Raw genomic sequence first — 102,614 nt, 5'->3', positions numbered from 1 at the left:
CCGCAACCTTTGCCCCCGACCGAACGTCGCTCTTGCAAATCTTCTAGTCTCACTTAGACCCTGCAACGATTTGCAAGTGTGAATCATCGATCCAGTATCAAATACCCATGATTCACTAGAAGATAATGCAATATTTATTTCTATAACATTTATACCTGAAGTGGAAGTCTCACTTCCCTTCTTCTTCTTCTTTCTTTTTCCAAGTACTTCTTGCAGTTCCTAGACCAATGTCCCTTTTCATGACAGTGGAAGCATTCATCTTCAGAAGTAGGGCCAGATTTGGCCTTAGGTGCTGGCTTTAGCTTAGAGCCTGAGGACTCACCACCGGAACTCTTTTCCTTGCCTTTACCTTTGGGATTAGGAGGCGTCCAACGCTTCCTCTTTTTGTTCCCCTTCTGAATCATCATCACATGATTGGGATTCTTCTTAATGCTCTCCTCTGCTGTTTTTTAGCATCCCATGCAACTCACTCAATGTTTTATCCAAGCCATTCATCTGAAAGTTCATGATAAAAGGCTCATAGCTCGCCGGGAGCGACTGGAGAATAACATCAGTAGCCAAGTCTTGGTGAAGTTCAGAACCAAGTCTATCCAAAGTCTCAATGTAACCAATCATTTTGATCACATGAGGACAGACTGGGCTACCTTCTGCCAGCTTGCACGCAAACAAGGATTTTGAGATATTGAACCTCTCAGTCCTGGCTTGGTTCTGAAACATCCCACGCAGCCCCTCGATCATGGTATGAGCATCCGCATGCTCATACTGCTTCTGCAGATCAGGGGACATGGTGGCGAGCATCAGACAGCTGACATCAAGTGAGTCATTGCAGTGCTTCTCATAAGCTCTGCGATCAGCAGCAGTTGCATTGTCAGGGAGATCATCAGGATATGGCTGCTCAAGAACATACTCCTTTTTCTCGCCTGAGAACAATTCTCAGGTTGCGGTACCAATCAATAAAGTTTGTTCCATTCAACTTTTCTTTCTCAAGAACAGAACGCAAATTGAAAGCGGAATTGTTACTGGCAGACATGATCTACAACATTAAAGTAAAGCAAGATTTCAGCACTAAGTTTATGTAAACTTTCATTAACTGATTTAACAAAAGACAACCTACTATATCAAAGTCATCTTCCCTCTAATGACATATAGTGGTTCAAGATCCATAATCACTAAAATTCTAGTGAGCTTTAGCATCACGGCTAGAAAAGTAGTGATACAGGTAAGTAACAAATTACTAATCACATCTCTATGCGACTCTTGTTGTTGGGTGGCATCCAATGCCCCGGCCCCAACCCTATGCCTTAAAGCCCAAAACTGTTTTGATAGCTTTGCTGAGTAAACCAATACTATGCTTGTGAATGTCCGACATCCACCCTATACAAGTGATAGCTGAGGGTACTCTACTTTGGTAAACCTACCACACAACGATCAAAATTTATAGGTGCAGCTATTGGTAAAAGACATCAAAAACTCAAACTTTTCTGAGGGAAGCTATTCTATCATGATTAAAGCATCCACCATATGTAAAAGCATGAAAGAATAGTATGACAGGAAAATAAACATCACAGGCATATAATCATATTATATTGTGAATAGTATGGCCTCTTGCATCACAATGGGCTCCATCGCCATGGCTCCAAGGTGACCTCCATTGCCATCCATCCTGTCTTGTGGTGATCATCATCGCCATCATGATTGAAACCTCCATGAAAAGATACTAAGCTACTACATCTAATAGCTAGTGAAATAATTACATGAGGATTCAAACATCACAACGACACGCAGGTCGTTATACAATAATGGTGCAACCTCAACCCAGTTGTGTTAACTTGCGACACGCAGGCCGCACAAATCATCACATACATCATCACATGACATTGAGGCCATACCATTCACATCACACACCCTGCAAAAACAAGTTAGGCGTACGACGTGTTCTACCAAAGTAGCGCTTGGGAAGCCGCTACAGCGAGAAACAACGGCGGGCGGGGGTCGAGGGGGGAGCCGCCCCCCGCGGGTCTCAGGGCGGCGCCCTGAAAACCTCACGGAATTACACAGATCGCATCTATGGAATCCCTATGAAAATCTCATCAAAGTGATCGCATCACCTCAAATCCGAGCCATTCATAATGCCTCAATTTTCACTAGGTCAATCACCTTGACCGTGCAAACTTTGCACTTGAGAAGACTGCATCTACACATGACCTTGATCTGTTGGTTCAATCTACTGACTATGCACACAGTTAGTCCCAATGGTGATTCCAGCCGGTAGGGACATGTCGTATGCATAACAGAGAAAGAACACAAACTAATCTTTTGTCACATGCCGCGCAATCAACTCGCTCCAGTTTTAACCCCTTATGACCAATTAATCTAATCAAACCGTGCAAAAGTAATAGATCCAATCTACTACAACAACATATCACCTATATGCAAAAGATCCAGACCAAAAACTACGCAAGATGGCTCTGGTACCACTGTAGGGAAACGGGTAGGCTACGCTAGCATCACTACCGCATAAACCCAAGATACTTGCGAGTAGAAGATCATAGATCGTTACCACTAGACGTGCAGCGCAGCGGAAGAAGTCGCGCGTCGATGTAGAGGAAGTAGTCGATCACGTCCCACGAACCGAGCTCCTCGTACTTGATCCCAGCAGCCGATCAGCGCAGCAGTCGCAGCAGCGCCTCCACGGAGTCCACACGTACGGGGAAACGCCGGGCGTCGGTGTGCTAGCACCGCACGCACGGCAAGGGCGGCGGCCGAGAGAGAGGGAGGGGCGGCGGCTAGGGAGGTGGCACGGCTCAGGTCATCGCCCCCCTAGCCCCTCCCGCATATATATAGGGCGTACTAATGGGCTTCTATCTCATATGCCCATTAGTAACCCTAATCCCTCTTGGATCAATATCCACTTGGGCCTTTAAACCGTATTGTGATGATGGGCTCTTGGGCATATCACCAACACGTGCGTAGGCACAGGCGCTCAGCAGCGGCGGCAGCACCGACGCTCGCGCGCTCGACGCTTGCACAAGCATCTCCTCTGCTCCATCATCTTCCTCCCGCACTCCCACCCCCGCGGCGCTGGCCATCAATCCCATCGGTGGCTGCTGCCGCCGCCGCGCCGTCCACCCACCCACTGCTGGTCGTCCTAGACTCCTTGCCCTCGCTGTCGGCCCTGCCCACCGGGATCTAGCCCTGCCCGGCCGGCATTCTCGTGCCGCTTCGCCTCGGCCGCCGGCTAAATCGCTACCACAGCCAGACCGCCGTCGTCCTATATCATTGCAACTCTTAAGAGTTAGAGACACGCTACTACAACTTCTAATATTGGAGATACGCTACTCCCGTATGCCTTTTAACATTTTGAGCCCACCCACAGAGTATGTATCCCTTTGGCTTTTCCGTATGAATTGTATTGCCCTTCTGTATGATCGGTACGTCGCTCTCGCCCGCAGGGCAACACAATAGAGAGGGAGGCCGTCGGCCGCCCCATTCCTTGCTTTGCACCGCGAGTTCCCAGTGCCGCCGGCCGGCCAAGCACGCGTGCTCCTGCTCCGTCCTCCGTGCGCGCCGGCCGCGAGGCCGACACAGGTCCAGGTGCCGATGACCCACGGGCGGACGCCGTGCACGGCAGGCACATCACGCAGGTCTCGACGACTCGTACGGAGTCCGTCTTCACCTCGAGTGGAGCGGCGTCATCTCACCGTGCAGATCGATCAGCGGGAGAGATGATCGGTGGTTGCTTGGTGCGTTTGTTACCTTCGCCTGGAATGCATGACGGCGAGTGCGGCGACGGGACGAAGGGCAATACAGTCTATAAGAAAAAGTCAAAGGGATACTTAGCCTACAGGTAGACTCAAAGTGTTAAAAAAACGTAGGGGAGTATCATATCTCTAATATTAAAAATTGTAATAGTATTTCCCCAACTCTTAAAAATTACAATAATATGATTTCAATTAATCAAGTCATAAAATCCGCCGCATCGACCACCCACGCGAGCAACTCCCAACATTTGCGGCTCGGCTTGTGGCAGGCTCAGCAGGCCGGCAGCCTGCAGCCAACGTCTGCAGCTGGGCTGACACCCCGGCAGGGAGCAGGGCTCACGGGCCGAACACCAGCAGGCAAGCCTCAGTAGGCTCGCCAGCGACACGGCCCAAGAACTTGGCTAGCAGCACAGCACGGCCGACAGAAGCCATCAGATTTGCACCGTGATTCAAAGTTCAAAGAAAAAAAAAGAAGCAGGTCGACGTGGATTGATTTTTTTGTGTTTCATGCTACAGTGATGCATTTGTTAGTTTAATTGTCTAATCATTGCTGGTCTGCTCTGGCCGATCGATTGAGTATTGGATTAGCTTGTTCATCGAATGGACTTGTGCTCTACTGTTAGTTCGTAGACAACTATCTTATCATGTCTGCTTGCTTGCTTTGGCTCGTGGATTAAGAAACTGATTAGTTTCTTTCACATAGTAAGCTTCAGCTCGTGTATGTGACATGTTGAATGCTGAGTTTAATTTGTTGCTAGCTACCTAATAATTAGCTTGTGCTCTTTGTTCTGAGTGTTTAGTATGTATTTTTACCAACAATATTAATCAATTTAATTTGCTTTCCCTTGGTTTTGAGCTTTGCTAATTATTATTAAAATCATCACATACTTGGTCGAGCGAAGTTTTTGTAATAGCTTTGCTCCAGTGAGTCGGTTTATTTTTGCTTCTGTTTTTGTGTAGTGCTTTCAGCGTTTTGGCTAATCGTCGCTTCGGCTTTGCATCGAGTTTTTCTTAACCGTTCCTAGGACGAGCTTGTCACGAGTTAACTTGTGTCACTTTGACGGTTAGAAAAGAGTCGTGTCGTGTTAAATTCGGAACATAGATCTTATTCTCTCCGTATTTTCTAGAAGCTCCCATTCACCTGTTCTTGGTTCCGGTCCCATAAATAAATTGTTAGTTTCACTTGTTACAACCAATTTGCTAGAGTCGTGATTTCTAGGCTTAATTATTGGCGTCCACCTAGGGACAGCTGGAGGCAGGCAGCCATGGCCCATGGACGAGCAGCAAGCTAAGCTCACTAGCTCAGTTGTACACACGACGGGAAGACGATCGAAGAGCTAGCTGATCGGAAGAGTGCAGCTCCTGCAAGTCGTCACCAGCTTGTAGCGAGGGCAACACGTACCCACCAGCTGCCCATCCGTACCGTACAGAGCGATGACCACGTGGGGCCCACAGCTTCTGCTGTGCTGGCATCTCGGGTTCCTGATTACACGTACCACATGCGCTGACAAACACACGTACTCTACACACAACGAAGAAAAAATATTTAAAAAGAGAAGAGAAAATTTAACAGCTCCTGGGCCTTCCGATTTGTAGGCTGGTGTGCATCTGACTAGCTTCGGCCCTATGGCCCAAAAAATGGTTTTTCCCAAGCGTGGCCCATTTGACACACGCTTCTGGCTACACCCAACAATAGTACAAACCCTCTTAAAAAAAACACACACAAACCGCAGCTGTTTCGACGATGCGCGGTCTAAAAAATACTTCCTTCGTTATGAATCGTTTGAAAATATACCAATAATTTAGAATGAAGCAACAATTTAGAACGGAGAGAGTAGTAATTTTGTTTGCTCATGTCATTAGAGCAGAAAAGAATCATTTGTTGCTTAAGACTTGGATATAAAGAAGACTTTAAATGTATACTTCTATCCATTATAACAACAATAGAGCTCCCAACCTCTAGCTTCAAGAACTTCTAGAGCACCAAACACATCACATACATCTTATATGATGTCTTCAAATTAACCTTATCATGATATATGTGTGTGATTTTTGTAGCAAAATCTTAAACCCGTGGTTTGACCATAATGACCTACAATAGTGGTGTTAGGCTTGTGTGTAGGTTGTCCGTTTCGAAACTCGAGCTAGATTAATTAATTCACTGAACCTGGTACACTACTACAGAACACAACATTAGTCTTGGTTGGCAACTACCTTTTATCCCGGTTTTACAACCGGGATCCCGTATCCGGGACAAATGTGCCCAACTCTTTTGTCCCGGTTGATATAGTCCGGGACCAATGTAATTTTTAGGAAACAAAAAAAAATCAGCTAGGTTGGCTCTCTGCGCACGCAAGCAGCTTCTCCCCATTTATAAACATTTTTCCAAAATAGCAATCACAAAATCAATTACAATCACAAATAAATCTTTCACAAAATCAATCACAACCACAAAAGATTCATTCACAAATCAATCCCAATCATATATATACATATTTGGAAAAAAAAAAAGAAAAAAAACTCAAGCTTGACAGGCCGCCGCCGGATGCCACCGAGCGCCCCCGCCGAGGCTAGCTGGCCGCCAGCCGCGCTCGCGACCGCGCCCGCGGAGCCTGGCCGCGCCTCCCGCCGGAGCCGGCCAGATCCGGCCGCGCCGGGGCCAGGCCGAGCCGCGGCCACGCCTCCCGCCGGAGCCGGCTAGATCCGGCCGCGCCGTGGCTAGGCCGAGCCGCGGCCGCGCAGGGGCCAGGCCGAGCTGTGGCCGCGCCTCCCGCCGGAGCCGGCTAGATTCGACCGCGCCGGGGCCAGGCCGAGCGGCGTCGAGGCCACGCCGAGCTCGCCAGGCACCCGCCCGCGCCGGTCATGGGCAGAGGTGTCTCGCCGGCCCCGCCTACGCCGAGGCCCGGCGGCAGCTCACCGGCCCGCGCCCGGGCCCAGAGGCGGTGGCACCCGCGAAAGCTAAGGGGGGAGGGAGGGAAGGAGGGGATCGGAGGAAGCCCATGATCGGCGGTGGAGAGATCTCGAGGGAGAAGAGAAAGAGATAGATGAGAGAGAGGGGAGCTGTGGCCTGTGGAGATAAATAAATTGATGGAGTCGGCTTTTGTCCCGGGTGGAGACTTCACCCGGGACTAAAAAGTCCCCCTTAGTTCCGGGTGAAGTCATCAACCGGGACTAAAACATTTGGTCCCGACTGGTGACTCCACCCGGGATTAAAGATGACTTTTTAGTCCCGGGTGAAGTCATCAACCGGGATAAAAGATCTTTTTTTTATCTCTCACTGGCCCTAGACTTTAGAACCAGGACTAAAGACTTTATTGGTCCCGGTTTCAACCACAGCCGGGATAAATGTGTAGGATCAAAGTCTTGTTCTGTAGGGTGTGCTCTAATCCCATCTGCACGGCCTAACAACCAACATGAATACATACATTATCCAACTTGTGTATAAAAGAATGAAGGAGCGTGAATACATATATATTATATACTATACTATCTCCCAAAGAGGAAAAAGCCAAGCTAACTCCCTCCGGAATCTAATGCATCGCAGCATATCAGAGTCAACGATTCACCAAGACCCATGTGCATATATTTAGTACTATAGATGCTGTTATATGTTTCTATAAGAGTAAAATGTGCAAGCGGTCCTCAAACTTATCACGTTGTGTTGTTCCAGTCCCTAAACTCGTAAAATGTATATTTGGCTTCCTAAACTTAGTTTGAGGGTTTCAGGACATTTAAATTTTCACATGGCATGAAATTTCACATGTAAATTTCGAGGGTGTCATCATGGCATATGTTTTCGAACATGTAAATTGCACATTTAAATTTCTAAAATAGGTTTTAGGACATATGCCATGTACACCTTCCTTCTTCCTATAGGCATGCCTCTCGCCGTTGTTCACAGCAGAGTCCTCGAGCTCATTCCTTACAATGTCTCCCTCCCGTTGTGTGTATGGGCTAGAGTTTTGTCCGTCCTCATCATCTACAAAGTATTGCTAATTGTTTTGATACTTGCCAGTAAACAACGGTGGTGATGGACACTTTCACACAATCACAGTGGGTTGACGTAGTCAACATGATGATGGTTTGACAAATAATTTGTTTCAAGAGATTTTTATGAAAGTTTTCTCATGGGAAATCTAATAAATTCAACTTGTATTGTTAAGTTTTAAATACTATGGTTAAATTAAATCATGCACCCAATGATATGCATCCAAAGTTAAATTTAGAGTCACATATGTAATTTTTTATTTAGGGATCGATCTGGATGACACCCGAAGCTAAATTTGGGGAGCCAAATATGCAATTTGCGAGTTCGGGGATCGGGATGACATCCGAAGCTAAGTTTAAGGAGCCAAATTTGCATTTTACGAGTTCGAGGACCAGGATGGTACAACATGACAAGTTTGAGGGTTGCTGGTGTACTTTACTCTTTCTATAAATTTAATCAAATTTGGGTAAGTTTGACTTAGAACATACCAATGATATGCATCCAAAGTTAAATCTAGAGAGTCACATATGTTTTTTTTTATTTAGGGATCGATCTGGATGACACCCGAAGTTAAATTTGGGGAGCCAAATATGCAATTTGCGAGTTCGGGGATCGGGATGACATCCGAAGCTAAGTTTAAGGAGCCAAATCTGCATTTTACTAGTTCGGGGGCCAGGATGGTACAACATGACAAGTTTGAGGGCTGCTGGTGTACTTTACTCTTTCTATAAATTTAATCAAATTTGGGTAAGTTTGACTTAGAACATACCTAATGTGACATGTAAAAACAAATGGAGGGAGTAAACAAAGCCTTATAAAAGATTTTTTTTCTTCAACTTTCAATCACGACCTCATGCAGACTTGGTAGAAGACTTTAACATTTCATCCCTTGTGAACATCATACCATATAGAGTGAGACGTTTTGATGATTTCCGATCCATACATACATCCTTGAAGGGAGGGCTGAGCTCCTTCACGACCAATAAATGAGAAGAAGGAAGGAGGGAAGGAAAGAAGAAATTTGCATTTGCATGCAAGCTCGAGCTACCTTCACTGAACTTGGTCTGCTCTGATCCAATCATCCAATTATCTAAAGGGTGCAACATGGATGAATGGATCCAACTTGTTTATAGAAAAAAAATGATACGGACTGAATATACTAGTATACTCCCTCTATTCCAAATTATAATTAGTTTGACTTTTTTGACCCCAAGTTCGACCACTTATCTTATTCAAAAAATTATACAAACTATTTTTTTGTGGCTTGCTTTATTAATAAATTTGACTATGTTTGCACGAAATTATATTTTTGAATAAAGCGAGTGGTCAAACTTGAATCAAAAAGGTCAAATGAATTATAATTTGGAACTGAGAGAGTATATCCCAAAGAGGGAAAAGCTAATAAGCTAACTTCCTTCAGAGTTCGCACTAAAGTTCTTTCTATGAACTTAGTTCAATTTGAATATTAAAAGAAAAAAGGAAATACATGAAGTCTCACCGCTACACGGTTCAAAATCTGATCTTTAGTTCAAAGTGTTGAATCAGTTGTACACATATAGTATCTGGTTTCATGACGAGATTCATCTGCATGGAAAACGACAAACACTGCCTCATTGATCTAAGTTCTAGCTCTAGATCCAAAGATGACGGGCACATGATCAGCATGTAACTGGATCAGGGCAGCAGGTAAATCCATCCTCGGTTACGTACTTAAGGTCTCGCCGGCCAGGGTGATCGGGGCTTGGGCCCACTTGCAGTGAGCGTAGAGAATTGGAAGGTGAAAGTCATTAGTCATCCTACGAGTTGGTGAGAGGTCATGGACGCCGTGATAGGAATAAGGATTGTAGAAAACTACTAACTGGAATTTTCTCTAGTTCTCTTCGTAACGGTGTTGCTCATCAACCCTCACGATAACCAAGGTCTTCGTGTTAAAGATGATCTCCTGCAGTGACACATAATCTTGGAATTATCTATTAGATAACTTTTACAATAGCTCGTACAATGGTGGAAAGTAGTCTCATATTCCCAAATTTTAGCCTATGAGACGGTTGTTTCGCGAGGCAACCACCTCTTTCTCTCACCTCGCTCTTTCTCCTTCACATCACCAAAAATTCTATATGACATTGCATGAGATGACATTCGAAATCGCTAACGTGTAGCAATGTATCTACCCTTACAGACTTGATTCTCCTTATAATTTTGTTTTGATTTGTTTCATGGTTCTTCGAGAATACCTATTGTTGCATAGGAACATAGGCGAGTGATCGCACCGAAGGTTTATCATATAGATATGTTGCATTGTTTGAGCGTGCACAAAAAAGAAGGATGCAGCCTTAGAATGAGTGAGTGAATGCATATGGATAAGGAGACACCTTAGGTTGCATTATTTGAATGTGCAATGAAAAAAGAGGATTAGGCCTAGAACCATCGTAAATCACAGGTTTATCAAAATAATTAGATAAAGTGGAGAGAAATAACAGTCCATAAAATTTCGAACACATGATCGGATCCTAACATTTTCGCCGTTTCACTCTACACATTTTCTCTTATCAGTCTACACCGCGCCCTCACCCCACGGCCACCAACCCATAACCCCCCTCCCCCCACCAACCTCATCCCTTTGTCACACTCACACCCTCATTTCTTTATCTTTAGAAGAAAAAAACAAATTTTAGCATCGTCCTCTCATTGCAATATCACAGACCTGATCGGCAAAAAAACAGACAGATCCGGTCACCCGGGCTGCCTCGTAATCCACTACGCCCGGGCCCACGTGTCAGCCTCCCCACTGCCACTTCCTCCTCTGCTGCTTCTTCAACCGGCCACTGCCGCCACACCATTAAACAAGTCGTGCGCGCTCCGCAGCGAAGGGAGCTTCCTCCTCTCTCTCCTCTACCAGCGACCCGCGCAGCGCCGCCACTGCCGCAACCACCCCTCCTCCTCCTCCTCTTCCCCGCTGCCGTCGACCAGCGCTCGCTCGTCGACGACACCAAGCTAACCAGCAAGCCTCGCTTCGCCCCTCGAGCTTCCCGACGCGCGCTCGCGCGCACGACCTGCTCGGCCGCCGGGATCCGATCTCGATCGCCCCGCGCGCCCCGGCGGAGATGAGCCACGACGGGCCCGGCAGCTCCGGCGGCGGCGGCGGCGCGGGCGTGGACGCGCTGTCGCTGGACCTGCTCGCGCACGCGCTGGCAGGCGTGCGCGACCCGCGGGACCGCAAGTCGTGCCGCCTCGCCAGCCGCGCCTTCGCGCGCGCCGAGGCCGCGTCGCGCCGCGCCGCGCGCCCGCTCCGCCGCGAGGCGCTGCCCCGGGTCCTGCGCGCCTTCCCGGCCCTCGCGGCGCTCGACCTCTCGGCCTGCGCGGGGCTCGACGACGCCTCCCTCGCCGCCGCGCTGCCGGGCAGCGCCGAGCTGGGCCGTGGGCGTGCGGCGGGTGCGGCTCGCGCGCGCGAGCGGGGTCGGCTGGCGCGGGCTGGAGGCGCTGGTGGCGGCGTGCCCGCGCCTGGAGGCCGTCGACCTGTCCCACTGCGTCGCCGCCGGGGACAGGGAGATGGCCGCCCTCGCCGCCGCGGCGGGGCTCAGGGAGCTGGTCATGGACAAGTGCCTTGGCGTCACCGACGTCGGGCTCGCCAAGGTCGCCGTCGGGTGCCCCGGGCTCGAGAGGCTCAGCGTCAAGTGGTGCCGCGAGATCTCCGACATTGGCATCGAGCTGCTCGCCAAGAAGTGCCCCGACCTCCGCAGCGTTGCATCTCCTACCTCAAGGTAGCTTTTGTTAAGGATATAAGGGTATAATGGTAAATGTACTAGTAGTCTAAGGTTTGGGTGCCTCTTCTCTTGTACTCTAACCTCTATACACCATGGAGATGGTGCGCTGAGAGAGCTCCTTTGCTCCGGGAACGACACGTAGCGCCACCAGAGGAGGACGCCCGACGCGGGCCATGTTTTCTCTGCGTCCGCCTGCCGCGGCCACTCTGTCTCGGGCCCACGGTGCTCTAGCCGCACTGCCTAGTGCTAGAGAGATCCGCGCTCCGAGCGCTCCTGCGTGTCCCTGCCTGACGCGCGCGGAACCGCCTCGCCGCTCGCACGTGCCCCGGAAGCGATGCCGCTTGGGAGGGCAGTTTCGCTGGGCCGGTTGTCCCCAGTCCGCGGCCGTGGGATACAGGGCCGGTCCGGCCTGCTAGATCATTGGTCTGCTAGCACCCTCCACCTCGCATCCATCTGAGCCGCACGCCATCTCTTGCGCCTCCCCCAGCCGCCGACACCACCCCCCGCCGCCTTTCCCGACCAGCGAAGCCTCCTGCCACGCCCGCCGTCTCCTACGTTGCCCTGGTAATCCCCTCCCTCGCGCGCCTAGCTTCCCCGCACGCCACAGCCTCTCCCTCACGAGCTTGCAAGAAGCGTCAATGGCCGCCGTCGTCTTTGCCTTGCCGCATGCACCTCCTTCGTTCATGCTCAGCCAAGCAAACCGAGCCCACCATCGGATCCGCGGCATCAAGCTCTTTGCATCGGTACCGGTCTTACTCGCCGCCGTCCACCGAAGCCCCATTGCCGACGCTGTATAAATACGTACATAGAGCCTATGGACCCATGTGAGAAGACCAAGAATACGGGGGGTTTATTTGCAAAGCATAAGATTCATGTGAATAGTGTTGAAAAAGCAGCGGGTTTATTTCTAGAAAGTATAGGGGGCTATGCGCAAAGTTACCTTTACCTTTTTCTGGTTTTCTTTTTCTGTTTCAGAAAATGTCCTAAACTTAGAAAAATCATAGAATATCATGTGAGTGTTGGAAAAATATGAAACCAATTTTGTTGGATTCCTGAGATCTAGATCTATCCATTTATGTCACTGGTTTACTGTCTAGATAAGTACTTTGCATCCTGCGGTGGTCCCCTTGCTCCAAGTCTTCTTCTAACTCCCCCTTTGCATCCTGCGCTCCCCGCACTCAAGGCGTAGCTGTTGTGTGTCGCCAGCTGCGACCGATGGTGCTCTTGATGACCTTCCTATTTGTTGCTGCTTCTATTGCGAGGTTCCACTTCGTGCGCCTGATTATAATCGCTCCGTTTGCTCCAGTGAGTGTTGCTTCGTAAGGCAGAAGCCAAACACCAGCCTTCCGGCGCGGCATAGACAGAGGTGGACCTGCCGAACGTAGCACCAATGTAGCACCAGCGGCGGAGCGCGTTGGTTCACCTAGTATTCTATATATAGGCCAAAGGGCCTCTCTCAATATACACACAGGATTCAGTCCATCTTCCTCATCCATTAGTGATATGGTATCATAGCTGCGGTTCTAGATCCAGTTTGCCACCCTCGTCTTCCCGCTGCGCCGTCCCCGGGAGGATCAATTCTTCCCTCCCGGGGGCAGCATCTCATTCGACCCCCAAACCCAAATCGTCATCGAGTCGAAGCAGCAGCAGCAAACGTACCCATCCCCCCCCCCTGACGGGATCCGCCACCGTCGCGGCTCAGCTCGTCGTCTTCTCCGTCCCGTCGTCGATCCGGCCGCGGGAGGGGAGCAGCAGCCCCTACCCGTCTGGATCCGCAGCCGTCGTCTTCTCTGCCGCCCGTTGTGGCAGATCCGCCGCCTCGGCGCCCGTCCAGTGCCGCCGTCCGGCCGCCGGCGCGTCGTAGCAGCAGCAGCCGTCCGTCCTCATCTCTGCCCGTCCGCCGTCCGCGCCGCTCCCTGCGCGTCCGCCCGTCCACGCGTCGTCCGCGCCCCTCCATCCACGCCCGTCACGTGGAGCCCGTCCGCATCCGCCGCGCCCGTCGCGCGGCTCCCGTAGGCGCCGTCCGCACCATCTGCGCTCGCCGCGCGGTGCCGTCCGCGGGCCTCCATCCGCCCGTCGCGGCCACCTCCCTCGCCTGCAATCGCGGCCGCCTCTGGAGCAGGGGCGGGGAAGCTGGGGAAGAGGAGGAGGCTGCTCAGCTCCAGACGGCGCGGCCCGTCGCTTCCGCCGTCAATTCGTCGCCGCCCTTCTGTCTGTCCTCACAACGGCTCGTCATCCCATCCCGTCGCGCGGCCACTCGTCGCCTCGTCTTCATCGACCGCCGCTCGTCAGTCGTCATTAGTGCCGCCGCCCCACCCTCCTGCCTGGCTGCCTGCTTGCGAGGGCAAGCTTTTGCTCCTGTTGTTGTCATGTTGGGCCTCATTTTGGGCTGTTGCCTGCTGGAGGCCCGGTTGAGGAGGTTGCCCAACTTTAGTGCTGCACTGCTGCTTGCTGTTTTGCTGCTGCTCTGTTCATGTATCCATGTCTTGCTTGCAGTATGCCAGCATTGCATTTGCATCCTTGTGCTAGTATCTACTGCCTATCCATAGTATATTGACATATATTTCCTCTGTTTATCATCTCCATTGTGCTAGCATATTAGTCAGTGTCATGTTCTTCTGTGTTCATCTAAATCATTATCAATCCAAGTCCAATTGCATACCTTCAGTTCGTCAATGTCGTGCGTGTCCACAAAATTCATTGTCAGATCAGCCAATTTCTTTGTTTTGTTTTATGGTTAGCTAAGTCCCGTCGATTTAGCTAATCACATCATCATTGTGGTGCGACAATGCCCTCTTTGTCTCTTTCGGAGCCGTTTTTCTCCACGTCATGGTCAATGGCCGTTTATTCGTTGTCATCACCTTGTCATCCTCCTGCTTGCCGTCTTGCAGCAGTGATCTCTCATTCTCCTCTCCGTTTGGCTGGTTTGACACATCTCAAGTTATTGTCAAGTTCAAGACTCCAAAGCAAGGCTCGTGTTTGAGGAGTTGATGTACTGGTTAGTGAAGACTCGGGCTATTCGCTGAAGTACGGTTGTGAAGGCGACACCCTCTTGTGGAGGAGATCCTTTTCTACATCGACATGTTCCAAGAGTTGCACGCTTCGACGACATCTTTTGATTTCGGACTTTGGATGTATCTTTTTCTTGTTTCTTTTTAGTCTAGTGCTTAGTTCACTCTCCAAATGCAACATCATTGCATTCACGTTGCATTTGAGAAGGGGTGTTAAGGATATAAGGGTATAATGGTAAATGTACTAGTAGTCTAGGGTTTGGGTGCCTCTTCTCTTGTATTCTATATATAGCCCAAAGGGCCTATCTCAATATACACATAGGATTCAGTCCATCTTCCTCATCCATTCGTGACAGTTTTGAACTCGCGTCAGTCTGTGCTTAGTAGTATAACAGATTAGGGGCACGAAAATTTTGAGATTACTGTGAAAATTCTGACGGATTCGATTGAAACTACTTGTGACTTGACCTCTAGAGAATCCAAAGTGCACACTAATGTGCTAACTGACTAGAACGAGTTGCAAATAGTGCAATGTTAGTAGGATGCTGTTTCCTTCAGAGTTCAGACATTATGATTCTTCTTACTTCGTTGAGCGGGACTATGATACTTCCCTTGCCAATGTTTGACTCTGTTTTGCGTCTGTGAATCAAGTGAGATGGAAAGATTCAGCATTTACTTGCAGGTACAATGTTTGACTTAAAATTGGGTGCTTGTTCAGATGGAAAATGATGTCCCAAAAGAATGGTAGCTTGAGACAATGTGATTAAAAATTTTGTAATCTAAAATGCTCAGCATCTTGATGTTACTTGTTCAATGTTTACTATGCATCTTGGCTTCAGGTGTTAGAGGATTAAAATTCAATAGAACTTTATTTAATTCACTTAGGTTCTGTCCATAATTTGTTCTGCGGTGAAAGATTACTTGCCAGTTTGAATACATGACATGTGTATTCCTGCTATCTGATTTCCAATGGATTTATCTAATGGGGCTTGGCCGCTCGATGGTTATGATTGTTTCTTACTGTGAAAATCCAAGAATGCTCAAATTTCTTCTCTTTTTGGGCGTTTTCACAGGTGAGCAATGAATCCCTTAGATCGCTCTCCACTCTTGAGAAGTTAGAGGACATAGCAATGGTCGGCTGCTTGTTTATAGACGATGATGGCCTACAAATGCTAAGAGCAGGCAACTCGCTGCAGGTAGTCACCTTGCAGGGATGCAGATCCTATATGATTCGCTTTGTATACTATGATGCCTTTTTTTAATGTTTTTTGTGCTTATTGCATTTTCAACCTCATCTGTTCCAGAGTATTGATGTATCAAGATGTCACCACGTGACTTCTCAGGGCTTAGCTTTACTCATAGACAGTCAAAGATTTATCGGAAAAATAAATGCTGGACACAGTTTGCATGTGAGTGTAGTTCCTTTGCTCTATGCTTTTTGAGAACAAACGATGCAAATGATGATATCACTTAAGAGGTCAAAATTCACACCTCCAGTGGTTGTTCACCCTCTGCTTTACACTTGCAGGAGATAGAGACTTGCTTCCTATCCAAGTTATCAACAATAGGCGAGACTTTGACTGTTTTAAGACTTGACGGCCTTGAAATCTTTGCCTCAAATCTTCAGACCATTGGTGACAGCTGCAAGAACCTGATTGAAATTGGGCTCAGCAAATGCAATGGTGTTACAGATGATGGTATTGCTTCACTTGTTGTAAATTGTAGCTACCTACGGACTATCGATGTCACATGTTGCCATCTTCTTACGAATGATGCCCTTGCTGCAATCGCCGAGAACTGTAGAATGGTTGAATGCCTCCGGTTGGAGTCCTGCCCTTTTATAAATGAGAAGGGACTAGAGCGAATCGGAACCCTCTGCTCCCATCTTAAGGAGATTGACCTCACTGATTGCCGCATTAATGATGAGGGTAATTGAAAGATAGCTGTTTACTCAATTGTTTTTCTCTAATAGTTCATCATTACATTCGAGCTACATTATTTAAAGTCCCACATTTTCAGCTCTGCAGCACTTGGCAAGCTACTCAGAACTGCAAATCTTGAAGCTTGGCCTCTGCTCGAGCATTTCTGATAAAGGCCTTGTTTACATCGGTTCTAACTGTGGAAAGCTTGTGGATCTTGATCTATACCGGTAATTGATGTTTATATATGGTTTAGTAATTGTAATTACTTGCCAGTTAATCATTGATCACTGAAAACAAAATGCACTGGTTTCTCTTCCTCACAGTTGCAGCGCTGTTACTGATGAAGGGCTGGCAGCTTTAGCGCGAGGCTGCAAGAAGATCAGGATGCTAAACTTATGCTACTGCACCCAAATCACCGATGCTGGTCTGAAGCACCTAAGCACTCTGGAAGAGCTCACAAACCTCGAGCTGAGGTGCTTGGTGCGCATCACAGGCAACGGGATCACCTCCATAGCCGTTGGTTGCCCTAGCCTGATAGAACTGGACCTGAAGCGCTGTTACTCCGTGGATGATGCTGGCCTCTGGGCTCTTTCACGATACTCCCAAAATCTCAGACAAGTAAAGAACTCGACAACTTTGGCTTCTCTTTTGCAATTTGTGAAGCACCAGGGACCCTACATTTTGTTTTTTTTTTGTTTGTTTGCAGCTTACCATATCCTACTGCCAAGTCACTGGCCTGGGCCTGTGCCATCTTCTGGGCTCCCTGAGGTGCCTCCAGGACGTGAAGATGGTCCACCTCTCCTGGGTCTCCATCGAGGGGTTCGAGATGGCACTACGAGCCTCCTGTGGGAGGCTCAAGAAGCTGAAACTTCTGGGCGGGCTGAGGTCTGTGCTCTCTCCAGAGCTCCTCCAGATGCTGCAGGCCTCCGGATGTCGTGTCAGGTGGGTCGACAAGCCCCTCGTCTACAAGGGATGAGCTTGAACCCAGTTGGCAAATCGAGCGATCAGTCATCCTTCTGGCTACAGACCAAAGAAAGAAGATGATCAGGAACTGGAAGTGCAGATGGCTGTAAGCCTGTAACACATGTCCTGCAATGTTATGTGTAAACTTTCAGAGTTTCGACAGTATGCTGATTGTCCATGCTGAAAAATCTCTGTACTGGAATTTTCGGGCCAAACTTTGTGAGAGTATCTGCTGTTGAATTCAAAGTTTACCCCTTTTGGGGCAAGTTTCCTTCCAAAGAAAGAAAAAGATGAAAGTGTGATCATTTCAATGGCTTCTGAACTCTGAAGAGCTTGAGATGTCGCTGTTTACCTTGGCACTGAACCATTGATTGCTGCGCATGCGTCCAGCCAGCGTGTGTAGTTGGCTCCAGGCTGCTTGGCCTTGTTCTCCTACCAGGCCGCGAAAGCAGAGGCGCTTGCACTGGCGGCACGACGCTGGCGTGCGGGGGCAGCGCCCGGTACGCGGCTCATCCTGTGCAGAGCATTTTTGCGATAAGAAGATGACGCGGTGCTGAAATCTTCAGCTCTGCAACTAGCTGGTGATTTCCTGCCCCAAAATTTTTGGCATGGTCATACTACCTGTTGCAGAAGGAACATCATCTGCAGTTACACATATCAGGGACTCAACCAATACATTCCCAAGTTCAGCAATCCTTTTCTATTTAATCATTTCCAAACCTTGCTCAAGCATCCAGAAAACTCTGTATCATTCACTAGGCTAACCTGCCTCAATATACAAATCCAAATCTGGGTTCTACACTATCAGATATATAAGATCTTTCTGCAAATCTCAGCAATAAAGCTGAAATATCATCTCTTTGTGGTATGGCTACCCCTACACTATGCCACTAATCTGGGTTCTACTCTGAACCCGTTAAGTCATAAACTATGTCTTGTGGCCTACACTAACAATGCTGCCTACAGCTTACCAATCTGCTTCCTTGGCTGTTGGGTTCAGTTCCCCAACTGGTCGTCTGTGTCATCGTCATCATCCTCTGCAAGCTTGTCGATCAGCATCTCCATTGTCTCGATGTACCTAGGCATGTAATGGTCTCTGATCATGGATCTGGCCAACCGGATCTTGCCGTACATGCTGCGAGGTGTCTGGTAGATGGCAACCACCCCGTCCTGGTCTTGCTGCTTGCCAGTGCCAGGTTCTTTTGGTGATGGCAACACAACCATGTGCATGATTCTTCCAGGAGGGTACAACTGGTGAGGCTGAGAGAGGATTGGCGATGATCGCAGCGACTTCAGAAGCTGCTCTAGGTGTACTTGATATGCTGCTTTCTCCCCGTGGTTAGTTTCCTCAGAATCTGACCTCGGGCAATCAGGTTCTTCAGGAGAGCATAAGGCTGGTTCTTTTTGTAACGAACATGGCACCATTTATGCCATTTCGAGTGATTTTGGTGATCATGTGACAACACAATCAATGGGACTAATGGTTTTGTTGAGTGAACACTTCTAGATCCCAGGGATAAAGTAAAAATGTCATACAAACAAATACACGAAGAAAGAACTCAAAGAAACGCTGAATTGGACGAGTTCTGTAGAAGCCAGTAGCACCGGAAGAACCGAATCGGTGCATCCGATGGTTGTCGGAAGAACCGACGCCCTGGCTTTGGTGCAAGACAGAGAGCCTTTGGAGATCAGGTGACGAAAAAGTACAGCACCGGTTAAACCGACGGTGTCAAGCCAAGCATCGGTGCAATCGATGTGCTATGTTCCAGAGACGATGTCAAGCGTGAAGCAGCCAGCCCTTCAGCTCCGGAAGAACCGATGCACCATCGGAGCAAGCGTCAGTGCAATGACGTCAGCAAGGAGCAACGGCTATCTACGGATCAAGTGTCACCGGAAGAACCGATGCCTAAGCATCGGTTCAACCGATGGTCTTTGAAGGTGCTGCGGCCATGTCAGAGAAGCCAACGGCTAGTTCAGAGCACAGAGTGACCGGAAGAACCGATGCACTATGCACCGGATGTTCCGATGCCTATGCAGAAAGCTGCTAACGGTTACAAACGGCTAGTTCGACTTTGAGGCCTATATATATGAGCTCCCCCGGCCATTTGAAGCTTGCTGGAGTCCCAAGACATCTCATACACATCCAAGAACACCTCCAAGCCATCCAAGAGCATAAAGATCAAATCCTTAGTCCTTAGCACAAGCTTTGTGAGTGTTAGTGCTAGGTTAGCTCCTGAGTCAGTGATCAAGTAAGGTTTAGATCCTTGTACTGTGGTTCTAGAGTGAACCAACATTGTATCTTGGTGCGCCGGCCATCCTTGGAGCTTTGGTGGCTCGTTGGCAAGTCAACGACCCTCCGGCTTGGTGTGGAGCGGCGTCGATGATATTGTGCGGGAGACGGAGACTCCTCTTTCGTGGGCAATCTCCCTTAGTGACGGGATCAAGGTGACCGTGATTGTGTTCATGGAAGAGACTTGATTGCCGGGAAGCGATACTCTTCGTGAGTACTTCTGGACGTAGGGGCGTCTTTGTGGCAATCCGAACCACCGGATAAATCCTCGTGTAGAGAGTTCGCTTCCTCTCATCCCTCTCCTTAAGCTTCCTCATTTCATATTGCAACTTGTGTGCCTTTACTTTCTTAGCGTAGTATCTTGCTAGGATTGGCTATAGATTGCTAAACTCTTTTGGGATGATGGTTACTCACTAAGGTGAACCGTAGTTGCACATCTAGATAGTTTGTTTTAGTTTAAATTTTGTGCAAACTAGTTGGAGCCATGGGTTAAGGTTTTAATTGTGCCTAATTCACCCCCTCCCCCTCTTAGGCTAGAGCACCCGATTGCTTTCACTCCTGCAGTTGTTGGCTTGTCAGTGTTTTGGTCAGTTCCTGCATAGGCGTACATCAGTGCCGGAATACCCATGCCTTGAGTGGGGTTCACCAATGACTCCAGAGTTTGCCTATTTGCAGCAACAGATGACCAGCAGGACAGTGCCGAGTGCTTCTGCCAAGCAGCACTTGCATCTGAGGAATGGTTGAACTCCTCCTGGGATGGCATGAGGAATCAACTCAGCGCATTATGAATTAAAATGAAGATTGTCCTATATGATACAATTATTTGTTTCAAAGACCATAGTGTTTACCACAGGAGTGTCAGATAAAAGCATATTGACATCGACTACCTTGGACACTGGATTGGGTAGGAAGGGAATGTGGGATCGCATGAAATTCATGGAACTATTTACAAAACCTAATATTCTTGTTTGCTGGATTTGTTCCTGGAGTTCTGGAGCCCACGATGATGCCATAACCTGCAGAAAATTTTATGACAATGCAAAAATCATGAGGTTAGTCGTCAGAAAAATGTGTTCTACGGTTTAAGACAATACTTGAAACTCAAGATACCTCTGTGCGAAGGATGGCGGCTGAAGCTTTGCCAAAAGATGGCACCAAGTCATTTCTGTTGACAACTGTGGTAATGAAGTTGTTGCCCGACTCAGCCAAGTCCCATGTCATGCAAGCAGCTGCACATCAACCCTTCAAACTGTCAGTACATTATACATCCATTGGGAATATGACAGAAACATATGTTCTTGTCATGGAATATGATAGCTTAGTCATGTAAATAAATGTTTTTCCCTACCAAATAAAAGGAATACACTATTGGGTTCTTGTAGTTCTATTTCAGTCTACTTCATTTTTTTTCTTTGGCAATGTAACCCATACAAACATGTCTGCACTCATCCGGTCATTAAGGGCCAAATGATAATATAAAACTCAGGTGGGGGGTCCTCCCCCCCCCCCCCCCCACCCCCGTTGACCCCTCAAAAAAAACTTCATTTTTTTTGCCTTTTTTTTAAAGACCTTTTTTTGCCTTTCAAAATTAGGGAAGTATATCATCTGAAGGGTTGACAACAATCCACTCCGCTGCAGTGGGAAGTTTGCCGTTCCCAGGAAACTAACATGCCATGATTTTTTTTTCTTGATATTAGTGTGCTCAATAGTCAATAGTCAAATTTTAGTTTCTACTTGAATACATTACCTGGTCCGAAGGCAATACATGAGGTTGATGATAACTTATTGTCCTCACGTAGCATGTAGGTTAAGATTGCCGCAATACCAGCTCCCATTGAATGCCCAATGATCTAATATGAAATTGAAATGGTACAGTTCTGTAAGCCAGAAAAAAAAATCGGGCACAATGAACTAGTTAAGCGGTACTATAACTTCATATATGTGCTTCGTTTCTGTTAAACTTTCCAGGTATTGATTGCTGACAAATTATAATTCATCAAGAATTATAACATGCGCATGTATTTTGTTAAACCTAGTAGGGGATTATTTTTAAACCAAAATAGATCAAGAATTTCTGTTAGCTACTATTATAATGATAATATGCGCATGTATTTTGTAATGTACTTATTTACTTCCTCACATCATAAAAAATGGGATATACCGTTGAACAGGGTCAGAAAATATTGAAAAGTTACCTTAATTCTGTAGTCTGGGAATTGCTCCACTGCTTTGCTGAGGCACGGAATGGCCTGATCTGCGATCCAACGAGCCGCTGCAACCATTCCACAATGCGCATGCCCAGTCACCAAATTGGATCTACGTCCATCTTGTAACACTGAATGATGGAATGGAACCTCTGCAGCAGTTGCTGCTGTCAGACGATCCTTAGTGCTGGTCGCACCCCGAATGAAAAGGAGGAAGCATTTGGTACTTTCATCGCGGACAACTGTGAATGCAGGCTTCATAAGCTGAATAGAATAACAATGTTCCAGTTAAGGGATCTCCATTTGCAATCTATGCCACAAAAACATAAATTGACTTGGCTAATGAAAACCTTTGACTTCGACTTCCTTATGAGAATATCACTTTGGCCATAACCACCAAACTCTAGAAACACTTCATATGGCTTCTTTGAGAAGAACATGCAGAGCCTGAGGTATCTAAGAAGTCCAATAAGCTCCTGCCTTACTTCAGGGCCTTTTAGGGGCACGCAATTGCTGCATGTGTCCTATGTGCTGCCGGTTGCCCTGAAAATAAGCATTAATGAGAGAGTGTTTTTCAGTATGATGCATTGAAGCAGATGGCTCAAAGCATGAGTTTTTTTTAGGCGACAAGGATAAATTTTCACCAATAAACCAACTGGATTAGCATCTCACAATATGTAACAAACTGCTTATTTTGTTTCCTTAATACTGTCTGACAGACAATCTTGTATTAAATCTGAACAGTTAACAGAAAGGCACCATAATGTAGAATAGGAGAGATTGAGGTGAGAAGCAAAGCTATAGAGAATATTTTGTCAGAAATTCTAACTATTCTGAATTTTTCAGTGTTGTCAATGCTTGACAACACTGTTAACTGACAGATATCCAGTTTGGCATCCTCTAAAGCAACTCAAAACAGAAGCTAGACATTTTCTTGCAACAGTGGGTTTTTTTTTCTTGCAGGAGTTCCTAGTTTCCATACACCCTTAACAAGTTTCGCATTAATCCATCATGCATGAATCAACCTTAGAGATGAGGAACACAACCCCTGAACAATGTACCTTTCACCTTATCAGAAATCAGAAATCCAACTTAGTGTTTGAATGTAAATGTAAAAGACATAATAAAAATTATTCCTGAAGGAGAATGACATGTCCAGGCTGGCTACTATCGGTTCTTCGAAAAAAAAGTTGTCTACTATCGAATCCCGACAAAATCCTCACAGATTAATCAAACATAGTCTCAGTGAGAAGTCCAAAAAAAAGGTGATGTTGGGAATCAATGTGGCCCTAATACCCAATAAGCTGAAGACATACACCTAAGACACACCAACTCGCTCTAGAGTTGGTTAGGCTTTTCAATTTATAGCTAGTTAGTGTATAAGGTTCTTTCAGCGGTAGAGCCGCTTTCTTGCTACCGGGTGGCAGATCCTACCAACAAATGAAGCTGGTTTCTGGTAGGCAGAGCTTTTCTATGATGAAGCCTAGAACTTATGTGATCCCCGGTGGCAGAGCCAACCTACGAAAGATCACAACTTATACACCAAGTAATTAGAAAATGAGAGACTAACATTTACAAAACACTTGCTTTATTACAACACAATAGCATCACACAAGACACTCTTTAGTGGATACCTAGCACTCACCCTCTCATGCTCTCACCTAACTATCTATCTTGCTCTTATCTACCATGCTCTTGGATGGATAGCATGGCAAGTGAGGGGGGCTCTATTTATAGGCAAGGGGGAATTATGAGATTGTGGCAAGTGTCCCCCTTCTAAAGAATTTCCAAGTATTCTAACATTTTTAAAATTTATTTATTCCTAAGTCTAAACTACTCCATGGTAAATATTTTGTTCTTCCATAGTGTGGATCACTCTAGAAGATTGTCTTACCTTCTCTCAACAGGTGAGAAATTGCAGCAGGGTAAACAAAGATCAAAGCTTGCGTCCTACTAAATTGCATCCTAAATCCAGAAACTACGCCAAAAAAGATCACCTTTTTTAATCCAGTTGCTCCTTTTGTATCGAAAACAATTGAGCACCTTTTACACCCAAAATTATATTTTGTTTCTTGTTTGATGTTCTTGATCAGTAAGCAGTGCCTGCAATCCGAGCAAAGACAGGCTCGATGATCACCTGGGTGCGCATGTAGTGGCTGATGCCGAAGGCGATGTCCCCGAGCGGCCACTTGCCGAGCTTCTCCGCGTACGCGAACCCCGCCCCGCCGTCCTCGCCGTCACCGCCGTGGCCTCCCTCCAGGTCTCCGGCGCCCGCTCCGGCCACCTCTCCTGCCCCTTGTTAGCCTCATCCTCTTCGCCCGGCCTCCGCTGCCGCCTCGGCACCGCCCCGGCCGTGTCGCCGGACGGCGAGGAGAGCCGCCCCGAGAGCGCGGCGTAGACCAGCGCCGCCGTCCCCGCCGCCGACGCCACCCGCTTCGCCCCCATTGTGCGATCGACGGCGGTGCGCGCTGGGAGGCGGGAGGAGCCGATGGAGGCGTACGTGAGCGTCCCCCAAATTTGGGAGGAGAGGTTCAAGGACTTGTGGACGGAATTGCCCCTCATTGCTAATTTCTTTCGATCTAAAGAAAATGCACAATTCTAATTGGAACCCGATAAATTAATTGGAGTTTCAATCCAAATCTAGACAATCAATACATAGCGCGGTTACTGTACATGCAATGAAAAAACACAAAGTTGGTTGTTTAATATAGCAGCAACGCACGGGCATTATTCTAGTTCTTTCAACTTGTACTTTAAGAGGGGAATGTTGTATTACATTTGATTTCTGGAGTTTGTAATTTGAAGTCCTGCAAAAGTGCTTTTTTAATGTATTATTTTAAAATCAGAAATACTTTAGAAGGGGCCGGCGGATTCCTTCTCGGGGTAGTTCACGTGGATGTTTAAAATTTTCACTAATACCAGTACGAAGCAGTTGAAGGACTTAAAACTTTTGGTAGCAGTACATTTCAAACGGATTGGATTTTAAAAGTTGCAATTTATCATGAAAAACAGTTTGGTCATGTAAAACAAGTTTTGTTGTGTCCACGAGTACACTTGTATCAGAATAATTGGTGCTGAAAGGCATCTACGCTGGACCTGACGCTGGATACTCACCGTGTCATCACCCAAAATGGCAAAACACATGTGAGCAGAGCATGAACTGCTCTTAAGAATTCGAACAAAACGCCAACATCAACAAATAAAATTCGTCCTGTTCATCGGTTCGAGAAAATCAGGTACCGGACCACACCGAACCCAGTTGAGACCGTCATCCTGGGTGCGTGAGCGGGTTGGATTGGAACGGTTTCAAACCCGGACATATTTGCACAGAGTAGATGGTCTGCGGTTTCGACCCGTTGAACCGGTTGAAACCTGCCTTCTTCCTGCGTCCTTCGCCAGCCACGCGTATCACAGCCTGCGAGGCTGCGACTGCGAGTGGCTCCCTGCTTGCTAGCACGGTGGCGAGCGGTGCGCACGTGCTAGCGTGGCGTGGCCATATTGCTGGTGCCTATAGCTAGCTGCAGGTTATCCATATTCATTAGGAGCTTCAGTGCATTGCATGCTTGCCTGTTGGCGGTAGTCTCTCGTGTGCGGGGTCGAGCGCGTCTTGTAAAGCGAACTGCTGCCGGTGAAACCCGCCCAAACCAACCCAACATATTAATTAAGCCGTTACAAACCCGTCCAAATCCAGCCCGCACCGGACCATCATAATTATCTTGGTTTGGGTTGGAAATAAACCAGAAACCATTAAAACCGAACCATGAACAGGGTGGAATAAAATTACAAAATTGATCGTCCAGTCCAGCTCCTGCCATTTCCCTTATTCGGGGGCAAAAAGGGCATTTTGGGAAACCCCAGGGCGGGGAATCAGCACCACCGCAGGATGATGCCGAGGCCTATGCTCGGCGAATATGAGGATATTCCAACGGAATGATCCGTTCCATGTGTTTTAGACTAAGGAGAAAACAAAAATTATATTCACTCTTTGTTTCTTTGCTATAGTGGAAAAATAAAAGATGAAGATCTCCGTACAAATTCAGAGTTTCCGGCATGTTATTTGATAGAAGTAAAAAAAATTTGCAGCAAGCTTGAGTATAGCCATAAAAGGAGCTAAGGCTATCACACCCATTCTACTCTAAATTCATCCTCAAAAAAAATATTTCATCCTAGTCATCAAGATTCTTTCCTCTATCTTTAGTTTTCCTGCACCGATCCATCCTCTGTATCAACTACCACAGTTGGAGTCCACATGTCATCATCTAAATGTTTATTTCCTTTCCTCTCCCCACCTGCCTCCCCCTCGTCTCTCTCTTTCCCTCTCCGGCCTCCCTTTGGCCCTCCGCCCATCTCTCTCTACGGCGACCGGCCACTCCACCCGTCTCTCGCCAGCCACCAGCGCGATGGCGGCCGCCCAAGGGCCAGCTCCTCCTCGAGCGCGGCAGCCCTCTGCTCCTCCTTCCCCCTCTCGGCCAGAGCCGGCTCTATAATTTTAAAGACCCCTAGGCGAGAAAGAAGATAAGGACCTGTTGAACTAATTTTTAGTGTCAAAATTATAGTGCATAGTACAAATAATAAAATTACTTTGCAATATATGTATAACTCAATTAAATATAATAATAGTGTAATAAAAAAATAAAAATAAAAATAATGTTGTTTACTATGATCGCATTGCTGCCTTGTCCGTTGCCGCTCGCCGTGCGCGGTGTGGAGCAAATCAGATCGCAACGTTGTCTCCTCTAGTCCTCTACTTCTCTCAGGCCTCCACTCTCAAGTACACTAGTAGATCATCCATCGGCTTGTCGCAACCTGCCTGCGACTCGTAGGGATGCACACATAGGGCAGCAAGGCAACTCGCAAGTCAGGATCGTGTCTCGTGGTGGCCAGCGGCGACAGAAAACGAAGTGTCACTACTCTGCAACTGCAAGCCTCATAGCAGCCTCACTCTCACGTCATGAGCTGGACCAGGTCACCTGGATGAATGATTTGGCATAATGGACTTTCAATTAAAGACTTTTTATACCTACTAATACTACTAGTTACATATATGATCTTGGACCCTAGCTCCATGGCCCCCCGGTCGCACTTGCCGCCCACCCCCTAGAGCCGGCCCTGCTCTCGGCCGTGGCGGCAGAGCTCCGGCTCACGTGCACACGCTGGCCGGCGGCTGCGGTGGCGGAGCAGGGGCCGGTGGTGGGCCTCACGGCACCACAGCGGAGCAAGGGCCTCGCCCCCGGCGAGATTCACTCCGGGCCATGGAGATCTACTCCTCTCCCACGGCGGCGGTGGCCGGATTAGTCGCCCCCTCCTCGTCCGTCTTCCCACCCTCCCTATCCCATGGCGGCGGCGGCAGGATTCGTCGCCCCCTCCTCGTCCGTCCTCCCTCCCTTCCTCTCCCATGGCGGCGCCGCTCCGGCCCGCTGGCCGGCTCCACCTCGGCAAGTCTGCCACCGCGGGAAAGTAACTGTGTTAGTGCCAACTGAAAGGCACTCGACAAATGTTACCGACAGTTTCGTCGACCCCCTTACTTTATTTTACCGAGTGCTTTTTGGCACTTGGCAAAGCTTTCGCCGAGTGCCCGAAAAATGGTACTCGGCAAAGCCTTATTCACCATCACATATTTTGCCGTGTTGACTTTGCCCGAAAAATAGTTTTGCCAAGTGCGATATGGGTTTTGCCGAGTGTTTGGTGCACTCGGCAAAGCAACGGAATCTGGTAGTGCCGGTGATTTCGTTAATCTCAACAGTTTTGTCTAAAAAATAATGCAGGAAAACCCATATACATGGAACATAAACTATATATAGATCTTTTTTTTTAAAAAAGTAGATGTTTTCTTTTTAATAAAATTCAAAAAAAAAGTATTAGATATGGTTGGTTCTCCCTCCGTACTGAGCTTGATCGAAACCAGTTCGCATCCGAAAAGAAAGGAAACCGATCAATTCCGAAACGAAAGGGATCCATCAATCGGACGCCCCCTCGTCGAATCAATAAGAGCAGTCGATCTGTATGTCTCCCCCGCATGCGCCGCGCATCTTAGATGGATCACCGCCGCTGCATCGCCATCGCGCCGCCGCCGACGATGGCAGCGGACCGCCTGTCCGGCCTCCCCGACGACCTGCTGCGGCGCATCCTCTACTTCGCGCCGGCCAGGGAGGGTGCGGCCACTGCCGTCCTCTCCCGGCGGTGGCCCGGCCTGTGGGCCACGTCGGGCGCCGTCAACCTCGACACCCGCTCCTACGACCGCGCGCACGGCCGCGACTTGAGCTTCGAGAAGCGGGCGTCCTTCCTCGCCGGCGCGGCGGCGGCGCTGGCCCGCGCCCAGGGCCCCGTCCGGAGGCTCGCCGTCGACGTGGTGGCGGAGAACCCTGGCGAAATCTACTTCTTCCTGCACGACCCCGACTGTTACTCCCCGGAGGGGTACGACATGCTTGCAGGCGTGCTCGGCAACCCGGCGGCGCAGCACGTCCAGGAGCTCCGCACCGGCGCCGCGAGCTCTCACTTCGGGGCCGGCGGCGCTCACGGCATCGACTACAGGCTCAGCTTCGGCGCCCTGCCGTCCAGGGATCTCCGGCTGCTGCACATCACCAACTGCACGGACCTGGCGCCGCCGCCGCCCGGCATGGCCTTCCCGCTGCTGGCCGAGCTGGTGCTGCTCGGGTGCACCACGTCGCTCGGCGGCCTCCAGGGCATGATCGGCGCCGCGCCGCAGCTCGCCGTGCTGCACCTTGAGCACACCCGGCTCACCGGGGCCTCACAAGACGTCGAAGAAGAAGCCGACGACGGGGTGGCTCACTGGCTCGGACGATCTTCACCGAGCGCTACCTGCTCAGCTCCCCGACGGTGACCTCTCTTGTGCTAGCCAAGTGCGGCTGGCCGCAGTTCCCGGAAGGCAGCGTGACGCTCGACATGCCGATGCTACGGTGCTTCAAGTACCAGTGTACCACGGGCTAGTCCATCGATTCTCACTGAACCCCAGGGCACCCAACAACAACATGACCCGAGCTGATCTGCACTTCGTCCATGACGAGTACCATGAGCTGCAAGGAGTGCGCGAACGCCGCAAAGCCTTCTGGAGATTTGTTCAGAACTTCGACAACGCAAAGTTCCTGAAGCTGGAACTAGAGCAGTCGATAGGGTACATTGCGGTTGTTACAGAGAAGAGCCGGCGGCAGCTCTTGGCAGGGAAGCTGTTCAGCAACCTCGAGCGCCTCGAGCTAGAAGGACGCCACAAGCCGGCGACCAAGATCGCGGCGGTGGCGATAGCGAACTTGCTGCAGTGTTGTCCAGTGCTTCGTGATCTTAGGATCAGGTTGAGAAATTCAGCAACAGAAAGGAGCACATCATACATTCAGTCTTTCATCGAAAGGAGAACTCGATTGGAGTTGGACAAGTCTGTCGACCACTTCAGGCGCCGAAGAAGAATGGTTTCGTTTGGTGGAGACGCTGACGAGAACTATGAGGTATCTGACATTCCTAGCTTGAGTGACCAGTCATTCAGCTGTCTGCAGACATCTCTAAGAAGAGTGAGTTTGCGGTTCCCGTTGGAAGATCGGAACTGCTTCGGAGTCCAGCTGACAAAGTTCTTCGCTGAGAGCGCCTTGGTCCTCGAAGAAATGTATGTCGGCGATGGGAACCACAAAATGTGCGAGCACATGAATGGCAGGGTCGAAACGTGGATTGCCAATTCATCGAAAAGGAGAGGGTCAGCAGCCAGTAAAGCAGGATTTGCAGTGCTACCCCTTGAAACGTGAAACAAGATGGATCAATGTATTAGTTACACAAACAGATTGAAGTAAAAAAAAATCGACATTTATGTTTGGTGTGTATGAGTCATTTTTTGGTCACTGTATTGTACCTTCGTGAGTTTCCTGTTGGTTCAAATGGATCTGATTTCATTAACCAAGGCTCAAAGAGCATTCTTTTTTTTTTGTGTGTGGAAAAGGACTTTACATTAACGAAGAGACGCAGTACGATTGTTGGCCTCTAGGTCTTTGACAAAAGACGGAGTGCTCTCCCAACAAAGGCCGGCACTCGGAGGACGCTTACATCCCAATGTCGCTAAGGCATGTGCCACCCTATTACATGATCTAGGGACATACTCTCTCCGTCCTACAAAGAGTATAGTTTTAGCATTTAAATTTTGTCCCACAAAAAATGTGGTTTTAGCTTGTAATGAGATTCATTTAACTAAAATAATACCAATTACCAAGAAAGCATTGCATAAGAAAACACATAGCACCAATCAAATATTTAGTAGATATTAGTTTTCTAGTTCCAATGCATATGCATTCGTTGAAGATCCAGAAAACCAAATAAATAACACGATTTTCAATCATAATTGGTAGAAGTAATTAGGGGCAACAAGGTCATTTCTTAGGATGAGTAATATGTCTGAAGTTTTCTAAAACTACACTCTTTACGGGACGGAGGGAGTATTCAATAACAAAGAAACTAAAGCTCGTAGCTAGCAAGCCCTGTATCTCGTAGATCAATCCACCTGTGGACTCCAAACAATGTGTTGGGTTTTTCAGAGCCTGTTTGAGGCTTTGAGCACCAGGGAATCTGTTTTAACAATAATTCGCTCAGCACCCCCCTCCCCTACCATCTAAAACTCTTGTTAATTTCCCAACACCTGCTTCCACAACATCTCCCTCCTCATCTCTGATTATCACCCCCCCCCCCCCCCCCCCCCCGCCATCCTCCCTCGCTCGTTCTTTCAGAAAAAGCACCATCAGAGTTTATCTTTACCCAGCCCTGGTCAACTTCCACATATGTTTGGCCACCTGCACTGGCTCTGTATTTTTTTTGCAGATGCCCAGGTATTCAGCTGCGTACTGCTGACACATAAAAGCAACCTCCACTGATTTCCTTCTCACGCCCTCTCGACTATTTCTTTCTAGCCACCACAGCCAAAAGAATGTGACAATTACCATTTGTTCTCGTCCTTGAAGAGCCAAAATGAACTTCATTGCTTCAAACACTGAAGATTCCCTTTCCAGGATACAACGGTGTTGCTCCATTCCCATTGCCCTCCAAACTTTTACAAGTGTAAAGGGGCTGTCATTGCTCCATTCCCAAGGCCCACAGTTTCTGCCAAGGAAATGTGACCATATTATTACCAGCATTGGATGAAGAAGCAACACCCCTTGTGCTCGATCTCTTCTCCTGATCCTAGGAGGATATTCCCACGGAAGATCCTCTCTTCTGCAACGAAATGATCCGTTCCATGTGTTTTATACCAGGGAGAAAAAAAAATTATATTCACTCTTTGTTTCTCTGCTATAGTGAAAACAAAAGATGAAGATTTCCGTACAAGTTCATAGTTCCCGGCATGTTATTTGATAGAAGTAAAAAAAAAAACCTTTGCAGCAAGCTTGAGTATAGACATCGAAAGGAGCTAAAAGGGGTCAGGCAGTGCTTGCCACCTCATCTCCTTCTCTCTAGTTTGAAGTTTTTATTTCTTTTTTGAATAATTGTGTGGTGAAAGCATTGAAATTTGGTCGTGTAAAGGCCAGGCACTGCTTGTTTCTTGAAGGGATCCGTCCGCTAGATGCATGCAAATCAGCAGTGCTTTGAATCCGGGAGGCGTTGCAAACTAGCTGCAAATTTAGTACTCCTCCGTTTCAAAATATATGAATCTAGGAAAAAATCGAAACGATCTGCATTTCGTAATGGAAGGAGACGCCCTGATGATAGTGTGGTCCGGAATGAATCGGTAGTGGTCGATGTGTTGTTGGGCAACGCAGGCCGGTTCGACGGCCCATATCCTCCCGAAAAAGTGCGGCTTTTTTATTTTTATATTTTTTAAAAACGTTTTTTACAGAAATATATTTTCGGTTTCACATTTTACAGTTTTATACCCCTACAGCCCGGCAGGGGGCGGCATGCTCCCCCAATATAAAAGCTGAGCCCCTTCCCTCGCACCCTCATTTCTTTCCCACGAGATCCAGAAAGGGGAGAGGGAGAGAGGAGGGGTGAGTGAGGTAATTCTACCGGCGAAGGCCTGCCGGATTTTTGATCCGAACCACAGGTGACCAATATTTTTTACCACTGGATTCCCAAAACCCTCTTCACGTCATTCACTTAGCACTGGGAAGCGATCATCGTCCTCATCGTCCGATGAGTCCCCACATTGCTCCATTATTCGCGCATCCTGGTCTTCGTTCTCCATGTCCTCCACAATTCCAGGTATCCGCTCGCCTTCATCTGCTAAACCTTGTGGTTTTGGTTCTGGTTCTGGAGCTTGCACGTTCTCTTCTTCTTTATCCTCTTCCATCTCTTCATTCCAGTAAGATGTTGTGTGTGTTGACCCTTCACGTAAATCACCGGCCTTCTGGTGAATCTGAATTACCATTGCAGGGGGCGGCAGGCTCCCACCAGGGGCCTCCGCGCAAAAACAATTTATATTTATTTACATGTAGGTCCCTGCTGCCCGACTGCTGGGCGGCAGGCCCCCTGCCGCCCCTCTGCTGGGCGGTAGGGATACAAAACTGTAAAATATAAAACCGAAAATATATTTATGTAAAAAATATTTTTAAAATATAAAAATAAAAAAGCTGCCGAAAAAGCTTCTTACTTGTACTCAAGCCCAATTAATTGCCCATGTCGAGGTGTGCGGCTGTGCGCGCATGCAGCGTCAGCGTAGGCCTGCGGTCAGTGTGGTGAGTGACGTGGACGCGCGACACCAATCCTAACTATGCATGTGGCCATGTCGGTGTAGCTAGCCGAGGCGGGGTTATCCATCCGTGTCTCCAGTGTATCCATCGGCGCCGTCGCTGGAGCTTGGGGCTGGCGCTCGCTGTAGCAGATGGAGCCAGCCAGAAGATTCCATCATCGGACGAACCAGATCGATCGATCGGATGGATGGATATGATCACCTGTCGTCCCTCCTCCTCCTCCTCCTCGGCGGTCAAAGCACGCGCCACCGCCCCCACTGGACGGACGACGGAGTACTAGCTATAGTCAAAACCTCCAGCTAGGATTGCGCTGCCTGTAAGGTTGTCCGCACTGGGGGACGGTAAACCGTCCCCCAGTGCGCGATAGTGTAAAGGGCTGCGGCAGCGGCGTACTGCAAGCGGTCCGCTAGGCTTGTGGACGAGCGGAGGTGCGCCAAATCAAGCGCAATCCAGGGCGTCCGCAACGGCTCGTGCTGGCCCCACCTCTCTTCCGGGAGCAACTGCTACGCTGCTCCTGCGCTCCTCCGCCGCCTGGCCGCAGCTGCTCGCCGCCGCTCTTGCTCAACCGCGCCGGCCCGAGCTGGCCATGGACATGACGGCCTCCTCCAAACCGTAACCACTTGCTTCCCAGCCCGAGCTCGAGCGCAGCCGTCCGCATGCCGCGCAGCTGCTCGCCGTCGCGCCGCTGACCCGTGTGCGCCGCCGCGAGCCACACCGCCGCGCCGAGCGTGGAGGTCGCTCGAGCAGGGCCGGCGCAGCCAGGAAGGGAGAGAAGGGGAGGGAGAGGCCGGCTGCCTCCGAGATCTCCGCGCGGGGTGGAGCCGAGGAGAGCTCGGCTGCGGCCCCTGCTCCTCCAATTCGCCATCGTCGAGGGGGGAGAAAGGGGCCGGGGCCGTCGGGGACGGGGCTCTGCTCCTCGCCTCCACAAGGCCTCGCCGGCGCAGAGAGGAGAGGGAGCAGCCGAGCTCGAGCCTAGTTGTGCCGCCGGCGCTCCGCCGGCCGCGGCCGCTCCACCGCGGCGCGCACGGCCCACCCCGCCGTTCCCGCTCCACTGAGTCACGCCGCACCACCGTGGGCCACGCGCAGCCCGCCCCGCCTTGGCCCGTGCGGCCGCGTCGTGGCCGTGACGCCGTGCCGTGGCCGCGCCGCCGCTCCGCGCATGGCTCGCCCCACCGCCCGCCGATGGAGAGAGCAGCGAGGGGGCGCGCCTCCCGTGAGCTCCGTCCCGACGCGGCCAGCGGCGAGGCCTCGACGTGGATTGGGGGCCCTGCTCCGCCCTCCGGCGAGCCGAGCTCGGCTGCAGCGCCTCCGAGCTCGCCATGCCGCTTGTCGAGGCTCCAGCCGCACCCCGCTGTCAAGGGATGCTGGAGGAGGGGTGTGTCGGCGAGGAAGGCCGGAGGAGGGGCGTGTCGCAATGTAGGAGAGGAGCGCCGCCACCGGCTTGGGGAGGGAGAAGGGAGGAGAGAGAGTGGGTGGGGTAGTGGGTGTAAAAAATTTAATAGTGTATGACTTATGAACCCCGTATGGTGGTAGTTGGTATAGAGGGGAAATATAGAGGATACATGGGTACGGAGAAACTGAATGTAGAGGAGAGAATCTTGATGATTAGATAAGAATATTCTTTTTAGAAGAAGAAAATAGAGTACTACCATTGCAGATAGCCTCGGTGGGTGCAGGTGGGAATCTGGCTCGCAGGCCCGGGACAGGCTAGCGGCTGGGATCCGTGTCGTCGACGTCAGAGGCGCGGCCTCGTCCGTCCGATCCACCGCTTTGTTTTTTTTTCTCCCAGCTGGCACTCGTGCCCGAGGCGAACTCCCCGTCCAGCCGTCCCGTCCCGTGGCTTGATTCCTTTCTTGACCGTTTTTTACTTACCTCTCCTCCACTCCCCGATCCCGACCGCTCGCAGAGTCGGCAACCGGCGCCTCCTGGCCGCGGCGCGATGGCGGAGGTTGCGGACCAGAAGGCCTGGACAACATGAACGCCTACCGCCGGGCGTCGAGAAGCTCGCCACGGCGCGGGGGAGGCGGCGAAGGGCAGGGCGCTGGAGCTCGCGGCGAAGGCCGACGCGGCAGTGCGCGGAGGGCGGCTCGTCATACTGCGACCTGCACCGCGCTCATCGATGGCCTGATCGAAGCGACAGCTGCTGTGGGCGGGGACCGCGGGACGACCTCGCCGGCCGCTGCCCCCTGGAAAATGAGTGGCAAGGCTGACCGCGTGCAGTGCTGGGATTGCTGGAGGTGTCTCCGCTCTCCGGTGAGCCGTGGCTGCAGGTTGTCGTCGGCAATGTTGCCTGCGCGGCCAAACCAGAAACAGAAAGAAAAAAAAAACACTTTCGTAACCAAACACAATTCGGTCTTGAGTTTTTTGACACCACACCTAGTGATTCAACTAGCTTCTGCAGAAGCCATGCGCTGATTGCAAGCTCGGATATATACTAGAGCTTATTACTAACCAAACAGTGGAAAAGGAAAACCGAAAACAGACAAATACATGAGAGAGACACGCTTCATGAGCTCAAGCTATGGCGTCGTGTCCCTGCGCCAGTGGTTCTTTCTTCGATGAGATCATCAATCAGGCGGCGCAGGTCGCAGTGCGAGGACCCACCTTCCGCCATGGCCGCATGGGCCTTCGCGGAGAGCTCCTTGACCCTGCTCCTCGCGGCGTCCCCTGCCCCTCCGGGCTCCATGAACCTGGCCACCGCTCGTGCCACTGCCTCGCCCGGGATCAGCTCGTGCTCTTCGAATCTGGTGCTCCTCACCCCGGCACCCTCCGGCCACAGCCGATCGCCGATCTCCAGCACCTCCGTCACGAACCTTTCGGTGATGAACTGCTCGAACACCATCGGCCACGTCAGCACCGGCACGCCGGCGACGACGGTCTCCAGGACCGAGTTCCACCCGCAGTGCGTCACGAAGGCCCCCACCGCCGGGTGCGCAAGGATCGCCGTCTGCGGGGCCCACCCTGTGACGAGCATCCCCCTGTCCCCGACGCGGTCCTTCCACCCCTCCGGCGGCACCCATGCCTCCGACCTGACCACCCACAGGAACGGCTTCCCGGAGGCTTCCAACCCGAGGGCGAGCTCGCGGAGCTGAGGCTCGGATACGTGAGTCAAGCTGCCGAAGCACAGGTACACGACCGACCGGGTTGGCTTCCTATCCAGCCAGTCGATGCACCGTGAGCCGTCGTCGCCGGCGGCCAGCTGCGACAAGGGCCCGACGAAGTAGGCGCGCTTCACGTACCCCTGGCGCACGTACATGTCGCAGTACATGCATGCCCTCCAAATCAAAGAAAGTGTTCACGACGAGTCCGAAGCATCTCTTGTGCGCTGAACTTACCCGAGCTCCCATGGCGCGGTCGTCTGGTCGCTGGCTCCTCAGCATCTCCGGCAGCTCGGTAACGGGGACCCGTAAGTCCGGGCCCGGAAACCCGGGAAGAGTCACCACCCTGCCGGCGGCCTCCGTCGCGCCAGCACCTGTCAAACTGAAAAGGGCCAGCGTCGGGAACGCCCCTATGGCGTGGCACGCCGAGACTGGCGGCGACGTCGGCGTTCCATGACAAGTGTATGTCGGAGACGACCACGTCGGGCGAGTGGTCCCTAATAAGGCTCTCCTGCCCCGGCCGCATCAGCCGCTCGTCGGCGGCGGCGGCGTCGATGCGCCCCGCATCCGCGGCCCTGACGGCGGAGTAGTTCTCCACCCTCGGTGGAAGGCCGTCCACGGTCGGGAACGCGTACGTCGCGACCTGGACCGCGGCGCCGGCGCCGCGCCGACCGGACGACCGGGACGTTTGCCGGGGTGACGGCGACAGTGGCCTCGACGACCCCTGGCCTGGCCGTGGCGACGTGGAAGGCGAGGTCGTGGTCAAAGTTGCGAAATATTTTTCGCCCCCATCCAAACACTACCTTCTACTCCCTCCATCTCAACATATCTTTCGTTTTCATTTCCCGAGAAACAATTTTAATTAAAGCCAGTCTCAGTGGAAGTGTCATAGCAGTGTCATGAGCATTAAATTTATTGACATGGTAGGGTTATTATGAGGAGAGAGAACATGGAGTGTCATGAAATATGAGAAGAGTGTCATCAAGTTTACACTCTTGGTAATCGTGACATTTTCACTGAGACTAGCATAAATATATACTAAAAGTATTAATTTTTATGGTACATATTTAGTATATTATTAGAAAGATTTTTGAATCTAATTTTTAATAAATTTATTTGAAGATACAAATATTACATGTATTTTTTACAAATTAAATTAAATTTGTAGCATGCATATCAATAACAATAGTTATTTAGAGACGGAGAGAACTAACTTTCTATATCATGTAAGTACCGAGTACGCAACTAACTTGGCCTCGTGGGGTGTGTAACACACAGATCAATCGAGTTGTTTGATATATTTTCTTTCACTCGAGTACACTACTAGACGGATGGCGCGCTACGCTGCGGCTGTATAGCTAGCCTAGGGACGCAGTTTTTTTCGCATGTACCGGACACCGGTGGCCACAACTATCGTGACCGTCGGAACATTTTGGTGCTTGGAGATTCGCACAAGGTGGGCAATCAGCGAGCAGATGATATGAGGCCCTGGTTTGGGTTAGCACAGGTAGTACAAAAATTTTGACTAATAATTAAGGGTACTAAATAAAGATAATTTATAAAATTAACTCCACAGCTCTATTCTACTTCGCGAGACGAACCCAATGAGAATTTTGACCGCACGATTAGAGGATGGTTACTGTAGTATCACTGTAGCCAATCATCGATTAATTACTATTATTAGATTCATCGTGAAAAGTTACACTCATCCGTGAAAAGGTTTTGCAAATAAACTTCGTTTAGTACTTCATTCATGTAAGATTCTTTTCTCAGAAATTGTGTGCTACACTATGATATGGAAAACCAAACAGGGCCTGAGGTAGCGGGACCGGGTGGAAAAGTCAATGAAAGGGCAAAATGGGGAATGTACCGGTACCTCTTTTTCAAAACAATCGTCATCCTGGTCGGAGGGGCTGCGAGTCTTGTAAAGGAAAGTCCATCCCTGTGTTCCATGGAGTCGCCAATGGCGGAGGGAGGGGTAGCAAATCCGCACGGGGTAAATCCGCCAGGTTGCTGGAAACCGAATACCGCGAATGACGGAACAAGGGAGTCAAGCATACATCTCCAGCAACTGTCAGATTCAGATGAGTTGCATTCAGACGAATTTCAGATCCAAGCCGCGTGGAAGCAAGGAGGATTAGAGCTCTCGGGTCCCAAGACAAGGGAAATCAAGGAGAATCCAACCGCCGGGATGGTAAATAACTACTCACAAGCAATATTGCAACCATTTGAACCATTGTTTTAGTAATGAAATCCTGTCACTGAAATCGCTATCAGGAGATTAGCAGTAGAAGATCTGTTTCGGTTGCCCTTGGATTATCTTCAGAAAATTTTGGAATACAGGGAACCTATGGAATGCAAGGTAAACAACAAGATTGCACTATCTTTATCTTAAAATGCAGCAAGAAAAGTGCCAATACTATTGAAATGAACTGCTATTGTCATGTTATCGTGACACATCCAGACATTGCAGAAATAAGATACATTGCACTGCTAGTAATAATCAGGGGCTTGGTCAAGATGTGTAGGCACAGTGTAAAATATGGCAGTTTTAATATAGGGCAATGTCCTGTAATCGCGACAGACCAGAGACATTGCAGAACACGTAGAAAATTAGAAAATTGTTTGGAACCAGAACACTGGCAGCATAGTAGGAACTAGACATTTAAATCCTATAACCATGCGTCTGTATAAATTGGTGAATATGTATACATCTAGATAAAACAGAAGATTATTTCAGGGGTAGACAGGGTGTGCTTACTTTTCTATGCAGTGGTGTCACCAATATGATTTATTTTAAAATAGGAGAAAGGAGGGAGCCAATACAAGTGACAGAACTCAGGAATTGTGGCCAGATAAATGAAACCAATGTCGCTTCAATACAAACCAACCCAGGTGGATGGAAAAAAAATGTGGGGTTTCCTATAAATCCAATGTTATGGAATATTGGAAACACATTTGTGAATAAATCTATAGAACTGAAAAAATCTAACCAGTTGAATTCAAAACTTAACATTTACACCTATGCTTCCATTTTAGGAGAATCGTGAAGGATGGAGAAAAACGTGCTGAGTATCGTGTACCAAAGGGGATGGGCGCAGCTGAAAGAGCGATGAGGAAGTTCTGTGAGTCAAAGGCTAAAGGCGATGATCCAAAATATATTTTTGAACCATATGTTGGATGGACATTTGAACTCTGAAGCCGAAGCTGGGGCGTGAAGCGGAGACCAGCCACGTGTCACTAGTGCCTGGAGCGCACATGCCCGGCGGGCACCCTGCCGCACCCAGCGCGCCTACCACCCGCAGGCCGACACGTGGGACCGGGGAAGTGGGTCCTTAGGTGGGGACGGGGTGTCAACGAGCGGTGAGGATGGGGGTGCGGGTGCACGGCCGGCCGGCGGGCACGTGGGCTAGTGCCAGCCGGGCCGGGCCGCGGTCAATCAATCATGCTCCTGGTTCTGTTCCCATTTGTGCTTCTGGCCCGGTTTCTGCTAAAAAAAAACTATCCTTTCGACAAAAAACATTACTACTAGCCCTTTGGATTTTGCTATGATATCGCTCTTTCGTTGTTATTTGGTAATTAATATCCAATCGTGAACTAATTAGATTTAAAGATTCGTCTCGACATTTATAGTAAAACTGTGTACTTAGATATTTTTTTAACTACATTTAATGCTCCATACATGTATCCGAAGATTCGATGTGAGGAATACTATAGGAAATTTTTTAAAAACTAAACACGGCCTAGAATCCACACGCCGAAGTTTACTCAGAGTAGTTTTTTTTTTCCAGTTTACTCCTAGCTAGTTGTACTGTTAAGTAGTATGATATTGGAGTCGTAGTAGTACATGTTTTGCAAGCCGCAAACATGCACGAGGAAAAAAAAGTTAAATCAGAGCTCAAACTATAATGAAGGAAATTAGCTTTAAAGGTTATGATCATGCAGATGGTGTCAGTAATGCAGGTTATTATCATCGACAAGTACGCCAGGCACAAAACTATAGTAATAGCTTCTTGCACGTACCGTCTCTACAAATGAGAAACAAAGGTGTTGGCCATTGGCAGCTCTTGTTTTGCAAGGCTGGTTGTTCTCTTTTTTTTTTTTGAAATCTGCCAGGAGCTCTGGCGCATCTTGTAAGAAGGAGTGGAGCACCCGCGCCCGGCCGGCGTCGAACGCGGGTGGGCTTGCCCAGCCCCAGCTGAGCTAACCAACCGAGCCCCAGCTCGGTCCCAGGCTGGTTGTTCTCTGCTGGGTGCATGTCCTGCCCTAATCAAGGAACATTCTTTGCAACAATAATTATGGCTCACCTACTAGTATGCTCAATTGCTCATCTCCCACCCGTATGATCTGTGCTGCAGTTGTCATACGCCTAGCTGGAGGTGTGCGCATAGATCAACTCCTAGCCTTTCATGCCCCACTCTCCAATCCAATAAATGCAGGATTCCCACTTTTTTTTTCCTTGCCAAAACTCAGCACAAAGTTGATGCCAAATGGTGCTTGCTTCACAACATGGCTTGATCGAAATTAAGGATCTGCAATAAGTTTAATCCCACCGCATTAGTACATTTTAATCCAAGGTAGTGTTTTCAGGTACCATTTTGGTTAGCTTTAAGAGCATGATGATTGTGTCGCTCTGGATGCTCATCAAAACTAAACAAAGGTTGAGAGTCATGGTTTCTCCTCCTTAATTCTCTTTTAGGGCACATAAAGTGAAACTAAAGCAAATGCTAAAAGCTTGGGACTGCATGGCTGCATATAGTACAATCTCAAGTCTCAACATGATGTTAAACAAAAAAGAAATGTTTGTTAAATACCTAAGTGCCACTCCAAACTCCAAACCTTTTTTTTTTTTTTGAAAAAAGAATTTGGGGGATCCCATCTTTAGATGCAGCACATGGGCCCACAGAAACACCCCAGCCCCACCTGTCATCATGATTGGCCCAGCTGCCTTGTGGGTCCCTTCCAGGCATACAGCCCCGCACTGGTACCTGCAATTAGTTTCCCATCCAGGCGCTATTACTGTTAGCGAACATTACACATTTCTCCCTAAAACTTTGAGTGACAGTAATAACATTGTAGCTAAAATAGTGGTCAAGTTTTTTTTGTCTGAGGAAAAGTAGCGGCCAAGTTTAAGCTTATTTAATACGGAATGGCAAATCATGAAGTATTCATAAACGGAAAATTTATTTACATACCCCATGGAAGCACATTATATCAGTATTAAATAATTTATGTAGAAATGCCTTTTTAATATACCAATACATGACAATTCTCTAAAAGTCAATTGCTATTTATTTTCATTTCGTCAAAATAGGAGCAATCACATTTTTAAGAAAAGAAATGGTAATATTTCGTAAATATAGCGCAGTCAAAGGTGCGAATAACACACCTTGCGAAATTGCTACCCCAACATAAAAGCCCCATGCTTCATCTCATTTATTTATTTTTGTCTTTTTCTCGTGCCCAAGACCAGCCCATCTCCCGTATCCTAGGCAGCAGGTGCCAACTCACCACACAGCAAAAAAACAACTACTTCCACCCAAAAAAAACAAAAGGGAGAAAAGAAACACCCCCACACCGCCCTCATTTATCCCTTTCCTTCCCTAAATCCAATTTGAATTCTTCTTTCTTTTGAATACCTATCCTCTCGTGCAATCAATCAATCAAACCCATCTTTGAAAAATTCCAGCTCATTTTCCTCAATAGAAAAAAATAAAATAAAGGCAAAATGCCAACTCATTGCACTACAGCTTTTGCCCCCACTCTTCACCTCCTTCCAAATTTTGATGTTCATTTTAAAATGTTTCTCCTTTTGGCCATGTTTGGTTCCACATCACATCACAATTTCACAAAAAGACGAATGTCCGCATGAAGTACTAAATGAAGCCTATTTGCAAAACCTTTTCAGGGATGAGTGTAATTTTTCGAGACGAATCTAATGACTCAAGTTCCGTCTTGATTGGCTACAGTGATGCTACAGTGACCGCGCTCAATTATTCACTAATCGTACGGTCAAATGCCTCATTAGGTAGAGCAAGTGCTACAGTACCAGAGTTGCAGAGTTAATTTTGTAATTAGACTTTATTTAATATCCTAAATTAATGGTCAAAGTACCAAAAAGTTTTCCTCAAAACTTTTTCACAACCCAACCAAACACGGCCTTTATAATCACACACAAGAGAAGGTAGAGGGACTTGACCCAAATCAGAGTATTGTTACTGCTAGTACTCCTCCTACTAGTAGTAGCAGTACAGCTCCCTGTAAACGCATCCCCTCCCTCCCCTGCCGCCGCAGACGCTTGCTGCAGCATCTCCTCCCCTCGCTGCTGCTGCTGCAGCGGCAGCCGGCGGCCGGGCTGCTGCAGCTGTTCATCACCTCCCGCGTTTTACGCCGGTATCCCAACAGATTCTGAGGGAAAAAGCCATTTTTTTCGGCTTCTGTTTGCCTGCCACCGGTGGCGTTCTCCGGCGGCGCTTCGGATCGCCGCTGCTTCGCCTCCCTCTTCCTCTCCGGCGGCGGCGAAGAGGGGAGGGAGACGGACTCATGAAGGGCCTAGTAGTAAGTACGTTGTCCTCTGATTGGATTGAATCGCTTGCTCGATGTTTTCCTCGGATTCTTTTAGTCGTCTTCTTCTGCCATTAAAGGCGGCGCTTTTCTTGCTCGCTCCTGAATGGGCGGCTCTTGGATTCTCGTTTGCTGCTTTATGCGCGTGGGGCGCATGGGTTCGTGATTTCGCTGTGGCTGTCGAGTGGCCGGCATCCCGTGTGATCCGTGCCCGATTTCGGGATCTTGGTCAGGGAATGGCGGGCCCTTTTCTCGCTCCCCTGATCGCACCCGCGGAGATCTTGTGAGGACGAAGATGCGATTTCTCGCCGTGGTTTCGGTTCAGCCAAGTTTCGGAGATTTGATTCGAAAGATTTTGGCTTTCTACTTCGTGTTCAACGAGTGTGGATTGCTAATTCGTGTCGGGGCCATTGGCAATGGCGTCCTCTGCAGGTTGTCCTGGCATTGCTGCTGGCCGCCGCGCTCGGCTCGGTCCGCGGCGAACTGGAGCTGCGGCGGCTGCGGGACCAGGCGCCGCCGGGGTCGCGACCGCACAGCGTCACCATCACCGAGTTCGGCGCCGTCGGGGACGGCAAGACCCTCAACACGGTGCCCTTCCAGAACGCCGTCTTCTATGTCCGCTCCTTCGCCGACAAGGGCGGCGCGCAGCTGTACGTGCCCAAGGGCCGCTGGCTCACCGGCAGCTTCAACCTCACCAGCCACCTCACCCTCTACCTGGAGAAAGGCGCCGTCATCATCGGCTCAAAGGTAATGGCAATGGGGCCTTGGCTTGCTTGCAATCCCGTTCCTTGTCACGAGTTGTTATGGCAGTAGTAGTTACAGATATTCTTCTTGCGTTGGCATTAGGAGTGCCAAGGTGTGTGCACAATTGCTTTGGTTCCGGTTGCATGAATGTGAGGATGCCTATCCTTTTCAAGCTGCATTGGCTGAATTGTTAGTGGTTGGAATTGGTATTGCTGATCTGATCATCTCAGTTTGTTTGGATATGGTTGTTGGATGTACCCAATGAAGTAGCGATTTTGACATGTGTAAGCTGAAGTCACATGCCATGGTTTTGGACGCCATCTTTCTTGCGCTTGTGTTCTACGTTTTTGCTTACATTGGCTAGGAGAAATCCTTCGCAGGTATCGTGACAAGTAGGATTCAAGTTTCGTTCAGGTTGAGGCCTGGAGTTGGTTCTTTCTGCTTTTGCTCTAGGATGGTAGTGTTTGGAAGGTGAAACATAGCTGTTGCTGTGAGGGAAGAAGCCAAGAAGAGACAATTGCCTTTTGCATTGTTTTGAAGTCAAGTTTACCTCATTAATTGTGTGCCAAAGAAAGCATGTCGCATATGTGCTATCATGCAGATTGCGATTACTTTTGTGTCGTTATTCATAATTTCCTTGCATATCGCCTTTATTTATCATGCATAATTCTGTATTAATGAGGTATGGCGTTTCACATTATTTGGGATGCAAAAAGGAACACCATGTTCTTCACATCACATATGAAGATTTCTGCATTGGACAATTATTTCAAGTTACTGACATATAAGTACTTTTTTCCCATTCAAGGAATCATCACAATGGCCAATTGTGGAACCTTTGCCATCTTATGGCCAAGGGCTAGACCTTCCGGGTCCTAGACATCGAAGCTTAATAAATGGATATAACTTAACTGATGTTGTCATAACCGGTAACTACTTTTTTCTGTCTTGCATACGGATTTCACAGTTTAGTACATTTTAATGACCCTTGCATGTCTCATCCACTTATTCCAGGGAACAATGGAGTTATTGATGGCCAGGGATCAGTATGGTGGCAGTGGCTGCGCTCCCATAAGCTGAACCATAGTCGTCCCCATCTTGTGGAGTTTCTGCATTCTGAAGAAATTGTGATCTCAAACTTGACATTCTTAAATTCTCCTGCCTGGAGCATACATCCGGTGTACTGCAGGTGCAATGCCATTAACTTAGCATTCTGTGCAAGGTGTGGTTTGGTGAATATTAGTTGCATCTGTACTAATGCATACAGTTTTTGTTTCCTCTAGTAATGTAACGGTCCACAATGTGACAATTGAGTCCTCACTGGATGCTCCACGGACTGATGGCATAGTTCCAGGTATGACGCCCCCACCCCCCCTCCCCTGAATGTTGATGCTTTTCTTTGTGTCCTTTTTTAAATAATATAGGATAGACTCTATGTCACTCTTGCTTGTACAATGCCCTAATTTTGAAGAAAACTGGTTTCCCTTTTCCGTTTTGTTCTTTGTACTTGCTAGCATACAAGCTTAGATGAGTGTGTGCTTAATATGTAGATAAATAACTTAAGAATCCACCTGCATGAAAACATGAGTAGTCTTAAATCTCTCATACATACGAAGTTCTAACTTTTGGCTGTCCGATTATGGTTTTAAGCTTTATATTATAGTTTTTCTAAGATCCCTCCATATCCTTGACAAAGAATTTTAACAAAGTTTTCATACTGCATCACTCTTATACACTTGACAGTTATGGCATGCAGTATTTACTTATTTCATCATCTGTTCTTTCTTGCTCCAGATTCATGTTCAAATTTATGCATTGAAGACAGCACTGTTAGTGTTAGTCATGATGCCATCTCACTGAAAAGCGGATGGGACAAGTACGGCATTTCCTTTGGAAGGCCAACTTCAGACATTCATATCAACAGAGTGAATCTGCTATCATCTTCCGGAGCTGCTCTTGCATTTGGCAGCGAGATGTCTGGTGGGATCTCAGATATTCATGTTAACCACCTACGGATCCGTGATTCCTACAAAGGTATTTCTTTCAAGACCTCACCAGGCCGTGGGGGATACATAAAGCAAGTGGCTATCTCTGATGTTCAAATGGAAAATGTCCATGTTGGCATTGAGTTCACTGGTAACTGTTCAAGCCACCCAGATGCCAGTTTTGACCCGTCTGCGCTCCCAGTGATCAATCAAATCACATTGAAGAACTTGATTGGCACAAATATCTCAGTTGCTGGAGTTTTGTCAGGAATTGATGGTTCCCCGTTTACTGCGATCTGCCTTTCCCATCTCAATTTCTCGATGGCTGCTGATTCTGCTTCCTGGTCATGTTCCAAAGTTGCTGGGTACTCTGAAATGGTCTTCCCAGAACCTTGCACAGAGCTTAGGGATCCATCCTCTAGTTCTTCAATCTGCTTCTCCCTCTCTAGGTACAGTGCCACTGCGATAGCATAATCACATATAGAGTACCCTGTTCATTTTTCCCATTTCTTATTCCAGTCCTTGTACAATCTAGTGACATTGAGCCTCCATCACCATCATTTCGCAATTCTTTACCAATAAATGCATAAAAAAAGAGTCATATCACTCCCCCTGTCATGGCCATGAGGCTCGGATTATAAGCTGCATGATGATCTTGAGGTGGAAGAATCAAGTGGGGCTGTGGACAGCTAGGTGCTTGCTTGTACAGCTACATTTCTTTATTCAATCTGTAAGAAGGAAATTTTTTTGGTAGGTGTTGAGTGCAGAACAGTTGCTTCATACTATTGTCATTTGGTTATAAATTATCAGCAGCATGATTATATTATGTGTATATTCCATCTCCCTTTTAGCATCAGCCTGATTGAGAGCGATCACATGTTATCTTGTAATTTGACAGGCTGGCTGTGAATGTAGAGCCAGGGTGCTTCTTGGTATAAATAATTTGGTGTCAATTGGGTTGTTAGACTGATGTTAATTGCTGCCTTTGTCCTCTCTGGGGGACATTATTAGCGTGGCCCCGTTGGAATGTTTTGCTCCATTGAGGGCATGTTAGGTTTGCCAATTGTGCAAGCTTCTTCAAATGCCACCTGCTGCCGAACAACTGATAAATATGTTTAAGGAGAGCTGTTGATGATGTTTGAGCTGTTCATCATGGCCTTATTCTTGTACTCTTTGGAAGACTCTCTTGATGTCATAAACGCTGTTGAAGCTTTATTATTATGTTTCTATTGGGCTGCAGGAAGTGTTTAACCAACTCCTTGTTTAGTTGCTTTCAAAATTCCAAAACTTTACAAGATTTCCCATCACATCAAATCTTTGAACACATGTATGAAGTATTAAATGTAGCTAAACAAAATAACTAATTACACAACTTGTCTGTAATTTGCGAGACGAATCTTTTGGGCCTAGTTAACCTATGATCGGATAATAACGACTAAATACAAACGAAAGTGCTACAGTACTTTACACCAAAAAATTTAGGAAAAAGTCTATATCACCCCCTCAACTATGGGGTTGGACTACATGACCCCCCAAACTATGAAATGGTCTATATCACCCCCTGAACTTTTCAAAACCGGTCAAATTACCCCCTAAATCAGTTTTGAAAAATCATAGTAAATCACAAAAAAATCATAAAATAGAAAATCGAATTGTGTTAGACTCCAAATGAGTAGATCTACACAATGAACTTATAATATGGTATGCTTTAGTATATTTTTTTGCTATAGCTTTAGATCTATGTTTTTCTTCATAACTGTAAAAATTTGTACTAAAGCATACCATATTATATGTTCATTGTGTAGATCTACTCATTTGGAGTCTAACACAATTTGATTTTTTATTTTATGATTTTTCTGTGATTTACTATGATTTTTCAAAACTGATTTAGGGGGTAATTTGACCGGTTTTGGAAAGTTCAGGGGGTGATATAGACCATTTCATAGTTTGGGGGGTTATGTAGTCCAACCCCATAGTTGAGGGGGTGATATAGACTTTTTCCAAAAATTTTATGCATCTAAACAAGGGCCAATTGAACTTTTGTCCCTGCCAAAGGCATCAACACATTCTACAAAAGTAGCATTGGATTTAAGATTTAACAACATTTTATTTTGTTCCAAGTTGGCTATGGCCCACTATTGTTATGGCAAATGAACATGGTCATGTATCCAGCAACACGTTGTCTATATTCAGAATGGGCACAAGCAAATTTCAGACGTTTTTTATGTCCTAAACCTAGAATCAATTTTGCCATTTTTCTCAGTATAAGAAACTGTTACCTTATGATGGTTAAATTGGGAGTACCACACTTAGCTAAATAGAGGAAAAAACACAAAAGGATCTACATCCAATTCCAATGCAATCATATGATGACATGTTCTTTTTCCATCCACCTATGCAGACCATTTTTGTCAGAAAAATAAAGGGGTGGAAGGCCTTCTTATACAATTATACTCACATCTATCAAAGATCAATAAAGTTGTAAAATGGATTTGAGAACTACATGTGCAGATTTCGATCCCTTTTTATTTTACTGCACACTTTCTGTCCAAGAAAAGGTACCATCGGATTCATGTAGGTGCATGATCTATAAGTACACGTCCTTTGACATAACTTTATTTTTGTTCAAGATGACCATTTCCTATTCAGGCATGCCAAAAAATTAGATGAAATGGAAATAAACATAAAAAATGGTAAAATGTTTTAACAGGTGGGCCTCTACTGCAAAAAAAGAAGAAGAAGAAGAATATGCAATATCCAACAATAAAACAAAGAAAAACTAGACCGGCTAGGGAGGAACTAGACAGCCTTAAATTATGAAGAAATATGCACCCGACTTCACCTTGATGAGGACTTGCATGCCAAAGGGTACTTAGCCCAGCGGTTAAGTATAAGGATCGTGGCCCAAGAAGGGGGTTGAATTGTGACTTTTTCAAATTTCTATCTAGTCCTTAACCTAGACTAGTATTGCCCAATCTATAAATTTGAAACCTAGTCACTAGAGCATGCTAGCACAAAGTCCTTAGGTAGGTAAACACACTATCATGATCATGTTGCCTAAAAGATATCACACTAGCAAGATTAAAACCTAAGCAAAAGATCACACTACCATGCAAGTTGTCCTAGTCAAACTACAAGCAATCAAAGATAAGAGTAACAACAAAAGGATTTAATTGCTTGAAATAAAAGTGAGAGACACGAGACAACCGGAGTTTTTCCCGTGGTATCGAGGAGTTGACGCTCCCCCCTAATCCACGCTGGAGCACCCACACAAGGGTATAGCTCCCTTGCTTCACCAAGGAGTAAGTGATCACTAAGAATGCTCTTTCTTCATCTCCGGAACGGCGAGCTTCACACCGTGTACAATCTTCTTGTCTTGGGGCTCCCACAAACACCAAGAGCTCACCAAGAACCTCCCGATCACCAAGACCGGCTAGGTGCCGTCAAACACCAAGAGTAACAAGCTCCTAAGCCTTCACTTGACCTACACTCAGTTGGCCCTAGCTCAAGCACACTTGCTACACTTGCAAAGGATGGATTCTTCAAGGTTGAAGCACAAACGAATTGCTAGATCTTCTCTTCTTTGCTCAAAGCACTTTCTCTTCTTCTCAAGGGTGGCCTCAAGTATTCAGGGTGTCAAAGGCAACTGAAATGAGCCATGGGGTACCCTTATATAGAGTGGAGAGAGTTACATAGCCGTTGGAAGTCCACTGTAGAAAAACCGTGAAAACCGGAAGAACCGATGGGTGTCAGATTTGAGGCGTCGGTTCAACCGGTCTCTCTGTGTCCAGATTGTAGCCGTTGGGGTTCTGACACAGTATCCAGGCTTGCGTCAATGCACCGGTGCATGCTCCGTAGGGGCATCGGTTCAACCGGTGCTGAAGAGTTTCACTGACCAACACAAACAAGCTCTCTGGAACATAGGACGTCTAATGCACCGGTGCTTTGATTCTGAACCGTCGGTTCAACCGGTGCTGAAGAGAAGTTGAAGTCCACCAAAACATGCTCTCTGGAACAAGGCACATCTAATGCACCGGTGCTTTGATTCTGAACCGTTGGTTCAACCGGTGCTATAGGGATTTCTGATTTGATATCTGCTGGCATCCAGAGAGATAGTCCGACAGGGCGTCGGAACTTCCGGCAAGCATCGGATGCTCCGATGCTAGGGGCACCGGTTTAACCGGTGCTGCTGTTTTTCTTTGTTTTCAGCTGAGTTGACTTGGATTCGACCGTGACTTTGATTGTTTCTTCTTCCAAGTGTTGTGTTGATTTCTATTGACCATCTTGGGCTGTTTTTGAGCGAGTGTGCATGATTTCTAAGGCCAACTTAATTTTGATCAAGCTACTAACTCATGAACCCCTCTTAATAGTACGGTCAAGAACTAAAAACTATAAACCCTATCTAAATCAAGTGTCCTTCATCTCCTTATGACACTTGAGACTAGAAAGGTCCTTAATCTTTAGAAAAGAGTCCTTGGCACGCATGGTTGTTCCGAATTGAGGGGTCTCTTTTCACATTCCATATGAGACTTAACTAATCATTAATATTTCCTTCAAAACATACGTTAGTCGCATACGGTTGCCATTAATCACCGAAACTTACCATTAGCATCTATCGGCCTAGATGCACTTCATTAAGACACTCGAGCGGCACTCCACAGGTCCTGAGTTCGAATCCCCATGGGAGCGAATTTCAGGCTGTGGTTAAAAAAATCATCTTGCCGGTCCCGTGTGCCAAAGCATTGGTTAAGAGCCGGCCCAGGTCGGCCTGAGGACCGTGTATGGCCCAGGCAATTCCCAGGGGTTACGGTTCCCAGTGTCAGGGCGGGGCTGGGGTTCGGGGATTTTCTCGGTCGGGGAAGCCGAGGCTTCTTCTTAGCTTAATACCGGTGGGGCGGTCTTTCCCCACCCGGCCGAGTTTTTTTTATGAGGATTTGCACATCCAGCAATAAACCATGATGCTGCAAGAAATACACTTCTTGTGTTCTATTCATTTTTTTAGCCCATTATTATTTTTTGGTTTTACACAAAGAATGAATGCCTTGAAACTAAGTGCCCAATTCTTTTACGGCAAGCTATACCGCAGTTTACATAATAGATGAACTCATACATACAAGAAAGAATTGGCTACAATCAATATATACTTTACATTGACAATTTCCCTATACACCAATATTTCCAGCACATTTCGCACTGCTGATTAATTTAGTGATTTAAGTGCGATAGCGCCTTTCGGGGAGCAAAATTAGTTCTGGTGTCGCCATAGGATCATCAGATCATGACTTGCTGGTGCTGAGAGGGATCTTGCTTAACAGCGGCGTGATCGAACGAGGCAGGTGCTAGAGTTGTTGCTGCAGGAATCTGATGATGGTCAGAGATTCAGTCATGGCCCTAAACAGGAGGCCAAAATATATAGATCAAATGCAGAAGAAGAAATCACATAATTGTTCGATAAGAAAGTTTGTTAATCTAACAGTATGTTGTTAATTAGAAAAGAACGAAATTTCTAAACAGTTTGACAGAGGTGAGATGATAAACAAAAATTCAGTCATGGACTCATGGTACTGGACAAGAGGCTAAAACTTTTAGATCAAATGCAGAGGTAAAAGGATCATTTTCAGCTGCATAATTCCTTACAGTAATGGCAAATGCAAGTCGTTCTTGTGTACGGGCACTTGCATGAGCTCGGACATGGAACTCACTTGTGCAGAAGATGGCTGTTGCTGCTGGTGATGCTGCTGCTGCTGATGGTGGTCGAACATGGCCGCGCCGCATGCTGCCGATGCCCAGTTTTGGAAGCTTGCCTCGTCGCCGGGCCTGGGCATGCCAAAGTGGCCGCCGCCGAAGTCGATGCCCGCACTGCCGTCGTGCAGCTCCATGGCGTCCGGCCTGAACATCCTTTCGTTGAAGAGGCTTGTGTCGAAGGGCGTGTACGGGAACTGTGCGCCCAGGTGCGTCAGGCACTCGGCTTGGCCGAAGTCCGGCGGCTGCTGGTGCACCGCCGGCTGCCCATGCTCGCTGCCGCCGCCGGTGTCCGTCGATTGCTTGCTCATGCTGAAGTAGCCCGGGTAGCTCTGCAGCGACGTGCTCGTCGAGCAACCGATGTCCCTGTGCGAACAACAGCTTGCTCGTCAGTTAGAACAGTTCAGTTCAGGAGAGGAGAGCATGGCAGGTAACTGAGTGAGTGAGCATGAGCAATGCGCAGTTTTGGACTTGAGCTCACCTCTGATGAAGCAGGCCGGAGTCGTCTGGTAGCATCATTGTTTGCTGCCCATCAGCACCGCCGTTCTGAAACCACGACGAAGGGCCCGGGTCACCGGTCAGTCCCAGAGGCAACTGCATGTCGGTCTGGAACTGAAAAGTGGTAGGAAGACACATCGTTATCAGACATCTGAACCTGAAAAGGCTTTGATATGCGCCTGAAAAACCTCTAGTAAGTCTGAAGCTGAATCTCGTTACCTGAGCAGCAGCACACTGCAGGCCGATCAGGTGTTGCTTTGCGAAGTTCTCCTGAGAGGCCCAAATCAATGCAAACGTTAGGATTATCAAGTGACAACATTGACAGTACTGAAATTTGTACTTACAGTGGCAGTGGCAGTACCTGACTTACATTTATACTTGAGATATCATACATTGAAAGCGAAGTTAAGAAATTAACTAGAAGGCTAGGGATGCCTACTTTATGGATTCGGATGCGGTTAAGAGATTCTTTGAGTGATTGCTCCATTCCTCTTATGTGATCGATATTCTCAATCTTCTCAGGATCACCCCAATAACTGAAGAACAAATCGCCCTGCTGTTACACTTCTCTCATTTTTTGCCCATTGTTTTTATGATAATGCACTTAAGTGAACAATCAAGCCAGCACTAAATGGGAAGATTTCAGCAGATATGCATCCATATAGCATTTACAGAATAGTGAGCAGAATATGTTATGCTTCTTGAGTGAGTTAATGCTATTCACCTGAGGCGCTTTTGAACGTCTGCCATTTGACATTGCAATGAACCGATATGGCTTGACAACTCCTGTCAAATTGTTGAACCCAACAGCATTAGAAACAGGAGGAAAGAAGAAAGAAATTACAGAACTTGCTCGTCCTAGCTAGTTGTCGATTCGTTGTGCTATACCTCGACTGTCTGACCCCTGCAACATATTCAGAGACAGAGTGTGAGTAACAATCTTGGCAATTGGGTATCTCTGCTACCATGAGGTTTCTTTCTGTATTTAAAACGGCAGAATTACCCAGAGCCTAAGAAGTCCTGAATATTTACATCGTGGTCTAGCTTCTTGAAAGTCTTCTTCAGGGCCTTTTGAGAACAGCAAAGCAGATCATTGAGGTCATTCTGAAAAAGTGTGATGGTAAGATAACTGCGTGGACAAATCTATTAGTTGAGACCGCTTACTTCTAAACTCTCCAATTTCCTGTTCAGAGGAAGGAAATGATTGCCAGTTAGCAATAGTATATTTTCAGCAATCAACTGCATATGCTTAGAAGATTAACAGCACACGAACTACCTTTTAGCCCTTTCCTGAGGGGTAAGCTGCGCATATTTTGCTATGACTTCCTCAATGTTGCTGCAAACAGAAGAATGTATCAAGCAAGACATGCAAGCATGATTAACAATTCAAAATGCCATTTGATTTCTTTTGTTTAACAAAAAACATTCAACTACCTAGGCAAGGATTTTCTGAACAGAATAAATTCGTCAAGCAGATTGACATTTCAAAAAGAAACCTAATAGTATGGAGAGAATTCAGAACAGAAAAAAGACATTCATATATAATTATAAATCACTTCTTATCATTGTTATCTTGGTTTGTTAAAAAATGAAAAAACTAACCAACCCAAATGTTAAATTCAGAACAGAAAGTGAGTCATGTTCATAAGAATTTTGCAGGACATACACGAAAATGTGAGCCGGAAAGGCGGAAACCTAGAAGAAAATCAGCACCAAACAATTCAGGGATCACGTACCTCTTCTCGCCGATGCAGACGGTCGGCTTCCCCGAGGGCGAGAACATGAGGAGGATGAGATCAATGTCGCACAGTATGGACAGCTCCTTGGCCTTCTTGAGGATGCCCGACCGCCGTTTCGAGTAGGTGACCTGCCGCCCGCTGCTGTTCTCCAGCTTCTTGATCTTCAGCTTGACCCTCCCCATCGCCGCCGGCCGGAGATCGCGATTCTAATTCCCTCCTCGTCGGAAGATCACGCCGGCCGGCCTAATTCCGCCGCCAATCGCAACGCCGCCCGTCGTCCGATCCTCCACGACGATCGAGTTCTCCGGACGATTCCAGCACCGAGCAAACGAATCGCGCGAGCTCGACGATCGATGCTTGGAACATGTAACCTGCTAGCTGTTCTTTCCTTCTCCGTGAGGCGGCGAGACCGGGAGCCTGCTTGCCGGGAGACGGCGACGAAGGGATCGGTGATGTTTAATGGCGAGGACGAGCAGGAGGCGATCGATCGGTTGCAAGGAGGAGGAGGAGGAGGCGGAGGCGGAGGCGGAGGAGGGATCGAGCCAAGAACCGGCGAAATCGGCCGTTCTTGGGTCGATCGGGCGGGGGCGGGAGAGAAGGGGACGAGGAGAGAGAAGAGGGGGGAGAGAGAGCGGCTGGCTGTGCGTGGAGGGAGAGAAGAGGAGGGCACAGAGAGAAACGCGCGGGAGGAAGCCGGTTCCGCAACTCAGCAAACGCGTGGGTAACTAACCAAACCGATCATATAGATAGGTTCTTGTTTTTTTTTTTCACTTTCCTACTGCTAGTGCTATACTGCTATTTCTCTATTTATCACGTTTTTTTTTCTTTTTTTACTCTCTGCTTTTTTTTTGTCTAACTCTATACTATGTCACTTGTACTTTGTTTGAGTTCCTCGATAGACCATTTTGTTGCAAGGGTGCATGCACTCCTCATGTGGCTAGGTTAGGGTAGGAAAAAGAATCATGCACTCCTCATGCCAATACACGAATAATGCGAAACAGTGTTCAAAATTTCGCCGAAATTTCGGCGAAATTCGCTGATTTCGGCCCCTCCGAAATTTCAAAATTTCGGAAATAATAATTTAAATATATTTAAAAGTATTTTTAAAAATAGTCTAAAAATGAATTTCGGCCGAAATTTCGTGAAATTCGCTGATTTCAGCCATGTCCGAAATTTTTTCTCAAACGAATTTCAAAACCCTGATGCGAAATTTTCTTTTTCCCTGTGCTCCTCCTTCTCCATCTCCATAATTTCCTTCATTTTCAGGAATTTACTTGGTCATAATGTTCTTGTCATCTTATTTTCTATAGTAATGCGCATAGCGATCAATGTCCAAATTTCACATTAATGTCACTTGATTGACCAAGAAATTGCCGATCAAAGTAAATTATGTTGCATCGTGTCAATAGAAATTGAGGAGGGTAGGAAAGAGTCAAGGGCATAAAGGACTTTTGTGCATAAATTTCATACTAGTATGGAGCACCGTATCAACATAAGGACAAGTTTGATCCAAAAATAAAAGTTGAGGGAGTAAGATTGATAGATCTGAAAGTTAAGGGATGGAAATTGTGTTTTAGGGCTAAGTTGAGGGACCACAATATCTACTTTGCAAAAATGATTCTACCCCTTCATAATCCAACCAAACCCTTAATTATCTTTTGCTCAAAGATATATAACATATGAGCCCATCTCTTTTGAGGCTGATCTATAAAATTTGTAGAGCATTTACCATCTGCATGCGTGCCAGTTCAGATGAGTGTTAGGCATTGACAGCTCAAGTTGTGGCTAATTATAGAACAAAATACGTTTTTAGGCACTCTCTAGTTCAGATGACTGACTTGTAGACAAATTAAATTAACATTAAAAAAATTGCATGTACATATATAACATACATGAAATGACTTGTTCCATTTATCTAGGATGAACACAAACATGAGTTCAGTGGCCATGCCTTTTAATGTTGTAAATTAATACTAACCTCTATAGGAAATTTAGCTAGGGTTACTGTAACTTTTTTTTTTTGAAACAACCAGGTAGGAAGGGTTACCGTAAGTTGTACTTATGAAAAGTGAAAACATGATCTTGAAGTTGTCTCTAATGAGAATACTTGTCTTAACATGCGCCATGACGTCCCTTCACGCAGATCATATAGTGTTGGTTCTAAGTTTCAGTGGCATTTATTATGGGATGAATAAAAGATATGGCCATTCACAAACCTATTTTAGGCATAAAAAACTAAAGTTGAAATTTCGGCATGAGTAGTATACAATACTATAGATTGTTATCGTATAGAGTTCCACTCCAGTTTCAGCATCAGCTCTTGTTTATTATTTGTACTTGCACTAATATAGGTAGTAACGTCATGCTAATTCAATCAAATTCAGCAATTTATTAACTTTAACAAAAATGATAAGGTTTGAAGAAATATATCTAGACAACTAATGTGCGTGCATGTTTGGAATTTGGATTGACAGATCTACAAATTAACTTATGTTGATAATGTGCTTCATCTTGAGGAGATTGCCTACTTCGACGTTTGGAACCATTAATGAAACGTAGGAGCTTTTGCGCATGATGACTAAGTTTGTAGAAGTTGCATGCATGCTCTCAGGAATGAGGACTTCGTAGAGGTCGAAGGAGACACAAATGTGAATTGCTACGAGGCTAGCCAAACATGATGAACGGAGAGATAATACTACATAAAACATTCCTAAGGATGGGTAGAATGCTCATTTCTACTTTTCACAGCTATAAATGTGAACATTTGCAGAAATAGATCTAGACCTGCACCTAGAAATGACTTTCTAGTCATGAGTACCCGCGACTATGAATGCATTTCCAAGGTTGGGTCTTCCCTTCACCAGCAGCTGGAAATGCATTTACACCTAGAAATCGATCGGGCCAGGGCGGGAGAGAGAAGGGGACGAGGAGAGACAAGAGGGGGGAGAGAGAGCGTCTGGCTGTGCATGGAGGGAGAGGAGAGGAGGGCAGAGAGAAACGCGCGGGAGGAGGCCGGTTCAACAACTCAGCAAACACGCGGGTAACTAACCAAACCGACTAGATGGGTGGGTTCTTGGCTTTTTTTTTCTTCCGTACAGCTAGTACTATACTAATATTTCTTTATTCATCACATGTTTTTACATTTTTTCCCCTTTTCACTCTCGTGATTTTCCCCCTAACCCTATACTACGTCTCACTTGTATTTTGTTTGAGTCCCTCAATCAATAGAACATTTTTTTTGTTGCAAATCTATAACTCAGGTATACATTGAATTATGTATGGCTGAGTTATAGATTTGTGTAGATACAGATAAATCTATAACTCAGACATACATTATCAATGAACATGAAATTTTTACACTACTCAAGCATGTAATGAGTAGCCACTATAACAATTTCACCATACTTGGACCACAAAAACTGTAGCTATGAATTAATTATAAAAATATATATATCTAAAGCTACAGCAAAAATTTTATACTAAAGTATACCATATCGTATGTTCACTGCATAGATCTACTTATGTGGAGTCCAACAAAATTGAATTTTCTATTTTATGATTTTTGTGATTTACTATGAATTCTCAAAGATGCAGCTAAAATAGATGTAAAAGAAAAGGATAAAAAATAAAAAACAGCTAGGGAGGTCATGTGTCTGGTTTTAAGAGATGAGGGAGAAACTATGTCTGATTTTATAGTTGAGTGAGAAAAAACAGATTTTTTTGAATGGTTGGGGGGAGGTGAAGAGGATATTTTCCTATAACATACGAGCCTATTGTCAGACCCGGAGCAACGAGGCTGGTCATAGCATAGAATGTTGTAGAATAAGAAATAGTTCATGGATGTACCTTACTTCTATTGTAACTACACGAATATGCGTAGAACTAGCTGAAGTACAAGGAAACTACCCGACCTTATCGGAGTAAGACTCCAACAGTACTTGGCTAGGACTTTCCATGTAACCCTGTCCCCCCCAGAGTATATAAGGGCACAACCTCATACAACCTCTAAGGCAATACAAGCAAGCACACAGGACGTAGGGTATTATGCACCTCGCGGCCCGAACCTGTCTAAATCCTTGTGTTCCTTGCACCATCGAGTTCCCGAGCTAGTCGATCTCTTGCCTACAATCCTATTGATAAGGGTATCCCTGAGCAGGCTTGGCGGCTAAACACCGACACCCATCTCTTATGAGGCGGATCCATAAAATTTGTAGATCCTTTACCACCGAGCATACATCCATGTTCTATAGTTTTGATGAATGTTAGGCATTAACCATTCAAGTTTGGCTAATTATGGAACAAAATAAGTTTGTAGGCACTCTCTGGTTCAGATGAATGACTTTGTAGACAAACTAAATTAACATTAAAAAATTGCATGTACATATATAACATACATGAATGACTAAGATATGAAATGATTTGTTCCATTTATCTAGGATGAACACAAACATGAGTTCGGTGGCAATGCTTCTTAATGTTGTAAGTTAATAATAACCTCTATAGGAAATTTAGCTAGTATTATTGTAACTTTAGGTACTTTCTATACAATATGGTCAGTTATCTCTAATGAGAATGCTTGTCTTAACATGTGCCATGATGTCACTTGCGTAGATCATCCATTGTGTTGGTTCTAAGTTTCGGTGGCATTTATTTTGGGATGAAAAAAAGATATTGCCATTCACAAACCTATTTTTGCTTAGGATTGACGGATCTACTAATTGACCTATGTTTATTATGATCTCACATATTGAAACAGAACTGATGATATCCAAACATTTCATAAAAATTGAGCAACCATGGATACTGTATTAACATTGAAGCCAAATTAACTCACAATTACACAAACAGACCAGTGTGAGGATACGATCAACCATAGTAACATACAGTCGTGCATCATCTTGAGGAGATTGGCTATTTCAGCGTCTGGACACCGTTATTGAAACGTAAGAGTTTTTGCGCATAATGACTAAGTTGTTGAAGTTGCATGCATGCTCTCAGCAATGAGGACTTCGTAGAGGTCGAAGGAGACAAATGTGAATGGCTATGAGCCTAGCCACCAACATGATGCGCAGAGAGATAATACTACTTAAAACATTTTTCAGAACAGATTAAATGACATTATTGGTAGGGGATACTAGTGGTCGAAGTAGACTGCTCGCTCTTGCTTTTCGCAGCTATAAATGTGAGCATTTGCAGGGATAGATCAATACCCACACATGGAAATGACTTTCTAGGCGTGGGCTAGCTCATCAGCCGCATCTACGAATGCGTTTCCAAGGGTGGGTCATCCCTTTACCTGCAACTGGAAATGCATTTACAAAGACAGCTGATGACACTAACCGCTTCTGCAAGTTTGATTTCACCACATTTTAGTTTTTTCATATCAAATTTTAAAATTTTAAAGTTTGCTTCTTCTTACCAATATTCATATACTCAAAGTTCGTACACTTTTTTGTTTTTTCTGTTTATTTTTTATGATTTTTTTGTATTTATTTTATTATTATTATTTTATTATACTAATTATGTTGACATCATATAATTTTTGTTCGACAGTAAGAATGATTTGTTCTTGCATGCATAAATATTGTTTAATCTTTTATTTGATGAACACTTATTTGCTCACAATATCCAAGTATTTCTTCGAAGCAATAAAAATTATCTACTATTAAAATATAATTCAAAATATAGTTAAGTGTCGCTATCCGAAACTTAATTTGGATGTTCCATTTTTTATATTTATTATGGATTTTTTTAAAAAAAAACTGAAACACTTTTTTGTAGGTGCGGTGATGTCATCAATCTAATGTTTTTTTAAAAAAAATTCAAGTATATATTCTTGAGGTGACATCCATGCATGCGTATTACACCGTAGCAACGACATGGTGCTAATCCAAGCTTTTCCTACACGCATGCATGCATGCAGGAAAAACAAAAAACAAGAAACAAGCATGCAAGCGAGCCAGAGAGAAACACCCGGCGGCCGCTCGCGTCGCATATTCGCATGTGGCCAATGGCCACGAACGCTCTCGATGGGCGTTTCCTCCCCCGCCGGCCCCGCAAATGCCGGCTAGCCAGCCACCGCTCGTCGTTCCCCACCGTCCCTGGTCCCCATATAACACGCCACCAAGGCAGGCCCTTGGTCCTCCTCTGTGCCCCCCCCCCCCCCCCCCCCCCCCCCCCCCCCCCCCCCCCCCGGCCGTGTCATGGACCCTCCCCTCCGGCTCCTCCCCGATGGCCGCCTCACGGCGGCGCTGCTCCTCCTGGGCGCCTGCCTGTCGGCGTGCAGCGTGCAGGCGGTGACCAGCGCGGAGGCCTCCTACATCGCCCACCGGCAGCTGGCGGCCATGAAGGAGGCCGGCGGCGGCGAGGCCGGCGACCTCCCGCCGGACTTCGAGTTCGACGACCGCGTCGGCGCCAACTTCCCCAACCCGCGGCTCCGGCGCGCCTACATCGCGCTGCAGGCCTGGCGCCGCGCCTTCTACTCCGACCCCAAGGGCTTCACCTCCAACTGGGTCGGCAACGACGTGTGCAAGTACAACGGCGTGGTCTGCGTGGAGGCGCTGGACGATCCCAAGCTCACGGTGGTCGCCGGCATCGACCTCAACGGCGCCGACATCGCCGGCTACCTGCCCCCCGAGCTCGGGCTGCTCACCGACCTCGCCTTCTTCCACATCAACTCCAACCGCTTCTGCGGCATCATCCCCAAGAGCATGGCGCGGCTGTCGCTGCTGCACGAGTTCGACGTCAGCAACAACCGCTTCGTGGGGCCCTTCCCCTTGGTCTGCCTCGAGATGTCGTCGCTCAAGTACCTCGACATCCGCTTCAACGACTTCGACGGCGAGCTGCCGCCGGGGCTCTTCGACAAGGACCTCGACGCCATCTTCGTCAACACCAACCGCTTCGTCGGCCACATCCCGGAGAACCTCGGCAACTCCACGGCGTCCGTCGTCGTCGTCGCCAACAACGGCCTCACGGGGTGCATCCCCAAGAGCATCGGCCGGATGGCGAGGACGCTCGACGAGATCATCTTCCTCAACAACAGGCTCGACGGCTGCCTGCCGCTGGAGATGGGCCTGCTGCAGAACACCACCGTCGTCGACGTCAGCGGCAACGCCCTCGTCGGCACGCTGCCGGAGCAGCTGTCCAACATCACCAAGCTCGAGCAGCTCGACTGCTCCCGGAACGTCTTCACGGGCATCGTGCACGAGTCCATCTGCGAGCTCCCGGCGCTCGTCAACTTCAGCTTCGCCTTCAACTTCTTCAACTCGGAGGCCGCGCCGTGCATGCCGTCGGAGAAGGCGCTCGTCAACCTCGACGACCGGGACAACTGCCTCGGCGCGCTGCGGCCGGCGCAGAAGACGACGCTGCAGTGCGCCCCCGTGCTTGCGCGCCCCGTCGATTGCAGCAAGCACGTGTGCGCAGGGTACCCGACGCCGTCGGGGCCGCCGAAGCTGCCGGAGAAGCCACCGATGGTCAAGGTGCCTCCGGCGACGCCCACGCCGACGCCCACGCCGCCCATCAAAGATGAGCCGGGGAAATCACCACGGCAACCGCCGCCGCCAAAGTCGGAGGGCCCACCCGGAAAATCACCCGACGTACCAGCAGGGTCTGCTCCGCCACCGCCGAACTCGGCCTGGCTCCCGGTGACACCGGAGCGCCCTAAGGCGCCACCACCAAAGTCACAGCCGGAGTCGCCTCCAAGCGCGTCACCGGCAAAAGAAACTCCTCCACCGGTGGCATCACAGCCGCCACCCGCCAAGTCTCCGCCTTCACCAGCACATGTTGCCTCACCACCCCTGCCCGTGAAGTCTCCGCCTCCACCAGCTCCGGTGAGCTATCCTCCACCTCCGGTGAAATCACCTCCTCCACCCGCCCCGGTGGCCTCACCACCACCTCCAGTGAAATCACCTCCTCCGCCGGCTCCGGTGGCCTCACCACCACCTCCGGTAAAATCACCTCCTCCGCCGGCTCCCGTCGCATCACCACCACCTCCGGTGAAATCACCTCCTCCACCGGCTCCAGTGGCATCACCACCACCACCAGTGAAATCACCTCCTCCACCGGCTCCAGTAGCATCATCACCGCCACCCGTGAAATCACCTCCTCCACCAGCTCCAGTAGCATCACCACCGCCACCCGTGAAATCACCTCCTCCACTGGTTCCAAAGTTATCACCGCCGCCTAAAAAACCACCTACCCCGGTACCGGTGGCTTCTCCACCTCCAGTGAAGTACGAACCACCGCTGGCTCCAGAGACTCCGAAGAAGTCACCCCAAGTCTCTCCCCCACCTCCTCCACCAACTCCAGTCAAACCCCCTTCAACTCCAGTCAAACCCCCTTCAACTCCAGAGAAGCCTACTTCTCCATCAACTCCAACCAAACCACCTTCAACTCCAGAGAAGCCAAAACCACCACCATCACCAGTGGAGACCCTACCTCCTCCATCAAAGTCATCACCACCGCAAGAACCAGCTAGCTCACCACCTAAACCACCAAAATCTTCGCCACCACCTGCGCCGGTGATATCATCACCTCCTCCAGTGGTGAAGTCTTCACCACCACCAGCTCCTGTGAGCTCACCACCGCCTGCGCCTAAGGCATCACCTCCACCTGCTCCTATCAGCTCACCACCTCCTATGGTGAAGTCTTCACCACCACCTGAACCGGTAAGCTCACCGCCGCCTACACCAAAGGCATCACCTCCACCTGCACCTGTGAGCTCACCACCTCCTGTAGTGAAACCTCCACCTGTTCCTGTGAGCTCACCACCTCCAGTAGTGAAACCTCCACCTGCACCTGTGAGCTCACCACTTCCAGTAGTGAAACCTCCACCTGCACCTGTGAGCTCACCACCTCCAGTAGTGAAACCTCCACCTGTTCCTATGAGCTCACCACCTCCAGTGAAGTCTTCTCCCCCAACAACACCAGTTAGCTCACCACCACCAATTACGCCTAAGGCATCATCTCCACCTGCTCCTGTGAGTTCGCCACCTCCAGTGGTGAAGTTGTCACCACCACCTGCTCCAGTCAGCTCACCACCACCTCCGGTGAAGTCACCACCTCCACCCGCCCCTGTGAGCTCACCTCCTCCCCCGGTGAAGTCTCCACCGCCAGCACCGGTCAGCTCACCACCACCTCCAGTAAAGTCGCCACCACCTCCGGCACCAGTGAGCTCGCCGCCACCTCCAGTGAAGTCTCCTCCTCCACCAGCACCAGTTAGCTCTCCACCACCTCCAGTGAAGTCACCTCCTCCACCAGCACCAGTTAGCTCTCCACCACCTCCCGTGAAGTCTCCTCCTCCACCAGCACCAGTTAGCTCTCCCCCACCTCCAGTGAAATCTCCTCCTCCTCCAGCACCGGTTATCTCTCCTCCACCACCAGTAAAGCCATCGTCACCGCCTCCAGCTCCAGTAAGCTCACCACCTCCAGCGGTCGCCTCACCCCCGCCAAAGCAAGAAGAAGTAACATCATCACCACCAGCGGAATCCCAACCTCCACCATCGTTTAATGATGTCATCCTCCCACCCATCATGGCCAACAAGTACGCATCACCGCCACCCCCTCAATTCCAAGGGTATTAAGGGCCATGGAGAGATTGATGATGAGGAGTGATTGGAACAGTATATAAGCAGACAACAAGCACACATACACAGCTGCATGTAACCCTGCTTTTTGGCGCCAATGTGTAAGCATACCTGTATGAACTGCTCATTTTGTTCCTATGATGCGCAAGTACATGTACACATCTATGTATGTGTGCATGCGTGAACTAACTACATGAGGCAACAAGGTGTAAGAGACATGGCCGATCAACTTGATTCTTGATGCCTTGTACTATCGCTAGTTTTTTCTGAAAAAAAGGAAAATGTTTTACTTAAAAAAATAGTACGAGCGAGAAGGAACAAAGTTACAAGGTTATTTGGATTTGCTTTAGTTTGTATGGTTTATTATATGTTGCTAAAATGATGTATATGATCCATGTATGATGATTATTTCTCACAATTTTAAATGGTCTAGTCCTTATGAATTCAGTTTTTAGAGCATGCATGTACTTAATTGGGTTTTATTATTTTTGTTGGAAGTGACTAGCATATGATAAATCAACTCCCCCTCTCCCTCTCTACAAAAAGAAAAATAAAAAGAAAAATCACAACTCTCTCCTAGTGAGTGGCTATAGAAAGCACCGACCACAATGTGAGCGATAGAGGTGAGCTCCACAATAGTCATACTGAATTAGGGGAAGCTAGGGCAAAACTAAAGGACACGCCACTTTAACTGGTGACTGAAATTGAATGTGATCTCCATAATAGAGTTTGCCATATATACAACAACAACAACAACATAGCCTTTTTTCCCAAGCAAGTTGGGGTAGGCTAGAGATGAAACCCGAAAGAAATAAGTTCAAGGTTCAGGCACATTGATAGTTATTCTCCAAGCGCTCCTATCCAAAGCTATCTCTTTATAGATATTCCAATCCTTAAGGTCTCTCTTAACCGACTCATCCCACGTCAGTTTAGGTCTACCTCTATCCCTCTTTACATTATCGACCCGCTCAAGAACCCCATTACGCACCGGCGTCTCAGGAGGCCTTCGTTGGACATGTCCAAACCATCTCAGCCGATGCTGGGTAAGATTCTCCTCAATTGGTGCCACTCCGACCCTATCCCGAATAACTTCGTTCCGGACTCTATCCCTCCTTGTGTGCCCGCAAAACCACCGCAACATCCGCATCTCTGCTGCACTCAGTTGCTGGACATGTCGCCTTTTTGTAGGCCAACATTCAGCACCGTATAGCATCGCTGGACGAATTGTTGTCCTATAGAATTTGCCTTTTAGCTTTTGTGGCACCCTCTTGTCACAAAGGATGCCAGAAGCTTGCCGCCATTTCAACCAGCCAACTGAAATTCTATGCCTAACATCTTCATCAATGTCGCCATCCTTTTGTAGCACTGATCCTAAATACCGAAAAGTATCCTTCTGGACCACCACTTGTCCATCTAGACTAACGTCTCCCCCCTCATGCCTAGTCGCGCTGAAATCGCACATCATGTACTCAGTTTTGGTCCTACTAAGTCTGAACCCTTTCGACTCTAACGTGCGTCTCCACAGCTCTAACTTCCTATTAACTCCTGCCCTACTCTCGTCAACTAGCACCACATCATCAGCAAAGAGCATACACCAAGGGATCTCACCTTGTATATCCCTTGTGACCTCATCCATCACTAAAGCAAATAAATAAGGGCTCAATGCTGACCCCTGGTGTAGGCCTATGTTAATAGGAAAGTCAGTGGTGTTGCCATCACATGTCCGGACAAACGTCGTCGCATCCTTGTACATATCCTTAATGAGGGTAATGTACTTAGTTGGGACTTTGTGCTTCTCCAAGGCCCACCACATGACATTTCTCGATACTTTGTCATATGCCTTCGCAAGGTCAATGAAGACCATGTGCAAGTCCTTCTTCTGTTCCCTATATCTCTCCATCAATTGTCGTATTAAGAAAATCGCCTCCATGATTAACCTTCCAGGCATGAACCCAAATTGGTTTTGGGTCACACTTGTCACTCTTCTTAGGCGATGCTCGATAACCCTCTCCCAAAGCTTCATCGTATGGCTCATCAGCTTAATCCCACGGTAGTTAGTACAACTTTGAACATCACCCTTGTTTTTGAAGATAGGTACTAATATACTTCTCCTCCATTCTTCCGGCATCTTGTTTCACCGAAAAATGAGATTAAAAAGCTTAGTTAACCATACTATTGCTCTATCTCCTAGGCATCTCCACACCTCAATGGGGATACCATCAGGGCCCATCGATTTACCTCCCTTCATCCTCTTCAAAGCCTCCCCGATCTCTACCTCCTGAATTCTCCTCACAAAATGTCTGTTGGTATCGTCAAAAGAGTCATCTAACTCAAGGGTAGGGCCCTCACTCTCCCCATTAAACAACTTGTCGAAGTACTCTCTCCATCTATCCATGATCTCCTCATCCTTCACTAGCAGTCGATCTATCCCATCCTTAATGCATTTGATTTGGTTGATGTCCCTTGTCTTCCGCTCGCGGATCCTAGCCATCCTATAAATGTCCTTCTCCCCTTCTTTCGTGCCTAGCCGCTGATACAGGTCATCATACGCCTTACCCTTTGCTACATTCACAGCTCGCTTTGCAACCCTCTTCGCTAATTTATAGCCCTCGATGTTGGCTACACTCTTGTCAAGGTGGAGGCGCTTGAAACACTCCTTCTTCTCCTTAATAGCCCTTTGCACCTCGTCATTCCACCACCAGGTGTCTTTCCCCTCCTGTTTGCCTCCCCTACTCACGCCAAACACCTCTGAGGCCACCTTCCGAACACATGTTGCCATCTTTAGCCACATGTCATCTGCGTCTTCTCCTTCTTCCCAAGGCCCCTCACCTAGCATCCTTTCCTTAAACGCTTGTGCCGCTTCCCCTCTAAGCTTCCACCACTTTGTTCTCGCAATCTTGGCACGTTTGTCCCGGTGGACACGTACACGAAGACGAAAGTCCGCCACCACAAGCTTGTGTTGAGGGACAACACACTCCCCAGGTATCACCTTACAATCTAAGCAATCACGTCTATCCTCCATCCTAGTAAGGATAAAGTCAATCTGGCTCGAGTGTTGTCCACTACGAAACGTCACAAGATGGGATTCTCTCTTCTTAAACACGGTATTCGCTATCAACAAGTCGTAGGCTAACGCGAAGTTCAACACATCCTCCCCCTCTTGACTCCTGCTACCATACCCAAAACCCCTGTGCACTCGCTCGAACCCTACATTAGTCGCACCCACATGGCCGTTGAGATTTCCTCCTATGAAGAGTTTCTCGCTGGTAGGCACGGTACTAATCATGCTATATAGATCTTCCCAGAACTGCATCTTGGTGCTCTCACTAAGGCCTACCTGAGGGGCATAGGCACTGATCACATTCAAAACCGAATCTCCAACTACCAACCGGATTAGGATAATCCGGTCGCCTTGCCTTCTAACCTCTACGACTCCATCCTTAAGGCTCCTATCAATCAAGATGCCTACACCATTCCTACCCGGAGTTGCTCCCGTGTACCAAACCTTGAAGCCAGTATCCTTAACCTCCTTCGCCTTCTAGCCCTTCTATTTAGTCTCCTGAACGCATAGAATATTTACACGCCTCCTAATTGCTACATCAACTAGCTCTCGCAACTTACCCGTTAGGGACCCTACGTTCCAGCTACCTATATGAATCCTAATTGGCTCGGCTAGCTTTCTTACCCTTCGCACCCGTCGAGGGAAGTGCGAAGACCCTTGCTCATTTTTCACTACACTCGGGCGTAGATGTAGCACGCCATTCAGGTGACGACCCAACCCTTGCTCACTTATCATCGTACCCAGGTCATGATACGACGCGCCCTTGGGGGGATGGCGACCCGGCCCTTGCCCATTTATCACCACACCCGGGTTCCGATGTAGCGCGTCGCTAAGAGGGTTACGCCCCAACGAGTTTCTTGTGGGTTTCAAATCCATTATAGTGGCTATTTTTATGCTGGTTTGCCAAAACCTAACGCAACTCTCCTCCTTTATCTGGGCTTGGGACCGGCTATGCTGAGACGACTCAGGAGAGAGAGTCTTCCCGTCAGCATAGGTGAAGTTAGAGTTTGCCATATATAAGTTGTTAAATGTACAACTAAAATTGTGGATGATTGTTAATACCGATTGTTCGATATAAATGACAGCAACATACGGCAAGAATGAAAGAGTGATATAAAATATTTAATATTGAAACCTCTGCTATAATAACCATATTTGTCAGAGATTCAAGCAAAAATTTTCAAGCAATGGAATCGAAGTGGGATGGCTCGATCCAATTAACTTGTGATCTAGCCATTCTGAGTATGTACCTTATACTTGCTTCTTAGGATGATTGTCTAAACTCTCATCGGCCCCCTTATATTAAATTGGCAAAATAGACAATGTCGTCCTTGAACTTTTTCTTTTGGGTTAAGTTCGTCCCTAAACTCTTGCGAAGACCAATTTAGCCCTCAGACTCTTGCTCTCCTATTCAATTTTGTCCCCCCATCTAAGCTGAACGTCCATGTTGGCGTGCCAACTCAGCCAGCCATGTCTTAGGATTTCGATACGCATGTTTAAAGTCCATATTGGCCTTGCTATTGTTTATGTACAACCTTGGCTCTCTCCCAGGCACCTTATTACCATTTAGCAGCTCACTGCACAACCGGCTCTTCTGGCCTTCCCCTTCCCTCTTCCATTTCCCTTCCCTCTCCTCTATATATTTGGAGGTTCATGCAATGCTCAGATTTGAACGCAGGCCAAGCAGACTCATGCTCTACTTGTTGGAGGACATGCTGATAAGTTATCTTGTATTGGTCAATAGAGAAACATGTATTTACATAATTGTTCGGCTCATCTAATTGTGAATAGGGCTACACAAAATTGTGGTCGTGCTGCTGCTGAGTCCCCTCTGGTCCAAACTAACCCTACCAGCAGACCCTGGGGGCGGCGACCGGAGAGTTGGCGGGAGGGGGCGACGAGCTGCTGGGAGGGTGGTCAGAGGTGACGAGCTGGTTGTGGACTGTGAACGGCGTGGCTGTGGTGGGCTCACTGCAGGGAGGGGGAAGCGACCAGGCAGAGGTCTGGCTCAATGTTGCTCCTCTATCCAAAATTAGCATGGGGGTAAATTAGTCATTTCGATAGGAGTTGGAACTTTATGCTGACGGGGTGCTGAGTTGGCACGCAATGTGGACGTCCAGCTCGGATAGGAGACGAAATTGAACCGGAGAGCAAGAGTTCGAGGACTAAATTGATCATCGCAAGAGTTCAGAGACGAACTTGACCCAAGAGCAAAAGTTCAAGGATATTGACTATTTTGCCTATTAAATACCGGCTCCGCCCCTGCATATAGTAGATTCCACCACCAAACTTGATATGTTAGTTTTAGGACATAGATGCCCGTATCTTTCTTTTATTTATTTTGTTAACAAATAGCAAATCCACAATCCACATATGGATGGTGGGTTTTAGGGATGAAAGTGGTCGTTAGCAGTCGGGAAAAGAACTTAATCATTTTTTTCATATTTTTATTCGGAAACAGAAAATCTCGGCTCAGAAAATGAAATCGATTATTCGGGATATCGAAAACTATACAATTCGATCGGAAGCACATCGGTAACGACCGGAAACTGGTACTCAAAAGCTGAAACACCGACACATGTAACCACTTTCAACATCTAACTCAAAGTAACAGATTCAACTATATATAATACATAGGTAAAAGATAGTATAGATAAATAAATAGCATCACAAATATAAAGGTGACTTGTGATGTATGTCTTGCACATATTCATACGAATAAAATGGTCCGTGACTTTTTACAAGGCATAAACTACTTGGAAAAAGAAAGGGGCAATTGCGTTTCTGTCCTTACTTTCAATCCCAATTGCGGTTTTACCCTTATTTTTGTTGACTTTATATTCTTACCCCTACTGTTCCGAAATGAAGCATCTTTTTACCCCTACTCCGTCAACAGCACCTAACAGTGTTAAAGAAGACAATTTTGCCTTTGTGAATATACCCCTACTTTTTTTAGAACTTTGTGAATATACCCTTATTTGCCACTATAGTGCAGCAACATTTCAATAACAATATAAACAAGAAATTGACAGAATTTGAGCAGCATCATGACACACATGATTAAGTTGAAACCACATGCATATATACATCCCATCATCCATATCCAAAAGAGATGTACCACCATATTACATCCCCATCGTACATGTCCAAAAGAGAAGCACCACCAGATCACATCCAACATAGGTGTCCATCAAAAACAACTAGTATATTACATATTTAATGGCAGCATCATATTCAAGCATCTATCCCTAAAAATGCAGCCAATCGCCATCTTGTTCCTCCCTTTCTTCCTCTTCCTCTGGTTTAGACTCCTAAATACACGGAAGGACCGAACCCTAACAACAAGATTCAAACTCCTTTGATTTGGCCTACAAATCATAGTAATTGAAACTAAATTAGCATAATGTGTTGTCTAAATCTTGAGATTAATTCGACCAATTCACAAATACAAGATTAGAAATCGAAATTGAGTACCTTGCACTGCTACCTCCACGGCTGTGGATTCAGACTCCATGGCCGCCCGCGCCACGCGCGCTCACGCTGGCCGCGCCTCACGCGCCCCTGCCCCTACCACGCAGCGCGCCTCTCTGGAGCCGCGCCCCTTCCCCTGGCCACCAGGCGCGCGGTCCCTCCCTGGCCTGGTTTGCGGCGCCCCCCACCTAGCCGCCGGATCCGCGCCCTCTCCTGCTAGCTGAGCCGCACTCCCCCTCCTCCCAGACCTACGCCGCCGCCTCTTGACTGCCCAGCCAAGCCCCCTCCTGGACCCTCCGCCCTAGCCCACGGCGCGGCTTCCTGGCCGCCAAGCCGAGGCCCCTCCCTGCCCGCGCCGGGGGCTGCTTCCTGGGAGCCTCCCTACCCGTGCGGGGCACCTGCTACCTGGCAACCATGCCCATGCCGCCAGAGAGGAGAGAACGAGAGAATTGGGGAGAGTTGTGGCCAGATCTGCTAGGGAGAATAGATAAGGATAAGGGGTATATTTGTCTTTTCGCAGGATTTAGATTATATTTCTAATTATTTTAATTGGGATGCAGCTCCCGGTGTTACAACTAGGGGTAAACGGCAGGTTCATTTCGGAACAGTAGGGGTAAGAATGCAAAGTCAACAAAAATGAGGATAAAATCACAATTGAGGTTGAAAGTAAGGGCAGAAACGCAATTGCCCCCAAAAAGAAAAGGAGATAATTGTTGAGAAAAAAGAAAATGGAATATAAAAACCCTGCTCTAGTCCCCCCCCTTAGTGGCTTAATCAACACGTGTTGCTCCTGGCCTCCAGGGCCTTTGCGGCCCATCGCAGCTGAGCACAGCCTGCACACTGCACAACAGCTAGGCAGCCAGCTGATTCAGATTTAATCCCACCTCGTCAGCAGAGAGCAAAGGGCAGCCCAAATTTGCTATAAAAACAAGCCAAGCTGCCTTAGAGCAGCTTAGAGCAGCTCCAGTGTATAATCCTCTTAAAACTTATGAAGGTGGACACATCATCCAGGTGCTACCTAGAACAAAATGCTCCAGCATATAGCTGAACAAACCAACTGCTATCCCATTGAAAAATAATGCTTACCAACTTTCCCCACACCAATAGCATTCTACTCTTGTAAAGATGGTAGATGAGGTGCAAAATGAAGCTCCCAAATTATCGTGGTGCTTGTTAGTACCCCTTCTTAGTTTTGGAGAATCTTTGTCTGATATGTTCTAACACCCCCTTAGCTATGTACATTGGAGCTGCTCTTAGACCGTCCACAGTGAAAGGAGGAAATGAAGGAGCAAATACACTGTTTGACACTGTAGATGTACTGTTTTGCACTGTAGACAGAGAGGACGTGGGAAACGAGGAGGGAACAAATTTGCTCTTGCTCCCTCCGCTGTGGTCAGTCTTAGAGAATGCGAGGTTGAATATAAAAAAAAAATGAGAATTGAGAATTCGTCAGCAAAATACCTTAGCCGAATTTGATTTTGTTTTTGTCTTTTTTTTTGAACTTTTCTTGTACATTCTTTTTTTTCTAAAATACAATATCTAGTCAATTAAAACGGTACGACATCTTTCTCTAATCCAAAGCAGGGAAAGGGTTTTCCATCGAAGGCGGAACGTTGGTATTACGTAAACCCGACACGGCATCCGCATTCCTGCTGTACGGGTACTGCGGGCGGAAGAGTCACCACCAATAATCGTATGGCCGGCGGCGGCGATTCCAACTGCCGGGCCGCGCTCCGGGAGGCCTTCGGCGAGTCGTCGGACAGCGACTCCGACGCTCCGTCCGCGGTCAGCTCCAGGGCGGGCCGCGGGCGGTGGAGGTGGGAGGCGGTGGCGGGGATTAGGGGGCTGTGGCTCTGCGCCGCCTTCCTCTCCGCCGACGAGCAGGCGCGCCTCCTCGCCGCGATCCAGCGGGGTGAGTCCTTGGTCGCCGTGACCTCCTTCTTGTGGGTACAAGTAAAAGATTAGATCTTTCTCTATGTGTTTGGGTTTTAGCTTGATTACAGTCAACAAATTTAGAGATTATTTGTTATTGCTCGATCTGTATTCTGGTTGATTATTGAGTGCGAGGCTTGCTTCCGGCAATTGGTTAGGAATTGTCTATGGTTGAATTGTAGGGGATGAATCTTAAAACTGTAGTCCTGTGGACCTGTACTTGACCTCTACTTGCTTACCTCTTCCCATTGAACATTAGCAAGCTACCAATGAAGATGAAACACAGATCTAGTTTCTTGTTTCTCGACAACAGACTAGCTGATGATCACTGCCCATATGTTTTTGCAGAAGGATGGTTCATTGATGCAAACAACCAAGTAAGCTTTTTTCCCCTCATCTTGTTAGGATCTGCTACATATGCATTAGCGGCTGGATTTCTATAGGCAATTCAAATACCTCAGTAGTGCTGTAAAGACTGCTCTTGTAACTACAAGGCCTCCTAAATTAGATCAAACTACAGCTATGCTGTTTTTCAATAAAAGTGAAGAGCTTGCATGCTTATTTGTTGTTTTTGATGCCTCTAAATCCTTTTTGCTTCTTTATTTTTCCTTTTAGGCAATGAGATTCGGTGATCTCCCTTCATGGGCTGTCGAGCTTTCCACCCTCATTCATGAAGCTATCTGTGTTGGTGATGTCAATGTTGGTGTTGGTTCAGAGATGACAAACGAGGATGAAGATGCATGTCCTCTGCCATCAGATTTGTTGTGGAGGGAGCCGTTGTTTGATCAAATGATTGTAAACAGATACAACCCAGGTGAGGTGCGAAACCTTTTATGCTTCTGAGTAATTTTGACTGCCATCGCTCCGTTTCATGTCCCCAAACAAAAGGGGCATATAAAGAGAGATGCATTCTTTTAGCAATCAAGTCTAACATGATGCTTTTGTTGTTAAATCTAGGGTATCTGCGCCCATGTTGATCTGATGCGCTTTGATGATGGAATCGCAATAGTCTCTCTTGAGTCAGCTTGCGTGATGCACTTCAGCCAAGCAGAACCCATTGGCACAGCCTTGGACACCCTGCACCTGAAGAAATGGGACGGTGAGCCTACAAAGATCCCTGTTTACCTGAACCCAGGCTCCCTTGTTGTGATGTCAGGAGATGCAAGATACCTCTGGAAGCATGAGATCAACCGCAAACCAGGTGCACAGCAGTGGGATGGAAGGGACCTTGAGCAGCATAGAAGAACTTCTGTTACACTGAGAAAACTCTTGGCTTCTCCAAACTGAAGTGGACATGACACTGGAAGACAGTGAACAATAGATTTCTCCCCATTTTTGCAGTTCAAAGCCATTGTTACCGTTACAGAGTCATCATTATTTAACCTAAATGGCTGACACTGTTATAATTTTAGAAGTTACAACTCGGGTGATATTACAATCCTTTTTTGGGAGATATCATCGAAAATTGTAATGTAATGCCATGTCTAAATATAACCAGAATGGAAGCAGAGGACTATTGTTGAATGCTTTGGGTTCAGATCAACATTATTGGCAGAATGCAGTAGCATTGTCAAAGCATCATGCAATCACATATTTCTCCTTATTAAAAATCTAAGCATGCTAGTAGTTGGCTTGTTTACAATTGAACTGCAAGCCATTATAGTATACACATGCACCTCATGACTATATAATATACTTCATACACGCATTGTAAGCACATAGGTTAGGCTTAAATTCCCAACATTTTGAATGGTTATGGCTCACAGCTTAACCAACCCAGCTTATCCTAAAATAGATGCAATTATCCACCAAGCAATCAAAGGTAAGGATCATGCCTCATGAGGCAACCATGGACAGGCACATGAAGTGTTGCATATCAGAAAAGCGACAGTATTCGGCAGGACAACCAAATGCAGGTATTGAGTTCTATTCCAAGCTTCAATGTTCCTACTTCCTAGCTGGAAAATTTGGGTGATGGAGGAAGGCATCAACGGCATGACGACCCAGAATTGTTGTAGCTTGATAGCAATAGCATCACAACTTGTACCATGGATGTCAAGAACCTGCGTCGCAGATACAACAGCCTAATGTCATATAAAATGAAAAGTCAACAAATATTTCCATAGATCAGATGAAAGCATACCTTACAAGTCTTCAAAAATTAATCAACCTATTTCCCATGCAAGTTATCTTGCAAAATCGGTAGCATTGTCTTGGAAGAACAAGATCACCTGCAATCCAGCAGCACTCAAAGTTTCAGGTATGCTTTCATCTGCCTTCACTGAGCCAGGATTTTCCAGTTAGAGGAACAACATGATGGAGCCTCAAGCGCGCGCGCAGAGCCAGGACATGTGGCACTGCCTTCACAAAGCTGCTGAAATTTTCCAGTAAAAAAACTGTGAAATTTGCAGCAGTGGCTTCAACTCATGATTCATGAAGTACAGTGCTCTCAAAAGATTGGAACTCTTTTCTGCCTTGGCTTCACCTTCACAGAAAGAAGTCTCTTGCATGACTACACAAAAGCTTCCAATTCAAGAACATTAAGAAGGGAACAGTATCACTAGAAATTGACGAAGAGCAGCACACTGCAAGAACATTAAGGAGGATAGCATTGTTCAAGGCGGCACGAAGTGGCTTGTGAGCTCAAGCACAATGTGAATTCATCAGCAACAGCCACCATGCCTGGCGGCCAGCATGAGGTCAAGCAACCACGCGGCTACTCACTGGGCTTAGGTGCGGGAGTCAAATGAGTAGGGGGCTGGACGCTTGCTCGCTGCTGCGAGGGGTGGATGGGAAGAGGAGATGCGGACCCAATGCCCGACGGGGACTACGGCGGCGGCGGGCGGCCAGGCTGGAGTTGAAGGACCCACACGAATATTAACCGCGATCCGAATCAAGGGACTATATGCAAATACCCGGGGGCATTTTGCAAAAAATCGGATCACGATTAGTAGTCACAATCCAAATAAGGGGGCTAAATGAAAATTTTGGGGGCGTTTAGTAAAATATCGGATTGCAAAATATCATTTTTTGTACATATTTAGACCAGAGGAACTGGAAAATAAATGATTCAGAAAAAATTGCAAATTCAGCACACAATTACTTCACCGAAACAATGCATTTGAAGCATATTGAATTGGGAAAATCAGAGCAGTTGAATTGTATATAGCATGTGTATTACTACTAAAAAAGTCTGCTACCAGCAGAGAAGCTGAAATGCATTGGTACTTTGACATTAGTCATGACTCATGACCATGACCATGAACTACAAAAAACTGTGCCTATGCTGAGTTGATTTTGTCAAAATTCTTCATGTACAACTTATCCATCAATCATCATCCATTTGAACACATCACCAATTTGATGACCTGTTTCTGAGGGGCCAATTCTGCAGATCATACTTTCGCCACGCCCACAGAAGCGGCCATTTCCTCCAAGAGCTCCTGCTGCTCCATTGTAGCACAGGACTGTAGATGTTTTGACGACAAGTGAAATCGTTAATCATTTGTACTGTAATAGCTGCATCTTACCAGATTTACAGAGTTTAATTCTCATGTAATGTACCTGAACAGCCGATTCGATGTCTCCTAAAAGGAAGCTAGTCAGTTCAAAATTCATCTTCAGCCGATGATCTGTCACTCTATTATCCTGTAAGCGAAAGACCTCAGATCTATTTACTAGAACATATTAAAAAGGAAAGAATAGGAATAGCTCCTTCCAGAAAGAACAGAAAGAAGAGAAAACAGCATAAACAACTTCTAGGTGATAATATGTCCTGCTACCTTGTAATTGTATGTCCTTATCTTCTCAGATCGAGCACCAGTACCAACCTTCAATTTAACAGGTATTACTAAATATTAGTAACATCAAACAGATGGGATATAAAATTTCATAAAGGCCAACTGTATTTCTACAAAAGCTAAACAAAGGACAAGCTTATGTAGTCTTATAATAGTTGAATTAGTCATATAAAGAAGTCTTTTTTGGTGAATTTCAACTGCATATTATACTGTTCGCATAAATGCATACTACATCGCTACTCGGTATTTAGTCTCAGTATTTATCATCCACAAGGCAGATTTGTGTTGCTTTCAGTTGGATACTACAGTTATGATGTCTGAAAGATATGATTCTAAGGCGAATTGACAACATACCTGCAATTTCCTCTGGTTTCTTATTGACTCTTGTTGCTCCCTTAATTTTATCTCGTAACTGTAATGTTTGTGGTAGATATATATGAGAAACAGAACAAGATTACACAAGGATGAACATATATTATATTGATTGAAATATATCATTTGGTGACAACAAATGCAATATTTTGAATTAAGAGCATTTCTTCTCCCAGAAACTAGAATTTACACTGCAATCATGGGCCTATTGTCAAAGAACATATAACCGAGATAATAGGGAAATATACACAAGATTAACCCATAGTTTTGAAAGCTACAAAAATAGCTTGAGGAACTTACAGTTTTGCTCTCAACAATTGAAATGCCCGCTCTCGGTTTTGAAGCTGTGATCTCTCTTCTGTACAGAATATCCGTATTCCCGTAGGTTTGTGAATAAGATCAACAGCTGTCTCCACTTTGTTAACATTCTGCCCTGCATGGATTCAGATATTAGACGATGCTCAGTTTTAAGGGCACAGTACAAAAATCCCACTCTCTACTAGTGATATTACCTCCAGCTCCACCAGATCTTGCCGTTTTAAGCTCAATATCTTTTGGATCAATAACCACATCGACTTCGTCAGCCTACTAGAGCCATTGAAACAACATTAGGCATCTCAGAAAATGAGGAATTCATGTCATTAAAATTCACAAATATCCAATAGTTCACCTCTGGCATAATAGCTACAGTCGCTGTTGATGTATGAACACGTCCCATAGTCTCTGTCTGGGGAACACGTTGAACACGGTGCACACCTGACTCAAACTTCAATTTACTATAGACTTGTTTGCCCTTAACCTCCATCACATATGTCTTGTATCCACCCATTTCTGCCTGAAAGTTTCAGCTTGTGAGCTGCATGTTCTTATTCAATAATCAGGTTTACAGTTGCAAGTACATACTTCCGAGCAAGAAACCGGCTTAAACTTCCAATTGTTGCGCTCACAATATTTCTGATACATGCGTACCTACAGAAAGACATTGACATATTTATGTGTGGATTATGTGAGTAAAACTGTGAATATGATGCACTAGTATATATATCAAAGCATAACTCCTATATCAATTGCATAATAAACTATGATGAGCTTATATTCCCCACAAACCCCAAATCCTTCCTGCACATTCATTATTTATTTATTTATATTATTATCCACAAAACATCAACTTTTGTTTGACAAGCTCTAATACTATATTTTTGAACAGAATGAAAAAACAGCCGTAGCTTGTACTCAATTTGCACAAATTATCATCTACCTACAAGGTCACCAGCCCAAATTCCAGCTTCATCACCGCCAGCACCTGCTCTTACTGCAGAAATGAAGAAAAGATGGTTCTAAGTTACAAAACATGAAAAGAAAAGAAAAAACTAAAACAACTAGATGTTGAAAACTCATGGAATATTGGATAGCTGCTTCAAATGTACAACTGAGCACTGGAGAGGTACCTTCAAGTAAGATGTTGCGTGAATCTAGAGGATCACTCGGAAGCAGTAGTAACTAACAAGACAGAATAAGAGCAATTAGAGGCACTTCAACATGTGTACTGCATTCTTTTCAAGAAAAAGCAGAAGCTGGCACTCTAGAATACATGAAGTTAGACATATTATCTGGAATTTATGCAACTATCAAGCAGAGTATAATATTGTATTTACCTTCAATTTTTCCTCAAGCTCTGCAAGCTGATTAGATAAAGCCTCCAACTCTGAAGCTATCATCTCACCCATATCCGGATCATCTTCATTCTCTTTTTCCAAAGCTGTCATGTTGTGAAGTAAAAAGAGCTTATGAGACTAGTAATTTAACACAGGCACCAGAAATACAGTGGCATGCCAACCTTTTGTCTCTTCAATTTGCTTTTCACAATCCTTAAACTGCCTGTATGTAGTCACAACCTAAATGTTTTTAGCAAAAAAAAAAGAATGTATCAATTGATGAAAAAGAGCTAATCAAATCCCACTGTAATTGGGTAGACGCCAAAGGCAAATTAAATGTCATTGAGAGCGAGCCGAATACCTGATCCAGTTCAGCAACAGACTGTGCAAGTTTTTGGTATTCGCTAGGATCTGAGACAATGTCAGGATCTGCTAACCTAACCTGAAGTAGATAACATCCGATTTGAGAGTTTGGTAATTAAATATGAAATTAGATCAAAATTAGATTTTTTTTCACATCATTGTGACAGCATTGCAGTTTGCATTGCCTACAGTGCGTATTGCTTTTCTCCAATGACGATCAGAAGTTCAGAACTTGTTTAGTTCAGTAGTGAAGCAGAATTCGATTTAGTTCCCAAATTAAAATATCCATACGATAAAAAATGGTTACTTCAGAACCATAAGAGGACGAATTGGCGACAAAATCCCGGATTAGTTTGTTATTTCAAGAAGCTATAAAAACAAATGTTAACTCTGAACAGGAGAACCATACCGACATTTCTTTCCAGGCCTTCTCCGCGGAATCCAGCTTCGCTATGAGATACGGCTCCTGCACGAAGCATGCGAAAGGAATTCTCATTAGGCTATGATAAAAACAACGAATCCAGTTCGAGTGAGAAAGGTTGGAATTTTACCGCCCAAACCACACAATGTTCAGCGTGAACAAAATTCAGGGAAGGAGGGACTAATCCCAACAAGATACGGCTATATTGGGCTACCAGTCTACAGCACCACTCCGTTTTCAAGAACTGGCCGGGGAAAGGAGACGAAATGGTGCAGGATGGAAGAAGGAAGTTCCTTACCGCCATGCAGACCACGGAGGAGGAGGGCCTCCTGCGCCGCCTGCCGTGAAAGAGAGGGAGGCCGGGGATAGGCGGAGCAGCCCGAGCCGCGGGTCCGCAGCGGGGAGGCGCCCTGAAGAAGCCGGCGAGGAAGGCCTCCATGTTTGTTGAGGTGGTGAGGCCGGGGAGGAGCACGAGAGGTGGGGATGCAAAGCGGTAGCTGCGGATAGAAGAACGGAACAGAAGAAGCTGCAGAGCGGCTTTGCTTGTTCAGTTGCTCTGCTTCTGCTATAGCTGTCCCGTCAAGATTCGTGCAAGCTTACTCCATCCGACGGACAATGCTGCTAGTAGCCTAGTATGCACAAAAGAAGAAGAATATCCTTTTTTTTCAAACAATTGACTATGACATTTCTTTAAAACAAGCTGACCCTTTTTTCTTTTTATTTTTAAAAAAGAAAACGAAAAGGAAAAAGGAAGTTTTTATGCACACAAAGAGTTGGTGCCCCTGAAAAAAAAAGAGAGGCCACACAATGTTGGGCGAAACTGAATTTAATCAGTAATCAGAATTTAGATCCACTTACAATTTTGGAAGACTTCAAAGTGAAGCTGCAAGAAACCTTTCTTCATGGAAATAATAATATTGATGTGCTAGAGTATCTGGGTGACACGCAATGGTTTTATCTTTGATGCAAGAAGTCCAACGGTGCACAATACCATTGAGTTTTTTTAGGCTAGTTTTGCAATGGTCATTCACCATGCGAAATCAAAACATGTACAGTCAATGTAAAACATGTACAGTCAATGTCGTCATGGCTAGATAGTTTCATTGCATCTTAGGGCGCCTTGTCCTCACTTGTAATTATTTGACTCTATTTTTCTTATAAATTTATAATCAGTAGGGGATAGTCCCCTCCTGTTTCATCAAAAAAAAAAGAGAGAGAGAGGCAATGGCACCAAAAGAATTCAGCAGATCTTCAATAAAATCTTCTGCTGAAGGACAACTCATAATTTGTGCATAGCATATGTTCTTTGATGGATCTAATCCAAACTCAATGATACACAATTGTGTCCCAGTGGCGAAATAGTTTTTTGCATTGAGTATTAGTACAAATCAAATGGCTCTCCGACCACTCATAATACAACATTGAATTTACAGCAGAATGCTCGAATACTGTACACTTCCGCATGTGCTCTACAGATTCTGAGGCTTTCGTGGTGTAGGTGACCTTCCTTCCATTGTTTGCAGCCGTTGCTTCAGATGGAACACTTCAACCTGGCAAAACAGTGTCAACACACCTAGCCAGTTCAGTGTTCTTCTATAGGATTTAGGATTTAGTTCAGTGTAACACGACAAAAAAAAATGCAACTGCCAAGCAGGTCGCAAATTTTGACAATCCATGAGAACGCCAGTAATGACACTCTTGCATTAATAGGCGTTTACCTGGAGCTGGAATGCCCTTGCACGTTCTCCTGCTAGAACTCCACGAGTTGAATGCAGTTCCTGAAAACAGATGAAACCAGTCATCAGAATTACAACAGTACATTGAGTCACAGTGAGATGCTTGTTCTCTTGCCTTCTGGGTCTCATCCATGACTGCCTTCAGGAACGCCACCTCGCGCTCGAGCCGCACATTCTCCGCGTGGACGGTGTTCGAGAGGTTGTTCGACTCTTCCTGCGCCAGTTCCATCCCGGTCACCTTCTCCTTCAGTGCCTCAACTTCCCTGTCCCTCTCAGCCAGCCTCTTCTCCAGCTCATCCTTGCTGTCAATGACCAGAGACAGGTTCTTCTCCGCTTCATCCTTGGTCGTCAACGCTGCTGAAAGCTGTTCTTCCAGCGCCATGTTTCTCCTGATCAGGTTGGTTATTCTTACGTCATGATGGTGGTTGATGTCCGATGAACTTCTGCCCAGCTTCCTTGCTTTAGCTTCAGCATCTGGAGTCTGATGCGTGTCGTTCCGCGGTTTTTGGTTTGTGATGGAAGGTAGCTCGGAACAATCATCAACATCCTTGTATTTGTCATCATCGATTGGTTTCTGCAGTTTCTGCGCCAGGCTGCAGTCCTGTTCTTGATGGAACTGCCTGCGGAGCGATGAGCTCCCAAGATTAGAGTTCTGTAGCAGTGAATCAGGGAGGAATTTCCTCCCAGATGAGTTCTCCGCTGTGGTGGCAATGCTGCTCCTCGCTACTGAGCTACTAGAGTACAGAGGAGCACAGTTGTTGAGGTGATCAGCAAGTTCCCTTGAGCTTGGTGGAGAGTCTTCATACAGTAAGGGTTCGACTTCAGGTGCAGACCGCCAACTGAAACAGTGCTCGTTTTGCAGCACCACTAGTACTTCAACCTTCAGAAACACAAATTAATGTAAATTTACAAATACTCAATGAGCCTCCATTACACAAAAGATATGGAAAAAAAGGATTAATTCTGAAATAATATCAAGAAAATGAAGCCTGTGTTTTGTATCAAGTTCAGTTCTATCACCTTATCAGATGGCTCCTTTTTGTTTCCTCCAAAAGCAACAAGCACAATCTTGTCCCTGTAGTACAGTGGAACCATGCTGAAACCCTGCAAGAGTTTGTTATCGGTTGTTCATCAGATAGGTAGGTGATAAACAACTGAACAAGCAGGAATTCCATGTGGGGATACTTCACACATGAAACACTGTTATCTCTGCTAATGGGCGCCAGATTGAAGTTATAGCTATTATGAACTTCACTATCTTAGCATGAATGCCAACACCATAAAAAGAAATACCAACAAATATTTTAAACTTACTTTCTTCGTAGTGATTGAGGAACTAGGAGGCACTACACAAACAGACCATTTGGATTCCAGAACATCAAAGACCCATGTTTCAGGATGACCTGCGGTAACATTTTGCATTAGATATTGCCTGTGTTCATGATTGACAAATTACCAAATCTTCAAAGGAAAGATGCATAATATTGGCCGATGAAACCGAACCACTAATCTGCCAGGATATGCAAATATGCCAAAGAATGGAACTTACGTTTTTTCTTGCTTCCACCCCCCGTGATATACCATTTAGTCCCACAAAGTGCTCCGCAGCAACCTGCTCGAGGAGACGGATGGTGACCATGGGTTTTGACCCTTGACCATACCATCTAATAAGGATATCAATTTCAGCAAGCTGTTCACAAGCAAAAACTATAAATAAACCTGACGGAACTTACTGTTTCGAAGTCTAGAGCATGAATATCATTCAGCGTCTTGGACTTTGACTGACCGCCAAAAATCAATAGAATTCTATCGTCGTAAAGTGCAGCTACATGATTTGATCTTGGAGAAGGTCCGGCACCTCTAAAACAATGAACTCAGAATCAATAAAAGAAAAATGTGTAGCGAAGAGAATGTTTCTAATATTGAGGTGCTTCTTGCAGGGAAGTAGGGAAAGGGTAAATGTATTGCATCTAAGATGTTTGCATTTCAAAGCACAGTGAAAAGTTGATTTGGCTAGCTAAATTAACCTCCAGACTTTCTTTGCTTTGCGTTTGAAATGGCGCCATTTGTAGTTCTAGACAAGATTGACTCACTTATAGTTCAGAGGAAGCCATGTTGATGACTTCAGATCAAACATATGAAGATCATGTAGTTTCTTCCCTTTGGCATCCTCTCCCCCAAAGAGAATTAGAACAGGGCCTGCTCTGATCACCGAATGGCCACTTCGAGACACCTGAAATTGAAAATAAGGGTACAGTCTCTGTCATTGTTCATTCACAAGAATATTTTAGCAGTATTCAAATAGAAGTGTAGATTTTTACTGGGATATCACCCTTGGCTTCCATATGCAACCAGAGCTCAGTTTCTGTATTGAAGGTCCATACTGCAGTAAAACAAATGATGAATTCCTAATTCTCTGTTGGAAGTTTCAAGTTTGGCAGAGAATCAGATAAATAAAACAAATTGATTCAGTTTAGAGAATCAAATAGCACACACAAACCTGATATCTTGTCATAAGGTGGGTCACTTTTCCCTCCCACAAGAATGACATTCTTCCCCCATGGAACCTAAACATCAAGATCAATGCCAGGTATTGTAAAGCTAAAAGCAAAGAAAGCCAATCCTTGACTTTCAGACTTATATTGCTTTGTCAAGGATGCTATCAGAGTGAAAAAAAAGGAGCTCAAGTTTATCTCAGAGAATACAAATTCCAGTAAAATCAGGTAAGTGACTTCTACACCAAGAGTGCATCAGTTGCCAATTCCGAATATGTACTTATAACAGTGATACTGAACAACAACAACAACAACAAAGCCTTTTTGTCCCAAGCGATTTGGGGTAGGCTAGAGATGAAACCCAAAAGACACAAAAGTCATGGTTCAGGCACGTTGATAGCTAGTCTCCAAGCACTCCTATCCAAAGTTAGCTCCTCAGAGATATCCCAATCTTTAAGGTCTCTCTTAACCGACTCGTCCCAAGTCAGTTTAGGTCTACCTCTACCCATCTTTACCTTATCAACACGCTTTAGCACCCCACTACGCACCGGCGCCTCCGGAGGCCTTCGTTGGACATGTCCAAACCATCTCAACCGATGTTGGGTAAGTTTCTCCTCAATTGGTGCCACCCCTACCCTTTCCCGAATAGCTTCGTTCCGGATTCTATCCCTCCTTGTGTGCCCGCAAAATACTTAATGAGAGAACAATGAGATCCAAGAGGGCAAGAACATACCAGGCAATGACCTTTGCATGGATGCAACTTCAGAGAACGTCCGTTTGATGATGGTCGAACTTTAGGAGACACAGAATCCCAGGTAAGCTTGTCTAAGCTCAATATCTGAAAGATACATAGAACATGAGATCCTGAAGTTATCTCATAACAAGAATTGTGTTCATCCATTACCTTTGTATCATCTAGCAAGTGATGACCAGAATCACCACCAAAGACTACCATTTTACTCCCTACAATGGCTGCTGCATGCTGTTTACACCAAAAGAATGTGATATAAAGACTTTATATTTGTTACCAACAGATAGGAATTTTAATATGGTTACTTACATCAAAACGAGGAGTCGGTTTGTCGCCCTCTGTTGACAGCACTGCCCAGTTCTCTGAGCTCTCAAAAGCACGCCCATTGAGATCAAAAGTATCAGATGAGCATCGCCAAGCAAGGTCATCGGCACGACCACTCACTGAGGTAGTCACTGGATCTTCTCCCTAGACAAATTCCATAAGCTAATAAACTTAAAATTCATTGACACGATAGAATCAGGGAGGCAAATGCTGATATGGTAGATCTAGGGATAGCACGAAGAACCTGTTCGTCGCCCTCCCTTGGAGGCTCTGACTACTTTTAGGGTTCTTCTTGCTTGCTTCTAACTGATACATGATAGTCTCTTTTATAGAGACAACTGACTTGACCCCTAAGCAATATCCTAACCGAATCAATCTAACTTATCTCCTTCCTAACAAACCCAACTAATCCTTTATTCCCGGCACTGTTCACACGGTGCTGTTCACACGCTACAGTACCACATGGGCCCTGGACCGGCTCCACTTGCCATAACACTACTCCACCCTTCCAAGACAGCTCGTCCTCGAGCTGTGGTGGGTGAACATGGCTGCAGATGTTGATGGAAAATTGTTGACGGTGACGTTCTTGGCGATGATGTCTGTGAGAACGCCGAGCTCGAGCTGGAACGCCAATGCAGAGAAAGCGCTTGGTGGAGCCACCACTGAGCCAGCAGCGAGTAGACCGTCGAGTAGACCGAGCAAGTCCATGGCGGTGGATGCAGACATGGCCAGCGGAGCTGGGCACTCGAATGCCACCGAGGTTGCTGCAGGAGTTGTTGGCGAAGCCGTCGGTGGAGACAATGACGGTGCTGGTGGTGGCCAGTGGCATTTGTGATGACCTCGCATCAACCGGCGACGAGGACCTGCTTGCCGGTACAGATGAGACCGCGCGTGGCGCGGACATGGGAGTCTTGGCCGCGGGGTGCGGCATAGACGGCGGACCTCTGCTGCTCCAATCCTAACCGTAGAAGTAGGGAAATGAGGAGACGAGGTGGCGGAGAGCCATGACAACAGGCTGCGATGGGCGATGAAGAGCCGCCGACAGGCGGCAGCAGGTGGACGAACGACCGCAGATGTGCGGAGGCGCGGGCAGTCGCGGACAAGCGGAGGCGCGCGTGGACGGCATGCGGGCGGCCACGGACGGAGGTACGCGCACGGCACGCGACGGGCGCGGATGGACGCGGACCGCCGCGGATGGGGGCGCGACAGGCGGGGATGGATCCGCCATGACGGATGACGGACGGCCCGAGGAGGAGCGCGGACTGCACTGCGACGGGCGGGGCAACGGGATCCGCGACGGGCGGAAACGCCGCCGGCGAGGATCCGCGCCGATGAGGGTGGCCTCGACAGGCGGAGCAGGGGCTGCTGTTCCCCTCCCACAAGCGGATCGATGACGGTGGGTGGCGCAGCTGGTGTCGGCGTCGATGGCGCGAAGATCGCTGGCGTCGCCTGCCAGGATGGAGTAGATGGAGCCTGCAGGTCAGCAGGCGGCGTCGGTGATGCAGGAATTGGCGGCGAAGCCATGGGTGCATCTATCCCCATGGTCATCTCCTTTATCAGCTGCACCATGCGATCCAACCTCTCGGAGATTGAATCAAGGGTGGTGTCCATACGATGAAGCGTGGCGAGGGCCATGCCAGATCAAACCGGAGCGATGGGTGGGATTGGGCGGCCTTGGTGGTCGCAGGAATAGAAGAAGGCGGTGGCGGTGGTGAAGGTGGTGGTAGGCGGCAGGATCCGAAGGCTGATACCAAATGATATGGTAGATCTAGGGATAGCACGAAGAACCTGTTCGTCGCCCTCCCTTGGAGGCTCTGACTACTTTTAGGGTTCTTCTTGCTTGCTTCTAACTGATACATGATAGTTTCTTTTATAGAGACAACTGACTTGACCCCTAAGCAATATCCTAACCGAATCAATCTAACTTATCTCCTTCCTAACAAACCCAACTAATCCTTTATTCCCGGCACTGTTCACGCGGTGCTGTTCACACGCTACAGTACCACATGGGCCCTGGACCGGCTCCACTTGCCATAACAAATGCAATGCAATTTTGAACAAGAAAAGCTCACATTGGGGTGATTAAAACGCTTGGTGTGCCGAGAAGGGCTCCGAGAGCCATGGAAAGGATCGTGTAGATGACCCTTTAACCTGCAGGACAGTGAAAGTTGAGAGCAAGCAGAGTGAATGCACAATGAGACTTTTTTTTTTGAAACTCAACTAGCCAAGCTTATGATTGTCAAATGAAACAAATAATGAATCCGAACCATTCAAGCTCATCGCAATAACCAAATTTCAACCTTGTCGCTACAGAAAAAGACCTTGAAAATCTCATTTGAACACAAGAAAAGCATTCGTAGGTCTATAGGGAAAGAACGAAAGTAGGTTCAAACATCTCCCAGAAATTTAAATAGAAAACACCAATGAAACATTTTCCTTCTTTAATGAGATGAGAAGCACCAACCTTTTCTCACATAGGAACCCCCAAATCTTCGAAACGGGCAAATAAATATAAGAAAATCAGAAATAATCAAATTAAAACATCTCGCATGATAAATAAATATAAAATCTTTGCCCATGAGTACCAACTACCAAACAAGTAAAGAAAACCAGTATCTACCAACATTCAGTAGAAAAAAATGGATACAAACCAAACAACGAAAAGCAGCAAAATTTATGGCGAAGAACTGAAATCTCACCTCCCCAGCTTCATGCGGCGCCGAGAGAACCCAAACATCTTCGGCATTGTGATCTCCCTTCTTCAGTTCAGCCCCAAAATTTTCCCAAGACCTCGAACGATTTAACCAAACCCTACCGCCGCAATCTCTTGTCACCTGCAAACACGGAGCCGCGAAGAAACAGAAAAGAAATCGGGTTAGTGGAGCGGTTGGGATTGGTCCCAAGAAATCATCATGTCGAAAATAAGGGGAGAAAAGGACAAATTTTTGCTTTTAAAAAAAGGGTCCTGCCTTTGGGACTTGCGCAAGAACAGGAAGACATCAAACAGTTGCAGATACTGAGGGGGAAAAAGGACAGAAATTTTTTGGGCCCAGTAATCCACTAGGCAGAGCACCAACAAAAACAAATCAAGAAACGCTACCTCTGTTCCTCGTTTGGAGCAAGAAACAAGCCCCCCAAATTTCTTTATGATATTTAGCTTCTCTTTTTCAAAGAAAAAATGTATTTTTTAAGCTTCTCAAGAAGTTCCATTGGCATCGCCAAGATTCAGACAGCCACATCAAAGTAAGCACACAGAAAACATCAAATAAACTGAGCACGGAGCCCTACCCACTTCTTGGATCGGAGCAGGAAAGAAAGATGAGCAGGGGGCAGGGCGAAGAAGAACAGCTCCAACCTCCGGCATAAATTTGCACTAGTGACAAGTGTGGGAGCTCGAGGAGAGCGAGTGGTGCAGGCACTGTAGCTGCGGAGCAGTCGGCGGAAGCAGCGGCATTGACCTCTCCCAGTCTCGGAGCGAGAGGGCGTGTTGGAGGGAGGGGTGGAAGAAGCCTCTGGCGAGAGTGCTGGGCCTGCCTCTGCATCCTTTGAAAGTTTTTTTTCAGGTGGTAGGGTGGTGGTGTTTTGTGTCATTGCGTGATAGTGATACTGTTTAGAGGCAGCGGCTGCAACAAGCTTAACCTAACCGGTGGGAACCGGTCCGGTTTGACCGGTCCGGTCCGGTTCCGGTTTCGGCCGGTACCCAACCGGTCAAAATTCAAATTTTAAATTTGAATTCAAAAAATAAAAAATTCATAAAAAATTTCTAAAAATACTTCAATGTGTGATGAATTTAATGGTGTCAAATTTTCTTAAAAATTCATTCATTTAGTATAGTTTGTGGGAATTTAAAGTTAAATCAAAAAAGAAAAAGAAAAAATGGGCCGGCCCATGAAGGCCCACCGATCAAACCGGTCAAACCGGCCGGTAAACCGGTTGCACGGGAGCTTTTGAATTTCAAACCGGCCGGTAAACCGGCCGGTAAACCGGTCGGAACCGGTTGCATGGGAGTTTTGAATTTATTTGAATTTGGATTTGAATTCAACCGGTTTCCACCGGTTACCGGCCTAACCGGTTCGGTAAACCGGTACCGGAGGGCGGTGGTTAGGCCGGTCCGGTCGTATTTAAAAACCCTAGCTGCAACAGCCATGGAAAGGTGATTCACTTTACTGTTATTAGCATCATGCCATAAGTGCATCAAACATATAAAAAGGTATGGAACTTTTTGGATCTGAAATGCTTCATGTAGTAAAACAAATCGATGAAATGGTGCATTGGAATAGAACAGGCGAACCAAACAAACAACACAAAATTGATCGTTATAAAAAAGAACAGCTTATGCCCTCGAGGAGGATATAAAAAAACAGTGTCTGAGCAAATCTGGCGGGCGTTTAGTTGGTGGAAAAGTTAGGAGTTGGCTGCTGTAGCATGTTTTGTTGTTATTTGATAATTAATGTCCAATCATAAATTAATTAGACTTAAAAAATTCGTCTCGTTCTAATTAATTAAACTATATAATTAATTATTTTTTCAAATAAATATATTTAGTGCTTTATACATGTGTTAAAATTTTAATATAATAAATATTGTAGGCACTTTTTACAAAACTAAACGCTGTGTCCAGACAGCCGGGCTCTCTCGGCCGTTCCAAGGCACAATTATGGTTTCCCTAGAAACATGCGCATGTGGTACCTGCCTGCCATGGTTAGTCATGGGAAAGCCTGCATTGGTCCCAGCTTTGAGCCTGACGCCGTGGGCCCGGCAAGCACAGGAAAGCACTGAAAATCGTATCGTATCCTTGTTTACTGTCAGTATAGTCAAAAGGGGTCGTCCAGCATTTCATTTGCCTTTCTGAAATCAAGAAAATCAGCCTTTTTCATGTAAATTTTGCAGAACCTGTTTTTTCTAAAATTTTGCAGAACCACAACAAATGACTGCCAAAGAATCCAAGGACCAAGGTTCGAGTCATCTTTGCCACAAGAGTAAGATTACTGAAACCGCGTGTTGGTGCTAACAGTGTCTAGCTAGGTCCCTAACAGTTCTTAAATTTTAAAAATAAAAAAGAATGTAGTACTTTTGTGACACAATTGTTGTTGCATCTAAAACTTTTGGATCTCATGGCTTAAATCTGTAGCTTTGTGTTAATTTCTAAAAATGCATCGCTTGTCTTGTTTATATAAAAAGTATACGCAAGTTTGAATCTTTGTACTTTTTGCCTGTATTTGAAGAGCACGTATATTTCACTTGGGTTCACGTATGGAAGGTGAAGGATAGATCTTGGAGCGTAGCATGTCGCGGTGGGGGCAGCGCGAGCAAGTAGCCGACAGCCGCATTAAATCCCGTCGGGCCGTTCACTATTGTCAGGGGGGGCTGTACGCCTGTACCATAATCATACTCACGCTCAGGATCTTCTGCGCCATCCCACTGTAACCGGATCCCTTGTGCTTGCCTAGAGTAGCTCTACTTGCATCATGTTTCCTCAACGGTTTCAACCCAACACCCTTTATGCACATGTCGACAATTTGGAGTGTTTCCAATCAAAGATATATAGGGGGAAAACATCATAAAAAAATTAGAGCTGCATAAGGATGAGACAAAACGTTAAATTATAACAAGGAATATATATGAACATAGCGTGTTATTCGACAGAGGTGGTTTAGTAATAGACTTAATGCATGATGATATTTCTATATGCTTTTATCGCGAGCAGTGACGCGATAAATTTGATAGAAGTTATAGCATGAATTTAGGTAAAAACTATATATAAGTTCAAATCAAACCTCTGCTATCAACACTAATCATAGTAATTTAGCAGGTACTCCCTCCATTCTGTTATGTAGGGTGTCGTAGCTTTTTGCGACAAAATAGGAAATAGGAAGATGGGGAAAAGATGCATGTACCTATTATTAGTCCTCTGTTTGTTTAATTAATTGCAAGATTATTGGCTGGTTGTTGGATGCAACATCAAAACTAGGGTGATCTTCATTCTTTCTATTATTTCCTGGCCCACTAGAATTAATTACATCAGAGAGTGAGAGAGAGATTGGGGGAGAAGGGATAAAAACTGACCGGATTTTTATCCAACGATCTAAGATGCTTTACATTTAGATATAAATTTTAAATCTTCTAATACTTTATAGTGGAAGTACTGCAGTAGAAAAAAAATGAAAAGGCATGTCCACGAAAGATGCTACGAGAGGGCTAGGGAGTACGTGCAAGGACAAACGCAGTTGGTGTTGACTGTAGAGATATAATTGCACGCAACTGACAAAAACATGCACAACAGGTGACAGTCAGCCATAGTTGGTCACTCATGTCGTCGTGTCGTGCAGCTAGGACCATGCGTGCTTGCACAGTGAATCAGTGATCGTGTTATCGGCCAAATTAACACCGGTTGATCATACGGCTAGGATGAACAGCTAGCCATCATGCTGTTAGTCCTCTAAAATTGTTGTTATGTACTATGCATGGTCCAAGACATGAGCATTGATTAGTTTTTCTATCTGGGATGGTTCTATGTATACATTTAGACCGTTTGAAGCACAAATAGAAGACACAAAGTTACTTTTTAAGTTATTATATATAGGTGCGGTCAACGGTTCTAGAATGTACAGTATAGTTACAATCAGTTACTTTTTATGTTTCACTCTGAATATAATAACAATGTATGATAATTAACATTGCATCATGAAAACCATATATATCTGTATTTGAAGCGTCAGATATTTGTCATTTGTGACAGGATGCTGCATGAATAATTAATATAAGCATGACTAGTTACAAGATAGAGTAACATCTTGTACAACTCTGTCTTTAGTTGCCACTTTAATCGCTATGTTTTCTTGTAATGTATTTGTAGGATCCAAATGTATTTTTTTAAAAAAAGGTATATACATGATGTTTATGTTTGAAAACCAGATATTCTAAAATTTATTGACATCCATAGTATTAAAATCCTAACTTTATTATAAAATAAAGGAACTAAAGTATAATTTGCAATAAGAAAAATAAAGTGAATTGTGCATGTTTCTTTTAAAAGCTGAATGGTGTATGTTGGGACTTGTTTGCCTCCACCCCCCGCTCCCTCCTTTTTTTTTTGAGAAAAACCTCCATCCCATATTTGTGTCTAAGGGGGTGTTTTGGAACCAAACTTTTTTCAGAAGTCCCTATCACATCAAAAGGAATCTTACTATTTTATAGTATTAAATAAAATCTGTTTATAAATGTTTTTTGACAGCTGAGTGCTTTTTCGCGAGACGAATCTAATGAGCCTAATTAATGACATCAGATGCTACAGTAACCATTCGCTAATCATGGATTAAGATGCCTCATTAGATTCGTCTCGCAGTTTAGCCCTAGGGTTCTACAGTTAGTTTTATAATTAACATTTATTTAATACTTCTAAATACTAAAAAGTCTCAGGGATTTTTTTTAAGTCTCTGGAACCAAACAAGACCTAAGTCTGCCTAGTAGCACAGTACATGTGGCCCAAGATGGCCCAGCAGTGGGAGGCAACATGGGCCACGGGTGCACAAAGTTTGGTTTTTCTTTTTCTGCTTTTCTTTGATTCCTTTTCAGATTCCAGCCTTTTGTATATAAACTAAAAAATAAGAAACATTGTCAAGAATAAATTCAAACTTATTTCAGGATTTGGGCATAACATGTTAAAATTTTAAGAAACATTCTTATTGTATTTTATCATAAAAAGAGTCTCCCTGACTCTAGCTATAAGAGACACTTAACTTCCTTACTTGGTTAATATTGTTAGATTTGCCATAGTACTTTCAGATATTATACATTTGCAATAATCACTCGATCAGTATCCATACGACGACCATACATTAATACACATGTAGTATTTCTGTAAAAGAAAAATATACCGATCAAAGATCGAATAGTATTAAAGTAATAGATATCGAAAATCATGTTTAATACTGATGCGATATTTATTTGACTTATTACAAGCACAGGATACAAAAAAAAACCTGGCATTCACGCACTCGTACACGTCTGACGAAAAAAAGCTAAGACATGCTTTGCATGAGCGCCGCCGGCGTTCTGAGCTCCTAGAGCCAGAGCGCGCCGGCGTTCCTGAGCATGGGCACGAGCTCGCCGGCGAGGTGCAGCGCCATGACCCTGTTGGTGCCGCCGACGAGGTCGCCGCCCACGAACACCGCCGGCACGGTGGGTGTGACGCCGCCGCGCACGGCACCGGCGGCGCCGGCGCCGAGCCTCCTGGCGAGCTCCCGCTCCATCTCCCGGCCGCGGGGGTCCCTGTCCAGCTCGTGCACGGCCGCGTTCACGCCCAGGCTGCCCAGCAGCGACGTCACCACGTCGCACATGCTGCAGTTGCTCGCCGTGAACACCACCACCGCCCGCTCCGACACCAGCCTCGCCACGCGGTCCATCGTCGATCCAATGGAACCTTCTAGAGTGTTCTAGACTCGATCAGCACAGCTAGCTAGTGTACTGTCTCCTTAGAGTTGCAGATGATTTGAAAAAGTTGACTGGTGTGGTTTCTTGGTGCTGGCCATGGCTTCCTTTTATAGGCTGGAAAAGATGTTGGCACGTAGTACCTACTTGCAGTGGATCATTATAAGATTCTTGGCAACCAACTGACAGCATCTGCTAAACATGTTATATTTGTATGTACATATCGAACATGTAAAGCTAGATTTGGTTCTTGCATACCTGAAAAATGATTCTTCTGATCGAGTGCGGGTTAAAGATTGGATAGTTTTGGATAAGAAGCCATTGGATCGTTGGAATCTTTCCTCATGACTCGAGTTGACCTCATCCGAAATTTCCAGTGCTTAAATCTGAAAAAACAAAAGGATCTTTTAAAATGAGGACAGGACTATATAGATATTTGTGGATTTTCTTCAGGTAGAAGAACATTGTTCAGTGACAGATTATAAGCATATAGCATATTGATTCCAGTACTGACCAAGTACAATGTTAACATACTAGTAACATATGTTTGATAAGCTCAAAAACACAATATTGAGCTCAGTGAACTTTTTCTCTGCTTTGGTTGATAGTCTGAATTTTGAACCTTGTAATCACTGAAAATCTCTGGTGAATGTATGCCATTTCCCCCTATTATCTGTTAAGTGTTCTTCAGTTCTGTGGAAGTCTGAATGTTGCCCTGCATCACCTCAACTTGAGAGTTCAGATCGTTTGAGTCAGAGTGCAAATGCAAAATCGATAGCAAAAGCAAAGGTACGGTGCCGACAACAACACAGCGACGCTTCGTCACATGACAATATGACAGCAGGATCTGATTCCTTCGGCTAAGAGCAGGCACTCTGTATTGGAGGGATCAGGCTCAGAATAGCATCTTCAGACAGAGAGCCTACGGTCTCATTCAGTCCCTGAAACTGTCACTCTCCCTCTCTCTCTCCTGACCTTATCCGTAGTGCCGGAATATGCCCCATTTGCATCCTCATGTTGCCTCTAAATAGTTTCACCCTTCACTGAATAAATCATCAGTCAGACACTTGTCTGATAAATCTGCCCAATTTGCTACATCTGGTCTGTCTGAAGATTTTCACCAATTCACTCGCCCCATCATCCTTATCAGATATGCATGCATTTGACACGGCCTGGAGCTGCGAAATCTTGCATTGCATATCCGCAAGAGCATGCTGTGTAAATGATGCTGTGGAACAGTCACCGATAATATGCCACGATGCATCTTCACATCTTCTCTTCTATGATGCAAACCTCCGGAACAAGCAGATGACAATGGAGAATATCTGAATAGACATGTATCCTTATCCTCAAGATCTGCTCTGGCAGTGCTGACCATCTGTGGAACTTTGCATCTTGAGATTCCTTCATGATCTTGATCAGTACTTGGCTCCTCATGTATGCAAGGGGCGACATTCTTTGATCTGCAAAAACATATCTTGAATGAAGATAAAGGTGCAACGCAGAGGTAAATCTGGAAATATCTCAAGTAGAATCGCAATAAGTGAAAATGCTGTCTCACAGTGTTAAGAAGATATCATATTATATATTTTCAAACAGGGGGAACCATCAAATCCATCACATAAACCTGTAATATATTTTTATATACGTTAATCAAATTGTACATACCATATTATGGAGATTACATGCACAATTCTCAGTTTTCAGCATTCTGCAATGCTGAGAGAAAAAAAAACCCAGAAATATCTCAGGTAGAATTACAGTGCGCAAAATATTAAGCCTATTATAACTTAAAAGCATCAATCAAGGTGTGCAGGGGGCTACATTCTTTGATCTGCACAAGTATCCGGCAAAGGTGAGGTGACATGCTGAGAGAAAATCTTGAGATATCTCTGTAGTATCACAATAAGTAAAAAACCGAACAAGGGTAGCATCAAACATTTTTTTTATGTGCATCAATTGAAGCGTGCGTACAATGTTATGGAGCTTACATGTACAATTCTCACTTGAGCGAAAGGGGGCACATTTAAAAGGCGAACCTCTCCTTATCCTCAGGAGAGCTCTGGGAGTGCCCAGTAGTATTTCATGAGCTGTACACAAAAATGAAAATAAAATACTGTACAGGTGTGTATTTTGTGGCATACAAATTCACATAGATTCTAGAGCGTATGGGTCTTGCGGATATATTGACAAGATGATGGCTCCATCGACTTCACGAACATAGCTGTATACTGAGTTGGCTGCACCCATCACAAATTGACAGGTTCCCCTTGAATCAGCATGCAGTGTGACGCCATAGTACTCAAGATGATCTGCTACACTTATCCCGTAGACTGACCTGTTCAAGCAAAAGCAAATAGTAAGCCACACATGGAAGAGCATAACCGGTCACAACTGTGAGGCCATGTCAGGCAGATAGATACCTGCTGCAGGTTGGGTCCTCACCGGAACCATCACAGATTGTCACATTTCTGGTAACCAAATTCCCATCTATGATCACATGAAGCCAAACCTGATGAGAAACAAATGCAGATGAAATGGATGATGTAAGAGTAGTCTGGGAAAATAAACCCTCCAGCATATTCAGCGTATAGATGTATTTTTCTCAATTTCCATTATGCATACCTCTCTAGCAAAGTGGTGATACGTCCATTCACCTAGGTAATAATAGTACGGTGGTAAATGTGGCACAATATCATTCTGGTGGGTCACGCGGATTGTTCTTGGAACTTGAGCACTAAAGTATGCAGCAAAAGCAGGATTGCCTATCCGAGGCTGTCCAAAAGTCATGAGCTCAACTACTTGTGATCCAAACTTAACCTGTAAAAGAAAAGAAGATACTAGTACATTGAAGCCAGAACTCTGCATATATTACAAATACAAGCAATCATATCATGCTAGAAATTGTTCCTCTGATCCAAAATATAAGTCCATCTAGGTACTAGGTTTGTCCTAAGTAAAACCTTTTTTTTACAAATGACTAAACTTTATATAGATTGACAACATAAGAAAAGCATTACTAGATTTGCATGCGCTACAATTTATAAGAAACATTTTCATAATATACTACTCTTTTCATTTTATGCTAGTCAAAGTGTCTATTGGAGACCGTAATTATGTCCTAATTGATTTATAGTTCCAATCGGAGGAAGTATATTAACATGTGAATGTGATATATGAAATAACTTAAATCACAAGAAGAAATTTAGATGAAATGAAACCGATCTGCATGTATTTCCACAGCAGCTCATGAAGGAACCAAAAATCAAGATGGCTTAGAAGTACATACAGAAAGATCAAGGGCACAAAATGAAGCTAAGGCCCCTCCCATGGAGTGACCCACAACATTTATGGGTAGTTTTCCATATGTCTTCCATGCCCATTGAATAGATTTCAATATCTCATGTCGCAGAGTTGTATTATAATATGCAGAATAAAAGCCATGATGGACCTGCGACAAGAGACAGACAAACAGCAAGCAACCAAGAGTTATTACTAATTCAATGAGCTCTAAATCAACAAAAACCTGTTTAACAAAAAAGAATCAACAACAAACTTGATAAGTGGTGTTACCATTGCATCAGGCATGCCTGGATAAGTCACATCGAGCTGCTTCCAGAAGAGATCTTCAATCCAATTTGAAATGCTATAAGGTAACAAGGCAACCAATCAAAGAGACACGAAAATTGAATGCTTCTAAATAGGGTACGATATTTGATATATGTTTTAAAAGAGAATAATTTTGTGATTTGAAAATCGAAACACATAGTTAAATAGCACAGATCAAAGGATGGTGATTGAGAATATATATCCATACAGTATAAGTCCTGGTCACTAATATGCTATGCAAAATGGTACATTTCCTGTACCTGTGTTCTTGAGTGCCTCTAAATGCAACGATTACAGACCGTGGGTCAGGGGCAACTCCAACAAATGCCTGCACAATTTATTAATAAGCAATTGAACATAGATTTTCATTGATCACCGAGTATAAGCAGAAGAAGATTCCTGAAACACAAAAGGTAACGAACCTGTAAGCAGTTCTCCACATCTACAATGACCTCTATCACCTTAAAACCCTGCATAAATAATGCAGAAAAACAGACAATCAGATGCCAAGGAACATGTAGAACAACTTGGACAAACAGAAGTAGCATGAACTTTAATTTTGAACAATAGATAGTTAGATTTTCTTAGTGATTCATAAGCAAGTTACCTTTGTGTGACCTTTGCACCTTGGACATGTCCACGCGAACAGTGACGTTAAGTCAGATGTATAGACCTGAAATGCATTTACATAAGCTGAGCCTATAAATGGAAGTACTTTCGTATAGGATAGAGATTAATGAGTAAATATGCTGCATAGAAGAGGGAGCCGATGGCATGGTGTGGATAGGAGTATGTCTCAAAGTTTTTCTCAACAAGACAATACGAATGTAGGAAGTTATCAACAGAATTAAGCAGTAGCACATTGCCAAGGAAGAAGTGCAGAACTCACAGCAGATGCATATTCGACAAGAATATGAGCGAGAGTATGGTTGTAATGATAACCAGCACCAGAATGCTTCGTCCTAAGCACTGCATTGGCAGAGAAAAGCAGAACAGATCTGTTAACCTTTAGCACTGGCACACAACAGCTCTATAAAAGTGGAAGAAATCCCCATGTCACAGACCAGATTCCAGTGCTGTGATATCCAATGGCTCTTCCAAATTTCCAATTTGAGAAGCATACAAGCCTAACCCGCTACTCGTTTAGAAAAAAAATCACATAGTTCTTGTTCAGCAGCAGCACCGGCGTCCCCAAGCATGCGGACAAGGAACTTGTTTCCAAAACTCTAGCACCGCTACACTGCACTACCACTTGCAGGCGGCAACAAGCAATTAGCGGTACAAGTACAACCTTCGCCCCCGAATCCCTGCACCAACTGTGCCGAGCACTTGACCCACAGAGCACACCAAGCATTGCTAGAAGCTTTATTGCCTTTCCCCAATCCAAAGTAAGTGAGTGCCCCCAGACGATGCTCGCTCACATCCGGATGGAATTCAGATCCCCCGAGCTGTGCCCTTGATGAACCCCCACCTAATCTAATCCGCAGGAAACCCCCTCGCGCTTCCCTCAAACCGCACAGCCGCCGGGACCAATCGGCCGTACCAACAGCTTCCCTCCGAACCGCCGCCCCCGCTTCCCAAGCAACCCGTCCACTGTCCACAGCCAGCGATGCGACGATCAGGCGAGGACCCCTCACGCGGAGGCGCCGCGACGCCACGAACCGAACGGGCCGGCGGGTTAAAACCAGGGGGGAAAGTTCCGTCTCACCTCGTCGCCCTCGCCCCTCCGCCGCCGCCGCGGGAGAAGCGGAGGCCAGGAGCGCCGCGAGGAGCAGAAGCAGAAGCAGTCCCGCCGTCGCGCCCCTCGCCATCAGCCTCGGAACAGCCAGCGCCGCCGCCGCCCTCTCTCTCGCCCCCCGCCGGAGTCCAGAGGAGATACTGGTAGGAAGCAGGAGGCGGCGACGGGAAGCTAAAGAAGAAGAAGAAAAATAAAATAAAATTTCGCGAGGGCTGTTCCGTGACGTTACGCGGCGGTTGACAGTTGACCAGGCCAGCTCGGGTTTTACTTGCTTGGCCTGGCACCCAGTCAGAGACCGCCACGTGTCCAACGGAGGAGATTACGGGATTAGCCCGGGGATTAGCGTTTTGCGGTCCAGCCCTTGGGCTTGTGGGATATGACTGGGAAGGATAGCCCGATGGAGGGACGGGGCTGGCACGGGATAGCTGGTGAGCTCTTCCCACTCGTGGCTCTCCAAATTCACTCTCTAAAAAGAATATTTATGTATACTCATCGAGATTCTCCTCTTTATATTCAGTTTTGCCGCACCCGTTCACTCTCTATATCTCCACTCTATACCAACTACCAGCAGACGGGCCCACAGATCAGATTTTTTTTTACCCCCGTCGGCGTCCTCTCTCTCCCCCGCTCTCTCTCGTTCTCCTCCCCTGCTCCCCCGCCGGCACGCCGCCCCTCTCATGCGCCCTCCCGCCGGCGCGCCGCCCCCTCCTGCTCCCTTCTCCTCCCTCCCTCCCTGTGGACGTCTCGCCAGGGACGCCCACGCGGGGCGGCGGCAGAGCTCGCCGCGGCTCGACGCGAACGCCCGCGCGGGGCGGCGGCCGAGCTCGCCGCGGCTCGCCTGTCCCCTGGTGGCGGGCCTCCTCCGGCATCCCTCGCCGGCGCACCCCTCCCTGGAGCTCCGGCCATCCCACGCTCGAGCTCCGTCCGTGGCCAATCCCGGCGGCACTCGAGCTCGACGCTCCCCTGTCGCGGCGTCCAACCCCCCTCCATCTATCCGCCCCGTCCAACCCTCCCTCTCTCTCCTCCATCCATCGAGCTCGGCGGCCCGGCGTTGCGGCGGCCATGGCCCTCGGCGGCCCTCAAGCTGGTCCTCCTCACTGCTCCCTCTGCCGGCCGGATCCAAGAGCCCCTCCCCTGCTTGGCGAGGCTTGGCAGCGGCCCATGGCGAGGCAGGGCGCGGCGGCCTCCGCCGGCGGCCATGGCGGGGCGGCCTCGGCGAGTCCAGGCGGCCATGGCGGGGTGGAGCAGGCTCCGCGGGGCAGCTCGGCCCCCTCCTCCAGGGCCGTGATGGGCGCGCGGGCCATGGAGCTCGCCGCCGCCCCCTGGACCTCGTCGCGATGGAGCAGGGGCCCAGCCCCCGGCGCGGGCTCGGTCTGCGGGCCGCACCGCCGCGCACCTCCTCACTGCTTCTTCCCTGCGGCGCCCCCCTCCTCGTCGGCTCTTCCTCTACTCGCGCGCGCGCCACGGTGGCCGGCCCCCTCGGCAGCCTCGACAGATCCGGCCGCCATCGCCTCCTCCCTCCTCCGTCCGGGCGTGGCGGCGGCGCTCGAGCTCCGCCCGCGGCAGCGGGGCTCGAGCTCGTCCACGGGCGGAGGAGCAAGGGCGCGCGCGGCAGAGAGCAGGGAGCAGAGCGCGGCCCTCGCGGTGGCGGTGCAGACCGCCCTCCTCCCTCCTCCTCCTCCTCCTCTCTTCTCCCTCCTCCCTCCTCCGTCGCCGGCGTGGGGCCATGGCAGGCCGCGCAGCGAGACGGCCGCCACCTCTGCTCATGGAGCTAGGCGGCCGCGCCGGAGCGCTGCGGCGGCGAGCGCGAGAGCCACCATCCCCGCGCCGCCATGGCCACCGGCGGCCCTCGCCAGGCGGGGCTCGGAGCAGGGGCGCGCCGGTGACGGCAACGAGGCGGGGATGGTGGCCCTCCCGCGTGTGTCCATGGCCGGCTTGGGGTGGCGGCCGTGCTCCTCCGACGTGGACCGTCGGCGGGGACGGTGGCGGCTTCTTCCGATCCGAGCCGTGGCGCGAAGGCAGGGTGGTTGGGCCGGACGGCGATAGCGCGCTGTCCGTACCCGCGCTGGAAGTTGCGGACAGGAGGAGCCGCGCTAACTTACCGCAGCATTTAGAGAGCACCGCTGCGGCAGTTTTCTCTCCAAAATCCAACTGTAAAATGCATAGAGAGTGGGATAGAGATCCCAGTGCGGAGAGCCTGAGGTGGGGGGAGCAGGATCAATCGCTTGCCGTCGACGGCGCTGCGGCGGGCCCACATGCCAGAGGCACGGGCAGACCCCGGCGATGGCGCTGGTCAACAGTGGTACTGTAGCTGGATTGGGCCGGGCCCAATCTCGGGCACTGTAGCTCGGGTACTGTAGCTCCGTGGGTACTGTTCATCGCGGAACACTGTAGCTCGGAAGGATGATCCCATACTGAAAGTTGAGAACGGAACAGACCAGCTTAAATAGCCGGTCGCGGGAAGCTAGTTAATTCCGGATTGATCCTTTTTGCGCGAAGCGAGGACGAAAGCGCAAGAGGATTAATTAGTAGGTGTGGTTTACTCAACTTGAAGAGTAGATCTTAGCCGTTATCCCGGGCCGGGTCGTTACACCCGGCCTCCGGTGTGGGTTCCGGCGGGCTGGGCATAGTGGGTGCCTTCCCGGATTGGTGGACCAGCGCAGCTGCGCCGTGGCCGAGCAGCAGCGAACGGCGCTTGATGCGGGGCGGACGACGACGGCCTTGACGAGCGACCGGAGGAGGCGCAAAGGGGTTGGACTAGGGGCGCGAGGAAGGAGACGGGGCGTAGGGAGAGGAGCGAATGGATAAGAGGAGAGGAGGAAAAAAAAGAAAAGGAAAAGAAAAGAAAATGGAGAGGAGAAAAAAGGAAAAGAAAAAAAATAGAGAAGGACAATTTAGACATTTTACAACCTCAATCAAACAGGCGAAGCTGTTTTGCCAAACGTTTTGCAAAACGGCTCCAGCTCCACCAGAGAAGCCGATCCACCAGAAGAGCCGGAGCCGTTTTTGAAGGAGCCGGAGCCCTGCTAAACAGGCCCTAATATAAACCAAATAAAAAGAAAAATGGCATGGACATTGGGCAGCTGATGTCATGCATACCTCATCCATGTAATGTAAGCACCTTTTCTTTCTTTTGGGTTCTGGAAACCACGGCCCGTGGACCAAGTGCAGAACGTGCGGCCCAGCTGTAATTTTTTTCTTTTTTATATTTTAAAAAAATAAAAATTTTAAAAATATATGTCCGTTTTGAAATATTTCAAAAATACCCCCGGTCGCCCCCCATAGGGCGACAGGCCTTAAGTGTAATTTTTTTCTTCAAATTCGCAACGATGTCTCTGGGAAAAAAGGGGGCCTGTCGCCCACCCCTGGGGCGACAGGGGCCTGTCGCCCGTTGGGGGGCGACAGGGTCCCCTCCCCTATACACCCTGGCCGCCATATGCCGTCATTCCCTTGCCGCCATATGCCGCCATTTCCTTTGTCATTTGAGCCAAAAAATTCGAGAAAAAATAGAGGGGTGAGGAGAAGAAAAACGGCGAAGCTCTGCCGAATTGCGTACTTGTGATCTACCGGTAACTTCCGTATGAATCCATTGATATTGTATAACAATTAAATTTAATTAGCGGATTAGCTGAATTAGATTTGGTGCTTTAGAAAATTCGTTTAGTATTACAATTTCAGTAGTATCACGCGAAAAAATCGCAAGAACTTCCCTTATTTCATGAGCATTATGGAACCCACAAACATAATAAGTTCACATCAATAGTATGTATAGAAACAAATGACAAGTAAATTAGCACAATCATAAACATCGGATACAAATAAGCGGTTGAAAGGACCGTGATGTCGCCTAGAGGGGGGTGAATAGGCGCACCTACAAATTTTCACTCAAACGCAGCGGATAAAATTGTCTGCCTGCCAAATCCGGAACTTCCGTGTTTCAAATCCGGAACTTCCGGATTTGGGCTAGACAGTAGGGTGAACTCGGAACTTCCGAGTTTGTCAATCCGGAACTTCCGAGTTCACTCAGAACAGAGTGAACACAATAGAAGTAGTGCTAGTAAATGAAAATAAATTCAAACCCCAAATGTAGAGTCTGCCCAGTTGAGTTCCTTTAGCAGGTTCACACAGATCCTGCACACACAAAACAACAATTTCTCCAAGACACAAGTGTCTAATGGAGAACTCCTTAAATCCACAAAACAAATGCAAATGCAATGAACACAAGGAATTGTTTTACCGAAGTTCAGATTCACCCCGTGCACCCACGTGTGAATCCTAGTCTCCGTTGAGGAAGCTTATATCGACCCAAAGGTCAAGCTATCTCCTCATTCCACTATATGACCATGCGCCCTTGTGGCACAAGATCGGTGCTGCAACAAACTTGCCGCTGCTCACCACAATCCTTGGGAGCTAATCGGCGACGCCTAGCCGTCTAAGAGGCTTCACCTCCAAGAGTAACAAATGCGAATCACACAAATCACGGCTAATCTCAAATGCTCAAGGTTTGTTGTGCTCTCTAGTGCTCTCAAGCATTCACTCTCTCAACCCAACTCAAGAATATACACTAATCACACAATCTCACAAAGAGAGGTTGGGGAGAGCTCAACTATGGCTACCAAGCTTCTTGGGACGACAAGCAATGAACAGAAAAGAGCCTGGAACAGCAGCCCACCAAGGAGAGAGCTAAAGGGTATAAATAGCCGGTCCCAACAAAACTAGCCGTTATGTGACAGTTACAACCCGGAACTTCCGGATTCTATAACCCGGAACCTCCAGATTTTCAAACCAACTAGCCTTTAGTACTACGTGTGCCAAATCCGGAACTTCCGGATTACAAATCCGGAACTTCCGGATTTGCTCTGGCAGCAAAGTTAATATGTATACGTGAGGCTTTTGTGTCTCTCTCAACTCACATGGGTTACTTGAGCACTGAGACTAAACCAAAGACCATTGTGATGCATCCCTCTTGATAGTACGGCATACCTAAACTCAAGATCAAAGATTAATTACATTTCAACTTCTTGAGCTTCTCTTTTTCATCTTAAGTCGTGTGTTGATCAATCACAATCTGAGGTGTGCATCCAACTTGGCTTCTTTACTTTGAGCACATCTTCCTTGAGCTAGTGACCTTGAACCATTATCTTCGAATGAAATCCACCTCTAGTTCAAGTCACGGTCTTCACAATAAGATTCTAGAAAGATTGATACTTCCAAACATGAACACCACACATAACCAAGATTCTCCAAGTTGAACCCAAAGAACGTTTCGTCACCCTAGCATTGGTTCCTCGGCACAACCACAATTACCCTTCTCCAAGCTTAGTACCTAGAAACCCATTCCCGAATTCCAACTCTTCATCCTTGCATCACATATAGCTTCATGTAGGCTTGTATCACATTTAACTTACAGTGAAATCTATTTTGATCCACAAGCAATTTTTCTTCTCTAATGAATGACACTTGTCAATATGAAATTCTCCATGTCTCTTAGAATTCTTGGACTTGATCATTATCGGTTTCTTTGCTCATGCCAAGCCTTTGCTTACATAGCCTCTAGAAACACGCCTTTCGATCCCATCCATTTATCCTCAAGAGCCCTCTTGAACTCATATTGATTTTGCCATTACAATGAACATCATTTCTTTCATGCTTGCTTGATCATCTACTATATCATACATTTCTTATGACAAGTTTCTCCAATTGTGAGACTATGCCTAAGCATATACCTTTGTCTCATTCACAATACCTTGGCTTGTCATTTTGAATTCCACTTACATCAACAAGCTTCATTTGGATATACGAATAAATTCTTTATCGTTGATACATATCCCAATTTTCATGGTAGCTGTTGTTTGTTAATATTCTCATACTAGAACATGTCATTCATCTTGTTATATGAGCATGTGTCTTGAATCTTGATTCATCT

The 102,614-nt window shown here is 46.7% G+C and overlaps 8 protein-coding genes, 1 long non-coding RNA gene and 4 pseudogenes across 10 annotated transcripts; 5 read left to right on the top strand and 8 right to left on the bottom strand.

The window, feature by feature from the left end:
• The first annotated feature begins 10,556 nt into the window (after positions 1-10,556).
• Positions 10,557-17,725, top strand: LOC120686711 (annotated as a pseudogene).
• A 369-nt stretch (positions 17,726-18,094) lies between these two features.
• Positions 18,095-24,374, bottom strand: LOC120686362 (annotated as a pseudogene).
• A 10,314-nt stretch (positions 24,375-34,688) lies between these two features.
• LOC120685167 lies at positions 34,689-37,573 on the bottom strand (annotated as a pseudogene).
• Positions 37,574-37,594: 21 nt separating this feature from the next.
• Positions 37,595-38,861, top strand: LOC120685527. The gene is made up of 2 exons (XR_005679612.1): positions 37,595-37,868; positions 37,952-38,861. It is a non-coding gene; the product is annotated as an uncharacterized LOC120685527 (long non-coding RNA).
• Positions 38,862-41,870: 3,009 nt separating this feature from the next.
• LOC120685526 (probable polygalacturonase) lies at positions 41,871-45,931 on the top strand. The gene is made up of 6 exons (XM_039967509.1): positions 41,871-42,232; positions 42,671-42,985; positions 43,791-43,911; positions 43,997-44,171; positions 44,266-44,336; positions 44,777-45,931. Exons 1-6 carry the CDS (start codon positions 42,218-42,220, stop codon positions 45,439-45,441), a joined length of 1,362 nt encoding a protein of 453 aa, XP_039823443.1. The 5' UTR covers positions 41,871-42,217; the 3' UTR covers positions 45,442-45,931.
• Positions 45,932-50,600: 4,669 nt separating this feature from the next.
• Positions 50,601-53,128, bottom strand: LOC120685166 (agamous-like MADS-box protein AGL65). Its single transcript, XM_039966991.1, has 10 exons — positions 52,944-53,128; positions 52,484-52,543; positions 52,372-52,390; positions 52,211-52,275; positions 52,096-52,111; positions 51,932-51,993; positions 51,647-51,743; positions 51,427-51,477; positions 51,191-51,321; positions 50,601-51,075 (listed from the first exon to the last, which is right to left on the bottom strand). The coding sequence occupies exons 1-10, from the start codon at positions 53,126-53,128 to the stop codon at positions 50,601-50,603; spliced, it is 1,161 nt and encodes a 386-aa protein (XP_039822925.1).
• A 6,021-nt stretch (positions 53,129-59,149) lies between these two features.
• On the top strand, positions 59,150-62,527 carry LOC120685165 (pollen-specific leucine-rich repeat extensin-like protein 3). The gene is made up of 4 exons (XM_039966990.1): positions 59,150-60,647; positions 60,755-61,105; positions 61,296-61,744; positions 61,904-62,527. The coding sequence occupies exons 1-4, from the start codon at positions 59,150-59,152 to the stop codon at positions 62,525-62,527; spliced, it is 2,922 nt and encodes a 973-aa protein (XP_039822924.1).
• Positions 62,528-64,208: 1,681 nt separating this feature from the next.
• LOC120685952 lies at positions 64,209-66,413 on the bottom strand (annotated as a pseudogene).
• Positions 66,414-70,674: 4,261 nt separating this feature from the next.
• On the top strand, positions 70,675-72,531 carry LOC120685355 (alkylated DNA repair protein ALKBH8 homolog). The gene is made up of 4 exons (XM_039967210.1): positions 70,675-70,974; positions 71,343-71,371; positions 71,610-71,813; positions 71,952-72,531. Exons 1-4 carry the CDS (start codon positions 70,758-70,760, stop codon positions 72,279-72,281), a joined length of 780 nt encoding a protein of 259 aa, XP_039823144.1. The 5' UTR covers positions 70,675-70,757; the 3' UTR covers positions 72,282-72,531.
• Positions 72,532-74,097: 1,566 nt separating this feature from the next.
• Positions 74,098-78,144, bottom strand: LOC120685354 (peptide chain release factor APG3, chloroplastic-like). Its single transcript, XM_039967209.1, has 15 exons — positions 77,904-78,144; positions 77,594-77,650; positions 77,183-77,263; positions 77,004-77,061; positions 76,822-76,925; positions 76,615-76,666; positions 76,429-76,478; positions 76,070-76,135; positions 75,837-76,001; positions 75,679-75,751; positions 75,467-75,599; positions 75,149-75,206; positions 74,777-74,824; positions 74,559-74,642; positions 74,098-74,461 (listed from the first exon to the last, which is right to left on the bottom strand). The coding sequence occupies exons 1-15, from the start codon at positions 78,042-78,044 to the stop codon at positions 74,390-74,392; spliced, it is 1,242 nt and encodes a 413-aa protein (XP_039823143.1). The 5' UTR covers positions 78,045-78,144; the 3' UTR covers positions 74,098-74,389.
• Positions 78,145-78,855: 711 nt separating this feature from the next.
• On the bottom strand, positions 78,856-86,468 carry LOC120685500 (acyl-CoA-binding domain-containing protein 6-like). 2 transcript variants are annotated; one of them, XM_039967464.1, is made up of 16 exons: positions 86,200-86,468; positions 85,611-85,745; positions 84,984-85,062; positions 82,897-83,055; positions 82,741-82,818; positions 82,570-82,674; positions 81,842-81,908; positions 81,663-81,724; positions 81,435-81,574; positions 81,075-81,201; positions 80,891-81,005; positions 80,656-80,744; positions 80,362-80,445; positions 79,457-80,221; positions 79,324-79,383; positions 78,856-79,155 (listed from the first exon to the last, which is right to left on the bottom strand). In XM_039967464.1, the coding sequence occupies exons 2-16, from the start codon at positions 85,655-85,657 to the stop codon at positions 79,075-79,077; spliced, it is 2,058 nt and encodes a 685-aa protein (XP_039823398.1). In that variant the 5' UTR covers positions 85,658-85,745; positions 86,200-86,468; the 3' UTR covers positions 78,856-79,074. The 2 variants fall into 2 exon arrangements, with proteins under 2 accessions (XP_039823398.1, XP_039823399.1); XM_039967465.1 differs by having other exon boundaries at positions 86,267-86,468.
• Positions 86,469-90,785: 4,317 nt separating this feature from the next.
• On the bottom strand, positions 90,786-92,730 carry LOC120685629 (glutaredoxin-C10-like). Its single transcript, XM_039967668.1, has 3 exons — positions 91,856-92,730; positions 91,600-91,727; positions 90,786-91,484 (listed from the first exon to the last, which is right to left on the bottom strand). Exon 3 carries the CDS (start codon positions 91,314-91,316, stop codon positions 90,975-90,977), a length of 342 nt encoding a protein of 113 aa, XP_039823602.1. The 5' UTR covers positions 91,317-91,484; positions 91,600-91,727; positions 91,856-92,730; the 3' UTR covers positions 90,786-90,974.
• A 537-nt stretch (positions 92,731-93,267) lies between these two features.
• LOC120685628 (lipase-like) lies at positions 93,268-96,891 on the bottom strand. Its single transcript, XM_039967667.1, has 10 exons — positions 96,659-96,891; positions 95,840-95,919; positions 95,558-95,623; positions 95,373-95,420; positions 95,211-95,278; positions 94,915-94,987; positions 94,631-94,792; positions 93,967-94,161; positions 93,765-93,853; positions 93,268-93,679 (listed from the first exon to the last, which is right to left on the bottom strand). Exons 1-10 carry the CDS (start codon positions 96,759-96,761, stop codon positions 93,490-93,492), a joined length of 1,074 nt encoding a protein of 357 aa, XP_039823601.1. The 5' UTR covers positions 96,762-96,891; the 3' UTR covers positions 93,268-93,489.
• Positions 96,892-102,614: the final 5,723 nt, after the last annotated feature.

This window comes from Panicum virgatum, chromosome 8N (genome assembly GCF_016808335.1).
Source record: "Panicum virgatum strain AP13 chromosome 8N, P.virgatum_v5, whole genome shotgun sequence".
NCBI classification, from domain to species: Eukaryota; Viridiplantae; Streptophyta; class Magnoliopsida; order Poales; family Poaceae; genus Panicum; species Panicum virgatum.
This window is presented reverse-complemented; position numbering and strand designations above follow the sequence as displayed.

Excerpts from the sequence above, each read along its gene's own strand:
- LOC120685526 (XM_039967509.1), top strand. Across the intron at positions 43,912-43,996 it reads AACTGATGTTGTCATAACCG|GGAACAATGGAGTTATTGAT; the intron begins GTAACTACTTTT and ends CACTTATTCCAG. Across the intron at positions 44,337-44,776 it reads GACTGATGGCATAGTTCCAG|ATTCATGTTCAAATTTATGC; the intron begins GTATGACGCCCC and ends TTCTTGCTCCAG.
- LOC120685166 (XM_039966991.1), bottom strand. The coding sequence starts at position 53,128 with ATGGGGAGGGTCAAGCTGAAGATCAAGAAGCTGGAGAACAGCAGCGGG. Across the intron at positions 51,744-51,931 it reads GACGTTCAAAAGCGCCTCAG|TTATTGGGGTGATCCTGAGA; the intron begins GTGAATAGCATT and ends TTTGTTCTTCAG. Across the intron at positions 51,322-51,426 it reads TGCAGTGTGCTGCTGCTCAG|TTCCAGACCGACATGCAGTT; the intron begins GTAACGAGATTC and ends ACCACTTTTCAG.
- LOC120685165 (XM_039966990.1), top strand. The coding sequence starts at position 59,150 with ATGGACCCTCCCCTCCGGCTCCTCCCCGATGGCCGCCTCACGGCGGCG. Across the intron at positions 60,648-60,754 it reads ACAGCCGGAGTCGCCTCCAA|TCTCCGCCTCCACCAGCTCC; the intron begins GCGCGTCACCGG and ends CTGCCCGTGAAG. Across the intron at positions 61,106-61,295 it reads TGAAATCACCTCCTCCACTG|AGAAGCCTACTTCTCCATCA; the intron begins GTTCCAAAGTTA and ends CTTCAACTCCAG.
- LOC120685355 (XM_039967210.1), top strand. The coding sequence starts at position 70,758 with ATGGCCGGCGGCGGCGATTCCAACTGCCGGGCCGCGCTCCGGGAGGCC. Across the intron at positions 70,975-71,342 it reads CCTCGCCGCGATCCAGCGGG|AAGGATGGTTCATTGATGCA; the intron begins GTGAGTCCTTGG and ends ATGTTTTTGCAG. Across the intron at positions 71,372-71,609 it reads TCATTGATGCAAACAACCAA|GCAATGAGATTCGGTGATCT; the intron begins GTAAGCTTTTTT and ends TTTTCCTTTTAG.
- LOC120685354 (XM_039967209.1), bottom strand. The coding sequence starts at position 78,044 with ATGGAGGCCTTCCTCGCCGGCTTCTTCAGGGCGCCTCCCCGCTGCGGA. Across the intron at positions 77,651-77,903 it reads CCTCCGTGGTCTGCATGGCG|GAGCCGTATCTCATAGCGAA; the intron begins GTAAGGAACTTC and ends TGCTTCGTGCAG. Across the intron at positions 74,643-74,776 it reads TAAGGACATACAATTACAAG|GATAATAGAGTGACAGATCA; the intron begins GTAGCAGGACAT and ends TTTCGCTTACAG.
- LOC120685500 (XM_039967464.1), bottom strand. The coding sequence starts at position 85,657 with ATGCCGAAGATGTTTGGGTTCTCTCGGCGCCGCATGAAGCTGGGGAG. Across the intron at positions 81,909-82,569 it reads CATGCAAAGGTCATTGCCTG|GTTCCATGGGGGAAGAATGT; the intron begins GTATGTTCTTGC and ends CTTGATGTTTAG. Across the intron at positions 81,006-81,074 it reads ATGCTCTAGACTTCGAAACA|ATGGTATGGTCAAGGGTCAA; the intron begins GTAAGTTCCGTC and ends TATCCTTATTAG.
- LOC120685629 (XM_039967668.1), bottom strand. The coding sequence starts at position 91,316 with ATGGACCGCGTGGCGAGGCTGGTGTCGGAGCGGGCGGTGGTGGTGTTC.
- LOC120685628 (XM_039967667.1), bottom strand. The coding sequence starts at position 96,761 with ATGGCGAGGGGCGCGACGGCGGGACTGCTTCTGCTTCTGCTCCTCGCG. Across the intron at positions 95,624-95,839 it reads TTGTCGAATATGCATCTGCT|GTCTATACATCTGACTTAAC; the intron begins GTGAGTTCTGCA and ends AATGCATTTCAG. Across the intron at positions 95,279-95,372 it reads ATGTGGAGAACTGCTTACAG|GCATTTGTTGGAGTTGCCCC; the intron begins GTTCGTTACCTT and ends TAAATTGTGCAG.